Raw genomic sequence first — 144179 nt, forward strand, 5'->3', positions numbered from 1 at the left:
TCCCGCCTCCAGTAGTTGATCTAGATGTGTTGGAGAGACTACGGAAAGATAGGGAGGGAGTTGATCCATCTGATTTGTTTAATAGATGTCTGGATCCTGTATATCAGATGATTCAAAAGATCCAAGGATAGGACATACTTGGTCAGCATTTGTAGGGCAGTAATGTGGGGTGACAGTCAGGACACGTATTCCAGATCATCTGGCTGTATATACGGCGGAGCTGATGGCCATACTGTTGGCCTTGCAGTGGGTGGAGGAAGTCAAGCCAGACAGAGTAGTTATTTGCTCTGATTCATGTACAGTGTTGATGAGTCTGCAGTCCTTTAGCTCACATAGCAGACAAGACCTACTTTATGATGGTCCAGAAACCTATGGTGGGATTAGACAGATGGGTATACAGATAAGATTTACTTGGGTCCCAGCCCCCATGTGGGGGTGAAGGGGAACGAGGCAGGTGATGTACTTGCTAAACAAGCACTTAGTACTGGGGATGTTGATTTTGTTTCAATGACCAAGGCAGAGGCAAAAAGCCTGATATGGAGAGTAATTGTGGAGGGATGGCAGCAGTGGAATAGAGATACTAAGGGCAGGCATTTATTGCAAGTACAGAGGAAAGTTGGGGAGGACGACAGGAAGGGACAAGAGGGGAAGCTATTTTTACAAGATTAAGGGTGGGACACAGTCGGTTGAATAAGACTTTAAATGTGATGGGAAAGCATCCAACAGGAAAGTGGGATTATTGCTAAGAAATGGAGACAGTGGAGCATGTATTGATACAGTGTGGGCAGTATGAGAGAGAAAGAGAGGCTGAGATCTAGTATGAGGGAGGACGTTGAGTGGAACGTTGTTAGATACAGTCTCAAATATTTTATATTTTTTTAAGAGAAACAGGGCTGGCAAGTAGGATTTAATTTCTCCCTGTCTCTGGCCCACACTCCAGTACAGTAGGTGGCGGTAATGCACAGTTGGATACCAACTGCTGAAAAACCCCACCGAATAAGTAATCACTCTCTTTCATTCAGACCAGATGGAACCTCAGAGTTGTTATTGACATTACACACAGGAGGTTGGTGGCATCTTAATTCGGAATGACGGGCTTGTGGTTATGGCTGGTGTGCGATGGGGGGATGGTGCTAAACACATTGTTTGATGTCATTCCATTCACTCTCCGTTCCAGCCATTATTATGAGCCATCTTCCCCTCTGCAGCTTCCACTTGATTACCATCATCTGTTCCACTGTCTGAAGCCTACAAAGATCACATTTATTCAATAGGGTATACCCTTTCCCTTATGTTCTTACAGACACTCCATTCTGGCAAATCCCATCCACCCACCTACAGACATTTTTGTCAAAATGCTGAAAAACTTAATTCCACTGAGATTATGGGTATTGTGTGTGTAGGCCAGTGACCAAAAAAATGTTACCTATTTAAAATTCTGGCTGTAACACAACAAAATGTGGAAAAGATTAAGGGGTGTGAATACTTCTAAAGGCACTGTAAAAATGTATTGACAAATACAATGTTCCGGTCATAACGATCTCTGATAAGCCTTTGACCAGAGTTGAAGGTCTTTGTGACCTTAACATTGAATTTGTGCAGGACTACACTCAACAAGTTTTCAAGAAAATATAAAATAATAGACACGTATCAATATCATCTAATTCTAATATAGCTATCAATATACAGTGGCGGCCAAATATATTGACACCCTTGCTCTTTTCTTAAATAATTCCCTATTTCTTCTAGAATAAGTGAAAAATAAATAAAATAAAAAGTTTAGTTTCTACACGTTTTTATTAGATTGTCAACATTGCAGAACCACTAGAAAAGCTTCTTGTATCCATCAATGAGCTTTCTGCACCTTTCTACTGGCAATTTGGCCCACTCTTCAGCTGCAAACTGCTCCAATTCTTCAATGTTTGAGTGGTGCCTTCTACCAACTGCTGTTTTCAGATCTCGCCATAGGTTTTTGTTGGCATTCAGATCTGGACTCATTGCTGGCTCCTCCAGGACCGTCCAGTGTTTATTCATGAACCATTCCTGGTTGCTTTTTGATGTGTGTTTGGGTTGTTGTTCTGCTGGAAGACCCACAACCTTTAACAAACACCTAGTTTTGGACACTGGGTTGAATATTACACTCCAAACACCTTGATAATTTGCTGATTTCATGATGTCTTGCACACGTTCAAAGCCCCCCATTACCAGAACCAGCAAACCAACCCCACAGCATTATCGAACCTCCGCCATATTTAATTGTAGGGAGGGTGTTATTTTCTTTTAATTATTCTTTTGGTCATCGGTAAACAGAGCTGATCTGTATTGCCAAATAGGTCTAATTTTGTTTCATTGGTCCACATTTTCCCAGGATTTATGCTTGTTTAGTTGGGGTTTTGAAAAGTTCAATTGGGCTTTCCTGTGTCTCTTTCCGCAGTGTGGTCTTCCTATGTTACCAACAACCAAATGAAGCATTCATACAAAATAACACCCTTCCTACATTAAAGCATGGGGAGGTTTGATAATGCTGTGGGTTTGCTTTGCTGCCTCTGGTACTGGGGGCCTTGAAAGTGTGCAAGATTGATAATTCAATAACAATGTTGGCAATCAGTAACAACGTGTGGAACGTTTTTTTCAGTGTTAAGTTAGTTTAGAAGAAAAAGGGAATATTTAAGAAAATATATTTGGCCTCCACCGTATACCATATAATCACACATTTCATTTGGCATTTAACAACCATGTCAATCTTAAATGCTCATAAGGGCTCCACAAGGTCACTCCATCCCTTCCTGTTTTGGGCTAAATTAAACATCTCTTTCCAGGTGATCCCTAGTCTGGTCTTGATGGTATGTGAAGGCAGGTACTGTAGTCATAATTGCTAGTCATAATTCATTTTTATTCCCACACCTGTTTTCACAGTAACTATTGCTGGATATTTACAGTGATGATAAACCACAAAACATGGAACAATATTTCACAGGCAAAATATTTATTTTGATTATTTATTGCGGATTACAACCAAATTAACATAATTAGGAGACTCCTTCCTCCACCATGATATTTAGTTCCACACTGATACCATGCATGTTTCCCATGCTGGCATGGCAGTGTGCAGCAAATCCAACCCTGTTATAGCCAACCACCCTTAACTTCTTATAAAAATAAGAAATGTGTTGAATACCCCAAATTGTTTACATAGTCAACTTACACACAGCTCTGACACACACACACGTACCCCACCAGACATGCCACCAGGGGTCTTTTCACAGTTCCCAAATCCAGAACAAATTCAAGAATATAGAGCCATTATTGCATGGAACTCCGTTCCATCTCCTACTGCTCAAATGAACAGTGAACCTGGTTTCAGACAACAGATAAAGAAACACCTCATGGCACCATGTCTCTCCCCTATTTAGTCAAGATAGTTTGTGTGTATGTATTGTTATGTAGGCTTTATTAATGTAATTCTGTCCTTGAGTTGTTCTTGTCTATTAATGTTCAGTATTATGTAATTGTTTTGTGTGGACCCCTGTATGAGTAGCTGATGCTTTTGCAACAGCTAATGGGGATCCTAATAAAATACCAAATACCTTCCCCTGATGTAAATATCTGATGTTCATCTGGCCCAAGCCAGGATCAATTATACAGTGCCTTCAGAAAGTATTCACACCTAAATAAGTTGAGGAGTAGAAATGTGCTTAACAAGTCACATAATAAGTTGCATGGACTCACTCTGTGTGCAATAATAGTGTTTAACATGATTTTTGAATGACTACCTCATCTCTGTACCCCACACATACAATTATTTGTAAGATCCCTTAGTCGAGCAGTGAATTTCAAACACAGATCCTGTTTGCAACAAGGCCCTAAAGTAATACAGCTTAAAATGAGTCATGTCATGAGTATGCTTGTAAATGTTAAGGACTGGGGAATTTTTCAGGAAGAAAAATAAACGCAATGGAGCTAAGCACAGGCAAAATCCTAGAGTAAAACCTGGTTCAGTCTTGCTGTCCACCAGACACTGGGAGATGAACTCACCTTTCAGCAGGACAATAACCTAAAACACAAGACCAAATCTACACTGGAGTTACTTACCAAGAAGACAGTGAATGTTCCTGAGTGGCTGAGTTACAGTTTTGACTTAAATATGCTTTAATATCTATGGCAAGACCTGGAAATGGTTGTCTAGCAATGATCAACAACCAATTTGATAGAGCCTAAAAGTTGTTTTAAAGAATAATGGCCAAATGTTGCACAATCCAGATGTGGAAAGCTCTAAGAGACTTAACTAGAAAGATTTTGAGAAGTTTGAAATGTTTTCAGAAGTTTGCGGACACTGAGAGCACGCACGCACACACTTACACACAAACGCTTTCTCTCTATGGCTATGATCATGCGATGCTCATTTTCAGTTCAGTATTCACAGATGAGGGGAGATTGCTGCACGTCTTCCTTTGTAAATGTGTAAAGGATGCACATGAAAGCCCGATCGAGCGACAAAGAGATAGGTAGGCATATGCCCACTCAAACTGTATTACGAGGAATGGGAAATTAATAGGGAAACCTTCCCAGTAAAGGTCTACATGCCTAGCCTACAACACAGCCTATATAGTGCAGCAATCACTACGCTTCCCACAATTCCATGTTGCCTAATCCGTGAGCTCAGAACTCTCGGGCCGTCGTACAACAAGGTTGAGCAAGAAGCGCGTGATGGAACCCATTACTATAACTGACTGAGAGACTGAGTTGTCTCTCTAGAGCCCACACATGTCAACAGACACAGAGAGTCGACGGCGGAGACCAACCATCGACAGTCAAGGTGAGGCCGAGCTAAATAGCCTATTATTGATGTAGCTAGTGTTGTGCGATGCTAAACTTTTTATTTTTTTAGGCTATGTAAACTAACACACCAGCCATATACTCAGTCTCGTCGATGTGCTTTAAAAAAAAATCTATGTCATATAATAAATAATCCTACTGCGAAATAATACCTACATGTTAATACATGCACATTAGGCTACAGTGTAATTTCAAGAAATTGAACAAAGGGAAAAGATAGGTGCATTGCCAATGCCTATCCTTTTTTGATATTGACCGTGTTACTACTGAATAAATACATTATTGTCGTGGTCACTTAAATCAAAATCTGAGAATTAACCTGTGATGTATGATCACAGAGAATACACTACAGGTTAGGCCAAAACGGCAGATGGCGATATAGATCTGGTTTAATTTTACCATCCAAAGGCGTTGTATGCAGCCGGCGATACACTGGTATCCCACCTTGGACCGGTTCCTATGTACAACGTTCTTCATTAAGGCTGCAAAGGCGTTGATTTCCTCCTTAACTAGATTTAATGGAGAGAAGGTATTTATGTTGTTGAAAATATGCATACTTTATTTATGAAACACCATTTTCAACACCATGCTAATGATACTTCCTGATGTCGCGGCCTGCGTTCAACTAGCTGTAAACAACAGATGGTTGCAAACAGATGGCGGCACGGGATATGCAACATCTGGGATTAGTGTTTGTAGGCATTAGCCACTTTAGCATGGTGGTGGAACATTGGGTTTCATAAAGAAAGTACGCATATTTTCCCCGTTTTTTTCGCCAGCCTTCTTGCCATTAAATATAGTTAAGGAGGAAATCGATGCCTTTGCAGCCCGAATGGAGGAAGAACCGGTCCACTGGGATACGGTTTATTGCCTGCTGCATACAATGCAGACTGTAAAATGGAAATGACTCAATATCACCATCTGCCGGCCTTTGGGCTAGCAACAGGTGTGGTGATACTGATGGTTTGTAGGGACTGATGGTTTGTTTACATAGCTGGTTAGAACTAACATAGCAGGTTAGGGATAGCAAATTAGTAGAACTAACAACGCAGCAAGTTAGGAGAATTAACATGGCAAGTTAGGAGAATTAGATTAAGGTTAGGAAAAGGGTTAGGGTTAGATTTAAAATGCTAGTTGTCACCAACTGTTGTCCCTGATACGACAACTAGATGGAGCTGTAGGCCTACTCCGTCTAACGACAACCATAGAAACATGAACAAACCATCAGTCCCGACAAACCAATAGTATTATAACACCGTCACCAACACATGCTCGGACACCTGTCACGCTGTTCCTTGTGTCAAATGTCCTGCTCAGAATTTTAGAATGCATTATACTGCTCCCCTTTGGATTGGGCTATAATACCGTTTTTATTTTTTTACATAACTAGATAGGTGATAACACTGTGGACTTTTTGCTTTTCCTCAACCCCAATCATCCCCAGTCATATCCATAGAAATATAATCTCATTCTAGTTATGTGGTCATATCAGTGATTGAAGGAAGGGAGGACAGAAGGATGCATTTTGAAAGTATCTGATCAAAGCCATAGCCTACTTTGTAGGATGAGTCCGTTGGATACATACACTACATGACCAAAAGTATGTGGACACCTGCTCGTCGAACATCTCATTCCAAAAGCATGGGCATAAATATGGAGTTGGTCCCCTTTTTTGCTGCTATAACAGCCTCCACTCTTCTGGGAAGGCTTTCCACTAGATGTTGGAATACTGCTGCGGGAACTTGCTTCCATTCAGCCACAAGAGCATTCATCTTGGGCGATTAGGCCTGACTCACAGTCTGCGTTCCAATTCATCCCAAAGGTGTTGGATGGGGTTGAGGTCAGGGCTCTGTGCAGGCCAGTCAAGTTCTTCCACACCGATCTCGACAAACCATTTCTGTATGGACCTCGCTTTGTGCACGAGGGCATTCTATGCTGAAACAGGAAAGTGCCTTCCCCAAACTCTTGCCACAAAGTTGGAAGCACAGAATTGTCTAGAATCAAATAAAACTTTATTTGTCACATGCGCCGAATACAACATGTGTAAAGCTTACAGTGAAATGCTTACTTACAAGCCCTTAACCAACAGTGCAGTTCAAGAAAGAATTAAGAAAATATTTACCAAATAAACTGAAGTGAAAAATTATAAAAAGTAACACAATAAAATAACAGGCTATATATATATTTTTTAACTAGGCAAGTCAGTTATGAACAAATTCTCATTTACAATAACGGCCTACCCCGGCCAAACCCGGATGACGCTGGGCCAATTGTGCACCGCCTATGGGACTCCCAATCACGGCTGGTTGTGATTCAGCCTGGGTGTCTAGTGACGCCTCTAGCACTGAGATGCAGTACCTTAGACCGCTGCACCACTCGGGAGCCCCCCAAGTGACTGGGTATATACAGGGGGTACCGGTACCGAGCCAATGTGCGGATTAGTTAAGGTAATTTGTACATGTAAGTAGGGGTGAAGTGACTATGTGTAACCGATGTGAAATGGCTAGTTAGTTAGCGGTGGTGCGCGCTAATAGCGTTTCAATCGGTGACGTCACTCGCTCTGAGACCTGAAGTAGGGTTTCCCCTTGCGTTGCAAGGGCCGCGGCTTTTGTGGCGCGATGGGTAACGATGCTTCGTGGGTGTCAGTTGTTGATGTGTGTAAGGGTCCCTGGTTCGAGCCCGGGTTGGGGTGAATAGAGGGACGGAACCTACACTGTTACATATGCATAGATGATAAAAAGCAAATAAAAGGCTACCTGCAGCCCCATACCAGGCAGTGATGCAACTGGTCAAGATGCTCTCGATGGTGCAGCTGTAGAACTTTTTGAAGATCTGGGGACCCATGCCAAGTCTTTTAAGTCTCCTGAGCGGGAAAAGGTGTTGTCGTGCCCTTTTCACGACTGTCACGGTGTGTTTGGACCATGATAGTTCGTTGGTGATGTGGACACCAAGGAACTTGAAACTCTCGACCTGCTCCACTACAGCCCGTCGATGTTAATGGGGGCCTGTTTGGCCCTCCTTTTCCTGTAGTCCACGATCAGCTCCTTTGTCTTGCTCACAGTGAAAGAGAGGTTGTTGTCCTGGCACCACACTGCCAGGTCTCTAACCTCCTCTCCTCCCTCTCATCGTTGTCGGTGATCAGGCCTACCTTTGTTGTGTCGCCAGCAAACTTAATGATGGTGTTGGAGTCGTGTTTGGCCACGCTGTCGTGGGTGAACAGGGAGTACAGGAGGGGACTAAGCACACACCCCTGATGGGCCCCAGTGTTGAGGATCAGTGAAGTCCAGGATCCAGTTGCAGAGGGAGGTGTTTAGTCCCAAGGTCCTTAGCATTCTCTCTGAGCCACTTTACTGTGTCGCCACCATGCTCGATGCTAGGTACAAGGACCGCTACTTCGATGCAGACAAGAAACCGGGTTTACGTGAAATGTTACAGACACAGCTGGACAAGATGGAAATGGACACAGTGACAGTGCGCACCGAGGAAGAGAGGCCACGGACAGACAGAGCTGAAACTTCACTGCTTGACATGTATGATGAAATCCTGGTTGAGACTGAACAAATGAACAACGAAACAGGACAGTAAGTAAGTGAAAGAAATAGGTTTTATTATGTTTTACTGGTAATGGGGACATGCTTAAATGCCAACAAAATAACTTTTTGGTCAGTGTGTGGTTAGGTTTTATTCAGGATTACTACTCATTTTAGTCTAACAGGCATTGCTCTGTTTACACAGAGCAATGTCTGCCTCGTCTGTTTACAGGAATCATTGAATGTTTGTAACATTTGAAACTGTAGGACCTTAAGGGACATTGAAGACATTGTGGCAGAAAGATGGGGAAGTTCAAGAACATAGTTTGTATTTATAATGGTAAAGGGAAGTGATACTAATCCTTCTGTATTTTACTAAAATCAAAGGTTATTGGTCATGTACACAGTTTAGCAGGTGTTACTGCAGGCCTACTGTGACTATGAGAAGCCTCGGTACAGAAAAACCAGTCAGGGGAACATTAGATCACACTTTGGCCTAAGTGCATTGCATGACTGCTTACCTGGATGAATAAAGGTTAAATAAATAGTGTAATGTATTGGGTCATAAAGTTTATTTGCCATCATCAAGCACATTCTAAAAGTCCACGGTGGAGGGCATTGCTCCTCATAACCGACCAGGCAGGCACGCCTGTCTTGTTTCCGGCAGAGTTTTGTCTCCGTGAACAAGCCCAGCTTATGTCTGTCTGTGCCCATCTGTCTGTGGCTGTGTGTGTCTGTCTGTGGGAGGTGGCAGTAATTAGAAACAACAGCTCTTGTTATAGCCAGTATACAGTGCAGACGAAGACACACTTCAGACTTAGTTATGACCAGCACGAGTGTGTTATAACTTAAATCACATGCCTCTCCTCCTCTTCCAGACATGAAGTACAGGGTCATTGTCTCTGACCTACAGTCTTAACATGTCTCTCAAGTTCCACCAGAACACCACACGCTAGACCAGTGTTTACCAAACACTTTGGGTCATGGCCAGAACCTCTTGTGCCATTGCTTACATCTCCTCTCCTCGTCCACTCCCTGCAGATTCTCCATGGGACCAAGATCACCGGGGAGGGCACCTCCACGGGTCAATGTGTGACCGGCTGTGTGTGGCCAGCCTGCCCTCAGAGCTGAGGGATGCCTGCACCCCCCCGCTTTCCCCCTCCCTCCTCTCCAGACCAGGTGTCTACACGCCAAAATGTCCGTCCACACACACACGTGAGTACAAGGTCCAGTCACATTTTGGTACTTTAGCACTAGGAGAAGAGAGGGCACTAGGGGTTGAAATGGAACCGGGTCAGAGATGAACTTTTGGTTGTTATTATTAACCTCAATAGAGTTCGATTGTAACATGATTGAATACATCTCACCCTTCAGGACTCGGCGCCCATGCCTCTGATGATGTATGGGAGGATGCCACCAACAAGACCACTATCAGAGCAGAGAACGAAGTGGAGGCCAACAAACTAGCCAACAACTACAGGGTATAGTACAGTATAGTATATGAAGCAGAATAAACAACATTGCAGATGAATGAAAGATTGTGATCCATCCCAGGGATGCAGCCCTGCACACAATCATACAAATTCACAATATTTACAATTTCATCACAATAAAAACATACAATTTTTACAAGGAATATAAGAAAAGCCACTAACAAAACACGATCCTGAAATACAAACACATTCCTCAGTCAAAAAGTAATCAACCAACTGTCTGAAATGTCCTAGCAGCACCAAAACATCCAACTTTGTAGAATTGTAGAGATCATTCCACAAGGTGCAAAAGAAACTAAACGCAGATCTACCTAACTCAATGCAGACCGAAAGGATCTCCAGAGTTGGCCATCCCTGTGATCCGGTCTGGTGACTCGTATGTCTGTAATTTAACAGTGATGTAAGGTATGGCAGAAGTTTGCACGAGGGCTTTATAAACTAAAATAGAGCAGTGCATTGATCTACAAGACTTAAGAGAATGCACACAGAATGCAGTGTACTGAACCTATCACTGGTAATGAAGCATAGTGCACTATAATAAACTGTGTCCAATGGCTTCAATACAGTGGCAGCTGCATTCATATACAGTGCATTCGGAAAGTATTCAGACCCCTTGACTTTTTCATGTTTTGTTACGTTACAGCCTTATTCTAAAATGGATAAAAACAAATCGAATACCTTACTTACATAAGGATTCAGACCCTTTGTTATGAGACTTTAAATTGAGGTTCAGGTGCATCCTGTTTCCATTGATCATCCTTGCGATGTTTCTACAACTTGATTGGAGTCCACCAATTCAATTGATTGGACATTTGGAAAGGCACACACCTGTCTATATAAGGTCCGACAGTTGACAGTGCATGTCAGAGCAAAAACCAAGCCATGAGGTCGAAGGAATTGTCCATAGAGCTCCAAGACAGGATTGTGTCGAGGCATAGATCTGGGGAAGGGTACCAAAAATGTCTGCAGCATTGAAGGTCCCCAAGAACACAGTGGCTTCCATCATTCTTAAATGGGAGATGTTTGGAACCACCAACACTCTTCCCAAAGCTGGCCGCCTAGCCAAACTGGGCAATTGGGGGAGAAGGGCTTTGTTCAGGGAGGTGACCAAGAACCCAATGGTCACTCTGACGGAGCCTCCAGAGTTCCTCTGTGGAGATGGGAGGACCTTTCAGAAGGACAACCATCTCTGCCGCACTCCACCAATCAGGCCTTTATGGTAGAGTGGCCAGACAGAAGCCACCCCTCAGTAAAAGGCACATGACTGCCCGCTTGGAGTTTGCCAAAAGGCACCTAAAGACTCTGTCCATGAGAAACAAGATTCTCTGGTCTGATGAAACCAAGCTTGAACTCTTTAGTCTGAATGCCAAGCGTCACGTCTGGAGGAAACCTGGCACCATCCCTACGGTGAAGCATGGTGGTGGCAGCATCATGCTGTGGGGATGTTTTTCAGGGGCAAGGACTGGGTGACTAGTCAGGATTGAGGGAAAGATGAACGGAGCAAAGTACCGAAAGATCCGTGATGAAAACCTGCTCCAGACCGCTCATGACCTCAGACTAGGGCGAAGGTTCACCTTCCAAAAAATAAACAACCCTAAGCACACAGCCAAGAACACAGGAGTTGCTTCAGGACTGAATGTCCTTGAGTGGCCCATCCAGAGCCCGGACTTGAACCCGGTCGAACAGGAAAGACCTGAAAATAGCTGCGCAGCCACGCTCCCCGTCCAACCTGACAGAGCTTGAGAGGATCTGCAGAGAAGAATGGGAGAAACTCCCCAAATACTGGTGTGCCAAGCTTGTAGCGTCATACCCAAGAAGACTTGAGGCTGTAATCGCTGCCAAATGTGCTTTAACAAAGTACTGAGTAAAGGGTCTGAATACTTATGTAAATGTAATAATTAAGGATTATTTTGGTAGTTTATTTTTTTTTAACTTTTTACCCCTTTTTCTCCCCAATTTTATGATATCCAATTGGTAGTCACAGCCTGGCCCATCGCTCCAACTCCCGTACGGTCAAGAGACATATGTCCTCTGAAACACGACCCTGCCAAGCCGCACTGCTTCTTGACACACTGCTTGCTTAACCCGGAAGCCAGCCGCACCAATGTGTCGGAGGAAACACCATACAACTGGCGACCGTGTCAGTGTGCATGCGCCCAGTTCGCCACAGGAGTCGCTATAGCGCGATGGGACAAGGACATCCCGACACAGCCCGGGCTCGTACCTGGATCTGTAGTGACACCTCTAGCACTGCGATGCAGTGCCTTAGTCCGCTGCCCCACTCAGGAGGCCAAGTGCATTTTTTTTATTTTATTATTTTTTATGAATTTGCCAAAATTTCTAAAAACCTGTTTTTGCTTTGTCATTATGGGTTATTGTATGTAGATTGATGGGGGAAAAACTATTTTAATCCATTTTAGAATAAGTCTGTAACGTAACAAAATGTGATAAAAGTTAAGGGGTCTGAATACTTTCCGAATGCACTATATATAAAGTGTAATATTGGGATGCAAACTCAACATGTCAACTCTATATCTGACATGGTACAGGTGTCTTCTTTTTTTAAACCCGTCACCATGTGTGTGAGGCGTATACATTTGTTTCAAAGAAGATTTGTTTAAGACTACCAAGAAACATCTGTGACCCTGATTTAGCTCACTACAATAAAATGTTAACATGGATAAAACGATCATTTTGATATCATGGTCATTCCTTGCATCCATCGCTCTGTCGTTGAATTTGAGAGTTGTTACATTTCTCCAGCCTTATCCCCCGCTTTTTACTAAAATAGTGGTGGGGAGAACGCTTTGTCATTGTTTTAACTGCTGAATTGCCAGGGTGTCTAGCACATCACAAGTAGAGTTGTTGAAATGAAAACAAATATTCACTAAATTTGAAGTTAGAAAGTATGTTTTGTACGGTGGAGGTTGAAATGAACTGTCTAAATCATGTGTGTGTGTGCGTGTTTTAGTTTGGATTTAGGAAGTGGAAGAGTCATGTGACGGAGCGTCCCTTTGAGGACAGGTCGGATGTGGTCAAGGAGCTCTATTCGGAGCTCAACGTCATCAAACCACACACAGGTGAGTGTTTGTGTGTGTATTTGTGCTTGTAAGGAGGAGAAGTAGTCAACTCTATAGATGTCACTGTGATACTCAGTACAAACCCTGAAGTCCTCAATCATGGCTTGAATAGGACTACATGTCGCCATCACTAATTTCTCTGTCTGTGTCTCTGTGCTGTTAGGTCATCTGATCACCTGTGGAAATGTGGTGTATGTGCTGTTGTTTGGCTGGTGGGTGTCTCTGGTCTACCTCCTGGTCAGCATACTGATGTTCATCACCATCATTGGAGTACCATATGGTATGGATATCCTTTAGCAGTACTGTTATCACATTTTATTTGTCACATACGCCGAATACAATAGGTACAAACAGGTACAAACCCTTCACCTTACAGTGAAATGCTTACTTACAAGCCCTTAACCAACAATGTTTTAAGAAGTTTTCAGAAAAAATAGATAAGTCCAAAAAATTGAAAACAAAAGTAACAAATAATTAAACAGCAGTAGTAAAATAACAACAGCGAGGCCATCTACAGGGGGTACGGGTACAGAGTCAATGTGCAGGGGCAGCGGTTAGTCGAGGTAATTGGGGTAATATGTACATGTAGGTGGAGTTAAAGTGACTATGCATAGATAGTAAACAGAGTAGAAGCAGCGTAAAAGAGGGGTCTGGGTAGCCCTTTGATTAGCTGTTTAGGAGTCTTATGGCTTAGGGGTAGAAGCTGTTAAGAAGCCTTTTGGACCTGGACTTGGTGCTGCGGTACTGCTTGCCGTGCGGTAGCAGAGACAACAGCCTAGGGTGGCTGGAGTCTTTGACAATTTTTAGGGCCTTCCTCTGACACCGCCTGGTATAGAGGTCTTGGATGGCAGGAAGCTTGCCCCTGGTAATGTACTGGGTCGTACGCACTACCCTCTGTAGTGCCTTGCTGTGGACGGCTGAGCAGTTGCCATACCAGGCAGTGATGCAACCAGTCAGGATGCTCTCGATGGTGCAGCTGTAGAACCTTTTGAGGATCTGAGGACCCATGCCAGATCTTTTCAGTCTGCTGAGGGAGAATAGGCTTTGTCGTGCCCTCTTCACGACTGTCTTAGTGTGTTTGGACCATGATTGTTTGTTGGTGATGTGGACACCAAGGAACTTGAAGCTCTCAACCTGCTCCACTACAGCCCCGTCGATGAGAATGGGGGCGTGCTCGGGTCCTCCTTTTCCTGTAGTCCACAATCATCTCCTTTGTCTTGATCACGTTGAGGGAGAGGTGGTTGTCCTGGTACCACATGGCCAGGTCTCTGACCTTCTCCCTATAGGCATCATTGTCGGTGATCAGGCCTACCACTGTTGTGTCATCGGCAAACTTGATGATGGTGTTGGAGTCGTGCCTGGCCATGCAGTCATGGGAGTACAGGAGGGGACTGAGCACACACCCCTGAGCGGCCCCCATGTTGAGGATCAGCGTGGCGGATGTGTTGTTACCTACCCTTACCACCTGGGGGCGGCCTGTCAGGAAGTCCAGGATCCAGTGGCAGAGGGAGGTGTTTAGTCCCAGGGTCCTTAGCTTAGTGATGAGATTTGAGGGCACTATGGTGTTGACTACAGCTCAGCGTTCAATGAATAGCATTCTCACATAGGTGTTCCTTTTGTCCATGTGGGAAAGGGCAGTGTTGAGTGCAATAGAGAGTGCATTATCTATGTATCTGTTGGGGCGGTATGCAAATTGGATTGGGTTTCTGGGAAAATGGTGTTGATGTGAGCCATGACCAGCCTTTCAAAGCACGTCATGGCTACAAATGTGAGTGCTACGGGTCGGTAGTCATTTAGACAGGTTACCTTAGTGTTCTTGGGCACAGGGACTATGGGAGTCTGCTTGAAACATGTTGGTATTAGGTATGTTGGTATTAGGTGTAAAATGTCAGTGAAGACACTTGCCAGCTGGTCAGCGCATGCTCGGAGTATACGTCCTGGTAATCCATCTGGCCCTGCGGCCTTGTGAATGTTGACCTGTTTAAAGGTCTTACTCACATCGGAGAGTGTGATCACACAGTCGTCCAGAACAGCTGATGCTCTCATACATGTTTCAGTGTTACCTTCCTCGAAGCGAGCATAGAAGTAATTTAACTCGTCTGGTCGGCTCGTGTCACTGGGCAGCTCACAGCTGTGCTTCCCTTTGTATCCTTAGATTTCATGCACCAGCTGTTGTTTCCAAATATACATAGACCCCCACCCCTTGTCTTACCAGAGGCCATTGTTCTATCCGGCCGAAAAAGCTTAAAACCCGCCAGCTGAATGTTATTCATGTCGTCGTTCAGCCACGACTCGGTGAAACATAAGATATTACAGTTTTTAATGTTCGGTTGGTAGGATGTACGTGCTCATAGCTCGTATATTTTATTATCCAACGTCTGAAGTAAATCCTTCCTGTCTGACTCATCAAAGAAAAGGTATTCCTCCAGTACAGGGTGAGTAATCACTGTCCTGATATCTAGCAGCTATTTTCAGTCATAAAACACGGTGGCAGAAACATTATGTACAAAATAAGTTACAAATAACGCAAAAAAACACACACAATAGCACAATTGGTTAGGGAATCATAAAACGGCAGCCATCCCCTCCGGCACCATTATTTTCGATAATACATTTTTGATTATCAATTGAATTGGTGGACTCCAATCTGAGATGAAACCTTTGTATCTTGTGGAGGGTGGGATTATCACATACTGCCATCCTAACATATGATTCCTTTAGATATGATTGAGTCTCTCTCGCTCTCTCTCCCTCTCTGCTTTTAGGGAAGATGTGCTGGAAGTTGTCTTGGTATTTCTTATGGCCATTTGGGAAGTCCATACAGGAGGTACAGTAATAAGTGTTTTGTCCATCACATTGCTTCCACTGGAAAAGATCAGTTTAGAGGAAGTCAGTTAAAACTGTTAAGATACACAACATCTGTTTCAGCTCCTGTCTTCACTTCCTGTCTGTTTGTCTGTGGTGGCTGTGTAGCAGAAGTCCCGGTTTCCTTTCCCCACCACAAGCCATTCACCTCATAACACCCACTTAATCTGACTGGTCATTAAAGGCAAATGTCCACAACAATCATGTAGACTTAAAGGTCTATGTTATCGAAGCATATAAAATAGCTAGAATACAGCTAGATTGTTGAACATTGTTCAACATATGATGACTTATAGGGCATAGATTAGACAGACAGACAGACGTTGTCCTCTAAGAGAATGAATGTTGTGTCTGGGCTAAACTCTCCTGTGTTCCCCCTCTAGTTGGGAGGAGGTGTAGGGAGGTGCTGTGGGAGGTTCCCCCACTGTGAGGCCATCCCAGAGGATGTGGAGGACAACGAGGACGCTTCTCCCATCCTCCTGCCATCACCCACTGAAGAGCCCATCCCAGACCTGCTACAGGGGCCACCGCAGCACAAGCCCTACTGGGTAAGAGCCTGATGTGTGATGTGGGGGCTTATATACAGTTGCGGACAAATATATTGACACCCTTGCACTTTTCTTAAATAATTCCCAATTTCTACTAAAATAAAATATAACAAACTTTTGGTCACCACACCTTGTTATTGGATTTTCAACATTGCAGAACCAATTTTATTTTTCTGAACTTAAGTTTACACATTTGATTTAGAAAATAAAGACAAATGGCATGGACAATAGAATTGGCACGCCGGCGCTAGTACTTGGTGGCGCAGCCTTTGGCCAAGATAACTACGGAGACAAACGCTTCTTGTAGTCGTCAATGAGCTTGCTGTACCTTTCTGCTAACCTTTCATGTTTGTTTACTTTTTCTTTACGCACACATTTTGTGTGGTCACCCTCCCTTCACATTTCCCACTGTCAATTGTGAATGATAATTATTCAAGTTTTACTGGTGAAACGTCCATGCAGCACCTGTATACAGTAGCATAGCCTACCGGTGTTTAGTTTCAATCAAAGCACGTATTTTGCCTAGTGGCGTGCGCTGTTGGCCACATGCGAAAATCTTCGTCCCTTCGCACAATCATCCTAAAATCTCATAAGAATTGAGGTGGTGTTTTTTTGTCTCAGAGTAACTTTATACTATGCTATTATATTCAGTTCTGTTATGTAGAATGCTATCATTATGTGATATTGCAGACATTGATTCATTCAGCTTTGATCTAACTTTATTAAACGAGCACCATTCACCATGGGTAGCCTGTTATCTACGAGTAGAGCAGAGTAGTGTCCTGCACATGCGCAGAAGTTTCGAGACCTTTAGTTGTCGGGAAGAGGGGTCCAGAAAGGTTGGATCTGCAGCCACTCCGTGCGATGTATACCTTCTATCTGTCTCCTCTCTCCTGTGTAGCATCGTGTGGGCACGTATGTGTGGCTGCTGTTGGGTTATCCTTTGCTGGCTGTGGTTCACTCCCTGGCCTGCCTGATCTCCTGGCTGCTGGTGTTCACCATTCCCGTGGCCAAGATGAACGCCCGGACCCTGGCCTCCATCCTCCTCATGCCCCCTGAGAACCTCTCCGTCTCCACCTGCTCAAAGAGGAAGGTAGGGGCAGGCAGGCAGACAGGGCGCTGATCATTTAAGCCAGGTACAGTCAAGATCTCCTCATTGGGAGCTGGCTATGCAGGCTTTTGTTCCAACCCTGCTGTAACACACCTGTTTTAGAAAATCTAAGGCCCTGGTGAGCAGCTGATAAAATGAATAACATTTTCTAGATTAGGTCTCAGTAAAGAAGCCATGTATTATTACTAACCGTAATATCCTGTATGACTTCCAGCCTCAGGGTTGTGAGACTCGAGCGCTGCTGTGCTGCTACCACGCGGTCAACTGGTATTACTACAAATACACTGTGGATGGGATCAATGTGTTCGCTGTCAGTATCCTTTATCACAAGGCCTATTGTGTTGGGGCCAAAAGGACTTGGGGTTGTTGTTTTTGGACCAGTCATTTGATTGACATTTTACATGTTGAATTCCTTATCCCCTTCATCAGACCTCCTTCCCCTGGTGATAGTGTCCCTGGTGATTGGCTATGTAGATAAAGGAAACCAGTTTGCCAGCTCTGAGGTCAAGTTTGCCACAGCAGTCGGCTCCATCATTCCTCTGTCCTACTACATCGGCATGGGCATCGCCAGGTCAGCACACGCACTCACACACAAATACTGTAGGGGAGAGTGGGGTATGTTGAGCCACCCTTGTTTCTAGGAAACCATACACAAACTGAACAATTTAACCAAATATTTGGAAGGGGTCATCATTTCATGGAGTCTGTGAAGGAAGAAACCACATGGAAAAAGTGGTAAGCAAGTTCAGTCCCCAAAAAAAACATTTTCACTAAATCAAAGGAATTTGTGTTAGAGGTTAAATGGTGTTTGTATTTAAACCAAAGTAGATCATTTAAGATTGTTCTATATTTCAGTTGGGGTCTCTATAAGCTTCTATATGATGTCCTAAACCTAGCATGAAAATACATCCTTGTAGCTGTGTGGGCTAATAGTAAAAATGTTTGCCTTGGGGTAAGTTGAGCCAATGGAAAGTTGAGTAAATGTTAGTGTTTTCTTCCCAGGTGTAATGCAAGTCATTATCACTGGGATTATGAGGTAACAACAGGGCCTGTGTTTAAAGTGTACAAAAAAAGTACAAAGTGTTTGTTAGGCGTTAAGTCTGTGTTATAATATGCTTAATAACCCTATCAGTCCTGAGACAGCAGCAACAATGGTCTTTTCATTTATCTAACTTTCTATTAGCTGCATGTCCAGACCTTATATTTAGCCTCACATTGAAGTGTTTTACAACTTTCTTCTCAGGACAACCAGGGCTACAAGTATAGCACAAAACTATTTGATATTAAACAGTTACATTCATGAGTCATATTGACAAATGAGTGCTGTAAGTACAGCAATTGTTTGCTCCCTGGGAAATGAATATTTAAAAAAATATATATATTTCACCTTTATTTAACCAGGTAGGCTAGTTGAGAACAAGTTCTCAACTAGCCTACCTAATATACAACTAGTCAGTGACATCTCTGTGGAGTTTGTGACAGCAACTATGTGAGCTTATTACAGTATATGTGTCCTGGGATTTCCTGTGATCTTCTATGTAGAAGAACCCCTCACCTTCTAACGACTCTTGTGAGCAAAACATGTTACCTGTTTGTGAGTCTCAGCTTTTCATGGTTAGCTTTTAATAGTTTGTAGCTCAAACCATTCTCTCGACAGACGTTTTTGTAAAAAGAGCCGGCCCCGCTCTAGCTCAGCCCCCATTAATGGTTGGTATTTCCGGATGCAGAAGAAATTGATTGATCCAATGGTACAACCCATAAGTATGTATGCAGCTCGTACACACTATGTTATAAAGGGGTTAGAAGTCCAAAACGCGCCGGTGTTACGGTGGGACTCATTGGGTTAAAATGATTCAAAGACAAAAAAGCTATTTTGATTGTGTTGAATGGTGTTTTGGAAATGAGGATATACATGGTTTTAAAAAGGCAGTGATAATATTTCATTTGGTACAGAAATGTGTAGCTGGCAATACCCGGGGTAAATTGTGCCAAGAGACAACTTTTTTTGGACAAGCTATGTTTTCAAAACTGTAATGTTTACATGAATTCTGATTTATTTCCAGGGATACACAGCATCCTGACAGATATCTTTGTTAGAATGGATACTATATTTCCCTTGACAGAGTGATGCTGAATGAAGAAAAAAAAATGGCTCATCTTACCCCACTCTCCCCTACATATTCACATAAACAAACATGCATACAGTACATGTATACTTGAGGAGCAAACATGACTAGGAATACTCGTATTACCCTTGATTTTAAAGCTGAATAAAAACAATTGGCCACAACAAAGTCATATGAACAATGCCCCTTATCACTTCTGCAGTATCTCTGCCCAGAGCAACTTTGCGGTGGGGGCAGTGGTGAATGCAACCTTTGGCTCCATCACAGAGATGACCTTCTATATCACAGCCCTGCTGAGGGGTCACCGCGCTGGTAATGCCTGTCTGCAGGAGATAGTTAAATCTGCCCTCACCGGCACCCTGCTGGGCTGCATCCTCTTCATCCCTGTGAGTCACACACACACATAAACACACACACACACACACACACACACACCTAAACACACAAACACTGAAATGTAATACGTCTCTTTTTCCTTCTTCCTCTTTTTTTGCTTACTCCTCCCCCAACCACCCACTCTTGCTCACTCTGTCTTACCTCTCTAGGGGATCTGTATGATCATAGGAGGGCTGAGACACAGGGAGCAGAGGTTTAACAGTCGTTCAGCTGGGGTCAGTTCTGCCTTGCTCTTCATCTCTGTGGGAGGTGAGTCCAGACCTCACCACCAACTCCTCCCTTCGTCCGTATTCCTCACCCTGTATCCAAGACCTTCAACTCTAAACCACAACACCTCCTCTAACCCCTAACTCCGTTCTCACCCCGTACCCAAGACCCTCAATTCTAAACCTAATCCCCACATATCCTCAAAGGTTTTATTCCCCTGGCTTACCCTCTCCTCATCCTGTTTCTGTAGGTGTGTTTGCCCCCACGCTGTTCTCTAAGGCGTATGGGAACCTGGTGTGTGACAACTGCACCAATTCTACAGGGGGCAACACCACCAGCGGGTCCTTCGTCTGCCGCAACTGTCACTACGACCTGGTCAGTAACGCTTAGTCATGCTCACACAGCACTGGATACAGTCAAACTGTAACATTCAATCATCAACAAAGTCATCAACGGACACATAGTCAAACTGTAACATTCAGTCATCAACGGACACATAGTCAAACTGTAACATTCAGTCATCAACAGACACATAGTGAAACTGTAACATTCAGTCATCAACGGACACATAGTCAAACTGTAACATTCAGTCATCAACAGACACAGTCAAACTGTAACATTCAATCATCAACAGACACATAGTCAAACTGTAACATTCAGTCATCAACGGACACATAGTCAAACTGTAACATTCAGTCATCAACGGACACATAGTGAAACTGTAACATTCAGTCATCAACAGACACATAGTCAAACTGTAACATTCAGTCATCAACGGACACATAGTCAAACTGTAACATTCAGTCATCAACGGACACAGTCAAACTGTAATATTCAGTCATCAACAGACACAGTCAAACTGTAACATTCAATCATCAACAGACACATAGTCAAACTAACATTCAATCATCAACAGACACATAGTCAAACTGTAACATTCAATCATCAACAGACACATAGTCAAACTGTAACATTCAATCATCAACAGACACATAGTCAAACTGTAACATTCAATCATCAACAGACACATAGTCAAACTGTAACATTCAGTCATCAACGGACACAGTCAAACTGTAATATTCAATCATCAACGGACACAGTCAAACTGTAATATTCAATCATCAACAGACACATAGTCAAACTAACATTCAATCATCAACAGACACATAGTCAAACTGTAACATTCAATCATCAACGGACACATAGTCAAACTGTAATATTCAATCATCAACAGCCACATAGTCAAACTAACATTCAATCATCAACGGACACATAGTCAAACTGTAACATTCAATCATCAACAGGCACATAGTCAAACTGTAACATTCAGTCATCAACGGACACATAGTCAAACTGTAACATTCAGTCATCAACGGACACATAGTCAAACTGTAACATTCAGTCATCAACGGACACATAGTCAAACTGTAACATTCAGTCATCAACAGACAGTCAAACTGTAACATTCAATCATCAACAGACACATAGTCAAACTAACATTCAATCATCAAGACACATAGTGAAACTGTAACATTCAATCATCAACAGACACATAGTCAAACTGTAACATTCAATCATCAACAGACACATAGTCAAACTGTAACATTCAGTCATCAACGGACACATAGTCAAACTGTAACATTCAATCATCAACGGACACATAGTCAAACTGTAACATTCAATCATCAACGGACACATAGTCAAACTGTAACATTCAATCATCAACAGACACATAGTCAAACTGTAACATTCAGTCATCAACGGACACATAGTCAAACTGTAATATTCAATCATCAACAGACACATAGTCAAACTGTAACATTCAGTCATCAATGGACACATAGTCAAACTGTAACATTCAATCATCAACAGACACATAGTCAAACTGTAACATTCAGTCATCAACGGACACATAGTCAAACTGTAACATTCAATCATCAACAGCCACATAGTCAAACTGTAACATTCAATCATCAACGGACACATAGTCAAACTGTAACATTCAATCATCAACAGACACATAGTCAAACTGTAACATTCAGTCATCAACGGACACATAGTCAAACTGTAATATTCAATCATCAACAGACACATAGTCAAACTGTAACATTCAGTCATCAACGGACACATAGTCAAACTGTAACATTCAATCATCAACAGACACATAGTCAAACTGTAACATTCAGTCATCAACGGACACATAGTCAAACTGTAATATTCAATCATCAACAGACACATAGTCAAACTGTAACATTCAGTCATCAATGGACACATAGTCAAACTGTAACATTCAATCATCAACAGACACATAGTCAAACTGTAACATTCAGTCATCAATGGACACATAGTCAAACTGTAACATTCAATCATCAACAGACACATAGTCAAACTGTAACATTCAATCATCAATGGACACATAGTCAAACTGTAATTTCGCAAAGTAACAGAAACACTCTTCTGTATAGTACTGTATCAGACAGTCGTGTGGTACTGAGTATATCACCTGATGATATATTGTCATCTTACCAACAGAGTGAGAACAACTACACCTTGTTCCACAGCCACATCCAGTGAGTGTTGAGAGGTTCTGCTCCAAATTATTAGTACTTTTTTTGTAACTCAAGGATCTGAGTGAATATTAAAAAAATATGTACTTTTGTAAAGAATTGTAATACTCATCTTTATTTGTGTGTGTGTGTGTGTGTGTGTGTGTGTGTGTGTGTGTGTGTGTGTGTGTGTGTGTGTGTGTGTGTGTGTGTGTGTGTGTGTGTGTGTGTGTGTGTGTGTGTGTGTGTGTGTGTGTGTCTCAGGCCACTGGTGTACACGGTCTCCTTCCTTCTGCCTGTTGCTTACATCATTGGTTTAATCTTCACACTGAAGACACACTCACACATCTACGACATTCACGTTGGCGAGGGAGAGGGTAAGGGTAAAATACACACACACACACAGTTATAAACTGTATAAGTAACAGCCATCCATAAGTCTATGTGTGTGTCTGCGTGTGTCTGCGTGTGTCTGGTGTGTGTGTGTGTCTGCGCGTGTGTGTCTGCGCGCGTGTGTGTGTGTGTCTGCGTGTGTCTGTGTCTGCAGTGACCGGTCACCATGGTGCAGTTGTCCACTGGTCTCGGTGGAGAGCTCTGGCCATCCTCATCATAGCCACTCTACTGATGTCAGCCTGCGCTGATGTCACCACTGAACACATCCAGCCCATACTGAGTCAGCCCAATATCTCACAGGTACTGTGTGTATATATACACACACACACACACACACACACACACACACACACACACACACACGGTTGTCTTGTCATCATGATGATCTCCCTATCGCTCCCTCTCCTCTCGACCCTCACTCTCGTTGTTCATCAGTACTTCATAGGAGTAACAGTGCTGGCCATGGTACCTGAGATCCCAGAGATTGTCAACGGGATCCAGTTTGCCCTTCAGAACAACATCAGTCTGAGGTGAGTCCTCACTGAGGTCACGAACAGTTGTTTTTCCTAACCACATGATCTGACGGGGTAAAAACTGCAATGGTGACCTGTTGCTTAGCAGGAATTCTCTGACCGAAAAAAGTGTTTGATGGGGATTGACTGACAGCTCCTCTGTTGTGTTGCTTTTCCCAGCCTGGAGGTGGGCAGCTGCATCGCTGTACAGGTCTGCATGCTCCAGATCCCCCTGCTTGTTTTATTCAACGCCTTCTACGTAAGACACTACCCCTTGACTGTACCTATCACTAGATAACCTATCAATAATATAAGTCCAGTTGAGAAAGGAAACACCATGCAGCAGGATGTGTGAGCAGAACCTGGTCAGCTTAAATGGAGCTCCAACTAAGGTAGGCGTGATTGTTACTAAAGTAGCATCTAATTGGTGCACTCTCAGCTGATGTCAGCTAAGGCGGGCACTCGGATTCCCTTTCTGAATTGGCTTCGCTTAATTTTTCATGGATGGATTACGTTTTTTTCACTTGATTTGCCAACTCACCCAAAGACCATAGTTATACCATGAGAGACTATAGAAAATAAATATGTTGATGGTAAAAACAGACAAGTGATTTCCTGTGTGTGTGTTATGACAGGATGTGGGCTTTGTGCTAATATTCTGTGACCTGCATCTGTGGGCCAGCATCTTCAGCGTGGTCCTCGTCAACTACATCTTCATGGATGGCAAATCGGACTACTTCCAAGGTAAGGCGCGACTGGAGGGTCTGCCTCAGAGCAATCCATCCCAACCTGTATGCCTGACTGTTTCTGCATCAGCCAACGTGGCATTGTAAACAACAGTGTTGTTCAATGCAGAAACGGTCAGCTACACTGTACACAGGCTAGGGTAATCAATGAACACGTTGAAATGATCATTGATCCAACCTAATCATCCTTGTCCATCTGTTGCCGGTCATTGTAGGATATTGATTATTTGAGCATGATAGAGAACTGCCCTCTAGTGGATTAAGTGTTAAATTGGACTGTGTTTTCCTCTCGTCAGGCACTGCTCTGGTGGTGGTCTACCTCATCCTCCTGGCATCGTACTTCTTCGCTCCATCGCCAGCTGGCTGCTGAGGGACTAATCTGAGCATCATCTTGTTACCTTTTATATCAGACTAAGTTGCATTCAATATGTCTTTTTACTTCTTAGTTAAGTTATTTATGGAATTGACTATGGTGTGCAGACTGCTAGACAACATCTAGAAATTTCTCTGGACTGCGGTTCCAAAGGTTGGTGAAACATTTCAGTGTTGAACACTGTCGTGTCGGCACAGTCTCACAACTCCAGCTAACAAAATATATACTGTAATCGTCCTGTTCCACGCTACATTTAGTCACTCATCTGTTTCTGTCAAATCAGAATCTACATATTTTCTTAGAACACTTCTCTGAATTTACGCACCAACCAAACCTTAGTACTGTACTCCCTCAAGTACTTCTTTGCTGTTTAATATTATTGCTTTTAAAACCATCACTGAGAATGTTCAATAGAAGCTATGCAAACTGGAGGACAACATTCAACTGTCAAAGAGCTATGATTAGTCGGTGTACAGTTTGGTGAACTTTACACTGGACCTCTCTACCTGGCTTAGGTTTATTTTTATTTTTCTACTTGTTTGAAAACCACTAGGGTGTTTTCAGCAGCCTCTGTAAAGAAGGTATTTTTGTACATTTAAAAAGTGTTTAGAAGATGTCAAACTTATTTTGTCAATACTAAAAGTATTTTAATGCAAAGGAATAAATACATTTAATAACCAAATGTGTGGGTGTTTAACGAGCCACAGTTGATTTGACGATAAATCATTCTGAAAGACCTTAAGGATTTGAAAATGTCAAAGGGCCTATCCAGACTTCCAGATCACTATGGTTAATAGAACCTTTTTGAAATGTCAGCCACTTCACTTGTCAAAGTGTCATCCACCCAACCCAAGCATGACAATTATCCAAGTTGGACTTTTTCCTGCATTACAAAATGTATTTTTTGCAATCAGATTAATGAAGCACTTGTGGGGAAAACTCAGTGGCTGGATCTGGCCAAGGCCCGGCCACCCATGGTTGTGCCCCTGCTCAGTCATGTTAAATCCATAGCTTAGGGCCTAATGAATTTATTTCAATTTACTGATTTCCTTATGAACTCAGTTTATTATTGCATGTTGTGTACATTTTTCAGAACGCTTTAAATCTAGAAAGAAATACTTAGTTTCGTCAGCTGTCCGGGTAGCTGGTCTCAGACGAACCTGCTGGTGAAGAAGACAGACGTGGAAGTCCTGGGTTGGCGTGGTTACATGTGGACAGTGGTTGTGAGGTCAGTCGGATATACTGCCAAATTCTCAAAAAAAACTACGTGAGGCGGCTTATGGTAGAGAAATGAACATTGAATTCTGTCAACAGCTCTGGTGGACATTTCTACAGTCAGCATGTCAATTGCACGCTCCCTCAACTTTAGACATCTGTGGCATTGTGTTGTGACAAAACTACACATTTTAGAGTGGCCTTATTGTCCCCAGCACAAGGTGCACCTGTGTAATGATCATACCATTCAATCAGCTTCTTGATATGCCACACCTGTCAGGTGGATGGATTATCTTAGCAAATGATAAATGCTCACTAATAGGGCTGTAAACAAATTTGTGCACAACATTTTAGAGAAATAAGCTTTTTGTGCATATGGGACAATTCTGGGTACTTTTATTTCAGCTCATGAAACCAACACTTTACATGTTGCATTTATATTTTTGTTCAGTATAATACAAAGCCAAAATAAGTTTCGTTTGAAAGGGAGTCAGTTAAATCAAATACATAGTACCTGGATTTTCAGGCCAAATAATACACCAGTCAAAGTTTAAAAAAAAGTGCTTACAGTACATTTATTAAAACAATGAAATTAAAAAACCTAGTGGAGTCATGACAGCGTCATCATGATTGCCTTTAAATTGTGCAGAGTCAGGTTCAGTTAGTCCATCCACATCAGTACAGCATGTGTAAAGGGACTACATTCACAGGTTGACATGGAGGAGTTCCAATATCTTTTACTTCCATAGATTACCAACAAAACAATACAGACCACTGGATGCAGTGTCCCATACAGAAGCCCAGTTTCCCAAAAAGTATAGTTATAGCAAAGGCAAATTTCCCAGTCCAAAATAAACCCTTAGGCACTATCCCTTGATACTTCTCATGATCCTAAAAGATTTGAGTGGGTGTAAGAAACATGTCAGAAGCCAAACCTAGTCTTCCAGATCTACAAGTAGTAGCCAGGGTGCTAGAGGATTGGCATTGATTTCAGACTGAGCACCTATGTTCTGTGTAGAAACTACAGGATAAACAAAGAGGACCAGAGGTGCCAGGTGAGTTACAGTCTGACAGGGAAAATGTGTGGGATATTAAAGAGATTAAACCCAACATTGTTGAAAAGTTAAAAAGGCAGAGTTGTGATTTCATTGGTTTTTCCACCAGACACATGTCCAGTTTGGTTTAATGTTAAAACGACCTGAAGACACTGGTGCACATCTTTAAAAGCACAAATAGGATAAATGCAGAAGGGGGTAGCTGCAGCCCAATATGACGCCCAGAGTATGGGTGAGTGGGCATGTCTAAAGAATAGTAGTGGGCGTGTGGAAAGGAAAGTAGTGCTCTGCTATAGGTTACACCAGAGTTTCCTGGGGACCCCAAGAGGTTTTGCCCCAGCGCTACTCAGCTGATTCAAATAAATCAACAAATGATGATTTGGTTATTTGAGTCAGCCGTGTAGTGCTGGAGCAATACAACACCAGGTGCACGAGTCATTCGCACTGGCTTAAGCTGACATGCAAAACGGTCGAGTGGCAACAAATCTGCCCAATTAGCCGATTCGCTTTCCATACACCCACTCCTTTCGACACACCCACTCTCCGGTCACCATATTGGGCAGCACCATACCAAATGAGTCTGTCCAACCAAATTCACAAGTTAAGGGTTCACTGTGCGTGATCGACATTCAGAAACCCAAACAAAAAGAGAACTGTAATGGACAGAATGGTTTGACCAAAGGTCAGTAAACAGAATAGGAGGAAGGAGGACTCATTAGTAAAGCATGGGGGAACAGAGACTGGTGGAGGGCGATATGGACATTTCCATATTTTCAGTGACTAGGAGTAAAGTTAAAATACAGTTGTGACACTGGAAAAAAATGATCTGAAAAAGGCACTAAATGAAATAAATGGCATGCTCTTGTTTTCACTTTGTAGCTACAGTACAGTTTCACACAGCTCCCTCTGTGCGTGTGATCAGTGTGTCTAAGACCAGAAGTTGTAAGACTCAGGCTCTAGAGAGTCACAGTGCTGTCACAGGGGGCTGACATAGTCACACTGGCTCAAGAGGTGAACTATACAGAACAAGATTTGCCATGTCTGTCCTAAATCAATGCCTTGCCCCACCAGCCTGCTAAATGAGAGCTATTCATCTTAGACCGGTCAGCGGACATAGCAGCTGCTTCTTCTTTACCAGTGGGCTTCCTTACAGAAAACAACAAGACACCATGTCTATCAGCATCATGTACCCGGTCTGTCTCCCTCAGGAACCTATACATCACAGTATCAAAAGAGACTATTTCCAAAAAAATATATGTCCCTTTAGGCATTAAGGAAATAATCCACCACTGATTTTCCTTTTGAACAGCATGTGTGTGGTGGGGGGGTGGGGGGAATAATGAGTAGAGATGAGGGCTCTCCATAGTGGTTTTCAGTCTATGGAGCTACGTTTGCGTCGCGTTCCAGAAATTCAGCCGCACAAAAAAATAATAAAAAAAAATACCTAGAACTACGTATAGAGCTAAGCAAACTAACCTCCATCGGCTACGTTGCAGATCTTTTGCGTAGACTGTAGAGCCCTTTGGAGTGCCTTGAAACAATACTCAAGATAACGGGTATGATTAGTGTGGTCAGCTGCATGCAAACATATAAAAGGATGAAATAAGTAGCATTCAGTGAACTCCAATTTCTACTAAAACTCCACTGTCTCCTAGTTAAGCTAATGAAATATGAAGGCAAACAAACCCTGAAATACACCAGGTCCCAGGGACTCCAACAAATCTCAAACATTCCACTTGGGATTTCAAACTCAGTCAAAGTGCACACATTAAAACCTTTATTTTTTAAAAAGGCATCCAATGTTTGTTTTTGAGGATGACCTGACGTTATGTCCACAATGTACATCAGTTCTCTTCCCTCAGTCCATTCCCAGACATGCCAACACACCTGTTCATTGTTCCGTTGCTCAGTGGTGGCAGGAAAGGGAGTCAACTCAGTTCCATCCACAATCCGTTGGCCTTCACCGCTGTCCTTGCTTTGACCTGTTCCCACGTCAGCCGTGAGGGCCTGGTAGTCTACTTGAGGCGTTGGATGAGGGTGTGTGTGAGGCCCAGGCTGAGTAGCTGCAGGGAGGAGAGCTGGGCCAGGCGAGGGAAGGCCTTGAGCAGCCTCTCCCAGGTCAGCTCCAGCAGGCTGGGCACCACTAGCCACACCTTGTACAGAGACCCAGTCCTCCTGTTCTCTGACATGTTCACCACTCCACCATGCACATACATACAGCCAGCCTGGGAGAGGGAGGAGAGAGAGAGACTTGATTGAAAATCATACATCCAGAAAAGTGTGTGTGTGATGTACTGACCGGTGTGACTGCAGCACAGTGGAAGTAAGCAGGCTCAGGCATGACGGTGGGTAGCTTGGTCCACTGGAAGGTCTGCAGATTGATCTTCCACAGGTCAGCTAGGATCAGCTCCCCATTGTAACCCCCACATAGAAACACCTCTAAGGGGGGAGAGAGAGGGATGAACACCGACTCCCAGTCCATAGCCTAGACTAGGGTAGCAAAGGGACGGCATGTTATTGGTAACTTTCAAAGTTTACCAGTAAACTACCAGAATTTTGGTAACAAGGATTTTATGGAATTTGATCACATTTATGTAATTATTTCTGGCCCTCTGTGTGGCCTTATCACATGTAAAATACACTGATTGTACAAAACATTAAGACATCTGCTCCATCATGACAGACTGACCAGGTGAAAGCTATGATCCCTTATTGGTCACCTGTTAAATCCACTTCAATCAGTATAGATGAAGAGGAGACAGGTTAAAGAAGGATTTTTAAGCCTAGAGGCATGGATTGTGTGTGTCAGAGAGTGAATGAGCAAAACAAAAGATTTAAGTGCCTTTGAACAGGGTATGGTAGTAGGTGCCAGGCGCACCGGTTTGTGTCAAGAACTGCAACGCTACTGGGTTTTTCACACTCAACAGTTTCTAGTGTGTATCAAGAATGGTCCGCCACCCAAAGGACATCCAGCCAACTTGACAGCTATGGGAAGCATTGGTTTGGCGCCCCCTCTGGCTCGTGCGGTGGGGGAGATCTTCGTGGGCTATACTCAGCCTTGTCTCAGGGTAGTAGTCTGGTTGGTGGTCTGTAGATATCCCTCTAGTGGTGTGAGGGCTGTGCTTTGGCAAAGTGGGTGGGGTTATATCCTGCCTGGTTGGCCCTGTCCAAGGGTATCATAGGATGGAGCCAGTGTCCCCCGACCCACCCGTCTCAGCCTCCAGTATCTAGGCTGCAATAGTTTGTGTGCCGGGGGACTAGAGTCAGTCTGTTATATCTGGAGTAATTCTCCTGTCTTATCTGGTGTCGTGTGAGAATTTAAGTATGCTCCCACTAATTCTCCCTCCCTCTAAGAGGATGTGAGCCGTAAGATCATGCCTCAGGACTACCTGGCCTGATGACTCCTGGCTGTCCCCAGTCCACCTGGTCGTGCTGCTGCTCCAGTTTCAACTGTTCTGCCTGCGGCTAGGGAACCCTGACCTGTTTACCGGACAAGCTACTGGTCAGGGACCTGCTGTTTGACTCTCTACCGCACATGCTGTCTCGACCTCTGAATCCTAATGTTTGGTACTCATTGTATATCAAATAAGATTTAAAAATGACAAAGCTGTAAAACATTATCTTAAATATAAAACGTCAACTTAGTGAATACCATTGTGTTTAACATGGTTTCAGCACGAAATATCCTTTATTTAATTTTTTTTTTTTACTTCTTTTACCGTCAATACATCTTTATTGTATATGTTTTGGTGCCAAACTGGTGGCGGTTCTGAAGTCCAGAGTTGCTGAGTTAATTTTAAATTCCATTATTGATTTAATGCTTTTCATTAGCCTATTTTCTCATGAACCATGGGCTATCCCCTAGAAACTAAATGCACAATATGGACACATAAAAATATATACTATATTGTGCCTTTAGAAAGTATTCATATCCCTTGACTTATACCACATTTTGTTGCGGCACAGCCTGAATTCAAAATGGATTAAATAGATTTTTTCCCCTCACCCATTTACTTACACGCACAATACCCCATAATGGTTGTTGATCATTGCTAGACAGCAATTTAAGTCATGCCATAGATTTAAGCTGATTTACAGTAACAGTCAAAAGTTTGGACACACCTACTCATTCAAGGGTTTCTTTATTTTGACTAGTTTCTACATTGTAGAATAGTGATGATATAACATATGGAATCATGTAGTAACCAAAACTGTTATATTTTATATTTGGGATTCTTCAAAGTAGCCACCCTTTGCCTCTGACAGCTTTGCAAACACTTGGCATTCTCTTAACCAGCTTCACCTGGAATACTTTTCCAACAGTCTTGAAGGAGTTCCCACATATGCTGAGCACTTTTTGGCTGCTTTTCCTTCACTCAACTCATCCCAATTGGGTTGAAGTCAGGGGATTGTGGAGGCCAGGTCATCTGATGCAGCACTCCGTCACTCTCCTTCCTGGTCAAATAGCCCTTACACAGCCTGGAGGTATGTTTTGGGTCATTGCCCTGTTGAAAAACAAATGGTGGGACTAAGCGCAAACCAGATGAGATGGCATATCACTGCAGAATGCTGTGGTAGCCATGCTGGTTAAGTGTGCCTTGAATTCTAAATAAATCACCGACAGTGTCACCAGCAAAGCACCCCCACACAATCACACCTCCTCCTCCTCCTCGCTTCACGCTGGGAACCACACATGCGGAGAGCATCTGTTCACCTACTCTGCGTCTCATAAAGACACGACAATTAATACCAAAAATCTCACATTTTGAATCATCAGACCAAAGGACAGATTTCCACCGGTCTAAAGTCCATTGCTTGTGTTTCTTGGCCCAAGCAAGTCTCTTCTTATTATTGGTGTCCTTTAATAGGGGTTTCTTGCAGCAATTTGACCATGAAGGCTTGATTCATGCAGTCTCCTCTGAACAGTTGATGTTGAGATGTGTCTGCTATTTGAACTATGTGAAGAATTTATTTGGTCTGCAATTTGAGGCTGGTAACTAATTACCTTACCTTCTGCAGCAGAAGTAAGTCTGGGTCTTCCTTTCCTGTGGCGGTCCTCATGGAAGCCAGTTTCATCATAGCTCGATGGTTTTTGCGACTGCACTTGAAGAAACTTTGAAAGTTCTTGACATTTTCCATATTGACTGACTTTCATGTCTTAAAGTAATGATGGACTGTTGTTTCTCTTTGCTTATTTGAGCTGTTCTTGCCAGAATATGGACTTGGTCTTTTACCAAATAGGGCCGTCTTCTGTATACCCCCCTACCTTGTCACAACACAACTGATCTGCTCAAACGCATTGAAGAAATTCCACAAATTAGCATTCCAGGTGACTACCTCATGAAGCTGGTTGAGAGAACGCCAAGAGTGTGCAAAGCTGTCAAGGAAAAGGGTGGCTAATATATTTTGATAAATGTAACACCTTTTTGGTTATTACATGATTCCATTTGTTATTTCATAGCGTTGATGTCTTCATTATTCTACAAAGTAGAAAATAGTAAAAATAAAAACCCTGGAATGAGTAGGTGTGTACAAACTTTTGACTGTAACTAGGTCACTTGGGCACATTTAATGTCATCTTTGTAAGCAACTCCATTGTACATTTGGGTTATTAGGTTTATTGTCCTGCTGAAAGCTGAAATGGTCTCCCAACAGGTTTTCCTCTAGGATTTTGCCTGTGCTTAGCTCGATTCCGTTTCTTTTTATCCTAAAAAAACATCTTAGTCCTTGTCGATGACAAGCATACCCATAACATGATGCAGCCACCACCATGCTTAGAAATATGAAGAGTGGTACTCAGTGGCGTTGTGTTTGCCCCAAACATAAGGCTTTGTATTCAGGACAAATTTTTCTGTTTTACTTTAGTGCCTTATTGTAACAGGATGCAAGCTTTGGAACATTTTTATTCTGTACAGCCTTCCTTCTTTTCACTGTCATTTATGTTAGTATTGTGGAGTAACTACAGCATTACCTCCCATAAAGTCACTATTGGCCTCACGGTGAAATCCCTGAGAGGTTTCCTTCCTCTCCGGCAACTGAGTTAGGAAGGGCGTCTCTATCTTGGTAGTGATGGGGTGTATTGATACACAATCCAAAGGGTCATTAGAAACTACATCATGCTCAAAGGGATATTCAATGCCTGCTTTTTATTTTTACCCATCTACCAATAGGTGCTGTTCTTTGCGAGGCACTGGAAAACCTCCCTGGTCTTGAATCTGTGTTTGAAATTCACTGCTCGACTGAGGGACCTTACAGATGTATGTATATGCATGTGTGGGTTAGTCATTCAAAAATCATTATTGCACACAGAGTGAGTCCATGGAACTTATTATGGGACTTTAGCACATTTTCACTCCTGAACTTATTTAGGGTTGCCATAACAAAGGAGTTGCACACTTATTGACTAAAGACATATCAGCTTTTCATTGTTAATTAATTTGTACAATTTCTAAAACACATAATTCCACTTTGACATTATGGGGTATTGAGTGTAGGCCAGTAACAAAATCTCAATTGAATCCAATTAAAATTTAGGCTGTAACAGGTCAAATGTGGAAAAAGGTCAAGGGGCAGGAATAGTTTCTGAAGGTACTACATAGGATTTAAAATCATTTTTGCAAGTTAATCAAGTATAAATTACCAAAGTTACCATAAATTACCTGTTATTTACCAATATTACTGAAAATTCTGGTAACCCTAGCCTGGACACACAGAGCTGATTCCTAGTAAACAGATGTAAAGTTCTTACCCTGCCTGACCTGGACACAACTGTGACACCGTCGTGCTGCAGGATACCCTGACAACAGAACACACATCAGTTTACTGATCTGTGGACACACACACACGCGCGTGCACAGTAATGTGTATATGAACAACATTAGACCCTTATGCAACCAACCTATTTTTTCATGAGGTTTCGTGATAATCTCCTCCCAAGAGTTAGTCTCTAGGTTGTAGGCGTGTATCTGAGGGGGGAACAGAACGTAAACCCCCATGTTAAAATATGTCAGTAAAACAACCATCATACATAGTGTTCTCTCATCCTGTACTGTACTTTGTCTAGGGGATATGATGTCCAGGAAGTCCCGCCTCCTAGGATGTATATTCTCTGTCCATCATGGGCCACCTCATGTCTGTACCTGAAAGAGAGATTAAGATGTGTGTGTGTGTGTGTGTGTGTGTGTGTGTGTGTGTGTGTGGGGGGGGGTAACTACCAGAGGATTAAGAGGTATATAAGGGGCGACTGACCTTTCCTCTGGCAGGTCTGTAGGGGGGTTGTTGGGCTTGAGGTGGGTCCACTCCCTGGTAGTCAGGTCCAGCCTGTGTAGGTCTGTGCTGTAAACGTAGCCTGTCGTCCCTCCAAACACATACAGATAGCCATTAATGATGGCCATGGCCTGGAAGGAGGGAGGAATGAGAAGGAGAGAGCATGGTTGTGGGGAATTTCCTTACTGTCAAGCCAAGGGATTCAGAATTAAGTGATTTGTTACAGTAGGTCAGACTAACAATGTAAATAATTGTGTCAGTTATTTACTTTGACTGAGCCAATCTTTTCAGATCAGAGGTTAGGAAAGACAAAGGAAGGAAGTCATATATAGTGCATTCTGAAAGTATTCAGACCCCTTAACTTTTTCCACATTGTTACGTTACAGACTTATCCTAAGATTGATTAAATAAACCCACAATACCCCAGAGTGACAAAGCGAATATGTTTCTCAATTCCTTTGCAAATGTATTAAAATTAACATAAATACCTTATTTACGTAAGTATTCAGACACTTTGCTATAAGACTCAAAATTGAGTTCAGATGCATCCTGTTTCCATTGATCATCCTTGATATGTTTCTACAACTTGATTGGAGACCACCAGTAGTAAATTCAATTGATTGGACATGATTAGGAAAGGCACACACCTGTCTATGTAAGGTCCCACAGTTGACAGTGCATGTCAGAGCAAAAACCAAGCCATGCGGTCGAAGGAATTGTCGTAGAGTTCCGAGATATGATTGTGTCAAGTTACAGATCTGGGGAAGGGTACCAAAAGATTTCTGCAGCATTGAAGCTCCCCAAGAAGACAGTGGCCTCCATCATTCTTAAATTGAAGTTTGGAACCACCAAGACTCTTCCTAGAACTGTCCGCCTGGCCAAACTGAGAAATCGGGGAGAAAGGTCATTGACAGAGCTCTAGAATTCCTCTGTGGAGATGGGAGAACCTTCCAGAAGGACAACCATCTCTGCAGCACTCCACCAATCAGGCCTTTATGGTAGAGTTGCCAGACGGAAGCCATTCATCAGTAAAAAGGCACAATGACAGCCCGCTTGGAGTTTGCCAAAAGGTACCTAAAGACTCCAAGACCATCAGAAACAAGATTCGCTGGTCTGATGAAATCAAGATTGAACTCTTTGGCCTGAATGCCAAGCGTCACATCTGAAGGTAACATGGCACCATCCCTACAGTGAAGCAAGTTGGTGGCAGCATCATGATGTTTTTCAGCAGCAGGGACTGAGAGAGTAGTCAGAATCGAGGGAAAGAAACAGAGCAAAGTACTGAGATCCTTGATGAAAACCTGCTCTAGAGCGCTCAGGAACTCAGACTGGGGAGAAGGTTCACCTTCCAACAGGACAACAACCCTTAGCACAAAGCCAAGACAACGCAGGAGTGGCTTTGGGACAAGTCTCTGAACGTCCTTGAGTGGCCCAGCCAGAGCCCCGACTTCAACCCGATCGAACATCTCTGGAGAGACCTGAAAATAACTGTGCAGCGATGCTCCCCATCCAACCTGACAGAGCTTGAGAGGATCTGCAGAGAAGAATGGGAGAAACTCCCCAAATACAGGTGAGCCAAGCTTGTAGCGACATACCCAAGAAGACTGGAGGCTGTAATCGCTGCCAAAGGTGCATCAACAGAGTAAAAGGTCTGAATACTTATGTAAATGTTTCTGTTTTGCATTTGTAATAAATTTGCTAACATTACTAAACTTGTTTTTGCTTTGTCATTATAGGGCATTGTGTGTAGATTAAAGAGGGGAAAAAAGCAATTTAATCAATTTTAGAATAAGGCTGTAACATAAAAAAAGGTAAATGCTTCTGAATACTTTCTGAATGCACTGTAGGAGTAATGGAAAATGCCATAGCCCAGGTTTAAAGCTAACCGTTAACTCTCCACAGACCACACGATGTGTCAGTGGGACAACTCAGGTGGTGAACAGATGAGAGCTCTTTACCTGCCCGTAGATTCGGTTGGGTTTCTTCCCTCGGCAGTTGAGCAGTTTCCAGCGTTTGTAGTGAACATTGCAGACATGGACGTCGTTCCCGTTGCTTTCTCCAAAAGGAATCCCAGTGCCCCCGAACACCAATAGATTGTTTCCGTGTAAGACAGCTGAGACATACAGAGAAAAACACTAAACAAACTGTTCAACGGTCTGTTCTCAGTCTGACCAGGAACGGATAATAAATGGTTAAGCAAGTTCATTTTGCAATGGATCTATGGGTACATAAAAGGACAGACAATCTTCGACTTATTCCCTTACCTGACATGGAAGCCAGCTCGGTGGGCATGTAGCCCTCTGTGTGGACCTGTTGCCAGGTAGCCGTGGCGAAGTGAAACCTCCACAGCTCCCTGAAAAGAGGGTAGTCCTCGTTCTCCGAGCCACCTGCCTCCTCAAAGTCAGGGTTGTATCCTCCAAACACATACAGGTTGGCACTGTCGGCCACACACCGGTGCCCGCTGCGGGCTGGGGGGGCACAGTGACCTGAGGGGGGAGGTGAGTAAAGAGCGGGGTTTCATGGATGGAAGAGGGAGAAAGGGTGGGGGAAGGAGACAGGGTTACAGGGGAATTTTCCTTCCTCTTGCACTTCTTTAGTGCCTTTTGTGGATCTCTGCGATAACTTTAAGCAATAGCGCCACCTTGTCTCTTTCTGCCATATGGTTTTCACCTATTTAGTCCAGCCAGACTCATGAGGGCAGGAACAACAGAGCAGAAGGGGATGCTATTTGGAATGGAGCTTGCAACATTGAAATCTAGGCAATCTAAAATGTGTATCCTACCCTTGTTGACTTGACCGCCCCTACATGATTTGCATGGGCTGAAGAGCCATAGATGTGTAGGCCTAGTCTGTTATTTCCCAGCTGTGTGTCACAGACAGCCGATCTAGAGACATAAGTTAGTATAATAAACTGAAGTGAAGTAATCCAGCGGGTTTCCATCAGATTTCTACCCAGAGCCATTATATAATCTGCTGCACAGATTACCAAGAACATGGCTGCATAAGCAGACAGCTTTCAACAAGCAAACGCTAAAACATTTCTGATTATGTAAGAATCTAGATAAATAGGCCTAGCCATCACATAAGCATGTGGTTAAAGTACTCCCTATATGACAGGCTTAGGAGAAAGTCTGCATGTTAAATGAATAATGAACCATATCTTGACATACTTCGTAACATTTTCACTGTGGAGGTGGTCGACTTCACTGTCTGTAATGATTAAATGTCCAGCCATCAGTATGATGAGCTTTGAGTAAACAGCAAAGGACTAAACAACAGCCCTATGGAATCATTGAGCCTCAAGATATTTTGTTGGTCATTTCAACAGAGGAATGCTTTTAGTGGAATAAGAGATCAAATAGTCAAATGGATCTACTTTCAGACACTGAGGAAAATAGGAGGCACAGGTCAAGGGCTCTACACTGACTATCTAATTTAAATACAAAAATTAAATAAATATTTTTTTTTTTTTTTTACAAGGAGCAGGTGCACAAAGAAAAATATTTGAGGTAACAAGCAATTTTATTTGTAGTAATGGTGCAAGCATGACAGTCATGAATCTGCGCTCAGTGCATTCTGGCACTCAGGGGCAGATGTACAGTGAAGTAATCATTGCAACCATTATCATTTGAGTGATTTTTTTTCCCCTCCTAGGCGCACGGAGGTCTATTGCTTCCTATAACAATTATGACAATCGTTATAGGAGCAACAACATGACCGACTCACAGAGAGAAAAATAGAACAGAGAAAGCGAGACCTCAGAACACTCCATGACAAACGTACATCCAAACCCAGAGACACTGAGGGAGAGAAAGCCTCCCAGGGTCCAATAGAGAAGGCTGAAGAGGATGAGTAAGAAGAGGAAAGGAGGAACCAGGGCCAATCAGAGTAAGAGAGACTGTTGCTAAGAGGGATAAAAGTGATAAAAGAGAACAGGAAGGAAGAGAAGAGGTGGAGTGGACCGAGAACCATTACAAGGGAGAGGAAGAGGCTGTTTAGATAGGAAGAGAGGAGGAAGCAGAGTGGTACAAGTGGATTTCCTTGAGTCATAGGAAACGAGAGGAGGGAGACTGGACAAGGGAGTGAGAGAGGAGGTGGAAGAGCAGATAGGACATTAGTACTTGGCCAACTGTAGAAGACATAGTTGCCATTGAGGGGATTCCATTAATGCCCCGTTCTGGCCGACAGCAAAGTCGGCTCAAAACAAAAGTGACGTACAGTAGGTGAAGCATGTGGAGTAATATGTAAGAATCTTTATTTCTATGCAAAAATGACTGCGCTTGATAAAAATGCTTAATCTGCATTCCCAATGAAACCTAGTTTGAAAATTCAAACATATTTCATGGAAAAGAGATGTTTCTGAACAATGCTTCATGATGCCTTGTTGACAAGATGTGGCGCTGATTACTGTTCAATTTTAGCAGGGCGCACCCTGCTATCCCGGTTCAACCCGGGCCAGCTTAAATTGAACCCCTCATTCTTTAGCAGAGTCTGAGGGCACTAGAGTTGCGTTAGTATTGGTTGGTGAAGAGAGAGGTGGTCTTGGCTGCAGTCCCGGGTGTTACAGTTACCCACCTTCTCTCAGAAACCTATTAGGGATGCGGAAGTTGGGGCACGAAGGGGAGAAGATCCGCCGAGCCTGAAGCCATCTTACTCTCTTCTTAGAGCCTGCCAGTCATCACCAACCACAATCACCAGCCATGATACAGACATGTGCACACACACAGACACAATTAGCGGAGAACAAAACCACAAAAACATTACAAAAGCAGACAGACCGACATTCCACCCCAAACATAGGCTTTTGGTGGAGTTCAGCTCAAGCCTGCTTAGTGTCTAACCAAATAGGCTAGACAAGTGGCTTGTCCATTGTTGTATGACAAACACATACAGGTACCCTAATATTTATATATTTCTTAATTCCATTATTTTACTTTAGACTTGTGTGTACTGTTAGATACTACTGCACTGTTGGAGCTAGGAACACAAGCATTTCGCTACACCCGCAATAACATCTGTGTATGTGACCAATAACATTTGATTTGAGAAAGAGACAGCCTTGGTGGTGCAGCTACCACATAAGTGGCTGACACTACCCAGCCCCTCAGAACCTACAGTATCTTTGACTCGAGTCAAAGATACTTTTCCAACCTTACATCAGTACTTGAGTTGTTTCAAAACTGTGGTTGCCACTGATTGGTCAATACTACAATATTTCCTATGGAAATACATTTAGATCTACTCAGCAAAGTCAGTAGTACAAATGACTGGCAATGGATTGCACAGAGGGATAATGTATGCTTCCCACCATTAGTCAGTCTTCTTTGCATGACAGTTGACTTCCGTATCAAGCTGAGCTAACGTTAAGTTAACGTTAGCTGGATAAAATACTTGGCTAAAGTCAAAGCTAAAGTTAATCGCCTGTCTCTAATATTGTAATTCGAAGATCTGCCTTCCTAAACAATTACGCTGACTAGTTTTTTTAGATTGCCTGCCAGTTAGTTACTGTACCTAGCTAATTCTAGCTAGGTAGTTTTACATGGATAGCAGCTAGATAGGAAAATAACAGTTCAGCTAGCTACAAACCTGAGTCTCTGATGGGAGGCCTCCCCGATAGTTTCTCGAATTTGTTGAGTTGATACAAGCCGCGACTACATTCACCATCTTCAACAGAGGACATTTTGAAAAGGTAACTAACAGTAAATAAAAACTTTCATCGATTGAAATGATGTCGCAACAAACTGTGATAAGGACAAAAAAAACGAAACACTAGTTAGCTAGACATGCATTTACGTCAACCTGAAACGTCGTCCACGCCAGCTGAAATGCTCCAGCCAATCAGATAATCGGGAAGGCATTCAAGAGTTACAGTATTCTAAAACGTTGGGAAATGGGTTATAAACTGATTGAAAACAAACTTCCAAGCAGATTGGTTGTAAATGTAGTCCTGGTTAACAGAGCAGACGTTTCGAGGGAAGTTACTTTATAATGGATAGCCAAAGAGATATGAGGACATAGAATTAGGAATGAGATTGAATTGATTTGGATCCCCATTAGCCGATGCCAATGGCGGCAGCTAGTCTTACTGGTGTCGGACCAGTCGCGGTCGGTGCCGTTTATGATGAGGGAGGACACATTTTTTTTCATGAGCATGGCCTATTTCTCTTACAGCATATTGGATGACTATCGTTTATATTCCATTAACCCAGTTCATGTAACATTGATAGTTTTAGGCTTCTACATGATACAAAAATGTTCCCAGTACCCATATTGAGGTTACTACAACCTAGCCTATCATTGAAAGTCTACAGCGTAGGTGAACTCAGGTCGAGAGCAAATTTTGAGCTGACACATTCAATACCGCCTTGCACACTCTTGCCTGCATCTAGCTGATCTGGGGTGTAATCATTAGTCTAACAGTTGCAAATGAGAGTTTCTTTTGGACAAATTCAGGTATGTTTACCCCGTTTAGTTCTGTTTAAAAACGTTTTTCAACAGAATCGGCGGAATGAATATACCCCTGATCACACTTAAATTCTGTTCACTTTCATGGCAGCTACGTTGTATTCCTTCTGGCATCTCTTCTTCTCACCTTTTCTCTTCATTCATGGACTTCAATGCACAACACATTAGCTGTATGTGACCAGGCAAAAAAAACTTTCCAAGCCAAACCATATCATTACCGCTACACACAGCCTACATCGTTGTCACCATATTAGCTAAAGTAACTTCATAGTCAACAAAGCTAATAGAACTAACTGTTAGTAAACCCGCTACAATCATGCATTAACGTTACAATGTATAGTCAGTAAGCAGTTTAGTATTTACACTGGTGGGCCCTGGTGGCAATTCATTTGTAAAACCAAAAGCTTACACTACATTGGCTTGGAAGATTTCCAGTGTTGTGTTGAATAATCATAGCCAGATAGCTAACATAGCATCCTTCTGTTTGAGCAGGGTGTTTGAGTAGGCTAACCTAGCTAGCTGCATTTACTAGCTAAGCAAGTGAAACTGAAAGTGAAAAAAAAACAATATCTCTCTCTTGCTTCTCCTTCATTTTTGAAGAAAATAATTTGATCAAGACTGTTCAACTATTGTCTTTCTCTCTCTTTGAGTCAACTACTCACCACATTTTATGCACTGTAATGCTTGATAGCAGGTAGCCTAGTGGTTAGAGCGTTGGACTAGTAACTGAAAGGTTGCAAAAATGAATTCCCGAGCTGACAAAGTAAAAATCTGTCGTTCTGCCCCTGAACGTGTCAGTTAACCCACTGTTCCTAGGCCGTCATTGAAAATAAGAATTTGTTCTTAACTGACTTGCCTTGTTAAATAAAAGTAAAAAATAGCTGTGGCTTATGCTTTCAGTATTATATTCATTCTTTGATCCTTTGATTGGGTGGACAACATGTCAGTTCCTGCTGCAAGAGCTCTGATAGGTTGGAGGACATCCTCCGGAAGTTATCATAATTACTGTGTAAGTCTATGGAAGGGGGTGAGAACCATGAGCCTCCTAGATTTTGTATTGAAGTCAATGTACCCAGAAGAGGACGGAAGCTAGCTGTCCTCCGCCTTCACCATGGTGCTACCCTAGAGACTGCTGTTGAGCCTACTGTAGACCTTCATTGCAAAACAGTGTGTTTTAATCCATTTTTTGGTGACGTGAATATGTTTACTATCGTTTTATCTAAAAATGATATGTTTTTAAATGTTTTAATATTTACATTTTTATGAAATTCACTGAAGAGGATGGTCCTCCCCTTCTTCCTCCGAGGAGCCTCCACTGAGTCCAACACATAACGAAAAATACATTACAGACAAAATATTTTTAACAAAGCAAATTTGAGGAAAGCACTTCTGAAGTTCCATCAACACACTGACTGTAGTACTTGCACTGGGAAAGCACTCAACCACTGCTATTCTTCCAGGATGCCTACAAGGCCTTCCCCCACCCTCCCTTTGGCAAATAAGATCACAAATCCATTTTGCTCCTCCGTTCCTATAGGCAGCAACTCAAACAGGAAGTACCCGTGCTTAGGTCTATTCAACGCTGGTCTGAACAATCGGAATCCATGCTTCAAGATTGTTTGATCACGCGGACTGGGATATGTTCCGGGTAGCCTCTGAAAATAATATTGGGTCTGAACCCCGCCCTGTGCAACTGGGTCCTGGATTTCCTAGCGGGCCGACCCCAGGTGGTGAAGGTAGGAAACTGCACCTCCACTTCACTGATCCTCCACACAGGGGCCCCACAAGGGTGCGTGCTCAGCCCCCTCCTGTACTCTCTGTTCACCCATGACTGCGTGTCCACACACGCCTCCAAGTCAATCATCAAGTTTACAGACGACACAACCATAGTAGGCCTGATTACCAACAATGACGAGACAGCCTACAGGGAGGAGGTGAGGGACCTGGCGCAGTGATGCCAGGAAAATAACCTCAACATCAACAAAATGAAGGAGCTGATCGTGGACTTTTGGAAAAAGCAGAGGGAGCACGCCCTATCCACATTGATAGGACCACAGTGCAGAAGGTGGAATGCTTCAAGTTCCTCTGCGTACCCATCACTGACAATCTGAAATGGTCCACCCACAACAGCGCCTCTTCAACCTCAGAAGGCTGAAGAAATTTGGCTTGGCCCCTAAGACCCTCACAAACTTTTACAGATACACAATTGAGAGCATCCTGTTGGGCTGTATCATTGTCTAGTACGGCAACCGCACCGCCCGGAACCGCAGGGCTCTCCAGAGTGTGGTGCGGTCTGCCCAACGCATCACCGGGGGCACACTGCCTGCCCTCCAGGACACCTACAGCACCCGATGTCACAGGAAGGCCAAAAAGATCATCAAGGACATCAACCACACGAGCCACGGCCTGTTCACCTCGTTGTCATCCAGAAGGTGAGGTCAGTACAGGTGCATCAAAGCTGGGACTGAGAGACTGAAAAACAACTTCTATCTCAAGGCCATCAGACTGTTAAATAGCCATCACTAGCCGGCTACCACCCGGTTACTCAACCCTGGAATCATTGGTCACTTTAATAATAGAACACTAGTCACTTTAATCATGTTTACATACTACTTTACTCATTTCATATGGATATAATGTATTCTATTCTACTGTATTTTAGTCAATGCGACTCCGACATTGCTTGTCCTAATATTTATATATTTCTTAATTCCATTATTTTACTTTTAGATTTGTGTGTATTGTTGTAAATTGTTAGATATTACTGCACTTCACTACACCCGCAATAACATCTGCTAAATATGTGTATGTGACCAATCAAATTTGATTTGATTTGGTGTGTGTGCATCTGTCAGTTACACATACCTATCAGTACAAACACACAACAAGTAGGTCACATGGGAGAGAGCCATTGTGCTGTGTGGTGTTGCTTTATTTGTTTTTTGAAACCAAGTTTGCTGTTCACTTGCGCTATATAAGATGGAAGGGAGTTCCATGCACTCATGGATATGTATAATACTGTATGTTTCCTTGAATTTGTTCTTGACCTGGGGACTATGAAAAGACCCCAGTGCTGTGTGTAAGTTGACTATGCAAACAATTTAGGATTTTCAACACATTCATGTTTCTTATAAAAAGAAGATGTGATGCAGTCAGTCTCTCCTCAACTCTTAGCCAAGAGAGACTGGCTTGCATAGTATTAATAGTAGCTCTCTGATTACAATGAAGGACAAGACTCTGTTTTGGGCCAGCTGCAGCTTAACTAGGTCTTTCTTTTCAGCACTTGACCATATGACTGGGCAATAATCAAGATAAGATAAAAACTAGAGCCTGCAGGACTTGCTTTGTGGAGTGTGGTATCAAAAAAGCAGAGAATCTCTTTATTACAGACAGACCTCTTTCCATCTTTACAACCATTAAATCTATATGTTTTGACCATGACAGTTTACAATCTAAGGTAACACCAAGTCATTTAGTCTCCTCAACTTGTTCAATAGCCATACCATTCATTACCAGATTCAGCTGAGAACTTAGGAAATGATTTGTACCAAATGCATGTTCAGGACCAGTTTATTACTGGCCACCCATTCCAAAACAGAGTGCAACTCTTTGTTAGCTGTGGTTGCTGATGCGTATAAGGTTGAATCATCAGCATACATGGACACACATGCTTGGTTTAATGCCAGTGTCAGGTCATTGGTAAAAATTTAAAAGAGTAGAGGGTCTAGAGAGCTTCCCTGGGATACTCCACACTTCACATGTTTTACATTAGAGAAGCTTTCATTAAAGAAAACCCTCTGAGTTCTGTTAGCTAGATAGTATAGGAATAAGGTTGAATCCTACTACACAGGCTCCGACGCCTGCCATATGTGGCCGGGGCTACAGTCCATTACGGATTACAAAGGAAGACTCAACCGTGATCTGCCCAACGATGCTTCTCTACCAGACGAACACAATGCATTTTATGCACGCTTTGACAACAACAACATCATGCCGGGTGTGAGTGCCGTCACCGAACCAGAGGATTGAGTGATCTCGCTCTCCGAGGCGACGTGAAAAAGGTCTTTAATCAGGTCAATACCCTCAAGGCCGCGGGGCCAGACGGAATTCCAGGGCACGTTCTCAGAGTATGCGCAGAACAGCTGGCAGGCATGTTCACGGTAATTGTCAACCTCTCCTTGTCCCAGTCTGTAATACCCACATGTTTTAAGATGACCACCATAATTCCTGTCCCCAATAACCTAAGGCTTCATGCTACAATGACTACTGCCCTGTAGCACTCATTTCTGTAATCAGGAAGTGCTTTTGAGAGGCTGGTTATGGCACACATTAGATCTATAGATGACACAATCTCAATCGCTCTTCACACTGCCCTCACCCACCTAGATAAGAGCAATACCTATGTGAGAATGCTGTTCACTGACTACAGCTCAGCGTTCAACACCCTTGTCCCCTCCAAGCTCGTCACCAAGCTTAGGACTCTGGGTCTGAACACCTTCCTGGACTTCCTGACGGGCCGACCCCAGGTGGTGAGGGTAGGCAACATCACTTCCGCCACACTGACCCTTAACACAGGGCCCCCCAGAGGTGTGTGCTTAGTCCCCTCCTGTACTCCCTGTTCACCCACAACTGCATGGCTATGCACGACTCCAACAAATTCATAAAGTTTGCTGACGACGGTGGTAGGCCTGATCACCGGTGATGATGAGTCAGCCTACTGGGAGGAGGTCAGTGGCCTGGCAGTGTGGTGCCAGAACAACAACCTCTCCCTCAACGTAAATAAGACCAAGGAGCTGATCATGGACTACAGGAAACGGGGGGGCGAGCACGCCCCCATCCACATCGACGGACCGCAGGGGATCAGGTCGAGAACTTCAAGTTCCTCGGTGTCCAAATCACTAAAGAATTAAAATGGTCCAAACACACACACAGTTGTGAAGAAGGCACAATAGCGCATCTTCCCCCTCAGGAGGTTGAAAAAGTTTGGCATGGGCCCTCAAATCCTCAAAACGTTCTACAGCTGTGGCTCTACAGAGGGTGGTGCGGACAACCCAGTACATCACTGGGGCCAAGCTCCTTGCCATCCACAGTGCATTCGGAAAGTATTCAAGGGCCTGAATACTTTAAGAATGCACTGTATTTCAGGTAGTGGAATAAGAAGGCCCGGAAAATCGTTAGACTCCAACCACCCTAGCCATAGACTATTCTCTCTGATTCCACATGGCAAGCGGTACTGGTGCATCAAGTCTGGCACCAACAAGCTCTTAAACAGTTTCTATCCCCAAGCAATAAGACTGATAAATAGCTAACAAAATAGCTACACAGACTGAGTTAACCTTGTATCCTCATTGACCTTTTTATTTTTGTCTCTATGCACACTCACTGGGCCCTATACACTCACACACTCACTCCATCATCTGCTCACTCAGACTATCACGACTCAGGATATGACCCAGATGCAGACACAGGAGGCAGATAGTTTGATTCTCAGAATATTTATTATAACAAAGGGACAGGCAAAGGACAGCTCCAGGGCAGGCAGAGGTTCGTAATCCAAGGCAGAGTCAATCAGGGACAGAACGGCATGCAGGCTTGGGGTCAGAACAGGCAGAAAGGTCGGAACCGGGAAGACTGCAAAACAAAACTTGAGAACAGGAGAAACTGGAAAAACTCTGGTAAGACCTGGCATAACAAGACGAACTGGCAACAGACAAACAGAAAACGCAGGTAAAAATACACAGGGGATAATGGGGAACAATAGGAGACACCTGGTGGGGATGTGGAAACGAGCACAAGACAGGTGAAACAGATCAGGGTGTGACACACATAACATGCACACATTTATACTGACTCTACACACAAGAACACCCACTCACATTCAAGCTGCTGCTACTCTTTTTATCTTATATCCTGATGCCTAGTCACCTTACCCCTATACATATCTACCTCCATCACTCCAGTATTCCTGCACTTTGTAAATATGGCATTGGAACTGGCCCTGTATATAGTATGCCTACTTACTTATTGTGTTCTTCATATTTCTTCTTATTTCTCATGTGTTTTTTTCTAGTATTACATAGTTATTTATTATTGCATTGTTGGGTTTTGAGTTTGCAAGAAAGGCATTTCACTGTACTTGTGCATGTGACATGAAAACTGTCAACTTTAAACTGTTAGAACCAGTAAAGGCTGCTTTACCATTCATGGGTAGTGGAATGATTTTGGCTTCCCTCCAGGCCTGAGGACAAAGACTTTCCTATAGTCGTGGCCAAAAGTTTTGAGAATGACACAAATTTTAATTTTCACAAAGTCTGCTGCCTCATTGTCCTTAGATATTTTTGTCAGATGTTACTATGGAATACTGAAGTATAATTACAAGCATTTCATAAGTGTCAAAGGCTTTTATTGACAATTACATGAAGTTGATGCAAAGAGTCAATATTTGCAGTGTTGACCCTTCTTTTTCAAGACCTCTGCAATCCGCCCTGGCATGCTGTCAATTAACTTCTAGGCCACATCCTGACTGATGGCAGCCCATTCTTGCATAATTAATGCTTGGAGTTTGTCAGAATTGGTGGGGTTTTGTTTGTCCACCCGCCTCTTGAGGATTGACCACAAGTTCTCAATGGGATTAAGGTCTGGGGAGTTTTCTGGCCATGGACCCAAAATATCGATGTTTTGTTCCCCGAGCCACTTAGTTATCACTTTTGCCTTATGGCAAGGTGCTCCATCATGCTGGAAAAGGCATTGTTCGTCACCAAACTGTTCCTGGATGGTTGGGAGAAGTTGCTCTCGGAGGATGTGTTGGTATCATTCTTTATTCATGGCTGTGTTCTTAGGCAAAACTGTGAGTGAGCCCACTCCCTTGGCTGAGAAGCAACCCCACACATGAATGGTCTCAGGATGCTTTATTGTTGGCATGACACAGGACTGATGGTAGCGCTCACCTTGTCTTCTCCGGACAATCTTTTTTCCGGATGCCCCAAACAATCGGACAGGGGATTCATCAGAGAAAATGACTTTACCCCAGTCCTCAGAAGTCCAATACCTGTACCTTTTGCAGAATATCAGTCTGTCCTGATGTTTTTCCTGGAGAGAAGTGGCATCTTTGCTGCCCTTCTTGACACCAGGCCATCCTCCAAAAATCTTTGCCTCACTGTGCGTGCAGATGCACTCACACCTGCCTGCTGCCATTCCTGAGCAAGCTCTGTACTGGTGGTTCCCCGATCCCGCAGCTGAATGAACTTTAGGAGACGGTCCTGGCGCTTGCTAGACTTTCTTGGGAGCCCTGAAGCCTTCTTCACAACAATTGAACCACTCTCCTTGAAGTTCTTGATGATCCGATAAATGGTTGATTTAGGTGCAATCTTACTGGTAGCAATATCCTTGCCAGTGCAAAGCAATGATGACGGCACGTGTTTCCTTGCAGGTAACCATGATTGACAGAGGAAGAACAATGATTCCAAGCACCACCCTCCTTTTGAAGCTTCCAGTCTGTTATTCGAACTCAATCAGCATGACAGAGTGATCTCCAGCCTTGTCCTCATCAACACTCACACCTGTGTTAACGAGAGAATCACTGACATGATGTCAGCTGGTCCTTTTGTGGCAGGGCTGAAATGCAGTGGAAATGTTTTTGGGGGATTCAGTTCATTTGCATGGGAAAGAGGGACTTTGCAATTAATTGCAATTCATCTGTCACTCTACATAACATTCTGGAGTATATGAAAATTGCCATCATACAAACTGAGGCAGCAGACTTTGTAAAAATTCATATTTGTGTCATTCTCAAAACTTTTGGCCACGACTGTATAGGCTTAGATTAAAGATATGACAGATAGGAGTGGCTATAGCGTCAGCTATCATCCTTAGTAGCTTTCTATCAGTTGTCAATGCCAGGAGGCTTTTCCATTATTGATCAATAACAAAAAAAATGTTGTTGGGTCTCTTAATAGCAAAGCAAACAAAAGAAACATGCATTTGAAAGAGGGGAAAGGTGGACACTTGGGCCACATCCAAAAAACCTTATGGTATCTCAGTGCTGTTAGTGAAGGTCACTGTTCTCCAGAACCCCACATTGTGAACAATCTTATCTGTATAGCTGTCGTTTTTTTGGGCCAGCACTTCTCTGTTAGTACCCTTATATGTCAACAGAAGGCTTGTGGAAGAGTAGCCATAGCTGTCATGCCCATTGAAAAGGAAAAGGCATATGTCCCCTTACTTAGTTTTGTAAACACACAAAAAGTATAGCATCTTTTTCCATCATTATAACATATTTTATTAGATGTGGATATAGTTTGTAGCGCCCCAGGGTCCTTGGGTCACTCTTTACCTTTAATGAATGTCATATATATATATATAACCTTAACCACACTGCTATAGGCTACAGGAAACCCCCTTTAAAGAGCTTGCAGTAGGCCAACAAACAGCCAGCTGCATCATTTTTTTTCATTTTACCAGGCAAGTCAGTTAAGAACAAATTCTTATTTACAATGACGGACTACCCTGGCCAAAACCTAATCCGGACGATGCTGGGACAAATGTGCGCCGCCCTATGGGACTCCCAATCACAGCTGGTTGTGATACAGCCTGGAATCAAACCAGGGTCTGTAGCGACCCCCCTACCACTGAGATGGAGTGCCTTAGAATGCTGCATCACTTGGGAGCCCAGAGTTAATGAGTATTTTGTTTTATGATGTGTTTTCACCAGGTGCCGTGGTTCATAAGCATTATTTATCATAGTAATTTTAATTCGCTGTGTGTAGAAATTCTCCCTCGCATCTGTGGGAAGAAAATGATGTCGATGGTTGTCCTGTCAATCAAGTCTATTTCTATGTTCCAATGCCGCTTTCAAGCGATAGTTAGAACTAGGAAACTCTGAAATAGCTAACTGTTTGTAGTTATATACATGCGGCTTTCTACAAATAAGCAAGTCGGACATTTCCGAGTTTCCTAGTTCCGAATAGTATATGAACGCGACACAAGCTCTCCTCTCTCGTCAATGAATGCGGCTTAGTTGGGATTGATGTCACTGGCGGAGGGATAGTTTTATTCAGGACAGACATTTGTACAGAATTAGGCAGAGAGAGTAGACCTGATGTGCGCTCAGTTCGCTGAACGTTTGCTACGTTGCGGAACGGTTTGAACTGAACGACACGTTTCCACAAAATGTTATTGTACGTTCTTGAACAGACTGAGGTACGTTTGCTCCCGTTCTGTGGGTGTGGCTTGAACCAATGAGTGACGTATTTGAAGGGCAGTGGGCAAGCTGACAGCGCCCCCCTTCCCGTTTTCAACTGTTTCCGTTCAATTGAACGTTCCAGAACGTAAAAGCGTAGTTACTGAACGCAGCCCTGCAAACATTTGCTAGTGTTGTTGAGAGAAAGCGAGGAATGTTGAAATATTTCGTTCGATGGACAAACTGAAAAGGCAGAAGATATAGTTCGAATAGCTTGCCTCATCGAAGTAAAGTATCGAGCTAGCTAAGGAATAACGTTACAAAAATGTCTTCGCCAAGTCCAGGCAAGAGGCGAATGGATACCGACGTGGTGAAACTGTATCCTTTTCTGAGCAAAAACAACAGACAGGCAAAACAATCTTTGTCGTCTTTAGTTAATCATAAATTGTAGTGACAACTATCTACAACTATTGTAATTACATGTATTGGTTACTGATGACACAAATAACTAGCTAATACAGTATGTTGTGTAAGCGAACAATAACGGCTGCTGTTGGGTTTTCTGACAACAAAAGTAGGAAACATTTAGTTTTGATCAGGCATCACACGATTCGTTTCAGTTAGCCATAGCTGGGTCAGATCTAGGCTAAATATTTAACCCTCAATAATATCTGCTATATAGTTGTTTGCTCAGATCAGAAAACTTCCCAAATGTCGTCCAATACCTGTAGTTATCATTTATCAAGCTAATTGGCTTTCTTAATGTTAGTGATGCTCTCATCAACCCTTGGTTGTTTTCCACAACCCTGATTTATTTTATGCAACACATAGCTAGCTAGTTGTATCTCTTGAACGATGATGACTAGAAAAGCTAAACAAGGACGATGGCCTTGTAGGCACCATTTTCTGCGTGCTATCGGTCGTCTGTCCTTTTACTGGCCTTTCTTTCCTATCTAAGCTATTTCGATTGCTATTATATATCGACCTTGTGAAGTCATTCATGTTGACAGTCCTGCTGTTATAACGTTAGCTGCATGATTAACCATCAGTAATATTGCATCGTTCTCTTGTTTACAAATCGTTTACATGTCCCCTGCCTTGTCAAGTTTGCCAGTGTTTTTGTTTTTAACCAGTTCGATTTTCCATCCTTGAGTCATGTGGAAATTATGTACTATAATAATTGGAACATGTTTATGTTGAATGTATTCCCATCCTAAAGTAGTAAATGTTGTAACTTAGTGGATAATGTTTGGGATAATGTTCCCCAACGCTAACTATGATGTAATGGTAGCAAGTTGAATTTGATCAAAGTTCTCATTGACGCTAGTTCTTAACGTTTATTGTATTTTTATTTAACAAATTCTTATTTACAATGACGGCCTAGGATCAGTGCCATGTTCCGGGGCAGAACGACCGATTTTTACCTTGTCAGCTCGAGGATTCGATCTAGCGACCTTTCGGTTACTAGCCCAACGCTCCTGCCGCCCCAAATTGTAGCCCTTTTCACCAAATTATCAGAATGTATATGGACTTTACATTTTTTTTTTTTTATCTAGCGCTTAGTTTTTTACATTTGCCTTAAAGGTTAGGTTTAGACAGCGTAAATTGAATTGTTTTGTTTTTGTGCTCCTGCAGCGACAGCTAGCGCCCTGATTGGTCAGCCTGTTACTATCCGGAAACTGGTAGGGGGCGGGACTAGATAAACAGCTGCTCTAGTGACAACAAATGGGTGGTGCTATCGGGGCTCCTTGCCCCCCCTCCTCCCATTGACGTTGACAATTAAAATTGTTCAAATAAAATTATATTTGTCAGTACACGTGTTTAGCAGATGTTATTGCGGGTGTGGTGAAATGCTTTTGCTTCTTGTTCATTCAGGGCAGAAATATCTAACAAGTAATGTTAACAATTTCACAACAAATACCTAATACACACAAGTCTAAGTAAAGGAATGGAATTAAGAATAAAGAAATATATGGATGAGCAATGTCATAGATTGAGATACAGTAGATAGTATAGAATACAGTATATACATCAAATGTATTTGTCACATGTGCCGAATATAACAGGTGTAGACCTTACAGTGAAATTCTTACTTACAAGCCCTTAACCAACAATGCAGTTTTAAGAAAATACCTACAAAAATGTATTAAAAAAAGTAAGAGATAAGAATAACAAATAATTAAAGAGAAGCAGTAAATAACAATAGCGGGGCTATATACATGGGGTACCGTATGGTGAAGAAGTGGTGAGATATGAGATAAGTAATGCAAGATTTGTAAACATTATTAAAGTGACTAGTGTTCCATTTATTAAAGTGGCCAATGATTTCAAGTCTGTATGTAGGCTGCAGCCTCTGTGCTGGTAATGGCTATTTAACAGTCTGATGGCCTTGATTGAAGCTGTTTTTCAGTCTCTCTGTCCCAGCTTTGATGCACCTGTACAGTCGTGGCCAAAAGTTTTGAGAATGACACAAATATTAATTTTCACAAAGTCTGCTGCCTCAGTTTGTATGAAGGCAATTTTCATATACTCCAGAATGTTATGAAGAGTGATCAGATGAATTGCAATTAATTGTAAAGTCCCTCTTTGCCATGCAAATGAACTGAATCCCCCCAAAACATTTCCACTGCATTTCAGCCCTGCCACAAAAGGACCAGCTGGCATCATGTCAGTGATTCTCTCATTAACACAGGTGTGAGTGTTGACGAGGACAAGGCTGGAGATCACTCTGTCATGCTGATTGAGTTCGAATAACAGACTGGAAGCTTCAAAGGAGGGTGGTGCTTGGAATCATTGTTCTTCCTCCTTCAACCGTGGTTACCTGGAAGGAAACATGTGCCGTCATCATTGCTTTGCACAAAAAGGGCTTCACAGGCAAGGATATTGCTGCCAGTAAGATTGCACCTAAATCAACCATTTATCGGATCATCAAGAACTTCAAGGAGAGTGGTTCAATTGTTGTGAAGAAGGCTTCAGGGCGCCCAAGAAAGTCTAGCAAGCGCCAGGACCGTCTCCTAAAGTTCATTCAGCTGCGGGATCGGGGAACCACCAGTACAGAGCTTGCTCAGGAATGGCAGCAGGCAGGTGTAAGTGCATCTGCATGCACAGTGAGTTTAAGATTTTTGGAGGATGGCCTGGTGTCATGAAGGGCAGCAAAGAAGCCACCTCTCTCCAGGAAAAACATCAGGGACAGACTGATATTCTGCAGACTGATATTCTGCAAAAGGTACAGGTATTGGACTGCTGAGGACTGGGGTAAAGTCATTTTGTCTGATGAATCCCCTGTCCGATTGTTTGGGGCATCCGGAAAAAAGCTTGTCCGGAGAAGACAAGGTGAGCGCTACCATCAGTCCTGTGTCATGCCAATAGTAATGCATCCTGAGACCATTCATGTGTGGGGTTGCTTCTCAGCCAAGGGAGTGGGCTCACTCACAGTTTTGCCTAAGAACACAGCCATGAATAAAGAATGGTACCAACACATCCTCCGAGAGCAACTTCTCCCAACCATCCAGGAACAGTTCGGTGACAAACAATGCCTTTTCCAGGATGATGTGGGCTCACTTGCCTTGCCATGAGGCAAAAGTGATAACTAAGTGGCTCGGGGAACAAAACATCGATATTTTGGGTCCATGGCCAGGAAACTCCCCAGACCTTAATCCCATTGAGAACTTGTGGTCAATCCTCAAGAGGCGGGTGGACAAACAAAAACCTACAAATTCTGACAAACTCCAAGCATTGATGATGCAAGAATGGGCTGCCATCAGTCAGGATGTGGCCTAGAAGTTAATTGACAGCATGCCAGGGCGGATTGCAGAGGTCTTGAAAAAGAAGGGTCAACACCGCAAATATTGACTCTTTGCATCAACTTTATGTAATTGTCAATAAAAGCCTTTGACACTTATGAAATGCTTGTAATTATACTTCAGTATTCCATAGTAACATCTGACAAAAATATCTAAAGACACTGAAGCAGCAAACTTTGTGAAAGTTCATATTTGTGTCATTCTCAACTTTTGGCCACGACTGTACTGACCTCGCCTTCTGGATGATAGTGGGGTGAACAGGCAGTGGCTCGGGTGGTTTTTGTCCTTGATTATATTTTTGGCCTTCCTGTGATATCGGGGGCTGTAGGTGTCCTGGAGGGCAGGAAGTTTGTCCCCGGTGATGCGTTGTGCAGACCGCACCACCCTCTGGAGAGCCCTGCGGTTGTGGGTGGTGCAGTTACCGTACCAGGCGGTGATACAGCCCGACAGGATGCTCTCAATTGCTGCTTCCTGAAGTCCATGATCATCTCCTTTGTTTTGTTGATGTTGAGTGAGAGGTTATTTTCCTGACACCACACTCCCAGAGCCCTCACCTCAATGTAGGCTGTTTCATCGTTGTTGGTAATCAAGCCTACTACTGTTGTCGTCTGCAAATTTGATAATTTGGAGGTGTGCTTGGCCAGGCATTCATGGCCACGCAGTCATGGGTGAACAGGGAGTACAGGAGGGGGCTGAGCACGCACCCTTGTGGGGCCCCAGTGTTGAGGATCAGCGAAGTGGAGGTGTTGTTTCCTACCTTCACCAGCTGGGGTCGGCCCGTCAGGAAGTCCAGGACCCAATTGCACAGGGCAGGGTTCAGACCCAGGGCCTCGAGCTTAATGATGAGCTTGGTGGGTACTATGGTGTTGAATGCTGAGCTATAGTCAATGAACAGCATTCTTACATAGGTATTCCTCTTGTCAAGATCGGATAGGGCAGTGTGATGGCGATTGCATCGTTTGTGGACATATTGGGGCGGTAAGCAAATTGGAGTGGGTCTAGGGTGACAGGTAAGGTGGAGGTGATATGATCCTTGACCTCGTCTCTCAAAGCACTTCATGATGACAGAAGTGAGTGCTACGGGGTGATAGTCATTTAGTTCAGTTACCTTTCCATTCTTGGGAACAGGGAAAATGGTTAAGGTTTAGGCTATGGGTGTCCGAAGGACCCCGGATAGCGCTGACCTACACTAAACCCTGCTTGCACAGGGAGCGGATGGGGGGGTTGGGAATAGACGGGTCTAGCTACTGACTTGTTAGTACATTCTAGCAGGCCATAAGCTGAGGCCCACCTGCCATTATGAAATCAATCCATTGGAGATGATTCAGTGTGAATGTCAAGTTTTTGGAGAAAACATTAGATTTTGTTCTTACAGACGGTTGGTGTCTTTTGGATAATAGCACTGTAGGGTTTAAAAATATCTAGTAACCTAATCTCTCATGACGGTGTGTGTGTTTTCTGATGTCTACTCACTCTATAGGTCAGGATAGATTACCTGCTAAATACACCTGGGAAAACATGCACAATGAGATTTCCCCTCTGGCCGTGAGGTCTTTAGTGAAGCTATTGCATCCTCCTTCTCCCTTCCCCCTAACCACCTGTCTTTTTCAGGCTAGTTCTTCATGGCATATACATACTGTCTGGTTTGAAATCAGTGCATGGATATCATGAGTAATTAGCTGCCTTCCTGGGAAGTTCTCTCAAGACATTTATATAAATTGCATGACATTCATCCACTGGATAAATAATGAACAGTACAGTAGGCTAAACATCAAATGAGCAGTGGCCTATTGAGTGTGCCAGGGGTCTGTCTGGGGGGGGGGGGTGTCTGTAGATGCAGGAGACTGGCTGAGACAGCTGCCATCGCTGTGAGGAACATGAATGTGTTGGAGAGATACTCTCATGATTGTGTGTCATCTTGAGATGTTTGTTTTTTGTCTTAGCATGTTTTGTTTGTTTGTGTGTGTGCGCGCATGCACGTGCGTATTTGTGGGTTTATACACGTGTGGGTGTTCCTGAAGTTTAGGTGGGGGCTGGGTATTGTGGTAAATCTTTCCTTTCCTTTGTGCCTGCCAAATCAGCATAGTCTGTTGTCTCTGGCACTGGATCTGGTATATTAGTATGTGAAGCCTCTGCTCTCTTATTTGATAAGAGAACATTGTAAAGCCTGGTAGAAAAACCTGTACACAGTAAATCCAGTGTTTTTAGCCCAGCACCAGTGGAGAAATGTGGGATGTGCATGATACACTATATACACAAACATATGTGTACACCCCTTCAAATTAGTGGATTTGGCTATTTCAGCCACACCTGTTGCTGACTAGTGTATAAAATTGAGCACACCGCCATGCAATCTCCATAGACAAGGATTGGCAGTAGAATGGCCTTACTGAAGAGCTCAGTGACTTTCAATGTGACACCGTCATAGAATGCCACCTTTCCAACAAGTCAGTTCGTCAAATTTCTGCCCTGCCAGAGCTGCCCCAGTCAACTGTAAGTGCTGTTATTGTGAAGTGGAAACATGTAGGAGCAAAAACGGCTCAGCTGGGAAGTGGTAGGCCACACAAGCTCACAGAATGGGACTGTCGAGTGCTGTAACGCGTAGAAATGGACTGTCCTCGGTTGCAACACTCACTACCAAGTTCCAAACTGCATCTGGAAGCAACGTCAGCACAATAACTGTTCGTCGGGAGCTTCATGAAATGTGTTTCCATGGTCGAGCAGCCACACACAAGCTTACGGTCACTATGCACAATAACAAGCGTTGGCTGGAGTGGTGTAAAGCTCACTGCCTTTGGACTCTGAAGCAGTGGAAACGCGTTCTCTAGAGTGATGAATCATGCTTCACCATCTGGCAGTCCGATGGACAAATTGGGTTTGGCGGATGCCAGAAGAATGCTACCTGCCAAATTCATAGTGCCAACTGTAAAGTTTGGTGGAGGAGGAATAATAGTGTGGGGCTGTTTTTCATGGTTCGGATTAGGCCCCTTCGTTCCAGTGAAGGCAAATCTTAACACTACAGCATACAATGACATTCTAGACGATTCTGTGCTTCCAACTTTCTGGCAACAGTTTGGGGAAGGCCATTTCCTGTTTCAGCATGACAATGCCCCGTGCACAAAGCAAGGTCCATACAGAAATGTTTTGTTGAGATCGGTGTAGAAGAACTTGACTGGCCTGCACAGAACCCCATCGAACACCTTTGGGATGAATTGGAACGCCGACTGCGAGCCAGGCCTAATCTCCCGACATCAGTGCCTGATCTCACTAATGCTTTTGTGGCTGAATGGAAGCAAGTCCCCGCAGCAATGTTCCAACATCTAGTGGAAAGTATTCCCAGAAGAGTGGAGGGTGTTATAGCAGCAAAAGGGCGACCAACTCCACATTAATGCCCATGAATTTGGAATGAGATGTTCGACAAGCAGGTGTCCACATACTTTTGGTCATGTAGTGTATATCAGCCACTCAGTGTGAGGGCATGTCTGGTGTTTACTCCAGGCAGCAGAGGATTAGGTGAATGTAGAGCATGCTCAATGTAGAACACATGACTGTTTGTCATGTTGACCTCTGGAACACTGGAGCCTGGTTCCATTTCAGGCACTACCCTTTGTACCTACTGACTCTTTCAGTGTTTGGTATTGTCTGTGTGGGCACGCAACAGGCCCGGGCCCTAGATCTCTCAAGGCAACCCCCTGGGGAAAGACAAGACAGAGATGCACCATTCCACAATGCATTGTAGCCAGCCTTATTTATAGGTCCTGTCTGTTGTAGGTCACAGTCACTGCTGCCTGCCCTGCTCCCATCCTTTAGTCTAGGCCAGTGCTCTTCAATCCTGCTCCTGTTAAGGTTGTTCCTAAACCCAATAAAAAACACATTTTCTTGATGTGGAGACTTAAGCCTAGCTGCAAACCAAGACAGACTGAACATAATAGATAGATAAACCAATAAATACATGGCTGACAGCTGCATAGGAGCGACTCTGACGTTGGGGGGGACAGTTTTTGCTACCGGGGTCTGGGAGCATGCCCCCAGATTTTTTGTTGTTGAAAAACAGGTTTTAAATGCTCATTTCTAGTGAGTTTTGAGTAAAGGATATAGACAAATCCTGACTTACAAATGGGCAACTTTACAAGGCTAAGGGGGGCCTTGCAGAGGGGTACTTACTCTGGTACAGTCCAATCAGTCTTAGGGCCATGGCCATTCATACTGTACTGAATACCAGTGTGACTTACTGTGGATATATTTAATTAAACAACCTCCAAGATGTTTTGAATGGACAGGTGCAAAGAGAGAGTAATAAGATCAGGGTTGAGGACATCAGGGATAGAATACCTACAAGGGGTGGCCAAAAATGCAAACAAATAAGGGAAAAGAAGATGACAATTGGGTGACTAATCATGCACTTTCAGGTGAGGGCATTGTTGTCTTTCATTCATCCAGGTTCATCCATTGTTTAGGTCCACCACCTGTACCTTTTTAACACACAGTAGAGGGGGAGATTTGAAACCGTTTTCAGACAGGCTTTCAGAAGATAAGTTGGACTAATTAACAAGAATAGCAGAACAGCAAATGTAAATCAGCTTTCAGTGAATTCATTGAAAGTTGTCTGCGTTAGGACATGGCTGTGCATGCTTCTTAGCCACAGAGGGCCAGTGTGGGTGCAGGGTTGTGTTCTAACCAAGCATTAACACACCTGATTCAACTAATCATGTCTTGATTGAAGTCTATGATTAGTTGATTAGTAGAGTCAGGTGTGCACTGGTTGGCAAGAACAAAAGCCAAAGTCCACATTTCTCTGTGGATACGATTGGACACACCGATGTTATGAGGGCTACATCCCCGATGAATAGCAATGATCAGTTTATTTTAACTTTAGGGGAGATAATATGATCAAATATTATATAAGAAATGTCAGTTTGGAAGTTTTGAAATGAATTAAAATGTATTATTTAAGAGGTGGACTTATTTGGAACAACAAGGGGCCTTTAATAAAGGGTACACTTGGTACCCATTAAGCCCAGTCCAGACTTTTCACACATTTTATCAAATATTTGTACGTATTTTTAAACAAAATTGTAAGTAAAGTCAACTTAACATGAGATATTAATCTTTAATTTGCTCTCCACTTTCCTTACAAACATTAGGGCAGTATATGTTAGAAATGTCGAAACCTATATTTTGTTGGGCTTACCCTACTGGTGCACTACATACTGTATGGTTTGAAACTTAATGTCATATTTTCAACTTATAATAGCTATCATACTGTAATAATAATCAGCAACAAACTGTTTTAATTTGAAAGAAGTTAGGCATGAAATGTCAAACAGAAATGATTCAGTCTCCACTCTACACAAAATAAAATCATGGCTGCCACTCTCCTGCATGAAGCTAACACATGCAATACACCCTCTGGACTTAAGATGCTGTCATTTCAACAGAGATCAGATTGATTGACACTGACTAATCATCAGTCTCTGAACTCTATGAGCTTGAAAAGGTACTTCTCACTATGCCTGTCTGTCGGTTCATGGCTGTCACTATCCTGCCATGACCCTATGATGTAGCTAGCAAGTATTCTTGGCTTCAAAACGTTCACTATCAGTTTATCACACAGCCAGACCAATCCAAATCAAATAGTATTTGTCACGTTTCGTAAACAACAGGAGTTGACTAACAGTGAAATGCTTAATTACGGGCCCTTCCCAACAATGCACAGAGAAAAATATTTTTTTATTGCTCAATCTAATTCATGCTGATAATTTTTTTAATAATCCATAGGCCTAATGGACACATGCTCAAACTTGCACACTTTTGATAGACTACTGTATTTTAGTCTATGCCACTCTTATATTTCTCATCCTAATATTTATATATTACATAATTCCATTCTTTTACTTTTAGGTTATGTGTATATTGTTGTGTACTGTTGTTGTGTACTGTTGGAGCTAGGAACACAAGCATTTCACTACACCCGCAACAACATCTGCTAAACATGTGTATGTGACCTATAAAATGTGATTTGATTTGAAGGGGAAAGCTGTAGTTGTATCTTTATTAATGTAAAGATATAAATGAATCGTATTATTGTATGTAGTAGAAAGCGATGGGTTACAAGAAGCCTACATAACCAACCCATAAAGTGACATTTTACATCCATATATGGCCAGCTATGTAAACTGGGACATTGATTTATCCTGCAATAGATGTCGTTCAATTGGTAACATACATTTTGTTCTTCTTCTAATCTAAAAGTCTAACCGAATGTAATCAGATTACGTTAATGAGTTTGGTTAATCCAAAAGTTACATTACTGATTACAATTTTGGACAGGTAACTAGTAACTTTAACGGATAACATTTAGAAAGTAACCTACCCAACCCTGGTGATGAGTCAAAAGAGTTAATGCAAAAGGTGGTTGATGCAGATAGTCCGGGTAGCTATTTGGTTAAATATTTAGCAGCTTATGGCTTGGGGGGAGAAGCTGTTCAGGGTCCTGTTGGTTCCAGACTTTGGTACCGCTTACTGTGTGGTAGCAGAGAGAACCTTCTATGACTTGGGTGGCTGGAGTCTTTAACATTTTTTTAGGGCCTTCCTCTGACAGCCTGCTATAGAGGTCCTGGATGGCAGGGAGCTCGGCCTGACGCATTGCCATACCAAGCGGTGAAGCTTCCTGCCATCCAGGACCTCTATAGCAGGCTGTCAGAGGAAGGCCCTAAAAATTGTCAAAGTCTCCAGCCACCCTAGTCATAGACTGTTCTCTCTGCTACCACACGGCAAGCAATACCGGAGCGCTAAGTCTAGGTCCAAGAGGCTTCTAAACAGCTTCAACTCCCAAGCCATAAGACTCCTGAACACCTAATCAAATGGCTACCCAGACTATTTGCATTGCCCCTCCCTTTTACACCGCTGCTACTCTGTTGTTATCTATGCATAGTCACTTTAATAACTCTACCTACATGTACACATTACCTCAACTAACCGATGCCCCCGCACATTGACTCTGTACCGGTACCCCCCTGTATATAGTCTCGCTATTGTTATTTTACTGCTGCTCTTTAATTACTTGTTACTTTTATTTCTTATTGTTAGCTGTATTTTTTTTTTTAAACTGCATTGTTGGTTAAGGGCTCATAAGTAAGCATTTCATCAGTGCATGGATCAGTGTTGCTTGCATTCTATGCTCGCTTCGATGCATTTAGCTCGTCTGGTAGGCTTGTGTCACTGGGCAGCTTGCGGCTGGGTTTCCCTTTTGTAATCCATGAGAGTTTGCAAACCCTGCCACATCGGACAAGTGTCAGACGGGGTTCGCACAAGGTGCTTAAGGTGCTTAAAGTACTTGAATTTGGCACTATAAAATTAAAGTACTGGTATACCTTGAAAATCACACATTTTCTCAAGTTGGTACAAGAAAAAAACTTGAATTAAAATGAGAGGAGAACAGATAATGATCAAATATGTTTATGAAAACGTATTGGTCTTGCAAATTTAATTTATAGGCAGACAACAGAGTTTTTTATTTCCTCACGTGTTTCGCACTGTGGTTTCCAGGCAAGATCGCTCATTCCATCCACACTGCCGCTCAGCCAGGCAGCTATAGAACTGACTGATTAGGTGCTGCCAAATGTCACATCAATAGCTAAAATGTAGATTCAATCCTGCCTTTTTGTACGTATTTAATTAAAAAATATATTTTATTTCAGTTCATGAAACATGCGTTCTATATTTTTGTTCAGTATAGTTTACCACCTTTTTACCACTACATCACTGGATCCAACCAACCCACACCGTGTAAGGTGCAGAAATTGCGTCAGACTTTGACATTGCGAGCATGGGTGAATCGGCCCTGAAGAGCCACATGAAAGGGGAAAGACAAATCGCTGCATCCTGCGCTGGCGCCAGTTCTACATTATGACTTTTTTCTCTGCAGCAACATCCCAGAGTTTTATTTTGCCAATCGCCTCATTCAAGGAGCGCAAACGATATTCCGCTTTATCAAGCAGCAGCCATGCTCCTGCTGTTCTGGTGCCGTTCACATGCCGTTTTCCTCATACAGCCCACCCGCCCTTCTCCCTAAAGCTGCCAGTCGGAAGCAAGACACTTTTTTTGTAGCTATTAAATAGTAGATTCCCAAATGCCCAATAAAAAGTCATTAAGCTGGAATTGTGTAGTAATGCTAATATGAAATATGTTCACCAGTAGGCATGTACAAAAACTCTGCTCATCACTACTCAAATTACAGCATCGTCAGTACTGACTTACCACTCATGTATGTAGTAAAACAATGTATTATTGAGTAGAACTTGTCAGGTAGTGTTGAATACTAAGTTGTTTTTTTCATGAGGTTGTGGCGATATACTGGCATCTGGTGGCGAATATTAGTGTTTGAAAAAGTACTTGAAGGTCCTTGATTTTGACTTGCCACTGTTTGTACGAACCCTGGTCAGAGACGGCGTAGTAGGATTCGGTCTTAGTCCTGTACTGGTGCTTTGCCTGTTTGTTGGCTCGTCGGAGGTTGTAGTGGGATTGCTTATAAACGTCTGGATTAGTGTCCCGGTCCTTGAAAGCGGCAGCTCTAGCCTTGAGCTCAGTTTTTATTTAAAATTGTTTTCTTTATTTAACCAGGTAGGCCAGTGGAGAACAAGTTCTCATTTACAACTGCGACCTGGCCAAGATAAAGCAAAGCAGTGTGACAAAAACAACAACAGAGTTACACATTGGATAAACAAACGTACACTCAGTAACACAATAGAAAAATCTATATACAGTGTGTGCAAATGTAGTAAGATTAGGGAGGTAAGACAATAAATAGTACCGAAATAATTACAATTCAGCATTAACACTAGAGTGATAGATGTGCAGATGATGATGTGCAAGTAGAGATACTGGGGTGCAAAAGAGCAAAAAAAAATAACAGTATGGGGATGAGGTAGTTGGGCAGGCTATTTATTATTGATTCTGTCTCTTCGCAACAAAATCTACAGAGCTGAGATTGTTGTATGCCCCATATATATAGCATTCTGTTGGTAGCAAGAATTTTATGTAATAAATTGAAAAACTCTGAGTCGAGTGTAGTTTTTTTGTACCAGTTCATAAACCATGTGCCATGGAATTGGTACATCGAAAATCTCCTCCCATTTATTTTGCAACCCGGTCCTTGAAAGCAGCAGCTCTAGCCTTTATCTCAGTGTGGATTTTGCCTGTAATCCATGGCTTCTGGTTGGGATAATTACGTATGGTCACTGTGGGGACGATGTCGTCGATGCAATTATTAATGAAGCAGGTGACTGATATGGTAAACTCCTCAATGTTATCGGAAGAATCCCGGAACATATTCTAATCTGTGCTAGCGAAACAACAGTCCTGTACCTTAGCATCTGCATCGGACCACTTCCATATTAAATGTGCCACTGGTACTTCCTTTTGGAGTTTTTGCTTGTAAGCAGGAATCAGGAGGATATAGTAATGGTCAGATTAGTTATGGTCAGGGAGGCCAAGGGAGAGCCTTGTATGAGTTTGTGTGTGGAGTTAAAGTGATCAAGAGGTTTGTCCCCTCTAGTTGCACAGGTGACATGCTGGTAAAACGGATTTCAGTTTCCCTGCATTAAAATCACCGGCCACGGGAAACTCCATGTGGATTTTGTGGTTTGCATGTGGCCCTATACAGCTTGTTGAGTGGTGGTAAATAGACCGCTACGAAAAATATAGATGAAAAACTTTCTTGGTACATAGTATGGTCTACAGCTTATGAGGTATTCTAACTCAGGTGAGCAAAAACTCGAGACATCCTTGACATTAGAGATTGCACACCAGCTGTTGTTAATAAAGAGAAACTCCTCCCCCGTTCAACTTACCCGAAGCTGCTGTCTGGTTTAGATGATGCATGGAAAAACCAGAGAAATGTGTATTATCTGTGTCCTTGTTCAGTCATGACTCTGAGAAACAGAATATTACGGTTCTTCAAGTCCTGTTGATAGGATAGTCTTGAGTGGAGCTCGTCCAGTTTGTTCTCGAGTGATTGCACGTTTGCCAATAGAACGGAGGGTAGAGGCTGTTTATTTGTTCGCCAGCGTAGTCTCGTCTGGATGCCGGCTTATTTGCCTCACTTGTGCCGTTGTTTCCTCTTTCGAGTCCCGGTGGTAAGGGCCCTATTCCAGAGTAAGCAGGACGTCCAGAACTGCCGACTCGTTGAAGTAGAAATGCTCTTCCAAATCGAGGTTAGTGATCACTGTTCTGATGCCAAGAAGCTGTTTTCGGTCATAAGAATAGGAAATGATGGCGGAGACATTGGGTGTTTCTCAATATGTAGACTAGAATTAATTTGAGAAGCAATCACACTTCCCCTACTGTATTATCTTACGCTGCACCTCCCATTCACTAAACCTTCTTTTAGCCAGGACAATGGCAACAATGGAGAAGAAACAAGATATACACAAAGCAAACGTTTTACTTTGTAACTATCAGCTAGCTACATGTGAATAATAATTTAGCTAGCCAGCTTGTTAAACAGGCTAAAATGACCTAAAACTAATGTTATGCAAGGTCGATGTCAATTTTCCGTGGGTAGCTAGCTAGCCATTTAGCCCTATTGACATACTATGGACTTACCCATTCACTAAACCTTCCAGTTAGGACAATGGCAATAGAGACGAAACAAAATATACACAAAGCAAATATTTTACTTCAGAACTATCAGCTAGCTATGTGAATCGTAATAATCTGTCTAATCAGATAGTTTAACAGGTGAAAATGACTTAAGACTAATGTTATGCATGGTAGATGTCAATTCTTCAAAGGTAGCTAGCTAGCTAACAATTATTTGTGGCTATCTGGCTAGCTAACAGTAGTAGCTAGCCAGTTAGCCCTATTGACTTACTATGGCTTGCGATCTACGCACACTACAGTGGGTATTGTAAGCAGGTAAACATGCCAAAATTAACACAGTATGTATTTATTAACGTATCAAGATAAAATATTGTAGTCAGGCAACATATGAGATGTGAATGGGCAACATTTAATTCCAAAGTCTGAGTTTACTGTCACTCGCTTCAGCTCAAATAATGTCCGCCATTAATTTCAATACATTTTTTACGTGGTTGCATCATATTTCTGTGCATACTTCGTGCTCAGTTTGGCATACTTTAATTTTGATTCATACTCCAACCCTTCTGTGCTCCAATTTGCGTCCTCGGAGCACGGTAGTATGCGTTTTGAGAAACCCTATTATTTACAAAAAAAAGTTTCAAAATAAATAGCAGAATTAGTCTGGAGCCTGTAAAACGGCTGCTATTCACTGCAGCGCCATCATATTATTCAGCGTTAGCTAGTTAGATCAAATTTGACACAGCTAAAAATTACTACTGTAAATGTAAGCTACTAGCCAGGATAAAGCTTATAGTTGTTCACGTTCATTCTAACATCAAAGTTTATTTACATTCATGCACTTTACTTGAACTTACTTTGTTGGTGCCAACAACAATTACTTTCCCCGGTGCGGTGAGTAATGATGGCGGTGCTGCACAGTGTTTTTTTTCTCTCACTCACACTCTGCCACACTGCTTGTAACAACAGAGTGAGAACGAAACAGTCAGTGGGGGCGGGGAAGGGATTCACGTTCCAGCAGCGGAGCCCCCCCCCCCCCCCAAAAAAGTCCCTCAACGAATCGATTCATAATTATTACTTTTGAAAAAATGTATTGGGTGGACCATTTTACCTGCTTCTAACATTGGGGGGCTGCATGTCCTCCATGGCTCCTGTGCTCTTGGTGGGTGATACAGAAATGAATGAGATTAAATAAAAACTGAAGTAAAATCCTCTTGATGTGGACTGGAGTGGCGAGTTATGTTTAGAGATCTATCATGTTATCTAGCTATCTCTATGGCCCTATTCCCACTACGAGATATGAAGGAGAGGAGCGGAGTGGCAAAAGAGAATTCTACTTTTTCATTCACATTACATCCTTGCCTTTCGTTGTCAACACAACATTCTTGGTCTGCAGCTCAAATTGACCGTAAATATCACAGTAGGCACTAGTCAGCACAAACTATTCCACAATGACAAACTTTTCTTCTAAAACATATTACATTATTAAATAATGCAACCAAACCATATTACACTATGGAATAATGCAACAATTCACAAGCATGTATGTGCAGTCAATTAAAGGGTTTATCTTCTCATCTGTTGACTACACTCATTACATTTTAGCTTCAAGACAAAAGCAAAGAGTTGCTGTAACAGCATGTCATCATCAAGTAACGTTAGCCTATAAAAAATTACAGATGAACCCTTTCACATGCATGTAAAAGTACAGCAGGCCTACCTTACAACATTACAACAAACCAGGCTTCGTTTTTATCAATATCATGCAAATCATTACGTGGTAAAAGCAAAATGCAACTGAAAATGAGCGTATAAGGGAATTCACCACGACCAAGCTGTTTTATTTGGAAGCCCAAACCCACCACCCAAATGTTTATTTTTTTACTAAAATGCCACATGATTTGCCAACGTGCACAATTAGTCTGATCTTCAGTCTGATCAACTGTAGCCTACTGATAACATCCACAGCTGCAGGTAGCCTAGAGAAGCCTATACGCTCTGATCCATCTGGGCCTGGGGAAACGTAATGGCATGTTTTTGTAGCCTAAGCTATAAATTTATAGCCTAAAATAGGCACATTTATTTGTGTTCTGAGAATTTGAATTTGATCAAATTTGATGTATATTCACACTTCGGGTGGCTAGGCTACCTACAGCTTTATATAACAAATGATTGACTGGAATTAATAAATGAACACAATAGTGATGACATACTGTATGAGTATCTTTTTAATTATAGATGCAGAGGCCTACGTAATGCCCTTGCAATACAGCGAGCTCAGCCTTGTTTTTTGTTCAATCACATTTTTTTGTTTTTGTGTAAAGGGTTTTAATGTTTTCATCCTCCCTAGGGTAGGAGTTTTTCCATGTGTAAAAATAAATCAATAATCATATGGCCTGATTTAGAAAAATAATCTTGTCCCATCAAAGCCCATATAAAACCGTTTTGTTTTTTCCAGCCGTTTTATTACTATGTCATTTGCTACAACTAGGGTGGGAGTTGGTTAGGTTAGCCTGCTACCCGATCAGGAAGAATTGGGCCCCAGGAAAACAATTCATACACTAGGACCTGTGGTGCCACATCTGAAATCACCAAACAATGTTATAAAACATATCCTGTTTTACATGTTTTTGGTGGTGGGGATGGGTTTCCACAGTTTTACTTGGCTCAGTGCATCTGGCAGCTACTGCGACAATTTCAGAATACAACTGTGTGTGTGTGTGTGTGTGTGTGTGTGTGTGTGTGTGTGTGTGTGTGTGTGTGTGTGTGTGTGTGTGTGTGTGTGTGTGTGTGTGTGAGAGAACCTCATGTTGTTAGACCCAACTGACCCAGGTGGAAACGAAACAGACTACTAGAGCCATAGTAGTTTCTCATCTCCGTGACAACCCTAACACACACAGCATGACAAACTGTTGTTGCTCTGGATGAGAGAACCACAGAGATGAAGTACTATCAAACCAGGAGCTGTCTGTCACTAAACAAACTCCCACTGTTGTCCACCAGACACTCCTTTATCCCTCCTCCTCTCCGTTTTAGGAAAGTGTTTCATTCTCTATGCATCCTTTTGTACCTTGTGGCATGATCCAGAAGTGAAGTTGTGTAGTGCTTTGTTGAGCTTATTTGCTGTAGAAATCTAGAAAAGACACCTCATGTGAGATGGATGGGTTTCTATCTAGATGTCAGCGGTGTCCAGTCGTATACACACTGAGGGCCACTGCATCTGGCAGCTACTGCGACAATTTCAGAATGTAACAGGCTGTTACTGCAATTTCAGGTAAAAACTCAATAAAATAAGTCTCAAATATAAGGAAAATGTCTACATTTCAGCTCTGCTATTACTATTTATACTGTAGGAGTGTTTGCTCAATGAGACAATTGTGTTTGCCCTGCTTCAAGGGGGGCAACTGTCAGGTGAATGTTGTGCGCTGCCCCCGGAAGTAGGGGTTGAGAAGTAGCAAGTAAGCAAGTTTACATTTGAGTAATAAGTATAGCCGTCTGTATTTTTACGAAACGTTTAGTAAGTTTGAAGAGTCTCACTCTCTTTATTTTCTTCTCTCCCATTCCTTTCCTTCTTTTAGCCTCATCTCTTTCACCCAGGTGAACTTGAACATTGGCCAACTGAACTGTCACAATTCATTGGTCAAAACAATACAGGGCACAGGTGTCAGAATGTGGAAGGTGTTTCCATCCATAGACCCTGGTGACTGATGCTCAGCATGTAGCTCCACAGCGGGGGTCCTCATCAGGCCAGAGCATTGTCTCCCATAGGCCTAGACTAGTTGATGGGACACTGGGGCTTTCCTGTTGTTTCGGTTCCTATTCTCCCAAGAAGAGAAGCTGATACCCGCAGTTGGTTAGTTCTGGGTAGAGCCTGAGGGTGTCGGTTCGTTCTGGTTATTGTGTGAAGTTAGGCTATTTCTGGTTGTAATATGACATTGTTTGTTGTAAGAGAGTGAGGTAAAGTATTAGTTATGTGTGTGGTTAGTTTTGGTTAGCGTAAGTGTTTGTGTGTAAGCTGAGCTGTGTGTGTTGGCTGAGTCTGATCACTACATTATTGATCAGCCTCCACGGCTGGCGTTATCGATCCTATGTTTGACCTTAGTCCAGAGTGTATCTCTCTCAGACACACACACACTGGTTCTACTGACCTCAGACCAGGGCTGAGTCCCAAGTGGCACCCTATTTATCTCACTACTTTTGTTCAGTACCGTTTGGGACAGAGCCCAGTTCACCCAACTATTTGGATTCTGATTGTGGCTCATTTTAATTGGCTTGTTTACTTTCATTTAAAATGTGTGTTGTTTGTACTGTAGCCTTCTCGTTAGTCACGTTCAGTCGTGTCTTTTCCTTAACAAGTGCTCAGCATCGAGAGCAAGCATGAGGTAACCATCCTCAGCGGACTCAATGAGTTTGTGGTCAAGTTCTACGGCCCTCAAGGAAGTAAGTGTTTTCATAAACAGCCTAGTAACTTCCGCTGGCTTCTCACTGGGCTCATTGTGTCTATGCAAAGATCTGTATGGTATGCTATATGGAGGCAATCTTCCTCCCAGTGTGTGTGTGTGGTGTGTGTGTGTGTGTTTCTAATCGAATGTTGTTTTTTAGCACCGTATGAAGGAGGTGTATGGAAGGTACGAGTAGACCTACCGGACAAATACCCCTTCAAGTCTCCATCTATAGGTACAGTATCAAAATGCATCTGTCACAACACTCTCTATGTAATAGAAACTAATAAACATAACTGGTTAAAGCATTGTGGAAATTACAATAACACAGGTTTTCTATGAAAACTAACTTCATTGTTCTCCTCACAGGATTCATTAATAAAATCTTTCATCCCAACATTGATGAAGCGTAAGTTTATTTTGATGATATCGTTTTAGTAGTTTGCAACTAATGTACGGTATGTTGACGTATAGGCCTGGACAATCTTATCAGTTAAACATCATGTGTGTTAAATCACAAAATGCTGCTCACAATTCTGTTTATTTTCTGCTCTCTCATCTCCCCTCCTTCAGGTCAGGGACGGTGTGTCTAGATGTCATCAACCAGACGTGGACAGCCCTGTATGGTGAGTAACAGTTCAGAATTTATTTCAAAATGAACACAATGGACATGCTACCACTTCAGTTTGGAAATGTTTGAAACTCACTGAATGGTTTGTTCCTTGACATGGGTACAGTGAGGGGGAAAAAGTATTTGATCCCCTGCTGATTTTGTACGTTTTGCCGCCCACTGACAGAAATGATCAGTCTATCATTTTAATGGTAGGTTTATTTGAACAGTGAGAGACAGAATAACAACAAAAAAATCCAGAAAAACGCATGTCAAAAATGTTATACATTTATTTGCATTTTCATGAGGGAAATAAGTATTTGACCCCCTCTCAATCAGAAAGTTTTCTGTCTCCCAGGTGTCTTTTATACAAGTAACGAGCTGAGATTATGAGCACACTCTTAAAGGGAGTGCTCCTAATCTCAGTTTGTTACCTGTATAAAAGACACCTATCCACAGAAGCAATCAATCAGATTCCAAACTCTCCACCATGGCCAAGACCAAAGAGCTCTCCAAGGATGTCAGGGACAAGATTGTAGACCTACACAAGGCTGGAATGGGCTACAAGACCATCGCCAAGCAGCTTGGTGAGAAGGTGACAACAGTTGGTGTGATTATTCGCAAATGGAAGAAACACAAAAGAACTGTCAATCTCCTTCGGCCTGGGGCTCCATGCAAGATCTCACCTCGTGGAGTTGCAATGATCATGAGAACGGTGAGGAATCAGCCCAGAACTACACGGGAGGATCTTGTCAATGATCTCAAGGCAGCTGGGACCATAGTCACCAAGAAAACAATTGGTAACACACTACGCCGTGAAGGACTGAAATCCTGCAGCACCCGCAAGGTCCCCCTGCTCAAGAAAGCACATAGACATGCCCGTCTGAAGTTTGCCAATGAACATCTGAATGATTTAGAGGACAACTGGGTGAAAGTGTTGTGGTCAGATGAGACCAAAATTGAGCTCTTTGGCATCAACTCAACTCGCCGTGTTTGGAGGAGGAGGAATGCTGCCTATGAACCCAAGAACACCATCCCCACCGTCAAACATGGAGGTGGAAACATTATGCTTTGGGGGTGTTTTTCTGCTAAGGGGACAGGACAATTTCACCGCATCAAAGGGACGATGGACGGGGCCATGTACCGTCAAATTTTGGGTGAGAACCTCCTTCCCTCAGCCAGGGCATTGAAAATGGGTCGTGGATGGGTATTCCAGCATGACAATGACCCAAAACACACGGCCAAGGCAACAAAGGAGTGGCTCAAGAAGAAGCACATTAAGGTCCTGGAGTGGCCTAGCCAGTCTCCAGACCTTAATCCCATAGAAAATCTGTGGAGGGAGCTGAAGGTTCGAGTTGCCAAACGTCATCCTCGAAACCTTAATGACTTGGAGAAGATCTGCAAAGAGGAGTGGGACAAAATCCCTCCTGAGATGTGTGCAAACCTGGTAGCCAACTACAAGAAACGTCTGACCTCTGTGATTGCCAACAAGGGTTTTGCCACCAAGTACTAAATCATGTTTTGCAGAGGGGGTCAAATGCTTATTAACCCTCATTAAAATGCAAATCATTTTATAACATTTTTGACATGTGTTTTTCTGCATTTTTTTGTTGTTATTCTGTCTCTCACTCTTCAAATAAACCCACCATTAAAATTATAGACTGATCATTTCTTTGTCAGTGGGCAAACGTACAAAATCAGCAGGGGATCAAATACTTTTTTCCCTCACTGTACATACTGTACCCTTTCTCTATGATCATGTCTGGGCTGGTGGCTGCTGGGAGCAGCTGTGAGGAGCTGACATAAGAGCAACCGACTAGGAAAACAACTTAGTGTTTATAAGGCTTTTATATGGCATGATTGTCATACAGAAATTCCTATCATTGAAAACTGAGCTAGCAATTTAACCGTACAAGGAATTTACCTTGTTACTGTGATTTGTACTCTTGTTTCAACGATTAGGAACACTGTGTCAGTGGGACATACCAGACGTGGCATTATATATGTATTTTTTGGCAGGGTCAATCGGTTTTAACATGACTGAAACAGATCACCCGTTCTGGTTTGAGTTGTTGGCCCATTCACTGCTTGTAGCAGATAGGCTGTTGTATTGATGGTGAGAGCTGAACAGAGACCTAGTAGTCGTTTGTCATGACAGGACTGGATATGAAACGCAAAATTGTGAGGCCAACTAACCTCCGAATGAAATACTTGTGATGTGGCGGGTTTTTTTTTGCAGTTCAACTTGTACGGTTCTACTAATTGTGCAATTAGTACAGCTCATTGAGTGTTTGCCTTGAGCCAAAGGTTGCACATTAGCACCTCTTTAACCCCCATAATGTAAAACACTGGTCGTCCCTCCTCCCCTTGCAGACCTGACCAACATCTTTGAGTCATTCCTGCCCCAGCTGTTGGCCTACCCCAACCCCATCGACCCTCTCAACGGAGACGCTGCCGCCATGTACCTGCACCGGCCAGAGGACTACAAACAAAAGATCAAAGGTGAGGCACACACATATACATACTGTATTTACATACACACACACACACACGATCGACTGTCTGACTCTTTTCCTTCTCTCTGTTCCAGAGTATCTCCAAAAGTATGCGACAGAGGAGGCTCTAAAGGAGCAGGAGGAGGGAGGTGACTCCTCGTCTGAGAGTTCCATGTCTGACTTCTCTGAGGATGAGGCTCAGGACATGGAGTTGTAGTGAAGGGCTGGCAACCGCCCTCCCCTCACCCACACGAACTATCATTTCCTAAAGAGCAGAAGCAAACTATTATATTCATATTTAAACAAGGCAATTGTTTTATTACTAAACAAACAAGGATTTTTATGGATTATATGTATGAGAAGTGGCGGTGTGAAATGTCAGTCTCCCCCTCGTCTAGGTATTCTTTATTACTTACTCATAGCCCTCTACCAACACCACCCCACCCACATTATTACCCCCTCCTACCCAGAAAGGAGTGTAGCATCCCCAGGATCCTAGATGCCCTCCTGCGGCCTGGGTGATATTCTGATTAACCTTTGACCCAACCATGATGGAACCGACGATAGGGCGAGAGCAAAGCATCATGGGAAGACAAGACTGTCAGACTGTCATTGTCATGACGGAGACGGATGGAATGTTTACACTCAGTAACCCCCCCCCCCCCCCCCCACCACCACAGTTTAGATTTTTAATTCTCAGAATTGTTCTGTATTTGGTGAGTGAAACACTGTTTCAACAGTTACAGCTTGTTCCCCCTCCCCATGCTCTACCAGAAGCTCTCTGTCTCTAGTGCAAGGCCCCCTCTCTCTGGAGTTATTTCCACAATAAGGAATTACACAGTTTCGAAAGTCATTTTCTGCCTTCCTTTGGGTGGGGTTGGAAGCTACCATCAGTAACCTGATCACTCATTCCTGAAGATCAGTTTGTGGGTTTCATCCAGATCCACCTATCCAATATGGCTGTTGTTGACCCATCTTTCAGGCCTTGCCCCAGAGGCCAGTATACAAGCCTATCAACCCACCACACCCTGGTTGTCATAGAAACTGTTCTGTAAACAAGCCTTTCACCCTGTAGACAGGAGCACCAGCTCACCAACCAAAGACAACCTACCACACTTAACACCTGAGAGGTGGGGGGGTGGTGTGTGTGTGTGTGTGTGTGTGTGTGTGTGTGTGTGTGTGTGTGTGTGTGTGTGTGTGTGTGTGTGTGTGAGAGAACCTCATGTTGTTAGACCCAACTGACCCAGGTGGAAACGAAACGGACTACTAGAGCCATAGTAGTTTCTCGTCTCCGTGACAACCCTAACACACACAGCATGACAAACTGTTGTTGCTCTGGATGAGAGAACCACAGAGATGAAGTACTATCAAACCAGGAGCTGTCTGTCACTAAACAAACTCCCACTGTTGTCCACCAGACACTCCTTTATCCCTCCTCCTCTCCGTTTTAGGAAAGTGTTTCATTCTCTACGCATCCTTTTGTACCTTGTGGCATGATCCAGAAGTGAAGTTGTGTAGTGCTTTGTTGAGCTTATTTGCTGTAGAAATCTAGAAAAGACACCTCATGTGAGATGGATGGGTTTCTATCTAGATGTCAGCGGTGTCCAGTCGTATACACACTGAGGGCCAGTGCATGGCCAGGCTTCATTCCATCCAAGCACTAACACACTGGTTTGGACTTCTCTCAGTCTTTATGGAAGACTATGATTAGTTGAATCAGGTATGTTGGTTGGTACAGGAGCCACACCACTGGCCCTCTGTAGATAAAACGGGACTGCCCTGATCTAGGGGTTGGATTGGGTTGTTGTGTGACAGGGCTGGGAGGTGTTGAGGAGTACCTGGGGACTTGTGGGGTGTAGAGGAATTTTGCCTGTTGCTTGTGTTCAACTATAATAGGTATTTGACTTGCGTAGTGCTAGTTAATGTGCCAGATGGTGAATCCTATTATAATCTATGGTTTTATTCCTTCTATAGCAAGCTACTTTCAAAGAGAATTGTCCTGTAAAGGTGAAGCATTTAGTTTTAATTAGATTTGTTTTTTTCTTCTCCTGATTTGAATCTGATCCTCCAAAGGCATGTTGCATCTCTGTATCCTTTCTCTTATGCAAATAGTCTCTTCTGTTTGCATTGTCAGTGTGCAAGTGAACTTATCTAGCCTGGGTGTCTGGCTGTTTCTGCTGTGGCCAACTCTTTTGTTCACTGTTTTGGCGCCATGTTGGGCTAAAGCAGAAACACACTGTCTGGCACCCAGGCTAGATGAGTACAGCTACATACCCAGACTGGCAAGCAGTGTTTTAGGGAGTGCTCCAGGATTCTCCTCTCCTACTATTGTGTTCATGGAGAGGTTGGTCAAGGCTCATCAACCTACACAGGGTGTCCCATTCATGCCACAGTACAGTACATGGGCCCAATCATATCCCCAGATTGGTGTGCTTAATCCTATGATATTCTATAGGGCACATTCTATATGAGACTTTCAGATAGAAATGTAATGTGAATGGGTGTCTATTCCACACAAGAGGATATTGTCCCTTCTGTACATGACAGATATGATTTTCTAAACATTGTGCATCAATTCAATATGCTACTAGTGATGGGTACAGTAACTGAAAAAGGTCGAGGTCCTAAACTTTAGGAGCCGGGTGTATATTATTGCCATAATAATGTTGACTCTTTGCTCAAAGCAGATGTCATAATGCTTCAAAACACTGCCGTAATACTGACGTAAAGCCTGTTAAAGGGGTGTGTACTGGCCTCTTGTCCCAGGTCACATAAGACGAGATGTCATCTGTATTTCTTTAAGAAAACTCATCATAGCTTTCATTGGGGACATCCTAGTCGTACACATAAGAATTGAATCACCATTTATTTAATCCCTTTGTTTTCATTTTCACAAAATACAACAACTGTCAAATGTATAATAATATAGTCAACATCATTAAGTATTGGGGTGCAGGGTGAAGTTACAGATGACAGAACAGACCCCACACTGCAGTCCCACATGATGATGAAGCTATTGTTGATATTTGCCTGTAATTTGTCTTTTGCCTCCATTAAAATAAGAACAGGAAAATGACATTTCTTTGAGAAATAATATTGCATTCCCATGTCTGTACTGACATGGGAAAGCCTCAGCATTGAGATGGTTGGAGTTAGCATTAGCATCCTAATACATTGAGTGTAGTTTTAGCATTATGCTAACTGTGGCTCAATAACATGGGCACCAGACACTGTATTACATGTATTGTAATGGTTAACACAAGAGAACAGCCATAGTGTGTAACTTTGTTGGCTATTAGCAAATTGAGCACAATTTGAGGAAAAACATGTATTCTGCACAAAAGCAGAACAACGAACATCTGAAGAAAATAGGTAATGTCTGCTCTCACTGTTCGCTGAGTTGGAAGCAACAATCAGTGAGTGGACTGGACCCTTTCCCTATAGCTATTTAGCGTCAGGACACAGTCATTACAGTATGTGTATTAACTCCCTTTCAATAATAGATATATATATACTGTATTTGAAATGTTTTGTTGGATTTGTTTTAATCCTTTAAGGATGTAGAAGACCAGAAATTCCCACATTTTTAAAGGCAAATAAGTTAATGAATAAATGTGCTTCCCTTGTAACTTTAGTAAAGAAATAAACAAAAATATGAAAACAAACTCCTTTAAAATCATCTGTTTTACTACTGGTTTGTGGCCTGATTATTTCCACTTTCCCTGGAGTGTACAAATGCTCAGTCCCCCTTGTGAGCTTTAAAGCATTTTGACTGAGCAGCACCAGAATCAGAGGGGCGACAGGTAGCCTAGCGGTTAGAGAGGCAAGTCAGCAACCGGAGGTTTGCCAGTTCTCCGGAAAAATATCCTGGAGTAAGTGAGCTGGCAACCGGTGTGTTGCTGGCATCAAATCCTAGATGCCATTATCTGGCGTTGTGCCCTTGATCAAGGCACTTAACCCCCCACAACAACAGTTCCCCGGTCCACAATGTGGCAGCCCGTCGCACCTCTCCAAAACCTGTATGTATGCGTGTGTCTTTCGGAGAAGTAACATTTTGGTTGGAACGTGTGTGGAATTGACCAATAGTGTCATACCAGGGCTGGTCAGAAGAGGGCGTAAATACTCGAAGCTTTCTACCGTTCTTCTATAGTTCAATGTCCTTTACTCTCTTTGGTCAGACATATTCTCAGATATTACAGTTGACATAGTACACAGTGGTTTCATTTCCTTGTCTCCTCTCCCTCATCTGCACGGATCTAAAAAAAAACAAAAACACGCCAGTTCAGAGTAGATGGACAGTAAAATGTTGTCAAAGATGACTCCAATGTAAACTTTTTTTTATTGATCAAAATGATTATTTATACAGGTAAGTCCCATTGAAATTGATGTAGACAAGTTCTAAATTATACAAACATTTTATTTGCATTTTCATCAGAAAATTACAGCAATATTTCCATAAATAGCTATCTAACATTATAGGCCTACAAGCAAAAGATTAACTAGAGCAGGTAGAAACATGATTTCACAGAATGTGTCTGTTTTTCATTTGTTGGGGGGGGGGGGGGGGGGGGGGGAGTAGAGCGGGCAGACTTTGGGGTTAGACTGGGTATCTGCAATGGAAAGGGCTGAGTTCCTCTAAAGTCAATAGGATGTAGAGAGCTGACCCGTCATTACCTAGATGTGCAGTAGGTCTCTGTGGAAAACCTGGCAGCGTGGGGACCATCTGTTTACAATTGGCTGGGTGACTTTTAATTCCATTTCTGTCCTGTGGCAGAAGATGGCTCAAAGACATGAGGTGATTGTAGCTGGGACTCAGCTTAAAAGAAGATAACATAGCTATCATTATCGAAATATTACCCTTTCTGTCCCCCGCCTCCAGCGCACAGCCATCTGCCCGCTCATTAGGCGGGATTAGGCAAGATTGACGAGAGCGGCCACAGTACATAAAACCTCACATAATTCTGCCCCAAAACAATGCCAATTTCTCCCAACCAGTGGCATATGGGATTTTTAGGTGAGCGCTGATGCCGCCCTGTGATAAACCGTGACCACTTTGTCAAAGGGACGCAAAATATTTTGTTTGTCCATTCCCAGCGTGCCTCTCCAGGGTTCTGTTGGAGAGATGCATTGCTGCGGTGCTCCACCAACGTTCCGTCAAAATAATAATCTAACATAAATCATGTAGCAGATATAGGACATGGTAGATAGTGTATGTAGCCTTTTCTGTAGACCAAAGAATGGAGATAAAATGTATGACAATGTAATGAGATGGGCACTTTTTACATCATGCAGGTTTCTCTGGTGAAATTGCCTAACCTAAATAATGCTAAATCAAATAAAAAATGTGCTGTCATGTTAACAAACAACATATCCTAAAAACAGGCCAGGTCAAACAAAGTAAAATGGACAAAATGGAATGGACAATCACACTGTTGTCCTGGAGTTTCACCCCTTTGTCATGATCAGAATTTTTAAGTTTGTATCTGTCCATTTTTGACAAGCTGATCATTGAGAAAAATTAAATACTTCTGCTTTTCCCGCTGTGTAAACACATTGCAAATAGGCTCACGATAACTCCTGATAAAGTTGAGTAGCTGATATACAGAACTTAAATAGCCAAATTGATTAGTCACAGGTATCAGAACTAACTAAACCAATGCATCGGCCTGTTTTACAAACGGTGGTCCTACCACATGAATGGGCATTTATAAAATTCCATTGTGGCTGACATGGTAGGCTACACCTCAGTAAGCACGAGCCGACGTCTTTTGGAAGTCTTTTAAACGGTAGCTTTACCACATAGATAGACATTCATAAAATTCAATTTCAGGCAACACTGTAGGCAATACCTCAGTAAGCAATGACAGAAGGCGACGCCTTTTGGACATCTTTTTTTTTTGTGCAGTTTGGACCGGCATTGATTTCCACATCCACAGACATTGGTTTTGGGTCCGGTCCAGACCAAATCTGAACCAATCATAGACGTCTATGTTTGGTTCAGATTTGATTTCAACGTCCACGGACATAGATCCACAGACATACATTTCTGGACGAGCCTGGATTTGAGCCAAACATAGACGTCTATAAATTACTTCTTTTAAACTTTCATTTAGAACCAAAAATTTACCTGATTTCAACGTCCGGAAAACACATTTTTCAACGTCCAGAAAAGACGCCTTTTCAACATCCTGGGAAAATATGTATTTTAAACATACGAAAAATACATTTTCACCTTTCATTCAGAACCTACATTTACCCTAACTTCACCGTCTTCAAAATACGTATTTGCAATGTCATTTTGCTTACGGGGATTATTCTAGTTTTGCAGGGGTCAGCATTTTTTGGTCTCACCTAGGGCTGCAGAACGACAAGGACCTGCTCCAGGGTACTTCTTTCTCACCTCCCCAAAATGTTTAAAGTGGGAGGCGGGATCAGATCGACATAGCATTGTCCAATGAGGTTGTAGAGTAAGCCCAAGCACGTGCATGTCTTTGCGCACAGCTGCAGGGGCTCGAGAGCAATTACGTGATGACATAGAACACAACTTTATGGAGAGCCTTTAACATACAGCGCTTCTAAAATGTTTACCTCTTTAAATATTTCATACTGGCCAACAACAGCACAAAATTATCCCAAGCATCTTGTTTTTACCCCAAATGTTTATTCTAAAGCAGGCATTTAAATAACAATATTTAAAATAATAAAAACATACAACATTCTGGCTTAATAGGTAGGCTATTTACATTATCAATGGCATAATTATTAAAAACATAACTGAGACTTCTAAATCCTATAAAGATTTATTTAACCTTATTTAAAAAAATATTTTTCAAAACCTCCAGTTATTTCCTTATAGAAACACTGTCTTAAATATTCTACACCTGTGTTTTTGCTAGTCCATGAACCCAAGTGAAAAAAGCTCCAGAATAGTAAAAGCTCTACAACACAGTTTTTAGTTCTAGGTAGTTTCAACAGTACTGTCACTAGTATGATCACTAGTAGCTCTTCTAGGTCTTTAAGTGCATCTTGGCTGATTCAAGTCCTTTCAGTTCAGTGGTTGGTTGGCTGGCTATTGGTTCCAAACCCTTCCAGACCATTGAGAGAGAAAGGGAGGACATATGACTGCTCATTGTATTCATCCCAAAGTCTACGATTGGTTAAAGTGTGTCCCAATACTATGCCATACCCTTATGTAGCTATGTCCTTTAGCTTTTAGACTACCAGTCTTTCACCAGTGGTGAGTCTGACCACACTACAAAGTCTAGGAGAGTGGCATGTGAGGTTACAGGGCCTGTCCTCCTTTTCTCCCTCCTCCCTTTCTATCATCCTGTCTTCCTTCCCAGTCCAGAGCTCTCTTCCCCCTCTGCCTCTGACTGGGAACCAATTCAGTGTCCTCTGTCTCTCCATCGTTCATCGGTCGTCGGTCTGTCTGTCTGTCTGTCTGTCGGTCTGGAGCAGGGCAGGGGGTCACCGGGGAGGGGCGAACTTTGGCCTGCCCCTTGCCCCAGTGCACGTTGGGAATGGTCAGACACTTCCTGAAGTGCTCCAGCTGAGCCTGCAGCCTCTCTCTCTCATCTCTCACCCTCTGTCTCTGACTCACCAGCTCCTAGAGAGAGAGAGAGAAAGAGAGGGATGGGAGCAAGAGAGAGATAAAGAGAGTGTCACTAAAAGTGAGAGTGGGGGTGAACAAAGCACATCAGTGTAGACAGAAACAGACAGACTGTCAGTCAGAGTGCTGATCAAGCTTTACTTTCCACTTTTAGATCAAAATAAATAAGATTGTATGGACAGATCCTATATCAGCACTCCTACTCTGCGACACTGTGTATATGTGGACTTTGAGGACACTTTGTGCATATATGGGCCTTGAGGTTCTTACCGCCATGCTGTGTGAGAGTTGTTCAGCTGTCAGACTGAGAGTGTAGTTCTGAGTCTCCAGCCTCCGGCACTGACTGTGGAGAACCTGTCTCTCTATACCCCGCTCTGAGAGAGAGAGGGGAAGAGAGATATAGAGAGAGCGACAGGAGGGTAAAGGGAGACATGGGGTCATAGAGGGAGAGAGAGGAAGACCGATAGAGAGAGCGGCATAGAGGGTGAGAAAGTGAGTGTGGGGGGGAGAGACAGCAAGTGAGACAAAAACATAAAAAACAAACATATTTGTAGATGAAACAGGTGTATTTTTATTTGACTCATCCCAAATAAAGCCCAGAGGTAAACTCACCATCCACATACTCCTGATACGCCTCAAAGACTGACTCTATGCCCCTCCACTTCCTAGGGGCTTCTCCCTCCTCCTCCTCCTCATCCTCTTCCTCTGACAGCTCATCCCGTACGCCAAGGGGTACATGGTGGGGTGGAGAGGGGTAAGGGTGATGCCCGTTGGTGGGGTGTAGGGATGTGTTGAGGAGGGCTGGTCTCTTCAGTGGGGGGATGTTGTAGGGCACTGAGGGCTCAGACTTTATACTGGACTCTGGAACGCGGGTGGAGCCACTCAGTGTCTTGTGGGTAGACTGCAACACAGACTGGTGGAAGTCCTTCGGGATGAATCTTTCCCAGGGTTTGTTCTGCCCGTTCTGCACAGCCAGGGGCACCTTCTGTTGAGGATGATGGCCAGGGTGGCCTGCTCCATTCTGGAGGCACTGGAGCCTCTTAGCTGGGTGACTTCCATCCAGTCCTTTCCTGTTGGGGTCGGGGGCCAGGGGAGGCGGTTGGCTGGGTGGAGGGGTGGATGGTTTTAGTGGGTCTGTGTGGAGGTTGTTGGGGTGGTGGGGGTAGGAGGGCGAGGGGCTTGGGGAGTCTGAGTAGTGGAGTCCGTTTGATTCGCCTGATAACATAAACATAAACGCAGTATAAGGATCTCATGGGTGTTACCCTTTGTGTGTGTTTGTGTGTGTGTGGTGTGTGTGTGTGTGTGTGTGTGTGTGTGTGTGTGTGTGTGTGTGTGTGTGTGTGTGTGTGTGTGTGTGTGTGTGTGTGTGTGTGTGTGTGTGTGTGTGTGTGTGTCTTACCAGTTGCGGAAACAGGGGGGCTTCTACAGAGGGGTAATGGGTTGTATCTGATGGTGTCCAACGTCACACTCTTCAGCTTTATAGCCTTCAACAACCCCTCCATCTTCTCCTTATCTAGAGAAAGAGGGGGTGTGTGGGGGACGGGGGATGGGACGGGGGGTGAGAATGAAGACTGATTTAGACCTGGGACACCAATGAATTATCATGTAGAAAAGAAAACCTCTTAGAGCAAGATTTGAATACCCCTGGGATATAGCATTACAGTACACAAGAGTGTAGTGGTTAGGGGTTGGAGAATAAGAGCTAGGGTGTAGTGTATAGGGGTTAGTGTAGTGTATGTTACCTCTCCTCTGCTGGTTGGTCACATGGGACAGGCTGAACATGTTGAGGAAGTGTTTCTTGTCCTCCAGGTGAGGGGAGCAGTTCATCTCCTCTGGGGTGAGAATGGTGCTGAGGGTGGGAGTGGGTGCCACAGGAGGCGGAGAGGTCTTCCTCTTGCCTCGTACTGCTGGAGGGGAGATGCTGCGCTCTCTCAACATCCTCCTCCTCTTCCTCCTCTTCTGATGAAGCAGCTGGTCACGATGGGCCAGCGTGGTCAGGCCATACACACGCAGGAAACACACCTTCTACAAAAAAACAGATTACAGAGAACGAACAATCACACAACGTTATAGTAAGAGGACGTGGCGATTCTTTAGTGTGCGTGCACGGCAGTTACCTCTGAGGATGTGTCCAGTTTTAACGGGGGCTGCTTTGCTACCCTTCTGAGGTGGGCCCTCACTTCCTCCTCATCACTGTCATCATACCACTCATCTAGATCATAGTCATACCCTGGGGGAGAGAGAGATGGAGAGATGGAGCGATGGAGAGAGAGAGTGAGGGAGAGAGACAGTGAGAGAGCACCGACAATATTTATGTTAAAGACCACACCAGATCTCGTCTCATACACTCTGAAAACTCCCTCTCCTCACCTCCCTCTCTCTTACATCCCGTCCCCTCTCGTCTTACCTCCTTCCCTGGCCTCTCTCCTCCTGCTCTCCTCCAGGTCCAGCTTGCTGACAAGCCTGCGGTGCTGCTGGAGGATCTCATCGTACACCACTGGGTTCTGAGGCTCCTGGCCTGGCCGTTCAGACCTCTGGAGGTCCATGGAGGGAGATGGGGAGCTGGCGTGGTGCTGGACCCCCAGGTTGGAGCTGGGGCTGGGAGAGGAGATGGACAGCGAACCACTCTGGTGGAGCTGGTTATGGTGGTGGTTATGGTGGTGGTGGTGGAGACTGTGAGTGGATCTTTCAAGCTCAGCCCAGCCCCAGAGGCCAGGCTCCTGCAGAATGGGTCCCCTGACAGACGAGAACCTCTCTGGGCCCTTCCCCCTCTTCCTGCACCCATCCTCTCCCCTCTCCCAGCTGGGGGACCGCTCGGCTCTGGTCAGGTCAGGAGGGGAGCGAGATGGATTAACAGGGGAGTCGAACCTGAAAAAGGGGTCTGGGGGGGTCTCAGTGAGGGAGGCAGGGTTCCAGAGGGTAGTGGAAGGGGCAGGGGGGAGGAGGTGAGGTTTGGGTGAGATGAGTGGAGGTGGGGCTCCTAGGTAAGGTTGAGATTCTCTGTTGCCTGTGTCACGTTGGCTGGCGTTGGATCTGTGAAGACAACAAACACAATGCAGTCACAAACACACACTGGGTTTTATCCAAGTTGACCTTGATGATGCAGCCAATCTAAAAGTAGATGTCAGCAGAGTAGAGAGAGTACTGACTCGGGGGACACTGTAGTGTTATCAAACAAACGCACACACACAGGTCAACCCCACCTTTCTCAACTGCTTGTTCCTTGTCTGATTAAACACTGACCTGTAGCTGTCTCTCCTAGGCTCCACCCCTTCCCCAGATGGCCACACCTCCCTCTCCTGCCCCTGCCGGCGTTGACGTGCCAACCTGCGCTCCTCCCCATTGGCCTGTTCGAGCATTATGGCAGAGATCAGTGTTCCATGGAGCCCCCCGGAAGAGGCTGAGGCAGTGTGTGTGTTCCCCATCTGAGAGGGCACCAGGCTGGGCATGAGGTGAGGGGCTGACTGGAGGCCTGGCTGTAGAGGTTTAGGTACTGGAAGGGCAGGGAGGTTGGGCTTATCTGGGGAATATAGATGAGGTATTACAATGAATGCTTCATTTTATTTTAAGAACACACTTTGAAATACATTATGGATGTTATAATACAGGATATTGATTGCAATCAGGCTCTACTTAAAAGGGAAATCTCTGGTCCGTAGTTAACGGGAAATCAACCAATCAATCTGTGTGTATTAAGTCTACACTGTGTGTGTATGTGTCTGTGTGTGTACACCGTACCCAGTCTGTTAGGTGTCAGCCTCTCCCCAGGTCTGACCCTGTCCTCCGGCAGAGCCGTGAGAGCCTTCAGCTCAGCAAGGTATTGGCTCTTCACCGCTCTCACCATCTGTCTCTCCCTCTCTCTCTCCCTCTGCCTATCCTTCTGTCTTTCCATCTCTGTCTCCCTCTCTCTCTCCCGCTCTCTCTCTCTCTCCCGTTCAAGCTCACGCTCCCTCTGTTTCTCTCGTTCACGCTCTCGCTCCCTCTCTCGTTGGCGAAGCTCTTCCTCCATCTGTATTCTGTGGGGGAGGTCAGAAAATCCCCCCACACACACACACACACACACACACACACACACACACACACACACACACACACACACACACACACACACACACACACACACACACACACACACACACACACACACACACACACACACACACACACACACACACACATCAAGGACACAGGGGAGAGAGGGTGAGAGATGCAACACCCACCATGGGGCAGATTAACCACACACTGTTTAACACACACACCTATGCACACACATGCCCAAGCATGCACTTACACCCACACACACACACACACACACACACACACACACACACACAGACACACACACACACACACACACACACACACACACACACACACACACACACACACACACACACACACACACACACACACACACACACACACACACACCATATTAGACATACACAGCATGAGTGAGCAAGAGCAGATGAACAATTAATAGGTAACCACAGGATGAACACACACACACTGATGTGTGTATTGGTGTGTGTTCGTGATGTGTGTATGGTAGCATGGTGGGGTGTGTTCTAAAAATATAACAGTCAGCAACCTGTGCCTTTCCTGCAGAGAGATGTGTGTGTTTGTGTGCATGTATGAGTGTAACACCTTTCAGCCAGTGTGATGTGTGGGATGGTGCAGGTGTGTGTGTGTGTGTGTGTGTGTTATACGTGTGTGTGTTACTGTACCTCTCAGCCAGTGCACTCTGTGTGTGGCTGAACTCCCCAGGGTAGCGTGCCCCAGGCATGTGCATGTGGAGGGCAGAGGGGTGGAGGTGAGGGAAAGCCCCCCCTGCTGGTACAGAGTAGAACTGAGACCGTAGTGCAGAAAGACACAAAGACTCCTCCATCCTGGAACACACAGGGACAAGTGGAAAAGAAGGAGGGAGAAAACGAAAACAAGGGGAAGGAAAGGAGGGAAAGAGTCAAAGAGAGAGGGAGCAATGTTTTCAACTTGTTCTTTTTTTACAGTAAGCACACTTTGGGGTTCAGTCGCATTTATACATCTCATCCTGGAAACACAAACACACAGGCTGCTGCAAACCCTTGTCTCCCTCTCTGTCTCTCTGTGTCCCTGTCTGTCTTTTCATCTTCCTGCCTGTCTCTGGGTCTCTGTCTCCATATCTGCAAAAAACTGACTCTGATAACTGCAGAGCCAGACTGAGGTAGGCAGGGTGGTCTGTAGACTGACTGTGTAGGTGGTGGAGGTAGGCAGGGTGGTATATAGACTGACCTGTGGAGGTTGTGGAGGGAAACAGGGTGGTCTATAGACTGACCTGTGTAGATGGTGGAGGTAGGCAGGGTAGTCTATAGACTGACTTGTGTAGGTGGTGTTAGCAGGGTGGTCTATAGACTAGCCTGCATATGTGGTTGAGGTAGGCAGGGTGGTCTATAGCCCGACCTATGTAGATGGTGGAGGAAGGCAGGGTAGTCTATAGACTGACTTGTGTAGATGGTGGAGGAAGGCAGGGTAGTCAATAGACTGACTTGTGTAGGTGGTGTAGGCAGGGTGGTCTATAGATTGACCTGTGTAGGTGGTTGAGGTAGGTATTGTGGTCTATAGACTGATCTGTGGAGGTGGTGGAGGTAGGCACGATGGTATAGACTGACCTATGGAGATGGTGGAGGAAGGCAGGGTAGTCTATAGACTGACTTGTGTAGGTGGTGTAGGCAGGGTAGTCTATAGACTGACCTGTGTAGGTGGTGGATGTAGGTATGCTGGTCTATAGGCTGACCTGTTTAGGTGGTGGAGGTAGGTATGGTGGTCTATAGACGGACCTGTGTAGGTGATCGAAGTAGGCAGGGTAGTCTATAGACTGACATGTGTAGATGATGTAGGCAGGGTGGTCTACAGACTGAACTGTGTAGTTGGTGTATGCAGAGCGGTCTATAGACTGACCTGTGTAGGTGGTGGAGGTACGCAGCATGGTCTATAGACTGACCTGTGTAGGTGGTGGAGGCAGGCAGGTTAGACTATAGACCTGTGTAGGTGTTGGAGGTAGCCAGGATGGTATAGACCGACCTGTGTATGTGGTAGAGGTTGGCAGTGTGGTCTATAGACTGATATGTGTTGGTGGTTGAGGTAGGCAGGGTGGTCTATAGACTGACATGTGTAGATGATGTAGGCAGGGTGGTCTACAGACTGAACTGTGTATTTGGTGTATGCAGGGCAGTCTAGGCAGGGTGGTCTATAAACTGACCTGTGTAGGTGGTGGATGTAGGTATGCTAGTCTATAGACTGACCTGTGTAGGTGGTGGAGGTAGGTATTCTAGTCTATAGACTGTCCTGTTCAGGTGGTGGAGTTAGCCAGGATGGTATAGACTGACCTGTGTAGCTGGTGGAGGTAGGCAGGCTGGTCTATAGACTGACCTGTGTTGGTGGTTGAGGTAGTCAGGATAGTCTATAGACTGACATGTGTAGATGATGTAGGCAGGGTGGTCTACAGACTGAACTGTGTATTTGGTGTATGTAGTGCAGTCTATAGACTGACCTGTGTAGTTGGTGGAGGTACACAGCATGGTCTATAGCCTGACCTGTGTAGGTGGTGGAGGTAGGCAGGGTGGTCTATAGACTGACCTGTGTAGGTGGTATAGGCAGGGTTGTCTCTAGACTAACCTGTGTAAGTGGTGGAGGTAGGCAGGGTGGTCTATAGACTGACCTGTGTAGGTGGTATAGGCAGGGTTGTCTCTAGACTAACCTGTGTAAGTGGTGGAGGTAGGCAGGGTGGTCTATAGACTGACATGTGTAGGTGGTATAGGCAGGGTTGTCTCTAGACTAACCTGTGTAAGTGGTGGAGGTAGGCTGGGTGATCTATAGACTGAGTAGTGTAGGTGGTGGAGGAAGGCAGGGTGGTCTACAGACTAACTTGTGTAGATGCTGGAGGTAGACAGGATGGTATAGACTGACCTGTGTATGTGGTAGAGGTTGGCAGTGTGATCTATAGACTGATATGTGTTGGTGGTTGAGGTAGGCAGGGTGATCTATAAATTGGCCTCTGTATGTGGTGGATGTAGGTATGCTAGTCTATAGACTGTCCTGTTCAGTGGTGGAGTTAGCCAGGATGGTATAGACTGAACTATGTAGCTGGTGGTGGTAGACAGGGTGGTCTTTAGACTGACCTGTATATGTGGTTGAGGAAGGCAGGGTTCAATAGACTGACCTATGAAGGTTATAGAGGTAGGCAGGGTGGTCTATAGACTGACCTGTGTAGGTAGTATAGGCAGGGTTGTCTCTAGACTGACCTGTATAGGTGGTGGATGTAGGCAGGGTAGTCTATAGACTGAGTAGTGTAGGTGGTGGAGATAGACAGGGTAGTCTATAGACTGACCTGTGTAGTTGGTGTAGACAGGGTAGTCTATAGACTGACCTGTGTAGTTGATGTCGGCAGGGTAGCCTAGTGGTTAGAGCGTTGGGCTAGTAACTGAAAGGTTGCAAGTTTGAATCCCCAGCTGACAAGGTACAAATCTGTCATTCTGCCCCTGAGCAAGGCAGTTAACCCACTGTTCCTAGGCCGTCATTGAAAATAAGAATTTGTTCTTAACTGACTTGCCTAGTTAAATAAAGGTAAAATAAAAACATATATATAAAAAAGGGTAGTCTATAGACTGACCAGTGTAGGTGGTGGATGTAGGCAGGGTGGTCTATAGACTGACCTGTGTAGGTGGTGGATGTAGGTATGCTGGTCTATAGGCTGACCTGTTTAGTTGGTGGAGGTAGGTATGGTGGTCTATTGACTGACCTGTGGAGGTAGGCAGGGTTGTCTATAGACTGACCAGTGTAGGTGGTGGATAGGTATGGTGGTCTATTGACTGACCAGTGTATGTCGTGGAGGTAGGCAGGGTTGTCTATAGACCGACCTGTGTAGGTGGTGGGGGTAGGTAGGGTGGTCTATAAACTGACCTGTGTAGGTGGTGGAGGTAGGCAGGGAGGTCTATAAACTGACCTGTGTAGGTGGTGGGGGTGGGCAGGGTGGTCTATAGACCGACCTGTGTAGATGGTGGGGGTGGGCAGGGTGGTCTATAGACCGACCTGTGTAGGTGGTGGGGGTGGGCAGGGTGGTCTATAGACTGACCTGTGTAGGTGGTGGAGGTAGGCAGGGTGGTAGTAGGCAGCAGCAGCAGTAACGTGGGCAGCAGTGGTGGGGTCGAGCCCCAGGGGCAGCGAGCGCAGGCGGAGGTCATCAGAGGTGGCGAAGGGGCGGAGTCCTCTTAGGTACTCCTCTTGGACAGCCCCTGAGTGAACTGCAGGTTGTACCTGACCAGGTAGACTACAGGAGGGGGAGGAGTTGGGGATCAGATTGCAAATTGGAGTCTGCTGTCATGGAGTTAAAGGAGGTGTATGCGTTTTAAGGTTTAAGCAAGTATAGAGACTTATATGATGCACCGTAGATAGGTTTATGTGTGTGTGTGTGTGTGTGTGTGTGTGTGTGTGTGTGTGTGTGTGTGTGTGTGTGTGTGTGTGTGTGTGTGTGTGTGTGTGTGTGTGTGTGTGTGTGTGTGTGATGTGTGTGTGTGTGTGTGTGTGTAGGCATCCAGGTGATAGAGTGGCTCACCTGAGGCCCTGTAGTCGCCGGTCCTGCATGACAGAGCTGGGGGTGAGGCTGAAGGGGTAGGATGGGTGAGCCAGGATGTGAGGAGAGAGGACAGGATGAGCCCCTTTCTCCTGGGGAAGGCTGGGCTCAGATCCCACAAGCTCCCTACTCACCCCCCGAACACCCAACTCAGCCTGACAGAAGGAGAGGGAGAGACAGCAGGGGAGAGAGACAGAAAGACAATCTTTGTTAGGCAAAAAGTTCCTACTCACAACATGTGGAGCTTCCATTTATAGACATTTTTCAAGTCAGGATTTGTCCCTTAATGTTGATCTATCCATAGCATGTTAACACTGTCACATCCTAGCAAATCCAACCAACCACTCTGTTTTCAGCACACATCACTGACTCCCATGCCAGTAATGCTCTCATCATTACTCTGGCACTGTCAGGTTGTGCGCTACTCGTAAGAAGTCAGGTGCAGGAGAGCGGAGAGTTGTGATCAGGCGCACACTTTAATTGGCAGAAGCAACAACAGATGGACACAATTAAACACACTCGGGTACAACACAGTACCTGGGGGAAAACAGGTTTCGGGTCGAGAGCCAGACCCGGTCCCCCGGTGCGAACACCGGGGCCTCACTGCGGTGACGGTCTGCGCTGGTTTTGTGGCGCAGCGCGGCCCGCTGGAGGTGAACATGGGCGGCCTCCCATGTCTCCTCCCCGCGCCTGAACCAGTCGTCCACCGCAGGAGCCTTGGTCTGACCCTGATGCCACGCCGCCAGAACTGGCTGGTACCCCAATACGCACTGAAAGGGGGAGAGGTTAGTGGAGGAGTGGCGGAGCGAGTTCTGCGCCATCTCTGCCCAGGGCACGAACGACGCCCACTCCCCCGGCCGGTCCTGGCAATATGACCGCAGAAACCTGCCCACATCCTGGTTCACTCTCTCCACCTGCCCATTAAGGCTGATCGAGGCGCCCAGACGTTCCATGAACGCCTTCCAGACTCTTGAAGTGAACTGGGGACCTCGATCAGACACTATATCCTCAGGCACCCCGTAGTGCCGGAAGACATGTGTAAACAAGGCCTCCGCAGTCTGTAGGGAGACCAGGCAGAGGGAGGAGACGACAGGACTTAGAGAAACGATCCACAACGACCAGGATCGTGGTGTTTCCCTGTGAGAGAGGAAGATCGGTCAGAAAATCCACTGACAGGTGTGACCAAGGCCGTTGTGGAACGGGTAAGGGATGTAGCTTACCTCTGGGCAGGTGTCTAGGAGCCTTACACTGGGCGCACACCGAGCAGGAGGAAACATAAACCCTCACGTCCTTTGCGAAGGTAGGGAACCAGTACTTCCCACTCAGGCTGCACACCGTCCAACCGATCCCCGGATGACCAGAGGAGGGTGACGTGTGGGCCCAATAGATCAACTGGTCACGGACAGTAGACGGAATCTACAGACGCCCGACGGGACACCGGAGGGGAGCAGGCTCTGTACGTAACGCCTGCTCAATGTCCGCGTCCAGCTCCCATACGACCGGCGCTACCAGGCAGGAGGCCGGGAGTATGGGAGTCTGATCCATGGGCCACTCCTCTGTGTCATACAGCCGGGACAGTGCGTCTGCCTTCACATTTTTGGAATCTGGTCTGTAGGACAGGAGGAAAACACAAAATGGGTAAAAAACATGGCCCACCTTGCCTGGCGAGGATTCAGTCTCCTCGCTGCCCGGATGTACTCCAGGTTGCGGTGGTCAGTCCAGATGAGGAAAGGGTGTTTAGCCCCCTCAAGCCAAAGTCTCCACGCCTTCAAAGCCTTAACCACAGCCAACAGCTCCCGGTCTCCCACATCATAGTTCCGCTCCACCGGGCTGAGCTTCTTCGAGAAGAAAGCACAGGGGCGGAGCTTCGGTGGCGTGCCCGAGCGCTGAGAGATCACGGCTCCTATCCCAGCCTCGGACGCGTCCACCTCCACTATGAACGCCAAAGAGGGATCCGGATGGGCCAGCACGGGAGTCGAGGTAAACAGAGCCCTTAGGTGCCCAAAAGCCCTGTCCGCCTCAGCCGACCACTGCAAACGTACAGGACCCCCCTTCAGCAGTCGAGGTAATGGATGCCGCCACCTGCCCAAAACCCCGGATAAATCTCTGGTAGTAATTGGCAAACCCTAAAAACCGCTGCACCTCCTTTACCGTGGTGGGAGTCAGCCAATTATGCACGGCTGAAATGCGGTCACTCTCCATCTCCACCCCTCAGGGGGAAATGCGGTACCCTAGGAAGGAGACGACCTGCTGAAAGAACAGGCATTTCTCAGCCTTGACGTACAGGTCATGCTCCAACAGTCGTCCAAGCACCCTGCGCACCAGGGACACATGCTCGGCGCGTGAAGTGGAGTATATCAGAATGTCATCGATATACACCACTACACCCTGCCCGTGCAGGTCCCGGAAAATCTCGTCTACAAAGCATTGGAAGACTGATGGAGCATTCATCAACCCGTACGGCATGACGAGGTACTCATAATGCCCTGAGGTGGTACTGAACGCTGTCTTCCACTCGTCTCCCTCCCGGGTACGCACCAGGTTATAAGCGCTCCTGAGATCCAGTTTAGTGAAGAAGCGCGCCCCGTGCATTGACTCAATCGCCGTGGCAATGAGGTAGCGAGTAACTGTACCTCACCGTGATTTGATTTAGACCTCGATAGTCAATACACGGGCGCAGACCTCCCTCCTTCTTCTTCACAAAAAAGAAACTCGAGGAGGCAGGTGAAGTGGAGGACCGAATGTACCCCTGATGCAGGGATTCAGAGACATATGTCTCCATAGCCACTGTCTCTGCTTGCAACAGGGGATACACGTGACTCCTGGGAAGTGCGGCATCTACCAGGAGATTTATCGCACAACCCCCCCGTCGATGGGGTGGTTTTTGAGTCGCCTTCTTTTTGGAGAAGGCGAGAGCCAAATCGGCATATTCAGGGGGGATGCGCACGGTGGAGACCTGGTCTGGACTTTCCACCGTGGTAGCACCAACGGAAACTCCTACACACCTCCCCGAGCACTCTCGCGACCACCCCATGATAGCCCTCTGTTGCCATGAAATAGTGGGGTCATGACGAGCTAACCAGGGAAGGCCTAGTACCACGGGAAACGCAGGAGAGTCAATGAGGAAGAGACTGATTCTCTCCTCGTGACCCCCCTGCATCACCATGCCCAGAGAGATGGTGGCTCCCTGATTAACCCGGACCCTAATGGTCCACTATCCAGAGTGTGTACCGGGAAGGGTCTAACCACAGGAACAATGGGGATCCCTAAACTAAGGGCGAATGCTCTGTCGATAAAATTCCCAGCCACGCCTGAATCGACTAGCGCCTTATGCTGGGAGTGCGGGGAAAACTCGGGAAAAACAACATGCACAAACAGGTGGACAACAGAGGGCTCTGGATGAGAGTGGTGCAAACTCACCTGGGGTGACGCCAGAGAGCCCTGCCTGCTGCCTCAACTCCTAGAGGCACCAACCCGGCACCGACCAGCAGTGTGCCCTTTGCGGCCACAGATGGTGCACGTGAAGGCCCCTCCTCCGGCCTCCCTGAGAGGAGCCCCTCCCAGCTCCATAGGCACCGGAGCGGTAGTGGTCGATGAGGGCCCTGTCGTTCCAACCTGCTCCGGCGGCCAAGGTCCGAAATTCCAGGGCGAACTCCTGGGCGCTCCTCGTCCCCTGCCTCAGGTGGAAGAGACGTTCACCTGCCGCTCTACCCTCGGGCGGATGGTCGAAGACTGCCCAGAAGCGGCGGGTGAACTCCTCGAAGTGGTCCAATGCCGCATCTCCTTCTCCCCACACGACGTTTGCCCACTCCAGAGCTCTCCCCGAGAGGCACGAGATGAGGGCGGACACCCTCTACCTTCCCGAGGGACCCGGGTGAACGGTGGCCAGGTAGAGGTCCAGTTCTAATAGGAACCCCTGGCACCGTGCTGCCGTCCCATCATACTCCCTGGGAAGTTCGAGACGTATCTCACTGGGACCGGATGCAGGAGGGACGGGTAGTGGTAAACCCGGTTGTGCTGGTCGAGGCGCTGGAGACTCCCTGTCTCTCCCAGCGGTCCATGGTCTGGACAACGCGATCCATCGTGGGTCCGAGATGTTACAGCATCGCCGAGTGTTCTCGGACACGCTCCTCGACCCCTCGGACCGGGGTTCCTGCTCCTGCTGACCCCATTGGAGGTGTGGAATTCTGTCAGGTTGTGTGCTACTGGTAAGAAGTCAGGTGCAGGAGAGCGGAGAGTTGTGATCAGGCGCACACTTTAATTGGCAGAAGTAACAACAGATGGACGCAACTGCGTCAAAAACCTCCAGCCAAATGGCAAAAGTGCAAAGCGCGACAACAGTCACAATAATGCATAAGTTAAACAATTAAACACACTCGGGTACAACACGGTTCCTGGGGAAAAACCAGCCTGGCGAGTAACACGAACAATTCCACACAAAGACATGGGGGAACAGAGGGAATATATATGTAGTGTGATTTGGGAATGTAAACCAGGTGTGCGGGGAAACAAGACAAAACAAATGGAACAATGAACAGTGGAGCGGCGATGGCTAGAAGACCGGTGACGTCGACCACCGACCACCGCCCGAACAAGGAGAGGAGCCGACTTCAGCGGAAGTCGTGACAGGCACCCTTGTCATGTCTGTTCGCTATTCACACACACACACACCACACACACACACACACACACACACACACACACACACACACCACACACACACACACACACCACACACACCACACACACACACACACACACACACACACACACACACACACACACCTTCTTCTTGGTCAAGGTAAGAGACTCACACATTAATAGCTCTAAGAGCCTTGAGGCAGGGAGGGAGAGCGAGAGGACAAAGGATGGAGAGTAGGGTAGAGGAAGGAGAGTAGGGTAGAGGATGGAGAATAGGATAGAGGAAGGAGAGTAGGGTAGAGGAAGGAGAGTAGGGTAGAGGAAGGAGAGTAGGGTAGAGGAAGGAGAGTAGGGTAGAGGAAGGAGAGTAGGGTAGAGGAAGGAGAGTAGGGTAGAGGAAGGAGAGAAGAGGGGGGAAAGGGAGGGGAGATGACCTCTTAGCTGCGAGCTAAAAGCCCACCCGGGTGGAGAAGTGCTTCTGATATGTCAGAGGAAGTCAAGATCAGGGCAGGAGGGGACATCCTAAAACTCATCCTCCCTATACTACACCCTTCATCTTTCTCTGCTGTCTACCTCTCTCCATAAAGTATAAACATTCACTCACTCATTCACTCACTCACTCACTCCACCAAACTACTCCCACACGAGTAACCTTGCTGAGGACTTGTATTAGCTCCCAGTGCTAATGCCTAGTGTTGGATAATAAAGTCTAGGTTCACTCCAACAACCAGGGTTTCTGGCTGCAGCAGTGAAATCTATGTGCTTTGAATATCTTTGAATATCTCTCTCAGAGAAATCAGATTCACACCAGGCTTTCCAATAATGATCAAACACACTCCAGTCTCTTTCTGGTGTCTCTTTGGTCTTTGGTCTCTGATCTCTGATCTCTCTCTCTGATCTCTCTCCCTAGTCATTATCGCCTCTCTCTGGTCTCCATCCACCGTTGTAAAGAGGAGGATCAAGGGACAAAGCATGCGCGTGTCTGTGTGTGTACGTATGTATGTGTGTGTGTGCACGTGTGTGTGTGTTGGGGTTATCCGGTGCAGAACAAATTGCAGCAGCTCCCAGAACACACCTTGACCCCTGGCCTTACAGACACAGGACATGCTGTCATTATTGGTTGAACTGGATGTACTCTGACTGAATGTGAAGCACCTGCTACATCAATGTACCGGAAGTCAAAACATCACATCCTTTCAATCTTTAACTTCCTTCATACTCCCTTTTATCTATCCCCTCTCCCCCTTTCTTTTTCACTCTGTCCCACTTCCCCTCTCTCTCTCTGTACCCCTTCCCCTCCCCCATTCTTTCTCTCTCTCCCCCCAACTTTCTCTCTCTCCCACACTCTCTCTCTCCATCTCTCTCCCCCACTCTCTCTCCCCCCCACTCGCTCTCTTTCTCTCTCCCCCACTCTCTCCCCCACTCTGTCCATTTCTCTGCCTCTTTAACCCTCACTCTCCTTGCTCTCTCTTTCTCTCTTCCGCTGACCCCTCTATGAATAGGAGCCCCAGGGTAGGAAGCCGAGCCAGACAGACTGCTCTTTGTGAGGGGGAGAAAGGCTGCTCAGGGGGCTAACCCCTGGATTGTTTAGGGGGCTTGGTTCCTCACTCCAGCTTAAATACAAACACACATACACAGAGGGGTCTTGGGACAAAAGCAAACGTACACAAAGCTCCCTGAAACTACACACACACACCAAACACACAATCAGGAAATATAACAATTGGAGACAGCGTCTACAGCTACCGCTTTTTCTCTCCAGTATGGGTCCACTGGGTGACTCCTCTTTACCCTCTCTCTCAGAGAGAAACAGAGATGGAGACAGAAATAGAGATGAGAGGGACGGGGGATCCTGACACATTGACTTGGATAAACGTTGGGACTATTTCTTTAATGGTGGAAGTGGTAGCAGGAGGGGTGGGGGAAAGACAGAAAAAGAGAGAGAAGATAAGAGGGAGAAAAAATGAGAAAGGAGATGACTCCATGGCTCATTGACCCCTGTATAACCTTGTCAGGAAAAGAAGGGAGAGGGGTTAGATAAAGAGATAAAGACAGAGTAAAGTGGAGGAGAGAAGAGAAGAGTACTAAAGTTCTGTGTGTGTTTCTTCTTACCTGGCGCCCTTCTCCTCTCCAGAGAATGCTGCCGGTCTTGGTGGGAGTGGGGGCGATAGTGACTACAGAAGGGGTGGAGGGAAGGCTGTGTCCCCGAATTGGGGTCTGGAGTGGTCCTGACAACCCCCTCTTAGGAGTGTTGACTGGAGAACTGAGACTGGTGGCTGGAGAGGAGACTGGAGACTCACTATTGGGAGAAGAACCTAGGGGAGAGAGAGAGCGAGAGAGAGAGAGTGAGAGAGAGAGAGAGAGAGAGAGTGAGAGAGAGAGAGAGAGAGAGAGAGAGAGCGAGAGAGAGGGGGGGGGGGGGGGGAATTTCACAGCAGAGGCCATCAGAAAGCCATTACTGTAAAAATTAGACGTCTCACTAATCAACACACACACAAGCATGCACACGCACGCATGTAAACACACAAAAGCAGCTAATGGGGCTCATCCAAGAGGGAGATGACAGAGAGAGAAAGAGAGAGGAAGAGGGAGAGAGAGTTGGCGGGGGAGAGTGATGCCAGAAAAACAAATGGAAGAGATGAGTGAAAGAGAGAGGGTTAGTATAAAGGGGATAGTATAAGGGATAGGCAGGGAGAGAACGAGAGTGAGTGTGAGTGAGAGAGAAGGAAAGAGAGGGTGAGATAGTGAGTGCGAATGAGAGAGAAGGAAAGACAGGGTGAGAGTGAGTGTGAGAGAAGGAAAGAGAGGGTGAAATAGTGAGTGTGAGTGAGAGAGAAAGAAAGAGAGGGTGAGAGAGTGAGTGAGAGTGAGAGAGAAGGAAAGAGAGGGTGAGAGAGTGAGTGGAAGTGACAGGGAAGGAAAGAGAGAGTGAGAGAGTGAGTGGAAGTGAGAGAGAAGGAAAGAGAGGGCAAGATAGTGAGTGGGAGTGAGAGAGAGGGTGAGAGAGGGCAAGAGAGTGAGTGAGAGTGAGAGAAGGAAAGAGAGGGTGAGAGAGTGAGTGGGAGTGAGAGAGAAGGAAAGAGAGGGCAAGAGAGTGAGTGAGAGTGAGAGAAGGAAAGAGAGGGTGAGAGAGTGAGTGGGAGTGAGAGAGAAGGAAAGAGAGGGTGAGAGAGTGAGTGGAAGTGACAGGGAAGGAAAGAGAGAGTGAGAGAGTGAGTGGGAGTGAGAGAAGGAAAGAGAGAGTGAGAGAGTCAGTGGGAGTGAGAGAGAAGGAAAGAGAGGGTGTGAGAGTGAGTGGGAGTGAGAGAGAGGGAAAGAGAGAGTGAGAGAGTGAGAGGGAGTGAGAGAGAAGGAAAGAGAGAGTGAGAGAGTGAGTGGGAGTGAGAGAAGGAAAGAGAGAGTGAGAGAGTGAGTGGGAGTGAGAGAGAGGGAAAGAGAGGGTGAGAGAGTGAGTGGGAGTGAGAGAGAGGGAAAGAGAGGGTGAGAGAGTGAGTGGGAGTGAGAGAGAAGGAAAGAGAGGGTGAGAGAGTGAGTGGGAGTGAGAGAGAGGGAAAGAGAGGGTGAGAGAGTGAGTGGGAGTGAGAGAGAGGGAAAGAGAGGGTGAGAGAGTGAGTGGGAGTGAGAGAGAGGGAAAGAGAGAGTGAGAGGGAATATGTAATAGCAGGTAATTACCTGCATTAGGAGCTAACACACAAACACGGATGGATGGATTTTGTATAGATGATATATTCTGTCCTGAGGTAAGAGGAGGCGGGGTCACTGTGCTAACCTCTGGGGTCTTCAGCCTGTTTGGCCAGTTGACGGAGAGCGGCAGCGAATCCGGAGTGAGCAGACTGAGCAGCCACACTCCCGTTGGCTAGCGGGGTAAGAGGGCTGACCGTCGCCGTGGTGCGAGATGCCGTGGAGATCATTCCTAATGACCGCGACTTTGACTCATGGTTCATACCTGGAAAGATAGAGGGAGAAGGGGAGGACAAAAAAGTGAAATTATGAATATTTAGCCTTTTCGGGTTCTCGCTATCATAATAGAACAGCGTGTGTGTGACGGCTCTGAGAGATGGGGAAGGAGCTGAGGTCAAGTATAAGGTCAGAGGTCAGGTTAGTCTGTCAGAGCCGTGACAATGACATACACACACACAGGCAAGCAAGCAGACACACACACACACACACACACACACATAGGCGCACACACACACGCTCACACCCAGACACACACTAACATTATTAGTGTTCCCCCACTGCCCTCCCAGTGACCCACATACAGCTATTAGCACTGAATTTAACCCAACCATCATATACCCCCCCACCACTTCTACAGACAGAGAGACAGACACACACACTCAGATCCTTACAGCTGCGTGTGTGTTGAGACATCGCCACATCCTCTCTCTCTCCTATTCCCACTCCTTTAGCCCCCTCTTTCTCCCTGTTTCTCCCTCTTTCTCTCTGTTTCTCTCTCTCTGTTTCTCTCTCTCTGTTTCTCTCTCTCTGTTTCTCTCTCTCTGTTTCTCTCTGTCTCTGTTTCTCTCTGTTTATCTCTCTCTCTGTTTCTCTCTGTCTCTCTCTCTCTCCGTTTCTCTCTGTCTCTGTTTCTCTCTGTTTCTCTCTGTCTCTGTTTCTCTCTGTCTCTCTCTCTCTCTGTTTCTCTCTTTCTCTCTCTGTTTCTCTAACATGCTTTTGAGCTTATTTAGCAAAATAACTCACACAAACATGAATACACACTCTGCCTCTATATTTCCCCTTTCCATGCTCGCTTTGGTTTGTTTATCTTTTCTCTCTCACAAAAATACATACACATTGATACACATACTCACCACACCAGGCAAACATACACTAGGACATAACAAACAACACTCACCGGCTCCCTGTTCTTCCTGCTGGCATTATCTTTTCTCTCACGCTCTCTTTCCCTTTCACACTCTCCCTCTTTCTTCTTCACGCTCCGTCTCTCTCTCATTCCCTCTCTCTGTCTTGCTCTCTCTATCTCTCGTTCTCTCTCATTCTCTCGGTCTTGTTCTCGCTCCTCCAGGAACAGCCCTCTCAGTCATGCAGCTGCTACACAATCACGTGATTCCCTCACTGTCCCCCTCCCTTCTCTTTCACCCTCTCTCCCTTTCTATCCCCATACCCTTCTTTCTCCCCTCCATCCTACTCCCCCTTCCTGTCTACCCCCTCCCTCTCACACCTCCAGCCACCTCTTCTCTTCTCCCTCTCTCCTCCCCCACTCTTAAGAATGAGGAGGAGCAAGAGGATGAGGATGGAGGGAGGAGCAGGGGTAGACTTCATCCATCACTCTGTCCTCACACATCAGCCCTGTCTGCTGCAGGGGCCCTGACAGTGACATCTCTCCCCTGACCCCTGAGTCTATGCTTGGCCAGGGGGACAGGGGCTGACGAGGGATGGTGGAGTGTTTAGAGTGGACAACATGACAGCCCAGCAGTTACACACACACACATATAAACAAAAAATAACTCAGCCCTGTGTCTCTCTTATGCGCACGCGCACGCACACACGCACGCACGCACGCACACACGCACACACGCACACACGCCACACACACACACACACACACACACACACACACACACACACACACACACACACACACACACACACACACACACACACACACACACACACACACACACAGTGTGGCAGAGGGACCTGCTCTGACCTTTGTGTGTGTGTGTGTGTGGCAGGTTAGCGTTTTTCGTCATGGCAGCTCTGCAGAGTGGTAACTCGCTGGCACAGGCACAAAGTCATAAAATCTTTCAAATATAACCTTAACCCTAACTTTAACCACACTGCTAATTCCAATGCCTAATAAACTTCACCTAAAATGAACACCAAAAGCTCATTTTTGTTTTCCTGAATTTTTACAATATACAGCTGTCCTATCTAGTGGAAATCGCTCAGTTCTGCCGCAAGGACAAGACTCAATAAACGTCAACCTGTGTGTGGTGTGTGTGTGTGTGTGTGTGTGTGTGTGTGTGTGTGTGTGTGTGTGTGTGTGTGTGTGTGTGTGTGTGTGTGTGTGTGTGTGTGTGTGTGTGACATTAGGATTGGTAAACAAGCATTTACACTGCCCATGCTCATTAACCCTGAGAGTATGTGTGTGCTATTTCCTGCTCTGTCATTACACCACGGAAGAGAATGGAACACACACACTGTAAACACCGCTCCCTCCTACTCCCATTTCAGTTTTATACAGTAGCTGGCAGAGGATTTTATGTTCAACTGACACGGAAAGTAGGGTCAGAGCCAAATGTTTACAATCCTCGTGATTATGGCTGTAATATAAATTCTGAGTGCAACGTGTGTGTGCATGAGGAACTGTAATCTCTCAAATTAACAGCCTCAATCACACAACATTATGACATCAAGTTACTGGCATCTAAGAACACACATACACACACAAAGTCACACACACACACACACACTATCTGCTGACTCAGTATTTGTGCATCATGCGTCACACATCGTATGGCCCTAAACATCTCATCTCCAGGGACAAGACTGCCAGCTAGCATCTTCAGCCCTGAGAAGCTAGGGAAATGTAAGGTACATGTACAGTAGTAATTACTGTACTGTACTGTAACTCATCACTTGATAACTATTTTATAGTGCAAACGATACAGTACATACAGTGCAACGTTGAAAACACACACATATATATACAGTTGAAGTCAGAAGTTTCCATACACCTTAGCCAAATACATTTAAACTCAATTTTTCACAATTCCTGACATTTAATCTTAGTAAAAATTCCCTGTCTTAGGTCAGTCAGGATCACCACTTTATTTAAAGAATGTGAAATGTCAGAATAATAGTAGAGAGAATTATTTATTTCAGCGTTTATTTCTTTCATCACATCCCCAGTGGGTCAGAAGTTTACATACACTCAAATAGTATTTGGTAGCATTGCCCTTAAATTGTTTAACTTCGGTCAAACGTTTCGGGTAGCCTTCCACAAACTTCCCACAATAAGTTGGGTGAATTTTGGCCCCTTCCTCCTGACAGAGCTGGTGTAACTGAGTCAGGTTTGTAGGCCTCCTTGCTGACACACGCTTTTTCAGTTCTGCCCACAAATTTTCTATAGGATTGAGGTCAGGGCTTTGTGATGGCCATTCCAATACCTTGACTTTGTTGTCCTTAAGCCATTTTGCCACAACTTTGGAAGTATGCTTGGGGTCATTGTCCATTTGGAAGACCCATTTGCGACCAAGCTTTAACTTCCTGACTGATGTCTTGAGATGTTGCTTCAATATATCCACATCATTTTCCTTTCTCATGAAGCCATCTATTTTGTGAAGTGCACCAGTCCCTCCTGCAGCAAAGCACCCCCACAACATGATGCTGCCACCCCCATGCTTCACAGTTGGAATGGTGTTCTTCGGCTTGCAAGCCTCCCACTTTTTCCTTCAAACATAACGATGGTCATTATGTCCAAACAGAACTATTTTTGTTTCATCAGACCAGAGGACATTTCTCGAAAAAGTATGATCTTTGTCCCATGTGCAGTTGCAAACCGTAGTCTGGCTTTTTATGGAGGTTTTGGAGCAGTAGCATCTTCCTTGTTGAGTGGCATTTCAGGTTATGTCGATATAGGACTCGTTTGATGGTGGATATAGATACTTTGTACCTGTTTCCTCCAGCATCTTCACAAGGTCCTTTGCTGTTGTTCTGGGATTGATTTGCACTCTTTGCACCAAAGTACGTTCATCTCTAGGAGACAGAATGGGTCTCCTTCCTGAGCGGTATGACGGCTGCGTGGTCCCATGGTGTTTATACTTGCGTACTATTGTTTGTACAGATGAACGTGGTATCTTCAGGCATTTGGAAATTGCTCCCAAGGATGAACCAGACTTGTGGAGGTCTACAATTGTTTTCTGAGGTCTTGGCTGATTTCTTTTGATTTTCCCATGATGTCAAGCAAAGAGGCACTGAGTTTGAAGGTAGGCCTTGAAATACATCCACAGGTACACCTCCAATTGATTCAAATTATGTCAATTAGCCTATCAGAAGCTTCTAAAACCATGACATAATTTTCTGGAATTTTCCAAGCTGTTTAAAGGCACAGTCAACTTAGTGTATGTAAACTTCTGACCCACTGGAATTGTGATACAGTGAATTATAAGTGAAATTATCTGTCTGTAAACAATTGTTGGAAAAATTACTTGTGTCATGCACAAAGTAGATATCCTAACCGACTTGCCAAAACTATAGTCTGTTAACAAGAAATTAGTGGAGTGAAAAATTAGTTTTAATGACTCCAACCTAAGTGTATGTAAACTTCTGACTTCAACTGTATATATACTGCACAGACATAAAACTATTTTAACCTGTTATGGATAGGGGGCAGTATTTTCACGGCCGGATAAAAAACGTACCCGATTTAATCTGTTTATTACTCCTGCCCAGAAACTAGAATATCCCTATAATGGTTTGATTTGGATAGAAAACACCCTAAAGTTTCTAAAACTGTTTGAATGCTGTCTGTGAGTATAACAGAACTCATATGGCAGGCCAAAACCTGAGAAGATTCCAAACAGGAAGTGCCCTCTCTGACCATTTCTTGGCCTTCTTTATTCTCTTTATTGAAAACAGAGGATCTCTGCTGTAACATGACACTTTCTAAGGCTCCCATAGGCTCTCAGAAGGCGGCAGAACGTTGAATGATGACTTTGCAGTCCATGGCTGAAAAACAGTAGCGCATTTGGATAGTGGTCGATCTGAGAACAATGAGACGGATGCGCGCGTGCACGTGAAGAGGCCATTTTACACTTTCAGTCTTTGAACGAAAACGACTCCCGGTCGGAATATTATCGCTATTTTATGAGAAAAATCGCATAAAAATTGATTTTAAACAGCGTTTAACATGCTTCGAAGTACGGTAATGGAATATTTTGACATTTTTTGTCACGATACGCGTCCGCGCGTCACCCTTCGTTACCCTTCGGATAGTGTCTTGAACGCACGAACAAAACGCCGCTATTTGGATATAACTATGGATTATTTGGAACCAAACCAACATTTGTTGTTGAAGTAGAAGTCCTGGGATTGCATTCTGACGAAGAACAGCAAAGGTAATCCAATTTTTCTTATAGTAAATCTGAGTTTGGTGAGTACCAAACTTGGTGGGTGTCAAAATAGCTAGCCTGTGATGGCCGGGCTATCTACTCAGAATATTGCAAAATGTGCTTTCACCGAAAAGCTATTTTAAAATCGGACACGCGATTGCATAAAGGAGTTCTGTATCTATCATTCTTAAAATAATTGTTATGTTTTTTGTGAACATTTATCGTGAGTAATTTAGTAAATTCACCGGAAGTGTTTGGTGGGAATGCTAGTTCTGAACGTCACATGCTAATGTAAAAAGCTGGTTTTTGATATAAATATGAATTTGATTAAACAAAACATGCATGTATTGTATAACATAATGTCCTAGGAGTGTCATCTGATGAAGATCATCAAAGGTTAGTGCTGCATTTAGCTGTGGTTTTGTTTTTGTGACATTATATGCTAGCTTGAAAAATGGGTGTCTGATTATTTCTGGCTGGGTACTCTGCTGACATAATCTAATGTTTTGCTTTCGTTGTAAAGCCTTTTTGAAATCAGACAGTGTGGTTAGATAAAGGAGAGTCTTGTCTTTAAAATGGTGTAAAATAGTCATATGTTTGAAAAATTGAAGTTTTCGGATTTTCGAGGAGTTTGTATTTCGCGCAACGCCCTATCATTGGATATTGGAGCGGTGTTCCGCTAGCGGAACGTCTAGATGTAAGAGGTTTTAAGGTACAAACAAAACATAGCTTAGTTATAAATAACACAATAATGGTAATATTACAACAATAATGATTGTTTAACTCAAATATACAAATTGATTTAAAAAAACAATATAATTTAAAAAGAATAATAATTAAAGTATAATTTTTGTAAATAATATCATAAATAGGACTGGTGGAGTTATGTCACACATGCATCTAACAAAATTATTTGGAAAATTGCTGATCTACTCTAAATTACAACCAACTAATTGCAGCATTGCCACAAAAATGGAAGAGGCAAGTGGAAGGGGGAGAAAGTAAAGACCTTGTCTGTTGGCCCTGCCTTAAAGACCTAAATTGGCTAAAGAAAATTATGATAAATAAAAAAGTATATCAGTTTCATTTAAGGACCCAAAAAATTGACAGCTGTGCCATATAGATTGCAAATTATTTGGGAAGAGATTTTCGATGTACCGTTTCCATGGGACATGGTTTATGAACTAATACACAAAATGATGCTGGATTTAAATTTAGAGTTTTTCAATTGAAATTATGACACAAAATTCTTCCAACCAATAGAATGCCATATATATGGGGAATACAACCATCCCAGCTCTGCAGATTTTGCTTTGTTTGTTTTGGTATTGTCATATGTAGCTTGTTTTTGGTCACAGGTTTAGGAATGGCTAAAGAATTGAACATTTACCTGGAGCTGACTCTGCAAATACCACTGCTGGGTGATTTAAAAAATCATAGTCAATCGATCAATAAACTAATAATACTCTTGGCAAAAAAAAAATCTTTAATTTATAATAAGTAGAATCTATAAGAATATAAAGGTTCAGAACTTTTGTGAAACATAACAGCACAGTTGAAAAATATATTGCAAATAGAAATCAAAACTGGATGGTGTTCAGAGATAGATGGGAGGTGTTGAGGGTAGCTGAAGGATGGGACTGAAAACAAACAAAAGATAAATATTGTAAAATAAACTGTGTCCGCAAAATGTATATGTATAGGCTGGAAGTAGGAGCCTAAGTGTTGTTGTCCATTAGTGTACTCCATTTAGGGGGGGGTTAAGGGAAAATAATAAACAAAAAATATACATATTTTTTTAAATATAATTTATATACAGTACCAGTCAAATGTTTGGACACACCTAGACAAGGTTATTGTTTATTTTTTTACTATTTTCTACATTGTAGAATAATAGTGAAGACATCAACACTATGAAATAACACATATGGAATTATGTAGTAACCAAAGTGTTAAACAAATCAAAATATATTTTATATTTGAGATTCTTCAAAGTAGCCACCCTTTGCCTTGATGACAGTTTTGCACACTCTTGGCATTCTCTCAACCAGCTTCACCTGGAATGCTTTTTCCAACAGTCTTGAAGCAGTTCCCACTAATGCTGAGCAATTGTTGGCTGCTTTTCCTTCACTCTGCGGTCCAACTCATCCCAAACCATCTCAATTGGGTTGAGGTCGGGTGATTGTGGAGGCCAGGTCATCTGATGCAGCACTCCATCACTCTCCTTTTTTGGTGAAATAGCCCTTACACAGCCTGTATGTGTGTTGGTTATTGTCCTGTTGAAAAACAAATGATAGTCCCACTAAGCGCAAACCAGATGTGATGACGCATCGCTGCAGAATGCTGTGGTAGCCATGCTGGTTAAGTGTGCCTTGAAATCTAAATAAATAACAGACAGAGTCACCAGCAAAGCGCCCCCACTCCATCACACCTCCTCCTCCATGCTTCATGGTGGGAACTACACATGCAGAGATCATCCGCTCACCTACTCTGCATCTCACAAAAGACAGATTCCACCGGTCTAATGTCCATTGATCGTTTTTCTTGGCCCAAGCAAGTCTCTTCTGCTTATTGGTGTCCTTTAATAGTGGTTTCTTTGCAGAAATTCGACCATGAAGGCCTAATTCAAACAGTCTCCTCTGAACAGTTGATGTTGAGATGTGTATGTTACTTGAACACTGTGAAGCATTTATTTGGGCTGCAATTTCTGAGGTTGGTAACTCTAATGAACTTATCCTCTGCTGCAGAGGTAACTCTGGGTCTTCCTTTCCTGTGGCGGTCCTCATGACAGCCAGTTTCATCATAGCGCTTGATGGTTTTTGTGACTGCACTTGAAGAAACTTTCTTAATATTTTCCATATTGACTGACCTTCATGTCTTAAAGAAATTATGGACTGTTGTTTCTCTTTGCTTATTTGAGCTGTTCTTGCCATAATATGGACTTGGTCAAATAGGGCTATCTTCTGTATATTACCCCTACCTTGTCACAACACAACTGATTGGCTGAAACACATTAAGAACAAAATAAATTCCACAAATTAACTTTTAACAAGGCACACCTGTTAATTGAAATGCATTCCAGGTGACTAACTCATGAAGTTGATTGAGAGAATGCCAAGAGTGTGCAAAGCTGTCATCAAGGCAAAGGGTGGCTACTTTGAAGAATCTAAAATATCAAATATATTTTGATTTGTTTAACACTTTTTTTTGGTTACTACATGATTCCCTATGTGTTATTTGATCGTTTTGATGTCTTCACTATTATTCCACACCTTGGAATGAGTAGGTGTGTCCAAACGTTTGACTGGTACTGTATACATTTACAAAAAAAATATGGAGATAGGAAATAATCCAGACAATTACATTGATGGAAGCCACAATCTATCTGCAATATTAAAGCTGATCTACCCCCCCAAATAAAAAAAATATAAAAAAAGATAGTAATGGCAGCACAAGACGACTTTAACCCTGTAATAGCCTGTAGACAATACAACTCTTTAACTGCTGTAGACACCATGGAAACAGTTTACTACCATAATACAGGCTACTGTCCTGTTAGGAGAGAGGAGAGGAAAGAGAGAAGAGAGAAAGAGAGAAGAGAGAGGAGAGGGAGAGGAAATGGAGAAAGTGAAAGGCCATATTTCCACTATGAAAGATGAAGGAGAGCCTGAGGAGCGGAGTGGCGAAAGAGATGTTCTACTTTTCAATTCACATTAAATCCTTGCCTTACATTTCATTGTGGCTGGCAATGAAACATTCTTGGTCCGCAATTCAAATTGACCATAAATATCACAGTAGACCCGAGCCAGTAAGCACAAACTATTCAACAATTCAAGCAACTTTTCTTCTAAAACATATTACAATACTGAATAATGCAAACAAACCATATTACACTCTTGAATAATGCAACAATCCACAAGCATGTGCAGACAATTCAAGGGTTTATTTTCTCGTCCTTACACATTCAATTAGCTGACATTACACAGCTAACTCCTGCTAGGTAGCTAGTTAACTAACAACATGCTTCATGATCAAGTAATGTTAGCATATCAATAATTAATGTTTACCCCTCTCATACGAATATAAAAGTACAGTAATGTTATCATACAGTGTCATTCATATTGTAATATAGGCTACACAGCTAGGTTATGTTAGGTAGCTAGCTAGCTAGCTAAACAAAATAATTTCTGAATCCTCACATAAATGTCACATGAATGCTGACATTTAACTGAACCTGAGCTAGACAGGAGCTCTTAGGCTTACACTAGCTACTGTACCATATTAAAGTTACCTTAGAACAAACCAGTCTTCATTTGATCAATTTCATGGAAGTTATTATGAGATTAAAGCAAATTGCGACTGAAAACGTTGATAATTCCCTGGGGCCTCAGGGAAAATGTTTGTAAATTTCACACTAAATTTCTGTGCGCACCATTTCTGAAAAGTCTGCGAACTTACAAAAATATTGAGATTTATAAACTGGCACACGCCATACATGTTTCCCCTTATAAATCAGACCTATCATAAAACTGCGTGTGTGAACCAGAATTAAGACTCCGCCTTGAAAACGCCTCCATTTTTTATTTATTTTTTTATTTCACCTTTATTTAACCAGGTAGGCTAGTTGAGAACAAGTTCTCATTTACAACTGCGACCTGGCCAAGATAAAGCAAAGCAGTGCGACACAAACAACAACACAGAGTTACACATGGAATAAACAAACATACAGTCAATAACACAATCGAAAAAATGGGTATAAAGAAGTAAGATAAGGGAGGTAAGGCAATAAATAGGCCATAGTGGCAAAATAATTACAATTTAGCAATTAAACACTGCAGTGATAGATGTGCAGAAGAAGAATGTGCAAGTAGAGATACTGGGGTGCGAAGGAGAAGAAAAAAGAATAACAGTATGGGGATGAGGTAGTTGGATGGGCTATTTACAAGATGGGCTATGTACAGGTGTAGTGATCTGTGAGCTGCTCTGACACCTGGTGCTTAAAGTTAGTGAGGGAGATATGAGTCTCCAGCTTCAGTGATTTTTGCAATTCGTTCCAGTCATTGGCAGCAGAGAACTGGAAGGAAAGGCGGCCAATAGGGCAATTGGCTTTGGGGTGACCAGTGAAATATACCTGCTGGAGCGCGGGCTACGGGTGGGTGCTGCTATGGTGACCAGTGAGCTGAGATAAGGCGGGGCTTTAACTAGCAAAGACTTATAGATGACCTGGAGCCAGTGGGTTTGAATATGAAGCGAGGGCCAGCCAACAAGAGCATACAGGTTGCAGTGGTGGGTAGTATATGGGGCTTTGGTGACAAAATGGATGGCACTGTGATAGACTGCATCCAATTTGCTGAGTAGAGTGTTGGAGGCTATTTTGTAAATTACATTGCCGAAGTCAAGGATCGGTAGGATAGTCAGTTTTACGAGGGTATGTTTGGCAGTATGAGTGAAGGATGCTTTGTTGCAAAACAGGAAGCCGATTCTAGATTTAATTTTGGATTGCAGATGCTTAATGTAAGTCTGGAAGGAGAGTTTACAGTCTAACCAGACACCTATGTATTTGTAGATGTCCACATATTCTAAGTCAGAACCGTCCAGAGTAGTGATGCTGGACGGGCGGGCAGGTGCTGGTAGCGATCGGTTGAATAGTATGGATTTAGTTTTACTTGCATTTAAGAGCAGTTGGAGGCCACGGAAGGAGAGTTGTATGGCATTGAAGCTCATCTGGAGGTTTGTTAACACAGTGTCCAAAGAAGGGCCAGAAGTATACAGAATGGTATCGTCTGCGTAGACGTGGATCAAAGAATCAGCAGCAGCAAGAATGACATCATTGATGGATACAGAGAAAAGAGTCAGCCCGAGAATTGAATCCTGTGGCACCCCCATAGAGAGTGCCAGAGGTCTGGACAACAGGCCCTCCGATTTGACACACTGAACTCTGTCTGAGAAGTAGTTGGTGAACCAGGCGAGGCAGTCATTTGAGAAACCAAAGCTGTTGAGTCTGCCAATAAGAATGTGGTGATTGACAGAGTCGAAAGCCTTGGCCAGGTCTATGAATACAGCTGCACAGTATTGTCTCTTATCGATGGAGGTTATGATATCGTTTAGGACATTGAGCTTGGCTGAGGTGCACCCATGACCAGTTCGGAAACCAGATTGCATAGCGGAGAAGGTACGGTGGGATTTGAAATGGTCGGTGATCTGTTTGTTAACTTGGCTTTCAAAGACCTTAGAAAGGCAGGGTAGGATAGATATAGGTCTGTAGCAGTTTGGGTCTAGAGTGTCTCCCCCTTTGAAGAGGGGAATGACCGCGGCAGCTTTCCAATCTTTGGGAATCTCAGACGATATGAAAGAGAACAGGGGGAGAAATGGGGGAGGCTTGGGCAAGTTGCTGTGGGGGGTGCAGGGCTGTTAACCAGGGTAGGGGTGGCCAGGTGGAAATCATGGCCAGCTGTAGAAAAATGCTTATTGAAATTCTCAAATATCATGGATTTATCGGTGGTGACACTGTTTCCTAGCCTCAGTGCAGTGGGCAGCTGGGAGGAGGTGCTCTTAATCTCCATGGACTTTACAGTGTCCCAGAACTTTTTGGAGTATGTGCTGCAGGATGTACATTTCTGTTTGAAAAAGCTAGCCTTTGCTTTCCTAACTGTCTGTGTATATTGGTTCCTAACTTCCCTGAAAAAATGCATGTCGCGGGGGCTATTCGATGCTAATGCAGTATGCCACAGGATGTTTTTGTGCTGGTCAAGGACAGTCAGGTCTGGAGTGAACCACGGGCTATATCTGTTCCTGGTTCTACAATTTTTTAATGGGGCATGCTTATTTAAGATTGTGAGGAAAGCACTTTTAAAGAATAACCAGGCATCTTCTACTGACAGAATGAGGTCAATATCCTTCCAGGATACCCGGGCCAGGTCGATTAGAAAGGCCTGCTCAATGAAGTGTTTTAGGGAGCGTTTGACAGTGATGAGGGGTGGTCGTTTGACCGCAGACCCATTACGGACGCAAGCAATGAGGCAGTGATCGCTGAGATTCTGGTGGAAGACAGCAGAGGTGTATTTGGAGGGCAGGTTGGTTAGGATGATATCTTTGAGGGTGCATGTGTTTACGGATTTGGGGTTGTACCTGGTAGGTTCATTGATAATTTGTGTAAGATTGAGGGCATCAAGCTTAGATTGTAGTATGGCCGGGGTGTTAAGCATGTCCCAGTTTAGGTCACCTAACAGCATGAGCTCTGAAGATCGATGGGGGGCAATCAATTCACATATGGTGTCCAGGGCACAGCTGTGGGCAGAAGGTGGTCTATAGCAAGCGGCAACGGTTCTGGAAAGGTGGATTTTTAAAAATAGAAGCTCAAATTGTTTGGGCACAGACCTGGATAGTAAGACAGAACTCTGCAGGCTATCTCTGCAGTAGATTGCAACTCCGCACCCTTTGGCAGTTCTATCTTGTCTGAAAATGTTATAGTTAGGGATGGAAATTTCAGGGTTTTTGGTGGCCTTCCTAAGCCAGGATTCAGACACAGCTAGGACATCTGGGTTGGCAGAGTCTGCTAAAGCAGCGAATAAAACAAACTTGGGGAGAAGGCTTCTAATGTTAACATGCATGAAACCAAGGCTTTTACGGTTACAGAAGTCAACAAATGAGAGCGCCTGGGGAATGGGAGTGGAGCTAGGCACTGCAGGGCCTGGATTAACCTCTACATCACCAGAGGAGCAGAGGAGGAGTAGGATAAGGTTACGGCTAAAGGCTATAAGAACTGGTCGTCTAGTACGTTCGGAACAGAGAGTAAAAGGAGCAGGTTTCTGGCCGCGGTAGAATAGATTCAATGCATAATATACAGACAAAGGTATGGTAGGATGTGAATACAGTGGAAGTAAACCTAGGCATTGAGTGACGATGAGAGAGGTATTGTCTCTAGAGACATCAATTAAGCCAGGAGAGGTCACCGCATGTGTGGGAGGTGGGACAAGAGGGTTAGCTGAGTCATATTGAGCAGGGCTGGAGGCTCTACAGTGAAATAAGACAATAGTCACCAACCAAAAACAGCAATGGACAAGGCATATTGACATTAGGGAGAGGCATGCGTAGCCGAGTGATCATAGGGTTCAGTGAGTAGCTGGGCGGGCTGGAGACACGGAGATTCAGACAGCTAGCGGGCCGGGGCTAGCAGGCTAGCAGAAGGGCCTTAGAGGGACATCGCAATGGAAGAAGTCTGTTGTAGCCCCCTCGTGCGGTTATGTCGGCAGACCAAGTTGTGATGGATCAGCACAGGTCCGTGTAGTAAAAGCGTCCAGGCCAATTTGCAAAATAGGTATAGTAGCCCAAGAAATTGGTTGATGGACCTCTTCAGCTAACAGTCCGGTATGCTCTAGACAGCTAGCGGACGGCGGCTAGCAGGCTAGCAGATGGGCATTCAGGGAACGTCGCGACGGAGGAGCCTGTTGAAAAACCCCCTCGGGCGGATTAAGTCGGTAGTCCAGTCGTGATGGATCGGCGGGGCTCCGTGTCCGCAATAAAAGGGGTCCATGCCAATTGGCAAAATAGGTATTGTTGCCCAAGGAGTGGCTGATGGACCTCTTCAGCTAGCCGGGAGATGGGCCTAGCATAGGCTAGCTCCAGGCTAATTGGTGCTTACTTCGGGACAGAGACGTTAGCCAGGAGAGGTCAATCGGATAGCAGCTAGCTAGCTGCGATGATCCAGGTGAAGAGGTTCAAAGCTTGCGGTAGGAATCCGGAGATATGGAGAAAAAGAAGTCAGATAAGTTCTGGGATGAATCGCGAAGTGCAGACTGGCAGGAGTTGTCCGGGCTGAAGGTTAGCTGATGACCACTATCAGTGGCTAGCTGACTACTAACTAGTAGCTAGTTAGCTGGCTAGCTTCTGTTGGGGGTTCCGGTTGTAAAGTATAGAAAATAGCAGATCCATACCACATTGGGTGAGGCGGGTTGCAGGAGAGTATGTTGATGTTGGGCTTAAGAAAAATCTAAAAAAATGTAAGCGAAGAAAAAAGATATAAAAATATATACATATAAAGATATACACACGGGATACGACAAGACGAAGACAAAGACGCCTGACTACTACGCCATCTTGGATAGTTCACCTTTTATGGTGACAACAACGCCCTTATTTGCTGTGTAATTTGGAACTATTCGAATTAGGTCACAGCATGCAAAAGACAAATTGTTGTTCAATATTCAGTTTATGAATAGATTATTGGGTTTGTATGTCCTGCCTTAGTATAGGCTCTGAGATTAAATAGGCAATAATGTTATGCTCCTATCGCACAGCAATACTGTAGCCTACCCATACTGTCAAATATTTTACATACACTTCCGGCCTATTTACTGTGTTGGCAGAATGTTTGAATATCTTGCAGTAATTGTGCACGTGACAATAAAAACTTGAAACTTGATAAATAGGCCTACTTCAATGTAAAAGATCAGCTGTTAAATTTGACTGTATACCGGTATTATAAATGGCACTGCCTATGATATTGCAAAACTACATATAGCCTATCTATTTACTAGGCTTCTAGGTTACATGGTATTTTGTTGTATTGCTCTTTCAAAAATATAAACCCATCACGGCCAGAAAAGGTGAGGAATACTGTATATTCGGCAATGGTTATGAATATAAATCAGAAATAGATTCCTATGTCTAATTATAAGATTCCTTTGCCAATTTATTTTAGATTCTAAAAATAAAACAGAGATTTTCACTCTTCTCACTAATGGCAAATGGTTGAATTCTTGTTAATATGTTTTCATGGTTTAGTTTTTTGTGAATAAGCTTTTCATCATAACCCCCATTTGTACAAAATACTTACTTGCCAGCTTGCAATACAATATTTCAACCACTAACAGATATGCATATGCATGATCTAAAGTTTGCGGGAAGTGAGCACATTCTCACATTAAGTAAAAAAAAAAATATATACGATAACGCAATTAAATAAATGATTCCCTCTTTGCTGCAATTTTCCCTATCTTTGGTTATGTTACCCTGGCCTTGCTGCCTTTTTTCCAGTTGCAAGTTTTGGCACATTCATTCCAGCAACATAGCACACTGCATCCCACTGCTGGTCCACCTTTGAAGCTAAGCAGGGTTGGTCCCTGGATCGGAAACCAGATGTAGCTGAAAGTAATGAAAATAATAATGTGTACAAATAAATGTGAGAAAAAAATATCATGTGGGGATTTTTTTTTTTTCACGAGGGAAAAACATGAAAAATGTATGTGAAACTTCACACGTGTCCGAAAACCATGTTTTTCACGTGAAATTGTTCACGTGCTTTTTTCACATTATTTTTTTTGGTAATGGGCTCTTTCCCTCACAATCTTCTCTTCTGTTTTGAACACTGATCTGGAAGAACTACACACTTAGAAAACAAGGTGCTATATAGAACCTAAAAGGGTTCTTCGGCTGTCCCCATTGGAGAACCCTTTGAAAAACTATTTTTGATTACAGGTAGAACCATTTTGGTTCCAGGTAGAACCCTTTTGGGTTACATTTAGAACCCTTTCCACAGAGGGTTCTACTTGGAACCCAAAAGGGTTCTACCTGGAACTGAAAAGGATTATCCTATGGGGATAGCCAAAGAACCCTTTCCACAGAGGGTTCTACCTGGAACCCAAAAGGGTTCTACCTGGAACTGAAAAGGATTATCCTATGGGGATAGCCAAAGAACCCTTTCGGAACCCTTTTCTCTAAGAGTGCAGATAGGTTAAAGCTTTACTTCTGTACACCTATCCAGTCCTTTCACCTAGGATCAAGTAATGAAAGAAAGCTAGGAAACCAGGAAAATAATGTGCAATAAAGGGAAAGAGAGGGGGGGGGGGGGGGGGGGTTGTAGAATTGGGACTGAGCCTATACCGGTTCTCTTCCTGGAGTCTCCCATTGGAGAACAATAATAGAACCATTCTATGGGCAGTTTGTCAGCATAATCACACTGTAATCACTGTTTATGTGATAAGAGCTGCTTATCATTGTCTCTAGGATTAGGAGAGCTCTCAGGAAACAGTGTTATATTTTCTCTCTCTCTCTCTCTCTCAATTCAGTTCAATTCAAATGGGCTTTATTGGCATGGGAAACATGTGTACATTGCCAAAGCAAACAACATCAACAAAAAACAACATCAAAACATTAAAGTAAACATTGCACTCATAAAGATTTTAAAATAATAGACGTTTCAAATGTTTTATTATCAGCTATGTACAGTGTTTTTAACAATGTATAACTAGTTGTAGTACGAATAGTAGGGGAAGATAAGTAAACAGATCAATATTGGTGGTATTTACAATGTTCTTTGTGCTCCACTTGTTGCCCTGTTTTCATGGCAACGGGCCACGAATCTTGCTGCTGTGATTGCACATTGCAGTATTTTGCCTAACAGTTATGTGAGTTTATCAATGTTTGATTTGTTTTCAAATTCTTTATGGATTTGTGTAATCTGTGGGAAATATGTGTCTCTAATATGGTCATACCTTTGGCAGGAGGTAAGGAAGTTCATCTCAGTTTCCACGTCATTTTGTGAGTAGTGTGCACATAGCCTTTCTTCTCTCAAGAGCCAAGTCTGCCTATGGCAACCTCTCTCAATAAAAAGGCTATGCTCATTGGGTCTATACATAGTAAAGGATTTTCTTTGTTTAGGGCCAAATAACATTCCAGTTTGCTCTGTTTTTTGGTTGATTCTCTCCAGTGTGTCAAATAGCTATCTTTTTGTTTTCTCATAATTTGTTTGGGTCTAATTGTGTTGCTGTCCTGGGGCTCTGTGGGGTCTGTTTGTGTATGTGAACAGAGACCCAGAACCAGCTGGCTGAGGGGACTCTTCTCTAGGTTAATATCGCTGTAGGTAAGAACTTTGTGGTGGAATGTGTGGGCATCGCTTCCTTTCAGGTGGTTGTAGATCTTTTCAGGATTTGGATATTTAGTAGGTATATTCTTAATTCTGCTCTGCATGCATTGTTTGGAGTTTTGCATTGAACATGAAGGATATTTTTGCATGAGTCTCAATTGGGTGTTTGTCCCATTTTGTGAATGCTTGGTTGGTGAGTGGACCCCAGACCTCACAACCATAGAGAGCAATGGGTTCTATAACTGATTTAAGTATTTTTAGCCAGATCCTAATTGGGATGTCGAGTTCTATGTTCCTTTTGATGGCATGGAAAGCATTTCTTGCCTTGTCTTGTCTTTTAAATCGTTCAGAGTTTTGTGGAAGTTACCTCTGGTGTTGATGTTTAGGCCGAGGTAGCACAGGAGGTTGGTGGCAACTTAATTGGGGAGGACGGGCACGTGGTAATGGCTGGAGCCGAATTAGTGGAATGGTATCAAATACATCAAACACATTGTTTCCATGTGTTTGATGCCATTCCATTTGCTCCAGACATTTTTATGATCTGTCCTCCCCTCAGCAGAGGTAGGTATAATTATTTGTGTGCTCTAGGGCAATGGTATCTAGATAGTATTTGTATTTGTTGTCCTGGCAACTGGACCTTTTTTTGGAACACCATTATTTATGTCTTAATGAGATTTACTGTCAGGGCCCAGGTCTGACAGAATCTGTGCAGAAGGTCTAGGTGCTGCTGTAGGCCCTCCTTGGTTGGGGACAGAAGCACCAGATCATCTGCAAACAATAAACATTTGACTTCAGAGTCTAGTATGGTGAGGTCGGGTGCTGCAGACTGCTCCAGTGCCCTCACCAATGGGGCTCAAGCTGCATCCCTGTCTCACCCCATGGCTCTGAGGAAAGAAATATGTGTACAAGGATTGTATAATATCTTATGTTCTCCCCCAACACTGCTTTCCATCAATTTGTATAGCAGACGCTCATGCCAAATTGAGTCAAAAGCTTTTTTGAAATCAACAAACCATGAAAAGACTTTGCTTTCGTTTTGGTATGTTTTTTTTGTTGTCAATTAGGGTGTGCAGGATGTATATACGTGGAGTCTGCTGTTGATGATACTGCAGAGGGTTTTTCCGAGGTTACTGTTGATGCAGATTCGAGAGCTTATGACAATGTTGAAGAGTTTAAGAATAGCCCATTTGAATTTGTGATCTGTATATTTTATAATTTTGCTTAGTATACCATCAACACCGCAGGCCTTTTTGGGTTGGAGGGTTTATATTTTGGCTCATCCTGTCACGACTTCCGCCGAAGTCGGTCCCTCTCCTTGTTCGGGCGGTGTTCGGCGGTCGACGTCACCGGTCTTCTAGCCATCGCCGCACTGTGTTTTTGGTTGGATAGGTTTCACAATTTCTTTCTTAGGTTTTTGCATTCTTCATCAAACCATTTATTTTTGTTGTTTTCTTAGGTTTTCTGCTAGAATTGTTTTAATTTGATATGTTAGCTGATAAGTCAAATATACTGTCCATCCCATCTATACTATGCTTCTTGCAGGATGACAACATCTGTATTTCTGATTTATTTGGTGAAGTCTGGGTTACTGCTCTTTAGGCCAAAGGCAGAAACTCTCAGACCTTGTATATTCCAGGATGAGATAGTAAAATCTGGTGCCTGGTGGTGCTGTGGTCTTGATTTAGGTCCTCTCGGCGTGGGTCCTCTCAACGTGGGTCCTCTAGGTGCAGGTTCATGGGGAACCCTCGCAGGTCTGGGCGGGGTGTCCATTGCTCTGCTCCTCTTGTGTGAGGTGCTGGGGCTGCAGCAGAGGACGATGTCGTTCAGGGTCCTTGCAAAAGAAGGGACTGTTGCTTTGTATAGGTGGACCTGGTCATAAAGACTGTTGAAGTCCAGGTTAGAGTGGTGGGCCAGGTAAACATTTGTTTTTGAAGCACAGTCATAGGAAATTCTTGCTTTTACCCTGCTGTATGGTAGCAGGGTGAAAGTATTTTCACTGTAACAGGGTGGAGATAACCACTTCTGAGTTGGAGAAAGTGGAAGAATGTCACGCCCTGACCTGAGAGAGCCTTTTTTATGTCTCTATTTAGGTTTGGTCAGGGTGTGATTTGGGTGGGCATTCTATGTCCTTTTTTCTATGCTTTGTATTTCTTTGTTTTGGCCTGGTATGGCTCTCAATCAGGGACAGCTGTACATCGTTGTCGCTGATTGGGAGTCATACTTAGGCAGCCTGTTTTCCTTTGGGGTTTGTGGGTAGTTAATTTCTGTTTAGTGTTTTGCACCTGACAGAACTGTTTGGCTGTCAGTTTCTTGTTTTTTTTGTTTAAAGTGTTCTATCTTTAATAAATTAATGATGAGCACTAACCACGCTTCGCCTTGATCTACTCTCTTCAACGACGGCCGTTACAAAGAAGCTTTTTCAATCACTGCCTTTCCTGCTGTGCTCTCAGGTCGTCTGCACCTTTGTGAATTATTATGTGGCTGGGTGACCCTAGTTGGTCTTCAGATAGCAGGTCTAGGTCACACTGGGTGTTTGGGCACCAGAGCTTAGACACTACACTGTGTGCCTCTCTCTCTTCCTCGCTCCTTCTTTCTCTATGTGTGTTGTGTTTGCTCAGGAGGCTGTGGTCTAAATCCAGTGGGTTGACACCTGGTTACCCAGCCTCAGGGCCTAGGACTGACTGTCTGTATCTCAGTGGTCTACAGCAGAATCATACTCATTTTGTCTCTCCTCTCCACGCATGCACACACACACACACACACAAACACACACACACACACACAAACCGCTCCTCACAGACAGGTGTTTAATACAGAGAGTACCAAAGTATGTTGGTGCATTCACACATTAAGTCATATAACTGAGTAACTTCAGGATGTTTTTAGCATAAATAACTGGAACAATGTATTAGATGGTATGATTATAATCTGTTTATAAACCATTATTGGTTCATTTGTTTACCGTTTGTAAGTTGTTTGTAAATCATTATCATACCGAATCAAAATGCAGAGGTCAGGATTAAAATAGAATAGGCCTATACAGTTTTGTAAAGTGAAGTGAATGGTAAAGCACCCAGCCAGGTCTGTTAAAGATTGACTTTGAAATTGGATGTCTATCCACAGTGAGTTCTATTACAATCAAGTAGTTAATTAAGTAATCCCATGACTCTGGATCTGAAGATTGTGTCTTCGATCCCAGTCGTGGACACTGTTTTAGTATTTTTTTTTATTTGAACCCTATCCAAAACCTTAACCATTTGGAATGAGTGCGTAAACTTAACCCTTAACTTTGACATTTTACGTTTGGAGAAATGGAACGATACAGAGTAGCAAGAGCAACAAAAACTCTTTGAAATTTGACGTTGGGAGCAACTTCGAAATTTGACGTTTGGAGAACGTGGTTGAACGTCTAATTCTGCAGTGAGATTGTGAGAGCTTGTTGAATGCACCTGTGCAGTCCAGGCAGACACCAGTGCAGTCCAGGCAGACACCAGTGCAGTCCAGGCAGACACCAGTGCAGTCCAGGCAGACACCAGTGCAGTCTAGGCAGACACCAGTGCAGTCCAGGCAGACACCAGTTCAGTCCAGGCAGACACCAGTGCAGTCCAAGCAGACACCAGTGCAGTCTAGGCAGACACCCATGCAGTCCAGGCAGACACCAGTGCAGTCCAGGCAGACACCAGTGCAGTCCAGGCAGACACCAGTGCAGTCCAGGCAGACACCAGTGCACGGCAGGTAGCCTAGCAGCCACCTAGGTGAAAAATCTGTTGATGTGCTCTTGAGCAAGGCACTCAACCCTAGTTGCTCCTGTAAGTTCCTCTCGATAAGAATGTTTGCTAAAACACAATTTTTTTCTGAAGCCTATAGGAGAGGAGACTTGTTGGTTTAGTGTAGGCTACTCTACCCCTGCTGAACAGCTGCTCTACCACAGGTCAGCTGCACAGTGTGTGTGTGTGTGTGTGTGTGTGTGTGTGTGTGTGTGTGTGTGTGTGTGTGTGTGTGTGTGTGTGTGTGTGTGTGTGGTGTGTGTGTGTGTGAAATAGCTTATCTCTTCTGCTGCTCCAAACCTGCTACAGCACGTGTATCTACCCGTCTGTGGGAAAGTGTGTGTGTGTTTGGCCTACTCTACCTGAGGGGTGTGTAGCCTACACACAAAGCGTATCTGATCCATTTGAATGCAGAGCAATGAGGCCGGCGGCATTAAAGAAGATAAACATGATGGTGCTGTTAAAGGTCCCCGTCTACCTACAGAGGAACTTATGTAACGTACACCCTCATGAGTAGCTACTCTTCATGGAGTAATGACTTTCCAACCACACAGCTAAACAAGACGACTTGCTTGGCCCTCTGTTTGACTAAGGACTAGTTTGCCAGCTACTGAACTTCCACAGCAAATATTGACACAAGCTGTTACTGACTAGGCAACGCTTCCATTCTATAATACAAAAAACAAAAATGGGTATTAAATGAATCATATAACACATACCACAAGAACGAGAGAAAGAGAGGAAGAGATCCATCCTCACTACAGACATACTGTACCACATAGCGCTAGCCTACACGGAGAGCGCAGACACGAAGACGGCCGCGGCATCAGCAGTGCGTATCTTTCCCTCTATCTGATTCAATCAACTTCTGGAGCGATAACACACATCTCACACGTAGGCTAACCACATAAATTAACGAGGTACACGAGCACTAAACGCCCATATACTACTTAAACTAGTTTAGGCTACTTACCGCGTAAACAGAGACGGTTAAATCCTCGGTTTTGCGTTAATCCCAGTATAAAAGACTAACCATCCGTTACCGCTGTTCCTTGGCATAGACTCAGATGAAATAGCGAGGTGTACTCTACCGCTCTCTCTCTCTCACTCGCTCTCTCTCTCACACACTCTCTCTACCGCTCTCGCTCTCTCTCTCTCTCTCTCTCTCACACACTCTCTCTACCGCTCTCTCTCTCTCTCTCTCTCTCTCTCTCTCTCTCTCGCTCTCTCTCTCACACACTCTCTCTACCGCTCTCGCTCTCTCTCTCTCTCTCTCTCGCTCTCTCTCTCACACACTCTCTCTACCGCTCTCTCTCTCTCTCTCTCGCTCTCTCTCTCACACACTCTCTCTACCGCTCTCGCTCTCTCTCTCTCTCTCTCTCTCACACTCTCTCTCTCTCTCTCGCGCACGAGCTTTCTTTCCCTTTCTCTCTCTCGCTCTCTCAATTCAAGTGCATTTATTGGCATGGGAAACATCTGTTTGCCAAAGGAAGTGAAATAAACAAAAGTAAAATGAACAATCAGAAATGAACAGTAAACATTACACTCACAAAAATGTCAAAAGAATAGAGACATTTAAAATGTTATATATACAGTATATACTCTCTCTCTCTGTCTCTCTCTCTCAATTCAATTCAAGGGGCTTTATTGGCATGGGAAACATATGTTTACATTGCCAAAGCAAGTGAAATAAACTCTCTCTCTTTCTCTCTGTGGCTGCCTGATCAAGAGGCAGGACTTCTCAGAGGGCAAGCACCTGCTCAAACAGACACCCCCCCTAGAAACACGGCCACAGACATTGAAGACATTATATTACTGAAAGTCTATGGGAGATGTCCACTGTTAGGAAGAAATCATCAGTATTTTTTAGTCCTATATTGTCATCATCAGTCATCACCATGCAGTCACCACTGTAATTAAAACATTTAAAAAAATGTAAATGTGTAGAGAGGCTATTTCTACAAGTGAAAACAAAGTAACATACATAAAGCCTTATACATGCAGTCAGTCACCATATAAGCTAAAGAGGCAGGCCCATTGCTTCATATAGCGTATGCCTAAGGCTATGCTACAGTGTATGACTGCACCTCATCCATATTTATTTTATTTAACTAGACAAGTCAGTTATGAACAAATTATTAATTACAATGACGGCCTACTGGTGAACAGTGGGTTAACTGCCTTGTTCAGGGGCAGAACGACAGATTTGACCTTGTCAGCTTGGGGATTCAACCCAGCAACCTTTCAGTTACTGGCCCAACGCTGTAACCACTAAGCTACCTGCCACCCTGGCAGAGAGAGGCAGAGAATAATACATTTTTACAACTCTGTGCAGAGCCCAAATGTCTGGCTGTAATGTGTGCCAGGTCTACAAGGCCCATGTGTGTTTTAGGGTAGTTGTAATACTTCTGTAATAGCATGGCCAGGCAGTAACTATCTGGTACGACTCAGCACATTCACACCCAGAACATGTATCACTTATCTCTACTGTGTCACAGGTAAGAGACAGCTAATAGGGAGGGACTATTAACTGATAGGGAGGGACTATGCATTAGTTACAGTATTAGACTGAAGTGATAGACACTTGAACTGAGAGATTGGTCATGTCTGGGTGTGTTATCAGGAGGCGGAACACAAAGTGTCTTCTACAAAAACGTACATTTCCGGCAATTAGCCGCATAAGCCATGTAAAATAAATGACCGAGTGAATGAATAAATGAAAGGATGCCCTCTTCATGATTCCACCTTGTACACTTAACCACTTTAATAATGGAACACTAGTCACTTTAATGATGTTTACATATCTTGCATTACTCATCTCATCTCATATACAGTTGAAGTCAGAAAACAACACACACACACACACACAAAAACACACACACCATGAAAGTTGTCTACATTATGACATTGTGTAGACTATAATATCACAACACTTGATTTATAAAAAAACAACTTAGCCAAATACATTTATACTCAGTTTTTCACAATTCCTGACATTTAATCCGAGTACAAATTCCCTGTCTTAGGTCAGTCAGGATCACCACTTTATTTTAAGAATGTGAAATGTCAGAATAATAGTAGAGAGAATTATTTGTTTCAGCTTTTATTTCTTTCATCACATTCCCAGTGGGTCAGAAGTTTACATACACTCAATTAGTATTTGGTAGCATTGCCCTTAAATTGTTTAACTTGGGTCAAACATTTCGGGTAGCCTTCCACAAGCTTCCCACAATAAGATGGGTGAATTTTGGCCCATTCCTCCTGACAGAGCTGGTGTAACTGAGTCAGATTTGTAGGCCTCCTTGCTCGCACATGCTTTTTCAGTTCTGCCCACAAATGTTCTATAGGCTTGAGGTCAGGGCTTTGTGATGGCCACTCTAATACCTTGACTTTATTGTCCTTAAGCCATTTTGCCACAACTTTGGAAGTATGCTTGGGGTCATTGTCCATTTGGAAGACCCATTTGCGACCAAGCTTTAACTTCCTGACTGATGTCTTGAGATGTTGCTTCAATATATCCACATCATTTTCCTCCCTCAATTTTCCTCCCTCTATTTTGTGAAATGCACCAGTCCCTCCTGCAACAAAGCACCCCCACAACATGATGCTGCCACCCCCGTGCTTCATGGTTGGGATGGTGTTCTTTGGCTTGCAAGCCTCCACATTTTTCCTCCAAACATAACGATGGTCATTATGGCCAAACAGTTCTATTTTTGTTTCATCAGACCAGAGGACATTTCTCGAAAAAGTACGATCTTTGTCCCATGTGCAGTTGCAAACCGTAGTCTGGCTTTTTTATTGAGGTTTTGTAGCAGTGGCTTCTTCCTTGCTGAGTGTCTTTTCAGGTTATGTCGATATAGGACTCGTTTGACGGTGGATATAGATACTTTGTACCTGTTTCCTCCAGCATCTTCACAAGGTCCTTTGCTGTTGTTCTGGGATTGATTTGCACTTTTCGCACCAAAGTAAGTTCATCTCTAGGATAGAGAACATGGTCCCATGGTGGTTATACTTGAGTACTATTGTTTAGACAGATGAACATGGTACCTTCAGGCATTTGGAAATTTCTCCCAAGGATGAACCAGACTTGTGGAGATCTACAATTTTATTTCTGAGGTCTTGGCTGATTTCTTTTGGTTTTCCCATGATGTCAAGCAAAGAGGCACTGAGTTTGAAGGTAGGCCTTGAAATACATCCACAGGTACACCTCCAATTGACTCTAAAGTCATGACATACTTTTCTGGAATTTTCCAAGCTGTTTAAAGGCACTATCAACTTAGTGTATGTAAACTTCTGACCCACTGGAATTGTGATTAAGTGAAATAATCTCTGTAAACAATTGTTGGAAAAATTACTTGTGTCATGCACAAAGTAGATGTCCTAACCAACTTGCTAAAACTATAGTTTGTTAACAAAAGATTTGTGGAGTGGTTGAAAAACGGGTTTTAATGACTCCAACCTAAGTGTATGTAAACGTCCGACTTCAACTGTATATACTGTATTCTATTCTATTCTACTGTATCTCAGTCTATGCCGCTCTGACATTGCTCGTCCATATATTTATATATTCTTAATTCCATTCCTTTACTTTAGATTGTGTTTAAACAATTTTTATTTGATTTAACTAGTTAAGTCAGTTAAGAAGGAATGATCATTTACACTGACGTCCTATCAAAAGGCCTCCTGCGGGGATGGGGGCTGGGATATTTAGTTGTATTTTAAATTTTTACAAAAATTAACTAAAATATAGCACAAAACAGACATCACGACAAGAGAGAAAACACAACACTACATAAAGAGAGACCTAAGACAACAACATAGCATTGCAGCAACACATGAAAACACAGCATGATAGCAACACAACATGGCAGCAGCACAACATGGTAGCAGCACAAAACATGGTACAAACATTATTGGGCACAGACAACAGCACAAAGGGCAAGAAGGTAGAGACAACAATGCATCACGCAAAGCAGCCACAGCTGTCAGTAAGAGTGTCCATGATTGAGTCTTTGAATGAAGAAATTGTGATAAAACTGTCCAGTTTGAGTGTTTGTTGCAGCTCGTTCCAGTCGCTAGCTGCAGGGAACTGAAAAGACAAGCGACACAGGGATGTGTGTGCTTTGGGGACCTTTGGCAGAATGTGACTGGCAGAACGGGTGTTGTATGTGGATGACGATGGCTGCAGTAGGTATCTCAGATGGGACGAGTGAGGCCTAAGAGGGTTTTATAAATAAGCATCAACCAGTGGGTCTTGCGACGGGTATACAGAGACGACCAGTTTACAGAGTATAGAGTGCAGTGATGTGTCTTATAAGGAGCATTGGTGGCAAATCTGATGGCCGAATGGTAAAGAACATCTACCCCCTCGAGAGCACCCTTACCTGCCGATTTATAAATTATGTCTCCATAATCTAGCATGGGTAGGATGGTCATTTGAATCAGGGTTAGTTTGGCAACTTTGATGAAAGAGGAGTGATTACGATAGAGGAAACCAAGTCTAGATTTAACTTTAGCCTGCAGCTTTGATATGTTCTGAGAGAAAAACAGTGTACCGTCTAGCCATATTCCCAAGTACTTGTATGAGATGCCTACCTCAAGCTCTAAACCCTCAGAAGTAGTAATCACACCTGTGGGGAGAGGGGCATTCTTCTTACCAAACCACATGACCTTTGTTTTGGAGGTGTTCAGAACAAGGTTAAGGGCAGAGAAAGCTTGTTGGACACTAAGAAAGCTTTGTTGTAGAACGTTTAACACAAAATCCAGGGAGGGGCCAGCTTAGTATAAGACTGTATCATCTGCATATAAATGGATGAGAGAGCTTCCTACTGCCTGAGCTATGCTGTTGATGGAAATTGAGAAGAGCGTGGGGCCTAGGGTCGAGCCTTGGAGTACACCCTTGTTGCTGCATTGTTGGAGCTAGAAACACAAGAATTTCGCTACACCCGCAATAACATTTGCTAAACACAGGATGATTTGATTTGATCCCACCTCGTACACTTAACCATGATCCCACCTCGTACACTTCATAACCTGCCTCACCTATTATCTCCTCAATCTCTCCTAGAGATATCTGCCTTCTCCCTTCTCTCTCTCTCTCCTCTCTCTCTCTCTCTCTCTCTCTCTCTCTCTCTCTCTCTCTCTCTCTCTATCCCTCCCTCAGTCTGTCCATTGCATTTTGTCTATCCATTTCTCTCTTAGGTACCTATCCCCTCTCCCCTACCTTCCCTTCTCTCTCTTTCCCTTCACATGTCCCACCCTCCCTCCTTTTCTCTATCCTTCCATCACCCTCTGTCTCCTGAGCAGCTGCTCCACTTCACAGCTATTTAACAGCTGTTTTGCATATATTTCCCTTCATAAATGCAGTTTTCTCCCCTTCCCGTCATCTTCTTATCTCTCTCTCTCTCTCTCTCCTTCCTACATACCTCCCTCCCTCCCCCCTCTCTATCTTTCCTTCCTGTTGTACCATAGAATAAGATATTCCACACACAGTAAGATTATCTCTCACTCTCTCTCTTCTCCGACTGAACAAAATGCTTCCTTCAGTTCTGTTCCTGAAATCCCCTCATTGCTGGAAGATACACGCACACACACACACATACATACAAACACACAAACAAACACTGCTCAGAGCCCCCCCCCCCCCACCCCCCCTCTCCCTTTGTAAAAACAAAAAGTAGCAAGCCTCTGCAGGAGGCACTGAGAGGAGAGAAGAAAAAAAGAGAAAAGGGGGGGATGTTCAGCTCACCATCACCCCCGCTTTCATTTGCTAAATTCTCCTCTCCTTCACAAAGACACACACACGCATGTTCCACCAATTTGGTGCCTTTTGAGAAGTGTAACTTGGTAAAAAAAAAATGATTTCACCAAATTTTTTACATTCTATCATAAAGAGCACATTTTCAACTTCATAAAAAACATGTTTTCAAAAAATTACAAAAATTACTATAATAAGTGCCAATTAAGTGCCAAATAAAGTAACAGGGTGGACTGTAACAGGGTTGACCATAACAGGGTTGACCGTAACAGGGTTGACGAGTTCTTCTTAAATCAGCCATAAATGCCCTTGTTACAGGGGGAATGGAAGCTTGTTGTGTGTAACCGGGGGTTGACAATTGAATGCAAGCTTCACACATTTGTTTTACATTGATAAACATTTCTAGCCTGTCTATCTATGATAACAGGGTTGATGTGTTCTGCTCGACCGCTCAGTTTTCCACCACAAAACACCAGCAAATGTCCAAAAAGAGTAGAACCACCTGCTTTTACATTATGATTTAACTATTAGATGTTCGATGTTTCTTTTTAGAAAAATATTTTTAAAGGAATAGTTTCACCATATTAAAGCAATAGTTCAGTTCATGATACAGGTTTTGACCTTAAAACGTGTGACAGACATAAATGAATCACTAATCACATTACATAAATAATAATCTTCAGAAATGACTTTACAAAGCAACAAAATAACTAGAACTTTACTATGATGGTGAAACTTGGAGTAGGTTTGGGGATTAAGAGGGTTATAAGTGACACAGAGTTGACAGAGGGACGTGTCAAAAAGCTGAATTTTGGCACATTAGCAAGACTTTATTCATGTAAAAAAATCGGATTTATTGAATTCTCCATGTGGTCTATATAAAAGGGCACTTCATTTAATATAACAGGCTTTTAAAATTCAGTATTGGCGCACAATTTCTACTTAAAATATCAAAGGCACTGATTTCATGGAACGACCCAAAATGAAAAAGAGAGAGAGAAAAGCATCTGCATAGTAGGACCTGCCATAGAACAGGGACAGAAAAAAAGTATGTGTGTGTATTTGTTTGCTTGTGTGCATGGGTTTGTGTGCCTGCCCACAGAGAATAGCAACCAAGATGATTAATGGTGTAGCTGTGCAGGCAGACACTCTCTGGGGTTCTAACCTTCTCTACTCCGCTTTGACCTTCTACACACAGGAATCACAGTGTGTGTGTGTGTGTGTGTGTGTGTGTGTGTGTGTGTGTGTGTGTGTGTGTGTGTGTGTGTGTGTGTGTGTGTGTGTGTGTGTGTGTGTGTGTGTGTGTGTGTGTGTGTGTGTGTGTGTAGTCGTTTAAGAGGTGTGTAACTGAGGCCACTATAATGTGTAGATCTACAGTGGTAATAATAACAGTAACAGTTTTACTGCTGCTGGAGACCCAGTCATCAGTCTACTTCACCCATAAACCCCCCTCATAAACCTGTCTCACACACATACACACCGACACACTGACAAGCACACACAAGGATATGCACACATATGTATGAGGGGTGAAATGGGGACTAAATCGAGTCTAATGTAGCTGCTGATACGTCTCACCAAGTCATGTGTAACTTAGCGCCTAAGAAACCGTCTTGAATTAACCTGGACTGTTAATGAAGACAAATGTATTTTTCTTAGGCTTTCACACGCATGTTCATGTGTTCATTCACACGTGCGTTCACACATTGACACGTGTGAATGTGTCAATGGACCTGTCAACACACGTGTGAACGTGAATCAATGAAAACATATATACAACATGCCTCTGCCTTGTGCCTCATGTCCCAGTTATCAGGGGATGATTATAGTAGAGGGCAGTTTTCATGCTGTGGGCAGGAGCAGTTGGTCAGGCAGACAACTTCACGATATAAAAAAATGTTGGTCCCATCTTTTTATTCTTTGGTCATTATATTCTAGGCTATAAAATAACTTTTGTTGCATTATTCACAGATAAGTCTTGCTTGCTCAACTTCATTGTTCATTCATTCCTCTCCTCTCGCCAGTTTGGGCCACGTGTGTTTGTGTGTGGTGTGCCGAATGGAGGCTGCTTGCACGCTGAAACAGTGAGTGCAAGGCAAGCTGATTAATAATTACTATATAATAAAATCATTTAGACTTCTTTTTGTTAGAATGTGATTTTTTGGAGTACAAGTTAATTTAACTGCTCTACAAAAGCAACAAAGGCAAAAACATATTTATTTTAAATAATGAAAGCATATATGCCTATAGGTTTGCTGCATGCAAAGACCAATCGAACCACTATTTTTATTTAACCAGGTTAATTATTTATTATTTAACCTGGTATTTCACCTTTATTCAACCAGATCGGTCTAACTGAGATATAAAACTCTATCATCATGCAATAGATAGAGCAAAACAGTTCATCTCATGCAGGCAACCTATAGACAACCTGTAAACCACGGGTGATTTTCGCTGCACGCTGGCTGCAAACACAATGGCTCTTGTTTCATTAAACTATATTTTTTATTTCCATGATAGTGTAAAACTTTGTTCCTTAAAATGAAAGGCCTACAAAACAATAGATCTCCAACAACTCATAGCGTAGCCTAACGTTGCTCTCCACATGATTTTTATCATAGCAACGTTTTTGACCCCCAAGTTGCGTCTGCTGAAGGTGCTGGAGGAAACTGCACAAGAGGAGATTATGCAGGCAAACCGAAGAGCTCATTATAGCTTAGGGCCTTGAGAGGGGGGCCGGAGCTGTAGGTCCCCCCACTGATGAAGAGCCAGGACCCTCACAGCCAAAGAGTCCAGCAGTCACATACCGCAAGTTCTCCAACTGGGAGGATGGAGCAGATACCATTACGCCTGAGTCAAGACCATGGGAAAACTAAATAAAAGAATATGTGGCAGTCAAACTCTACCTCAGTCGAACAAGCAGACTGTTCTGTTGTGGTGGCAGGCAGAGATTTCAGTTCCCTGCACTCAGCAACCTTGCCTGCCACGTCCTCAGCATCCTGGCTTCCAGTGCCCCCTCCGAGCGGGCGTTCAGTGTGTGTGGCCCAATTTTGGAGGAGAGACGCTCCATGCTCAAGCCCTCCTCTGTGAGCGACATCCTCTTTCTCCACGGGCATTTAAAGTGATGGATAAAAGGCATATTACCCATGGACTTCGTTCGTTTCATTTAAAAGGGCCTTTGTGGTTAGCTCTGTTAGGCTTTATACTGCATGATATACTTTGTTCTGTTTTAACGAACATGGTTTTGATATAAAATGAAAATAAATAATATGGTTTCATTAAACAAGACCCATTGTGTTTTTTGCCAGCCTTGTGGTTTATTTGACATTAACTGTTTTATCGAGAGAAAGAAAATTATGGAATAGGTTTTTATGCTTTTTTATTCTAATGACACCAACTTGTTTAAATAAAGTTGAATTACCTGTTTAAATAAGAGTAATTAACTTGGTTAAATAAAAATACAAATTAAATGTAAATACAATTATATGAATGCTCTCTGTGTGCGGCAACATGCGCTTGCATTATTATTGCCTTCAATTATATTATTTCTTGTTTTATTTAATATTTTCTAAAAATATTTTGTTTAAATGTCTTTATTCTGTGTATAATATCAATGCATTTAGCAAAAAAGTGAAGGTGTCTGTCTGCCTCTGTTATTGCCATATTGGCATATCCATTCCAAACTTCTTCTTAACTACACTAAATATAAACACAATATGTAAAGTGTAAAGTGTTGGGCCCATGTTTCATGAGCTGAAATAAAAAATCCCAGAAATTATCCATATGCACAAAAATCTTATTTCTCTCAAATTATGAGCACAAATTTCCGTTCATCCCTGTTAGTGATCATTTCTCCTTTGCCAAGATAATCCATCCACCTGACAGGTGTGGCATATCAAGAAGCTGATTAAACAGCATGATCATTACACAGGTGCACCTTGTGCTGGGGACTATAAAAGGCCACTTTAAAATGTGTAGTTTTGTCACACAGCACAATGCCATAGATGTCTCAAGTTTGAGGGAGCATGCAATTGGCATCCTGACTACAGATATGGCCACCAGAGCTGTTGCCAGAGAATGCAATGTTAATTTCTCTACCATAAACTGCCTCCATTTGTCGTTTTTGAGAATTTGGCAGCATGTCCAACCGGCCTCACAACCGCAAACCATGTGTAGCCATACCAGCCCAGGACCTCCACATCTGGCTTCTTCACCTGTGGGATTGTTTGAGGAGGGGGGGCTGGTGCTGAGGACTATTTCTGTCTGTAATAAAGCCCGTTTGTGGGGAAAAATTCATTCTGATTGGCTGGGCCTGGCTCCCAAGTGGATGGCCCTATGCCCCCCAAGGCCCACCCATGGCTGCACCCCTGCCCAGTCATGTGAAATCCATAGATTAGGGCCTAATGAATGTATTTCAATTGACTGATTTTCTTACAGTATATGAACTGTAACTCAGTAAAATCTTAGAAATTGTTGCATGTTGCGTTTATTTTGTTGTTCACTATAGAAGGCATTGGTAGGCTATGATACATTCTGTGACCACCCCCTAATGCTTTGAGTAATGAATGCCTGGCTAATATGTAGTTGACAGGTATGTGTAAAATATGTAACCATAAATGAAAACATAGAGTATTTCTGCTATAATAATAATTTGTGTTTAGCTCCATAGTGCTGAATTGACAGAAACTCTGTCTAGCCAACTGTAATTTTTAAAATGTTTTTTTTTAAAATGTTATTATTTTTGGGGGGGAGGGGTGTAATTCTTACTGTTTGTGTACCATTGGTTACGCTTCACAAGTTTGAATAGGTTAATAAACAATTATTCTTATATTCATTCAACAGTAGCATAACCTGCATATTGCACAGAAAAATGAATTTAAGCCGACCTTAACTTTTAAATGAAGACCATTTCTCTGTCCTTATATCACTGACTGCTTAAATCAAATCATTCTTTATTGTGTTTGATGTATCCAAAAACACAGTAGAAGCCTTCATGTGTCTGGCTAATCTTTCATCTTTTTCAGAAAAGGTAGGCTATACAATAACTCTAAATATTATTTATGTATCTTTATTTATCGACATAGTGAAAAGACATTTCTCCTTCATGCATTTTTGTGGAACAGTTACATTTCAATATCAGCATTTTGAATGCTAGCACAATAAATCTCTGGCACACGGAGGGATATGTTCAAATCCTGCACGGTCACCTTGCTAGGACACACAAAATGGCCAAAAAACCCATCCCCTCACCAGAATCTACAGCAGGAGTTGTATGAAGTCATTCATCAATTAATCTCTTTGCAATGCGTCAGTTCAGCCATTTAGGCTATCAATTTATCACCACCAGTCACTCACATCACATCCCACCAGAGATACTTCTCGCATTAAAAAATGTCTCTAAATAAGTGAAAAAAACGGTATTGCTATTCCTGTGACTCGCATTGAGCTGTAGGCTACTCGTTCAGCACAAAGCTATTAAGAATAGAGAGAGAAGAGGGGAAGCAAGAGGGGCCAGTGGAGCTGATGCAGGCAGAGATGTGTGAATTGTGCAAGATGGGAACAGTGAAGACAGAGATACAGTATGTGTTAATGAGAAATTAATAATATATTCATCTATCATTCATAGGACTATGCTGCCATACCACCTGAACATGTGCTATGCAAGACAGAGACAAAAAATATCCACCGGTGACAGATTTAAATAGGCCTATCATATACACAAATGGAAATGTGGTGTCAGCAATCAGCATAACCACACTAAAATGTTGAATGGTTGTACAGTTCATCTTCATCATATGTCTAGTGTTGCATAGATGTCTCTCTATCCACCTTCAAACTTTCCTTATCAATTCATTTGATAGGCTACATTGTTTTAGCATTATCCTACAGGCCTGTATAGGTTTTTAATAGCCGACATTCTTAGGAAAGGAGAAATGTGGTTTGTTGTTGTGCGTTTGAGATGCGCCGGTGGCTTTGATTAATGGGTCCTTTTGACAGGTGTGAGTGTGTGAGTTTGCTAATTCTTTCAATATCTGTTCAGAACGTTTCCTAAAGAAAATTCATTAGTTCCTGTTGTTGCATTGAGATGAGACTGTCGCGTTATCTATTTGGCCGGGCGCTTGGCCGCTGGTCATGGTCCTGATATTGTCAGTCCCGCCACGGAGACGCACAAAACAGCCCAGCGCTTCGTCTGGATAACACAAGTTAGCCTATTTCTGTCTCTATTTTACCTGGGCTTCTCCCAATTAGTTACAAAATGCCACTACTGTGTTCTGAATTAGAGTCATTTTTCGACCACAGTTGGTTAAAGATGTTCTTGCCCAGGGCTCCATAGTTGGTTAGTCTGGACCAAATAAATGGCTCTGGACCGGTGTATATCGGAACAATGTTGATGCTTTGCTTATTGGTTATGTGCTGCATTGGAAGGAACATAAACCTGTTAGTGGAAGATTCAATGCATGTATTTTATATACAGTGCATTCAGAAACTATTCAGACCCCTTGACTTTTTTCACATTCTGTTACGTTGCAGCCTTATTCTAAAATTGCTGAAATTGTTTTTTTTCCCCAATCTACACACAAAACCCCATAATGACAAAGCAAAAACAGCTTTTTAAACAAACACTGTGTCAAGAAGCAGTACAGCTTGGCAGGGTCATGTTTCGGAGGACGCATGGCTCTCAACCTTTGCCTCTCCAGAGTCCGTACCGGAGTGGCAGCGATGGGATAAGACTGTAATTACCATTTCAATATGAAAAAAAATAAGTATATATATACTGTACATACCATTCAAAAGTTTGGGGTCGCTTAGAATTTTTTGGGGAAAGAAAAGCACATTTTTTTGTCTATTAAAATAACATCAAATTGATTAGAAATACAGTGTAGACATTGTTAATGTTGTAAATGACTATTGTAGTTGAAAACGGCTGATTTTTTATGGAATATCTACATAGGCGTACAGAGGCCACTTATCAGCAACCATCACTCCTGTGTTCCAATGGGACATTGTGTTAGCTAATCCAAGTTTATAATTTTAAAAGGATAATTGATCATTTGAAAACCCTTTTGCAATTATGTTAGCACAGCTGAAAACTGTTGTTTTGATTAAAGAAGCAATAAAACTGGCCTTCTGTAGACTAGTTGAGTATCTGGAGCATCAGAATTTGTGGGTTCGATTACAGGCTCAAAATGGCCAGAAACAAATAACTTTCTTCTGAAACTCATCAGTCTATTCTTGTTCTGAGAAATGAAGGCTATTCCATGCGATAAATTGCCAAGAAACTGAAGATCTCGTACAACGCTGTGTACTACTCCCTTCACAGAACAGGACAAACTGGCCCTAACCAGAATAGAAAGAGGAGTGGGAGGCCCCGGTGCACAACTGAGCAAGAGGACAAGTACATTAGAGTGTCTAGTTTGAGAAACAGACCCTTCACAAGTCCTCAACTGCCAGCTTCATTACATAGTACCCGCAAAACACCAGCCTCAATGTCAACATTGAAGAGGTGACTTAGGCTACCCACTGGCCTTCTAGGCAGAGTTGCAAAGAAAAAGCCCAATCTCAGACTGGCCAATAAAAAGAAAAGATTAAGATGGGCAAAAGAACACAGACACTGGACATAGGAACTCTGCCTAGAAGACCAGCATCCCGGAGTCGCCTCTTCACTGTTGACACTGAGACTGGTGTTTGAACTCAATCTTTGTTTCATCAGACCAGAGAATCATGCTTCTCATGATCTGAGAGTCTTTAGGTGTCTTTTGGCAAACTCCAAGCAAGCTGTCGTGCCTTTTACTGAGGAATGGCTTCCGTCTGGCCACTCTACCATAAAGGCCTGATTGGTGGAGTGCTGTAGAGATGGTTGTCTTTCTGGAAGGTTCTCCCATCTCCACATAGGAACTCTGGAGCTCAGTCAGAGTGAGCATCGGGTTCTTGGTCACCTTCCTGATCAAGGCCCTTCTCCCCCGATTTCTCAGTTTGGCCGGGCGGCCAGCTCTAGGAAGAGTCTTGGTGGTTCCAAACTTCTTCCATTTAAGAATTATGGAGGCCACTGTGTTCTTGGGGACCTCCTACAATGCAGAATTTTTTTGGTACCCTTCCCCAGATCTGTGTCTCGACACAATCCTGTCTCGGAGCTCTACGGACAATTCCTTCGACCTCATGTCTTGGTTTTTGCTCTGACGTAAACTGTCAACTGTGGGACCTTATATAGACAGGTGTGTGCCTTTCCAAATTATGTCCCATCAATTGAATTTGTAGAAACATCTCAAGGATGATAATTTAAAACAGGATGCACCTGAGCTCAATTTCAAGTCTCATAGAAAAGTGTCTGAATACTTATGTAAATAAAGTATTTCTGTTATTTATTTTTAATACATTTGCAAACATTGTTATTTAAAAAAACAATGTTGTATTTTTGCACCTTTTTCTCCCCAATTTCAATCTTGTCTCTTCACTGCAACTCCCCAAGTAGTTCAGGAGGTGAAGGTCGAATCATGCGTCCTCCGAAACATGACCCGCCAATCCACACTTCTTAACACCTGCCGCCACACCAATGTGTCGGAGGAAACTGGCCAGGTCGCAGTTGTAAATGAGAACTTGTTTTCAACTGGCCTACCTGGTTAAATAAAGGTGAAATAAAATAAAAATACTATTCAACTGACAACAAGGTCAGCCTGCAGGGACCCAGCCCGCTACAAGCAGTCGCTAGAGCACAATGAGCCAAGTAATCGCCACCCGGCCAAACCCTCCCCGACCTGTGCCAATTGTGCGCCGCCCGATCACAGCCGGTTGTGATACAGCCCAGGATCGAACCCTGGTCTCTAGTGATGCCTCTAGCACTGTGATGCAGTGCCTTAGACCACCTTGCCACTCGGGAGGCCCCTGATAACATTTGTAAAAACCTGTTTTGGCTTTGCCATTATGGGTATTGCGTGTAAATTTATGAAGATTTTTTTTTATTTAATACATTTTAGAATACGGCTGTAACGTAACAAAATGTGGAAAAAGTCAAGGGGTCTGAATACTTTCCCAATGCACTGTATCTATAAATAAGGCATCAAAAAGAGTGCCCCCTTGGGAAAAATATTCTACCAAGCTGATCATAGTCTGGCACCAGCTCTGAGGCTAGGGAACTACAAAGACCAAACAATAAATGTGCTAAGAATATTACATTATTATTGCAAAATACACAGTTTAATTTATAAAAACAACTGAAATAACTGGTAGGCTTGGCTACCAACAGCCCTAAACATTACTGAATGATCAGTATCTTGAGTGAAAACATGACTGAGACTTTCCGGTGTCCCTCATCTGATTCCAAATCCTGCTGCGCACACACACACACACACACACACACACACACACACACACACACACACACACACACACACACACACACACACACACACATTCACACACACACACCTTCACTTTTTTTCTATATATTTATTGAAATTGTAATAAATTAGATATAAAAATATACAAATAATGACACGTTCACGCATACCCGCATTCATGTGTGAATGTGTGACTGTAATAATACATTTTTTAAATAATTGAAATATGCGTTCAGGTGTTCACGAGTTCAACATGGTTTTAGTAAGATGTTCAGTCATCCCCTTCGGTTCATTTATGGCCTTTATCACCCCTCATACATACGGACATGCACAAATATGGACACACATACAGTAACCTAGCCCACAGCAGGGGAGGAAAATACACTACATCATTGATTTGGAAAATTACATCAAGCACTGTCACAAAAGCTCTCTATTTTTCTCTCTCTCTCTAATCTGACTTTATTTCTGTCCATTCTCTATTCCTCTCCTTTTCCTCCTTTCTCTGTTTTTCAGTCATCATTCAACACGGGCAGCTGCGACATGTTGTGAGAGACAGAGACAAAAAAAGAGAGATGGAGGAAAGACAGACAGAGAGAGAGGGAGAGGAAAGAGAGACAGAGAGGGACAGAGAAAAGAGAGACAGAGAGAGAGTAGTGTGACCTTTAGAGAGAGATGAAAGAAAACAAGAAAGGGATGTCATGTTAGGCTGTTGAGATGCTGTCTAACTAAGCCAGCCAAGAACAGAGAAATGCCTGAGCCACTGTAACAATTACTAAGGGAAACCATGCAGAGAGAGAGCGAGAGAGAGAGAGGTGCTTGTGCTGTTTATCTTCAGCCAACACACACACTGCCACACGCACTGCTGTTAGATGAGCTATAATCCTGTTTATTACCCTGCCTCCACCCCCCCCCCCCCCCAGGGAGGAGAAAGGGGAGGAGTGTGTTTGCTCTGCTTTTGAAGTGTACTGTTCGTGTCCTATATAGAGAGAATTACCTTTCTTTGTTTGCGTGAAAGGGTTACTTACCTCTGCCATCTGTGTAGCAGATACAGTGGCAGTGTCACACACACTCATTCACATACATGCACACGCACACACATACACACATATAGAGATAGAGGGAACGAAGGAGTGTGGGTGAGATGAAGGAGCGCGAGAGAGAGAAATGAAGTAAGAGTTAGATGAAGAGGGAGAGAGATGGAGAACATTGATCCCTGTATTCTATAGTTTTTATACACATAGATGTTTCTGCATGACAACAGCAGAACATTAGAGAGATCTATTCTATTCTCTTCACCTCCTCTCTCCCTTCCCCTTCCTCTCTCATCTCGTCCCCTTCCTCTATCCCCCTCCCTCCCCATGTCCTTTCCTTCTTCCCTTCCCTACCTACTTCCCCCTCTCCCTTGCTCTTTCCCTCCCCTCCTGTCTCATCCTCTCTCACTTCTCCTCCCTTTCCCCCTCTTCATCCTCCTCCCCCCTCCCTGCTCCATCCCACCCTTCCTCCTCCTCTCCAGATGGGAGGTAGATGTAGAGGAGCAGCTTGTTATGTTCAGGCCAATTAGTGTGATTCATTATCATCTCCTACTAAACCACATGATCTCCTATACCTGGCCACGGCCAATTACAGCCAGGCTCATTATGCAGATTATGCAAATGAAGTCAGAAGCGGAAAGATGTGGTGAGAGATCACACATGAGCGTGCTCACACAAACACACACACACACACACACACACACTGCAAACCTGCACACCGACACACATTGTGTAAGGGCTTACTCCTGAGTGTGTAAGTAGAACAGTAACCTCCTGCATGCTGTGGCCAGGTGGCAGGCAGAGCCATGCCCGAGGCCACTCAACAGGCTGAATATTGAAGCAACATGGTGTGTGTGTGTTTGTTTTTATGTGTATCATTTTGTTTCAAATAAAATAAAAATGTATTTGTCACATGGGCCAAAGACAACAAGTGTAGACTTTACTGTGAAATGCTTACTTACAAGCCTTTCCCAACAATACAGAGTAAATTAGTATGAAACATTTGTAAAAAGAAAAAAAGAAATTGTAACACAATAAAATAACAATAACGAGGCTATATACAAGGAGTACCGGTACTGAGTCAATGTGCGGGGGTACGAGGTAGTTGAGGTAATTGAGGTAATATGTACATGTAGGTAGGGGTAAAAGTGACTAGGCAATCAGGATAGATAGTGTGAAAGTCTGAAAGTGTGTATATGTGAGTGTCTGTGGCGTCAATATGCATGTGTGTGTCTGTGTGTTTTGTGTTTGTGAGCGTATGTAGTGTGTTGGAGTGTCAGAGTATGTGTGAGTGTGTGGGTAGAGTCCAGTGAGTGTGCAAGAAAGTCAGTGGAAATAAAAAGAGGGTCAATGTAAATAGTCTGGGGGCCATTTGATTAACTGTTCTGCAGTCTAATGGCTTGGGGGTAGAATCTGTTCAGGAGCTTTTTGGTCCCAGACTTGGCGCTCCGGTACCGCTTGCCATGAGGTAGCAGAGAGAACAGTCTATGACTTGGGTGGCTGGAGTCTTTGACATTTTTTAGGGCCTTCCTCTGACACTGCCTGGTATAGAGGTCCTGGATGGCAGGAAGATTGGCCCCAGTGATGTAGAGGTCCTGGATGGCAGGGAGCTTGGCCCCAGTGATGTAGAGGTCCTGGATGGCAGGGAGCACGGCCCCGGTGATGTAGAGGTCCTGGATGGCAGGGAGCTTGGCCCCGGTGATGTAGAGGTCCTGGATGGCAGGGAGCTTGGCCCCAGTGATGTAGAGGTTCTGGATGGCAGGGAGCTTGGCCCCAGTGATGTAGAGGTTCTGGATGGCAGGGAGCTTGGCCCCAGTGATGTAGAGGTTCTGGATGGCAGGGAGCACGGCCCCGGTGATGTAGAGGTTCTGGATGGCAGGGAGCTTGGCCCCAGTGATGTAGAGGTTCTGGATGGCAGGGAGCTTGGCCCCGGTGATGTAGAGGTTCTGGATGGCAGGGAGCTTGGCCCCGGTGATGTAGAGGTTCTGGATGGCAGGGAGCTTGGCCCCGGTGATGTAGAGGTCCTGGATGTCAGGGAGCTTGGCCCCGGTGATGTAGAGGTCCTGGATGTCAGGGAGCTTGGCCCCGGTGATGTAGAGGTTCTGGATGGCAGGGAGCTCGGCCCCAATGATGTTTTGTGTGCAACCTCAGTTGGCGTTGCTGTTGACTAACTTAAGGTAAACACCCCAAGCAGGGGATGGAAGAGAGAGTGAGAGTGTGTGCGTGCATTTGTGTGTGTGTTTGTGCGTGTGTGTGCTGAGTGAAAGTGCAGTTAATTAACAGCTCGTTAGAGACAGCAGTTTCTTTGACCAATTAGGGCTGCTGATTGGATGTTTGTTTTCCGGCCCCAAGACCTTACCGAAACACACTTGTTTATCCCTCCCCCTTTATTATTCATCCCCTCTTCTGTTCATCCTTCTTTCCATCTCTGAAGGATAGAGAGTGTGAGGATTCTTTATTTTTCTTATTTATGTTGTTTCATTTTCATCTTGGCAAGAGACAGTGTCCTGTTCTTACATGATCGGGGAGCAGTGTTAGTGTGTGTGTGTGTGTTTTCTGTACCCTAAAGCTGTTGACATAAAGCTGTTGACATAAAGCTGTTGACATAAAGCTGTTGACATAAAGCTGTTGTCATAAGCTGTTGTCATGGTCTCCCATATAAGCACTGGTTGGCTGCTAGTTAGTCCTGGCAACACTGGCCTCACTGTCAGGAAGCATTTATAGCTAAGTGACATATTGTGTCACTGGTGAAATTAACAGCAAGATAACCCATTATGTGTGTGTGTGTGACATCAGCCATTAATCAAAGCTCTCTGTGTCCTTGTAGCTCTCACACGTCATAGAAATCAATGCAGAGGTCAAGTCATACACAGCCGACCAGCTCCTAGAAATGCCTCATCAGCTAATAAATATGGCTGACTAACACACACGTCAACCACGCTGTTTTTTAACCTTATTGACTCATGATCAATTATCTAAGGTGTAGTGTGTGTGTGTGTGTGTGTGTGTGTGTGTGTGTGTGTGTGTGTATATGAATGAGTGAGAGAGTGTGTTTTGAACAGTCAAACCACCACCACTGGGTATAGTGTGTAAAGGTCACATAGAGCTCTGGGATGATTGACCGAGGAGAGTTCCCTCTGTGCACACATATCTCCTCTCCTTTCCTCTCTTTATCTTCTCTTCACCTCTCCTGTCCTCTTTTCCTCTCTCCCCTTCTCCCCCGCCATCACTCGACCCCCCCACCCCCCACCCTGTTGTCCAATAATCATTGTAGAGCTACTGTAGATGTGGCTGACACACTGTCTCCACGGCAACCACACTTAGACCAGGAGGGGGGCTGGGAGACCATTAACTCTGTGGACAAGGAGAGAAACACACACAGACACGCACAGAGAAACACACACGCAGACAAAAACGCATGCACGCGGCACACACGCACACCCACACACACACCACACACACACACACACACACACACACACACCACAGGGAGATGTGTAGAAACGTACTAAACAGAAAAAAGGAGGATGAAAGAGAGAGAGGAGAGGGGGGAGTTTTTATCCTGAGGAGGAAGAGAAATTGTCTCATCTCTCTCCACCTATCCCACATCCATCTCTATGGATAACCCCCACACAGCAGACACACACACACACACACACACACACACACACACACACACACACACACACACACACACACACACACACACACACACACACACACACACACACACACACACACACACACACACACACAATGACAAAGAATCACATAATCACTTTGGTTCAATCATTTATGAAAGCAGATGTATAATTCAATAACCAGCATGAAAGATTCAGGAGGTAATGAGCATTGTTTAATCTTGCTCTACCCTCCCTCAATTGAGGTCTTACCTGGTAGATAGAATTGTGGAGTTTTTAACCCAAACAAAGTTCTCAATCACTCATCTGTAGACAATGCTATGAGAGATCCTCCAGGAAAGGTGGGAAAAGAGGGGACTCTGGCTGTTTGTGGGGAGCACCGTGTGTGTGTGTGTGTGTGTGTGTGTGTGTGGGGGGGGGGGGGGGGGGGGGGGGGGGAGTTATTAGATTGGTCTCTGCTCTGTCTTGAAGCCTGGAGGTGGGCATGTGTTACCCCCCCTTGACTGCTCTCACACAGAGGGAGATCAGACAAGCAGAAGAATGAGGAATCATGAAAACAGATGAAAAGAGAGGGTTACTCTGCCATACTAGGCTGAGAATGAGTGTGTGTGTGTCATCCTATGTTCATGGGATCCTCAGAGAGAGAGAGAGAGAGAGAGAGAGAGAGAGAGAGAGAAAGACAAAGAGAGAAGCTGATTTGTTCCGCTTTCCTCCTCTCTTCTTTTAATTCCCAGCTTTGTACTCCTTTGCTTTTATTCTTCCATTAGACACGTCTTCTGTTTTTTAATCCTACATTCTCTTTCTCTGTCTGTTCTCCCCCTTCATCATCCTCAACACCTCTGTCCCATTCACTGCACTGCTCATCCGAACACTGAAGAGGAGAGAGAGAGAGAGAGAGAGAGAGAGAGAGAGAGAGACGTGAGGAGAAGAGAAAAATGAGACAGATAAAGAAGAGAAAGTGTAATGTGTTTTGTGAGAAGATAGAGAGGGAGCGAAGAGAGATGGGTGAGAGAATTTGAGGCAAAGACTTCTAGAAGAAGAATTGAGCTGAACTGAATTGAGACGGGGAGGATGGAGAGAGGAGGATAATGTAGGACATTAACAGTAGATTGGACTGGTGCCTGACTGACAGCTGATTCATCATCACCCTGACTGATAGGGGGGTGAATAGGACTCTTTACAAAAAAGGGACGGAAAAAGATAGGCATAATATAGAGCGAGATACTTCCCCCACACGCTCATATACACACACACACTCCTCACGCACAGGCCTGCCATCAACCACAGCTGGGCTCGTCGACCTGAGGTTGCATCCTTATGGGCCAGAGGTCAACAGAGGTCAAGAGGTCAGCCACAGGCCAATGAACACGCCGCATGATCTGTGATGATTACAGGCAGCAGCCAATAACGATTGATGATCTCTGACCTCATCACCGTGGATACGTGGCGGAATGCTTTGGGATTATAGGATAATTCAATCTACCCCTGACACACAAACACACACACAGTTACGATATTCCTCTCTCTCTCTCCTCCCTGTGAGGTCACTGACCCTCTTTCCGTCCTTCTCTACCATCTGTACATATGTCTGTCCAAACGTGTGAGCAGAGCCACAGTCATACTGAGTGTGAAATAAGCCTGCTGTGTGTGTGTCTTTGGCCCCACTCTGTCTGTCCAGATGGTGGATCACTGCAGTGGCCAATGGCCATCTCACTCTTTCTCTTTCTCTCCTTCTCTCTCTCTATTTCTCTCCATCTCTCACCCTGTCAGTCAGTCGGAGTAGGTCCTGCCCTGTCACTGCCAGAATAACGTGACACGTCAACAACTCTCCCCAAGTGGCTTTTGAACTTAACTCAGAACAGTGACCACTGATCTCTAACCCTTGATCTGAGCCTGTGACCTCTGACCTCTCCCATCTGTCCCTGGAGATACATTAATCACATCACTTTCAGAGACATGGAGAGAGGATAGAGAGTGAGGGAGGAAGGAGAGAGAGTGAGGAAAGAGAGAGGGAGAGAGAGATTGATGACAATGTCAGACCTCTCCTCCCAGACAGGGTAGAATGACCCTGCAGGAACGGAATGCTACAGAAACTCCTACACCACTAACACTAGCTCAAGGCCTCATTTATCTGCAGGGTTTTGTTTTTCTAGCTAGATTTCATAGAACTCAATCAATGTCTATTTGTGTAAAGCCAAACATATTCTGACAGAAACTTCATGAGTAATAACATCAACAGTTTTAGTAGTCAGTCTGTCAGGCTGTCAGTCCGTCCGTCTGTAGTCAGTCAGTCAGTAAGCCAGCCAGTTAGCCAGCCAGCCAGCCAGTCAGTCAGACAGCCAGTCAGTCTAACCTGCGTTGGTCCTGATCCATTATTGAATGTGAAAATACTGTACTGTGCCTGTCAGTCATTCTTCTGACTTAATTCTCTAATTTCAGTTATTACCTGGGGGGTCTCATCCTGCACGCTACTCTCAATTAATCAGCCAGCAGAACAGATGTCAGGGACAATGGAAAGATCTGGAAGCCTGGGGGGAGCAGGGGAGCTAAAGGAGAAGGGATGAGGGGGAGGAAGGAAACATGGGGGAGGGTGGTTAGTGGGAGTAGGCGTGTGGGATGGAGTGATGGGGGATGGAGGGAAAGAGAGGGGGAGGGTAAATGAAAAAGAAGGAGTTGGTTTGATGTAGCTGTCAATGGTCTGTTGTGTGTACTGTATACTGTAGAGGTGTATAGTGCCTGGGGAGGGTGGGGGCTGTACACACACACACACACACATGCAGGCACACACCCGCCCCAATTCCACTGGGGGTGCTAGCCTGACCTCTTTAACAACTTCCTCAGCATCTGTCTTAGGCGCTGCAGCTAATCGCTAATGAAGGAGGCAAGAATGTGTGGTGTCTGGACTGTCATTACATGTGAAGACTGTATATTATCAAATCAATTTTCTAGGTTTAATTATTACGTGATTAAACTAATCATGTAAACATTAATGAACTAGGAAGTCGGGGCACCACGGGAAAATGTTTAGCATTACAGGGTTATAATTTCCCGAATATAACTCCTCAGATATTTTAATATCTTATCAATTAGTCTTCCATTATTGATTATTAATTACCTCATCAGTTCTCATTACTGAACGTCGTAAACCCTTGGATATCTGCACGAACCCTAGTTAAAATCATGAATCAGCGATAAACAAATTGGCTTAATTATTGATTTACTAACTAACTAAATAATCACACAGAATTACATAAACAAACAGTAGATATTGGTTACTAACAATGATAGAAAAGTCCCTAGTGGGCTAAGCCGAAATGACGGCTTGGTAGACAAAGGAAAGGGGTGGGGACTGAGAAAGAGTGAGAAAGACAAAATGGATTCACTACACAGTCTATAATTATATTCATTGAAATGCTAATCCTTTGCACATGAACGACCGCTCATTCGAGAATAATTGCAATGTATATATTTACGCCCATATGCCGTTGTTGTCTCTCCGTTGAAAACAATAGATCGTCTTGTAGAGTTCATCAGAGTCTCTGGTTAATTTTCCCAGAAGTCACAATGTCTTTCGTGGTTGTAGGTGGTTAGAATGGATTCTTCAGAGTACCATTCGGAAATTTTCTCATAGGATAGACGCTTCGGTGGTTGTCGGTGATCTTGTTCTAGACTTACGTCATTTCTAGCTGCAGACTAGTAATTATACGTCTAAGATTTGCTCTTATTCTGTAGTGATCGATAGTCTCAGAGTTTAACCATTTCCAGCCATGTAGCCAAAACTACAGCTGTATGGTCTCCGTGGCCTATAGAATTGTAGCCATTCCAACAGGGGATGACATCCTGGCGTTTTCTGACTTAATGTATATTTTGTAGGATGGTGTTTTATACTCGTGGAAGAAGGGCCGGTTCTATGATGCCTAATGTGATGTCTGGGCTCACTGGGGTGTGACCACTGACTAGTTAATCTTTATATGAAAATTCATACTCTCATTTAAAATTATAACATCACATTACATATTTTCACAAATAGTTTCATGTTTAATCACATATGTTTCACAATATTTAGATAAACCTGTTAGCTGGGAAATGTACACTTTAAGAGATACCTATATGTGTGTTTCCTGTCCTTCATGAGATCACCAAATGAAACACACTCGTTATGACTGTCCCTTAAGTGTCCATGGACAATCCCACATTCTCAAAAGTAGAAATATTGTTTAGTTCTCCCATTTTGGGGATTAGGAGTTTTGAACTAAGAGAAGCTATTTTTTCTGGTAGACTCTCTCCCTCAATACTGCATGGCAGTTTCTACCAGGTATTTGTGACCTGTCGTAAATTCATAAAACTGTGGAGAGAGAGAGAGGGGGGGGGGCTATGATCCTCCCCCTGGGCATGTCATGACAAATGGAAGAGTGAAATAAACCAGCCACTCATTAAATCAACCATACCATGCTCCATAAACATGCTCTGATACCTATAGATATGTTCTACATAGTCGTGGCCAAAAGTTTTGAGAATAACATAAATATTAATTTTCACAAAGTTTGCTGCTTCAGTGTCTTTAGATATTTTTGTCAGATGTTACTATGGAATACTGAAGTATAATTACAAGCATTTCATAAGTGTCAAAGGCTTTCAATGACAATTACATGAAGTTGATGCAAAGAGTCAATATTTGCAGTGTTGACCCTTCTTTTTCAAGACCTCTGCAATCCACCCTGCCATGCTGTCAATTAACTTCTGGGCCACATCCTGACTGATGGCAGCCCATTCTTGCATAATCAATGCTCAGAGTTTGCCAGAATTTGTGGGTTTTTGTTTGTCCACCCGCTTATTGAGGGTTGACCACAAGTTCTCAATGGGATTAAGGTCTGGGGAGTTTCCTGGCCATGGACCCAAAATATCAATGTTTTGTTCCCCGAGCCACTTAGTTATCACTTTTGCCTTATGGGAAGGTGCTCCATCATGCTGGAAAAGGCATTGTTCATCACCAAACTGTTGCTGGATGGTTGGGAGAAGTTGCTCTCGGAGGATGTGTTGGTACCATTCTTTATTCATGGCTGTGTTCTTAGGCAAATTTGTGAGTGAGCCCACTCCCTTGGCTGAGAAGCAACCCCACACATAAATGGTCTCAGGATACTTTACTGTTGACATGACACAGGACTGATGGTAGCGCTCACCTTGTCTTCTCCGGACAGGCTTTTTTCCGGATGCCCCAAACAATCGGACAGGGGATTCATCAGAGAAAATGACTTTACCCCAGTCCTCAGCAGTCCAATCCCTGTACCTTTTGCAGAATATCAGTCTGTCCCTGATGTTTTTCCTGGAGAGAAGTGGCTTCTTTGCTGCCCTTCTTGCCACCAGGCCATCCTCTAAAAGTCTTCGCCTCACTGTGCGGGCAGATGCACTCACACCTGCCTGCTGCCATTTCTGAGCAAGCTCTGTACTGGTGGTGCCCCGATCCCACAGCTGAATCAACTTTAGGAGATGGCCCTGGCGCTTGCTGGATTTTCTTGGGTGCCCTGAAGCCTTCTTCACAACAATTGAACAGCTCTCCTTGAAGTTCTTGATGATCCGATAAATGGTTGATTTAGGTGCAATGTTACTGGCAGCAATATCCTTGCCTGTGAAGCCCTTTTTGTGCAAAGCAATGATGACGGCACGTGTTTCCTTGCAGGTAACCATGGTTGAAGGAGGAAGAACAATGATTCCAAGCACCACCCTCCTTTTGAAGCTTCCAGTCTGTGGGTGGATGGGGTTATATCCTACCTGTTTGGCCCTGTCTGGGGGTTTCATCGGATGGGGCCACAGTTTCTCCTGACCCCTCCTGTCTCAGTCTCCAGTATTTATGCTGCAGTAGTTTATGTGTCGGGGGGCTACTGTCAGTCTGGAGTATCTGGAGTATTTCTCTTGTCTTTTCCGGTGTCCTGTGTGAATTTAAATATGCTCTCTCT

At 43.9% G+C, this 144179-nt stretch overlaps 4 protein-coding genes across 10 annotated transcripts; 2 read left to right on the plus strand and 2 right to left on the minus strand.

Annotated features, from left to right (window-relative positions):
• The first annotated feature begins 4486 nt into the window (after positions 1-4486).
• Positions 4487-25444, plus strand: cax2 (cation/H+ exchanger protein 2). The gene is made up of 20 exons (XM_014148382.3): positions 4487-4816; positions 9408-9581; positions 9741-9847; positions 12831-12939; positions 13103-13219; positions 15705-15766; positions 16188-16352; positions 17254-17445; positions 17678-17777; positions 17893-18034; positions 19792-19975; positions 20135-20234; positions 20443-20567; positions 22725-22762; positions 23003-23115; positions 23286-23431; positions 23567-23661; positions 23824-23902; positions 24279-24387; positions 24686-25444. Exons 1-20 carry the CDS (start codon positions 4765-4767, stop codon positions 24757-24759), a joined length of 2283 nt encoding a protein of 760 aa, XP_014003857.3. The 5' UTR covers positions 4487-4764; the 3' UTR covers positions 24760-25444.
• A 907-nt stretch (positions 25445-26351) lies between these two features.
• Positions 26352-40133, minus strand: LOC106573380 (kelch domain-containing protein 10). 2 transcript variants are annotated; one of them, XM_014148383.3, is made up of 10 exons: positions 39885-40133; positions 38874-38966; positions 36563-36784; positions 36257-36411; positions 34281-34429; positions 34087-34171; positions 33931-33997; positions 33781-33828; positions 29332-29471; positions 26352-29257 (listed from the first exon to the last, which is right to left on the minus strand). In XM_014148383.3, exons 1-10 carry the CDS (start codon positions 39976-39978, stop codon positions 29048-29050), a joined length of 1263 nt encoding a protein of 420 aa, XP_014003858.1. In that variant the 5' UTR covers positions 39979-40133; the 3' UTR covers positions 26352-29047. The 2 variants fall into 2 exon arrangements, with proteins under 2 accessions (XP_014003858.1, XP_014003859.1); XM_014148384.3 differs by lacking the exon at positions 38874-38966 and having other exon boundaries at positions 39885-40131.
• A 9900-nt stretch (positions 40134-50033) lies between these two features.
• Positions 50034-75555, plus strand: LOC106573382 (ubiquitin-conjugating enzyme E2 H). The gene is made up of 7 exons (XM_014148395.3): positions 50034-50319; positions 68707-68783; positions 68946-69020; positions 69155-69194; positions 69359-69411; positions 71769-71897; positions 71986-75555. Exons 1-7 carry the CDS (start codon positions 50267-50269, stop codon positions 72105-72107), a joined length of 549 nt encoding a protein of 182 aa, XP_014003870.1. The 5' UTR covers positions 50034-50266; the 3' UTR covers positions 72108-75555.
• On the minus strand, positions 74742-118683 carry LOC106573381 (genetic suppressor element 1). Of its 6 annotated transcripts, none has more exons than XM_014148388.3 (18): positions 118432-118683; positions 96518-96694; positions 94861-95063; positions 88090-88262; positions 87610-87804; positions 84227-84388; positions 83238-83515; positions 82743-83019; positions 81907-82532; positions 81617-81729; positions 81242-81524; positions 80899-81012; positions 80112-80714; positions 79770-79873; positions 78242-79496; positions 78018-78078; positions 76565-76655; positions 74742-76146 (listed from the first exon to the last, which is right to left on the minus strand). In XM_014148388.3, exons 2-15 carry the CDS (start codon positions 96690-96692, stop codon positions 79173-79175), a joined length of 3630 nt encoding a protein of 1209 aa, XP_014003863.3. In that variant the 5' UTR covers positions 96693-96694; positions 118432-118683; the 3' UTR covers positions 74742-76146; positions 76565-76655; positions 78018-78078; positions 78242-79172. The 6 variants fall into 6 exon arrangements, with proteins under 6 accessions (XP_014003863.3, XP_082818736.1, XP_014003861.3 ...); XM_082962610.1 differs by having other exon boundaries at positions 78197-79496; XM_014148386.3 differs by lacking the exon at positions 118432-118683 and adding an exon at positions 97607-97825.
• Positions 118684-144179: the final 25496 nt, after the last annotated feature.

This window comes from Salmo salar, chromosome 16, assembly GCF_965601325.2.
Source record: "Salmo salar chromosome 16, fSalSal1, whole genome shotgun sequence".
Taxonomy (NCBI): domain Eukaryota; kingdom Metazoa; phylum Chordata; class Actinopteri; order Salmoniformes; family Salmonidae; genus Salmo; species Salmo salar.

Excerpts from the sequence above, each read along its gene's own strand:
- LOC106573381 (XM_082962611.1), bottom strand. The coding sequence starts at position 96,692 with ATGAACCATGAGTCAAAGTCGCGGTCATTAGGAATGATCTCCACGGCA. Across the intron at positions 84,389-87,609 it reads TACCTCCACCACCTACACAG|GATGGAGGAGTCTTTGTGTC; the intron begins GTCAGTCTATAG and ends TGTGTGTTCCAG. Across the intron at positions 83,516-84,226 it reads CAGAGTGCACTGGCTGAGAG|AATACAGATGGAGGAAGAGC; the intron begins GTACAGTAACAC and ends CCTCCCCCACAG.
- LOC106573380 (XM_014148383.3), bottom strand. The coding sequence starts at position 39,978 with ATGTCCTCTGTTGAAGATGGTGAATGTAGTCGCGGCTTGTATCAACTC. Across the intron at positions 34,430-36,256 it reads CCAACCGAATCTACGGGCAG|GCCATGGCCATCATTAATGG; the intron begins GTAAAGAGCTCT and ends CCCTCCTTCCAG. Across the intron at positions 33,829-33,930 it reads GAAACCTCATGAAAAAATAG|GGTATCCTGCAGCACGACGG; the intron begins GTTGGTTGCATA and ends TTCTGTTGTCAG.
- LOC106573382 (XM_014148395.3), top strand. The coding sequence starts at position 50,267 with ATGTCTTCGCCAAGTCCAGGCAAGAGGCGAATGGATACCGACGTGGTG. Across the intron at positions 69,021-69,154 it reads CTTCAAGTCTCCATCTATAG|GATTCATTAATAAAATCTTT; the intron begins GTACAGTATCAA and ends TTCTCCTCACAG. Across the intron at positions 69,195-69,358 it reads CATCCCAACATTGATGAAGC|GTCAGGGACGGTGTGTCTAG; the intron begins GTAAGTTTATTT and ends CCCCTCCTTCAG.
- cax2 (XM_014148382.3), top strand. The coding sequence starts at position 4,765 with ATGTCAACAGACACAGAGAGTCGACGGCGGAGACCAACCATCGACAGT. Across the intron at positions 20,568-22,724 it reads GCAACTGTCACTACGACCTG|AGTGAGAACAACTACACCTT; the intron begins GTCAGTAACGCT and ends TCTTACCAACAG. Across the intron at positions 23,116-23,285 it reads TCACGTTGGCGAGGGAGAGG|TGACCGGTCACCATGGTGCA; the intron begins GTAAGGGTAAAA and ends CTGTGTCTGCAG.